At 37.8% G+C, this 108,006-nt stretch overlaps 12 protein-coding genes across 19 annotated transcripts; 4 read left to right on the top strand and 8 right to left on the bottom strand.

Annotated features, from left to right (window-relative positions):
* Nucleotides 1–2,008: 2,008 nt before the first annotated feature.
* Nucleotides 2,009–12,162, top strand: LOC120494722 (calpain-1 catalytic subunit). Its single transcript, XM_039694041.2, has 22 exons — nt 2,009–2,125; nt 2,466–2,728; nt 2,997–3,066; nt 3,229–3,347; nt 4,743–4,876; nt 4,959–5,127; nt 6,786–6,869; nt 6,949–7,034; nt 7,132–7,206; nt 7,416–7,576; nt 7,664–7,824; nt 8,209–8,220; nt 8,381–8,592; nt 9,477–9,516; nt 9,609–9,674; nt 9,753–9,810; nt 9,986–10,050; nt 10,665–10,733; nt 11,249–11,327; nt 11,406–11,522; nt 11,614–11,672; nt 11,783–12,162. Exons 2-22 carry the CDS (start codon nt 2,477–2,479, stop codon nt 11,807–11,809), a joined length of 2,115 nt encoding a protein of 704 aa, XP_039549975.2. The 5' UTR covers nt 2,009–2,125; nt 2,466–2,476; the 3' UTR covers nt 11,810–12,162.
* Nucleotides 12,163–12,553: 391 nt separating this feature from the next.
* On the bottom strand, nt 12,554–22,259 carry bbs1 (Bardet-Biedl syndrome 1). Its single transcript, XM_039693966.2, has 17 exons — nt 22,095–22,259; nt 21,681–21,757; nt 21,552–21,586; nt 21,100–21,372; nt 20,666–20,712; nt 20,490–20,528; nt 19,951–20,023; nt 19,725–19,856; nt 19,493–19,599; nt 18,181–18,301; nt 17,936–18,094; nt 17,786–17,855; nt 17,542–17,700; nt 15,920–16,053; nt 15,700–15,834; nt 15,501–15,587; nt 12,554–14,694 (listed from the first exon to the last, which is right to left on the bottom strand). The coding sequence occupies exons 1-17, from the start codon at nt 22,124–22,126 to the stop codon at nt 14,608–14,610; spliced, it is 1,767 nt and encodes a 588-aa protein (XP_039549900.2). The 5' UTR covers nt 22,127–22,259; the 3' UTR covers nt 12,554–14,607.
* A 192-nt stretch (nt 22,260–22,451) lies between these two features.
* cfbl (complement factor b, like) lies at nt 22,452–28,116 on the bottom strand. Its single transcript, XM_039693584.2, has 18 exons — nt 27,981–28,116; nt 27,015–27,200; nt 26,728–26,913; nt 26,439–26,612; nt 26,258–26,353; nt 26,023–26,156; nt 25,707–25,854; nt 25,482–25,613; nt 25,266–25,358; nt 25,006–25,143; nt 24,762–24,862; nt 24,485–24,617; nt 24,263–24,401; nt 24,096–24,175; nt 23,794–23,894; nt 23,485–23,614; nt 23,292–23,341; nt 22,452–23,164 (listed from the first exon to the last, which is right to left on the bottom strand). The coding sequence occupies exons 1-18, from the start codon at nt 28,039–28,041 to the stop codon at nt 22,994–22,996; spliced, it is 2,253 nt and encodes a 750-aa protein (XP_039549518.2). The 5' UTR covers nt 28,042–28,116; the 3' UTR covers nt 22,452–22,993.
* A 1,460-nt stretch (nt 28,117–29,576) lies between these two features.
* Nucleotides 29,577–37,004, bottom strand: cfb (complement factor B). The gene is made up of 18 exons (XM_039693582.2): nt 36,856–37,004; nt 36,404–36,619; nt 35,491–35,676; nt 35,067–35,240; nt 34,852–34,947; nt 34,590–34,723; nt 33,779–33,929; nt 33,279–33,410; nt 32,870–32,962; nt 32,552–32,689; nt 32,097–32,191; nt 31,792–31,921; nt 31,559–31,688; nt 31,391–31,470; nt 31,133–31,248; nt 30,719–30,848; nt 30,512–30,561; nt 29,577–29,897 (listed from the first exon to the last, which is right to left on the bottom strand). Exons 1-18 carry the CDS (start codon nt 36,914–36,916, stop codon nt 29,724–29,726), a joined length of 2,286 nt encoding a protein of 761 aa, XP_039549516.2. The 5' UTR covers nt 36,917–37,004; the 3' UTR covers nt 29,577–29,723.
* A 1,170-nt stretch (nt 37,005–38,174) lies between these two features.
* slc29a2 (solute carrier family 29 member 2) lies at nt 38,175–43,548 on the top strand. 2 transcript variants are annotated; one of them, XM_089123727.1, is made up of 14 exons: nt 38,260–38,293; nt 39,196–39,238; nt 39,390–39,468; nt 39,584–39,723; nt 40,264–40,397; nt 40,514–40,653; nt 40,818–40,952; nt 41,059–41,156; nt 42,018–42,096; nt 42,204–42,337; nt 42,454–42,553; nt 42,630–42,715; nt 42,831–43,030; nt 43,202–43,548. In XM_089123727.1, exons 4-14 carry the CDS (start codon nt 39,601–39,603, stop codon nt 43,311–43,313), a joined length of 1,341 nt encoding a protein of 446 aa, XP_088979853.1. In that variant the 5' UTR covers nt 38,260–38,293; nt 39,196–39,238; nt 39,390–39,468; nt 39,584–39,600; the 3' UTR covers nt 43,314–43,548. The 2 variants fall into 2 exon arrangements, with proteins under 2 accessions (XP_039549520.2, XP_088979853.1); XM_039693586.2 differs by lacking the exon at nt 39,584–39,723 and having other exon boundaries at nt 38,175–38,297.
* Nucleotides 43,549–44,200: 652 nt separating this feature from the next.
* Nucleotides 44,201–58,241, bottom strand: actn3a (actinin alpha 3a). The gene is made up of 21 exons (XM_039693729.2): nt 57,935–58,241; nt 53,079–53,193; nt 52,168–52,287; nt 51,976–52,062; nt 50,742–50,829; nt 50,393–50,471; nt 48,880–48,961; nt 48,710–48,795; nt 48,506–48,598; nt 48,132–48,362; nt 47,873–48,020; nt 47,632–47,782; nt 47,419–47,527; nt 46,540–46,680; nt 46,124–46,306; nt 45,875–46,009; nt 45,602–45,781; nt 45,295–45,441; nt 45,128–45,193; nt 44,822–44,980; nt 44,201–44,717 (listed from the first exon to the last, which is right to left on the bottom strand). The coding sequence occupies exons 1-21, from the start codon at nt 58,064–58,066 to the stop codon at nt 44,559–44,561; spliced, it is 2,691 nt and encodes an 896-aa protein (XP_039549663.1). The 5' UTR covers nt 58,067–58,241; the 3' UTR covers nt 44,201–44,558.
* Nucleotides 58,242–58,567: 326 nt separating this feature from the next.
* On the bottom strand, nt 58,568–65,638 carry rbm14a (RNA binding motif protein 14a). Of its 3 annotated transcripts, XR_005625863.2 has the most exons (5): nt 65,354–65,636; nt 64,182–64,545; nt 63,250–64,099; nt 60,726–63,147; nt 58,568–60,251 (listed from the first exon to the last, which is right to left on the bottom strand). XR_005625863.2 is itself a non-coding variant. In XM_039693738.2 (4 exons), the coding sequence occupies exons 2-4, from the start codon at nt 64,528–64,530 to the stop codon at nt 62,865–62,867; spliced, it is 1,482 nt and encodes a 493-aa protein (XP_039549672.1). In that variant the 5' UTR covers nt 64,531–64,545; nt 65,466–65,638; the 3' UTR covers nt 58,568–62,864. The 3 variants fall into 3 exon arrangements, 2 of the variants coding, with proteins under 2 accessions (XP_039549672.1, XP_039549671.1); XM_039693738.2 differs by having other exon boundaries at nt 58,568–63,147; nt 65,466–65,638; XM_039693737.2 differs by having other exon boundaries at nt 58,568–63,147.
* A 516-nt stretch (nt 65,639–66,154) lies between these two features.
* Nucleotides 66,155–76,200, top strand: rin1a (Ras and Rab interactor 1a). 4 transcript variants are annotated; one of them, XM_039693732.2, is made up of 11 exons: nt 66,155–66,412; nt 68,735–68,926; nt 69,027–69,141; nt 69,806–69,878; nt 69,978–70,069; nt 70,353–70,918; nt 71,005–71,497; nt 72,339–72,647; nt 73,732–73,863; nt 73,941–74,107; nt 74,224–76,200. In XM_039693732.2, the coding sequence occupies exons 2-11, from the start codon at nt 68,738–68,740 to the stop codon at nt 74,536–74,538; spliced, it is 2,451 nt and encodes an 816-aa protein (XP_039549666.2). In that variant the 5' UTR covers nt 66,155–66,412; nt 68,735–68,737; the 3' UTR covers nt 74,539–76,200. The 4 variants fall into 4 exon arrangements, with proteins under 4 accessions (XP_039549666.2, XP_039549664.2, XP_039549665.2 ...); XM_039693730.2 differs by having other exon boundaries at nt 68,655–68,926; XM_039693731.2 differs by having other exon boundaries at nt 68,639–68,926.
* On the bottom strand, nt 76,194–86,113 carry dpp3 (dipeptidyl peptidase 3). Its single transcript, XM_039693735.2, has 18 exons — nt 86,002–86,113; nt 83,938–84,238; nt 83,774–83,863; nt 83,541–83,678; nt 83,396–83,470; nt 82,991–83,081; nt 82,763–82,896; nt 82,517–82,647; nt 82,056–82,114; nt 80,926–81,120; nt 80,718–80,830; nt 80,228–80,320; nt 79,477–79,539; nt 79,245–79,369; nt 79,047–79,167; nt 78,781–78,960; nt 77,056–77,218; nt 76,194–76,933 (listed from the first exon to the last, which is right to left on the bottom strand). Exons 1-18 carry the CDS (start codon nt 86,067–86,069, stop codon nt 76,791–76,793), a joined length of 2,283 nt encoding a protein of 760 aa, XP_039549669.2. The 5' UTR covers nt 86,070–86,113; the 3' UTR covers nt 76,194–76,790.
* A 1,484-nt stretch (nt 86,114–87,597) lies between these two features.
* On the top strand, nt 87,598–95,002 carry hif1al2 (hypoxia inducible factor 1 subunit alpha, like 2). The gene is made up of 14 exons (XM_039693736.2): nt 87,598–87,847; nt 89,523–89,731; nt 89,807–89,937; nt 90,025–90,109; nt 90,215–90,291; nt 90,825–91,000; nt 91,088–91,194; nt 91,561–91,708; nt 92,591–92,730; nt 92,814–92,887; nt 93,428–93,675; nt 93,776–93,848; nt 94,244–94,358; nt 94,438–95,002. Exons 1-14 carry the CDS (start codon nt 87,747–87,749, stop codon nt 94,701–94,703), a joined length of 1,950 nt encoding a protein of 649 aa, XP_039549670.2. The 5' UTR covers nt 87,598–87,746; the 3' UTR covers nt 94,704–95,002.
* A 137-nt stretch (nt 95,003–95,139) lies between these two features.
* On the bottom strand, nt 95,140–103,392 carry sart1 (spliceosome associated factor 1, recruiter of U4/U6.U5 tri-snRNP). Its single transcript, XM_039693733.2, has 20 exons — nt 102,856–103,392; nt 102,372–102,426; nt 102,162–102,217; nt 101,136–101,262; nt 100,940–101,045; nt 100,759–100,836; nt 100,190–100,289; nt 99,918–100,060; nt 99,199–99,405; nt 99,012–99,115; nt 98,783–98,931; nt 98,523–98,647; nt 97,619–97,780; nt 97,423–97,533; nt 97,256–97,343; nt 97,073–97,163; nt 96,841–96,976; nt 96,666–96,755; nt 95,463–95,584; nt 95,140–95,385 (listed from the first exon to the last, which is right to left on the bottom strand). The coding sequence occupies exons 1-20, from the start codon at nt 103,115–103,117 to the stop codon at nt 95,367–95,369; spliced, it is 2,331 nt and encodes a 776-aa protein (XP_039549667.1). The 5' UTR covers nt 103,118–103,392; the 3' UTR covers nt 95,140–95,366.
* Nucleotides 103,393–104,131: 739 nt separating this feature from the next.
* On the bottom strand, nt 104,132–107,508 carry LOC120494500 (N-acetyllactosaminide beta-1,3-N-acetylglucosaminyltransferase 2). 2 transcript variants are annotated; one of them, XM_039693678.2, is made up of 3 exons: nt 107,197–107,508; nt 105,186–106,552; nt 104,132–104,670 (listed from the first exon to the last, which is right to left on the bottom strand). In XM_039693678.2, exon 2 carries the CDS (start codon nt 106,547–106,549, stop codon nt 105,224–105,226), a length of 1,326 nt encoding a protein of 441 aa, XP_039549612.1. In that variant the 5' UTR covers nt 106,550–106,552; nt 107,197–107,508; the 3' UTR covers nt 104,132–104,670; nt 105,186–105,223. The 2 variants fall into 2 exon arrangements, with proteins under 2 accessions (XP_039549612.1, XP_039549609.1); XM_039693675.2 differs by having other exon boundaries at nt 104,132–106,552; nt 107,197–107,507.
* Between the last annotated feature and the right edge of the window lie 498 nt (nt 107,509–108,006).

The following is a 108,006-nucleotide window of genomic DNA, read 5'->3' as shown; positions in this document are numbered from 1 at the left end:
CCTACAGTGTTGTGCCAGTTCATACTTAAAAAGAACTAGATCAAAGTTCAGTTCACACAGATGATAATGAACTAGTTCATGGTTCGTAGTTCATTTTTTTTTTTTTTAAATGAACTAAGTTCACGTTCATTTGTTAAATTCTTTTTTAAGTTAGGGCACTGTCTTACTCCATAGAACCTTTTTACCATCCATTATCAGCTGCAAATCACTGCCACTTCAAAACTAATTATTGTACCAATAAACAAGAGAAAATTATTATAGACAGGAGAAAAATAATGTTGAGATAGAGAATATATTTACCCCTGAAATAATGTGTAATCATGATATGTAAAAATTGGAAAATACAAGGTGCAGTCAAGGTATGCTGTATGTTCAGTGAAACAAACATCGAGGCTTCGAATCATGGCGACACCTAGTGGTCAATTGCAGGTGTTGCTCTGAAACAACCTTCACAACGAGCCATTAAAAATGTTTTGTTTTGTTTTTTTGTTGTTGTTTTTTTTTTGCATTTTTTTAATATATGATGCTTGTAACCTGTAGTCTCTTCACATTGCGTAAATGAATTTTGTGGAGCCATAGTTTAATATTTTCGGTAAGAAGTTGCTTGACGCTGAAGCACAATAACAATTTAGAATTTATAAACCTGTATAAATTATACACTCACCGGCCACTTTATTAGGTACACCTGTCCAACTGCGCGTTAACACTTAATTTCTAAGCAGCCAATCACATGGCGGCAACTCAGTGCATTTAGGCATGTAGACATGGTCAAGACAATCTCCTGCAGTTCAAACCGAGCATCAGTATGGGGAAGAAAGGTGATTTGAGTGACTTTGAACGTGGCATGATTGTTGGTGCCAGAAGGGCTGGTCTGAGTATTTCAGAAACTGCTAATCTACTGGGATTTTCACGCACAACCATCTCTAGGGTTTACAGAGAATGGTCCGAAAAAGAAAAAACATCCAGTGAGCGGCAGTTCTGTGGGCGGAAATGCCTTGTTGATGCCAGAGGTCAGAGGAGAATGGCCAGACTGGTTCGAGCTGATAGAAGGGCAACAGTGACTCAAATAACCACCCGTTACAACCAAGGTGGGCAGAAGAGCATCTCTGAACGCACAGTACGTCGAACTTTGAGGCAGATGGGCTACAGCAGCAGAAGACCACACCGGGTGCCACTCCTTTCAGCTAAGAACAGGAAACTGAGGCTACAATTTGCACAAGCTCATCGAAATTGGACAATAGAAGATTGGAAAAACGTTGCCTGGTCTGATGAGTCTCCATTTCTGCTGCGACATTCGGCTGGTAGGGTCAGAATTTTGCGTCTAGAACATGAAAGCATGGATCCATCCTGCCTTGTATCAACGGTTCAGGCTGGTGGTGGTGGTGTCATGGTGTGGGGAATATTTTCTTGGCACTCTTTGGGCCCCTTGGTACCAATTGAGCATCATTGCAACGCCACAGCCTACCTGAGTATTGTTGCTGACCATGTCCATCCCTTTATGACCACAATGTACCCAACTTCTGATGGCTACTTTCAGCAGGATAATGCGCCATGTCATAAAGCTGGAATCATCTCAGACTGGTTTCTTGAACATGACAATAAGTTCGCTGTACTCAAATGGCCTCCACAGTCACCAGATCTCAATCCAATAGAGCATCTTTGGGATGTGGTGGAACGGGAGATTCGCATCATGGATGTGCAGCCGACAAATCTGCGGCAACTGTGTGATGCCATCATGTCAATATGGACCAAACTCCCTGAGGAATGCTTCCAGCACCTTGTTGAATCTATGCCACGAAGAATTGAGGCAGTTCTGAAGGCAAAAGGGGGTCCAACCCGTTACTAGCATGGGGTACCTAATAAAGTGGCCGGTGAGTGTACATCCTGTATGTCTAATATATATAATATAATATCCTGAATGTCTCCAGCACCCTTGCGCCCTCTAGAGGAATATATCTACTTGTCTCGTTCGGAACCAGACGCGTGCGCGCACTCCCCACTGCAGTCTTTACAGCTGCCTTCATTCATGCTGGGACAACAAGCCTACATGGTATAGGCTAAAATAATTAAACAGAACCTCATTGCAAGGACAGTCATAACAGGATTTGGAGAGTGTCGTTTTAAGGTAAGGTACAATAATTGTACACTAGGTAGAAGCTTAAAAGTATGTCTCTTGTCGTTGTCAAATATTTTCACTCTCTTCATAAGTAGTTGTCAACAACCACCAACCATGTAAACATAATGAGTGGAAGGATTTCCATTTAAATTTTTACATTACATCTGCTTCTAAATCATTACATTTTTGGGGTAGATGATAAATAAATAAATAAATAAATATGTTGCTGCTATGATTGATCAAAGCAATTAACTTTGGATTTTTAGACTGTTGTAAATTAAGGAATAGTGAATTTGATGTGAAAGTGATGTGATGTAGCAGTGATCCATATATTTTGTGTCTCTGACAGTTCTTTCCTGGATGGAGCAAATCTGTGCCACTGGAATCGCTGCTCGTTTGAGGAGTGAATGGGATCGAAATGAGGGATTTGGTCAAAACCATATGGCCCTGAAATTTTTGGGCCAAGATTTTGAATACTTGCGTGACCGCTGCCTTCAGAGTGGATGTCTATTTGAGGATGAAACATTCCCAGCCCAGCCGTCTTCTTTAGGATTCAAAGAACTGGGCCCCGGCTCTGCCAAAACCAAAGGTGTTCGCTGGATGAGGCCGACGGTGAGATTATTAGAATAAACTGGGAGTCTGTAATGTGGGCCAGTATTTCAACCATAGCAAGATCAAAAGACATTAGCGTACATAAATTATGTAAAGTCTTTGCTCACATACTGGGCTTTAAAATTCTAAAGCACTTTTTACTTGCAAAATACAGTAAAAAGATAACACTGGTGGATCAACTAACCAACTATTTATCTTTCAATAAGCAGAGATGTTCCAGTCATTTGTATGCCCTGTCTGACCCATAGGCCTTCTCTATGTACCCCAGGATTTCTGCACTGATCCCCACTTTATCGTAGATGGGGCAACTCGCACAGACATCTGCCAAGGAGCTCTAGGTAAAACAAGCATCTACTAAAACAGAATAAAATCAATGACGAACTGAAACATGGCATGGATGCTTTCCTGCCAATTAACTAGAAAGTGGATGTTTTTTGCTGCAGCAGCAATGAAGCATGTTTCCCATCTGTTTCTCTACACTTGTTATTTTTATATTGTAGGAGATTGTTGGCTGCTGGCAGCCATTGCGTGCCTCACCCTCAATGAACCCTTGCTGCATCGGGTGGTGCCTCATGGCCAGAGCTTCCATCAACAATATGCTGGGATCTTTCACTTCCAGGTATTGAGCAGTGTACATTCAGATTTTAAGTTTTTTATTTTATATTTCTAATTCCAATTTTATACATATATATATTACAATTATATATGATCGTATGACCAGCCAAATTGCTCTTTTATTGCTCTTTTTTTATTATAATTTACAATTACCTATAAAAGAGAGACATCATTTAGAGGTAATCTATACACTTAGTCACACAAGATAATGCTTTTTTTTTTTTTTTTTTTTTTTACAATTATTTAAGTAAATAGATTTAGAACCTGTTAGTTAATCTCCTGACACATTTCCTGAGCCCTGTTTTTTGTGAAAAATCCCAAACATTTCTCTCCTTCCAATGCAGCATGTAAACTGATCGGTTCCCCTTCCATTTGATTCTCCATAGCTCAGCAGATCTACTTTAAGCCACAGTCCCTAAACCTCAACCCACCCTGTCTGCTGCAGTGACTATATATACAAGCCTCACCCAGAAAATGAAATAGCCACATCTCTCACTCCTCTCTGCCAAATTCCCCTTCTGTTGTCCAGCCAGGAGCCATTTAGGCTCAGCTTGTAATGTTCAGAGCATTAGTGCTGCAGAGAGACTTGGAGAACAGCCAGCAGCACCTACTGTACTGATGTTTACATAGAGAAAAAATGAACAAAGTAATATACACTACCAATCTCTTCTGCTCACCAAGGCTGCATTTATTTCATTAAAAACACTAATACTGTGAAATAGCAAGACATAAATATTTTAAAATGTCATTTAGTCTGTGATGAATTCAGAAATCAGTTAGTCAATAACAAAAGTAAGTGTCAGTATAATGGTAGAATGCATTTTTCTTAGTTATTGTTACTGTGATCTTAATTGTCGACCATCTGTAAACTGTTAGTGTCCTAAGGTGAAATAATTGTTCATGGTTCAGTGAACAAGCATGAATAACTTTGCTTAAACCCTTTCCAATAATGATCTGCAAAGCTTATTTGGATTTTACTAAATGCAGTATCCTAAAAAAGGGACTTTTTTGCTGAGTATATGTATATATATGACAGGCCTGATAGTGAGGATTGTGATCTGGGACATTTAACGCATCATGTGAATGCCAAAAATATAATACACCCATCCCCCCATTAATTGCACTGGTTAATGCTCCATTCATGTCATGTCAGTAGTATCATAATTACGTGCTCCTGACTAGTAAAAAACATTCACGTCTTCGTCAAACTTGTAGTTGAAAAGTTGCGAAATCACCAACTGTCATCAATGTCAGACATGGATGCATTTAGGCATTGTGAACATTTCCACAGAAACAAATCTAGAGTAAAAAGATGTTAAAGCTTCAGACTAGACTTATTGATTCCTGTTTGATGTGAATGGAGAATTAAATGCAATGTATTTCCTACTGGGTTTTCTAGTTTTGGCAGTTCGGGGACTGGGTGGACGTGGTTATTGACGACCGGCTGCCTGTCAGAGATGGGAAGCTGCTTTTCGTCCACTCGGCCGAGGGAGCAGAGTTCTGGAGCGCCCTGGTGGAGAAGGCTTATGCAAAGTAAGAAGGCCTCAGTCATGGTAGACTTTAGACCAGGATCTTGTTTGGTTGTGTAATGCATTCATTGTTATGAATGTGACAGGTTGAACGGCTGCTATGAGGCTCTTTCCGGAGGCTGCACGTCCGAGGGGTTTGAGGACTTCACCGGTGGAGTGACAGAGATGTATGAGCTAAAAAAAGCTCCAGCCAACCTCTTCAGCATCATCAGAAGAGCTGTGGAGAGAGGCTCCCTGATGGGCTGCTCGATAGATGTTAGTGCTCAGGAACAGCACAACCATTAGCCAATCAGTCTGTAATATCTGGAAAAGTCTGTGTCTTGAACATCTAGGTGAATTCAGGTTAATTGGGAAACTTTTTTCTCTGGAAGTTCAATGGCACAAATACCCCATTTCCATCAAAGCATTCGGAGCCGGTGCCAACTCGCGAACCAGTTCTTTGTGGTTCGACAGCCAAAGAACCGGTTCTCGGTCAGGAAAATTGGTTGCAAAGTGGAACCAATTTCACTCCACCAACTCTTTGCTGGACTGGAACCGTTCTTTTACCATGTCATGCTTACGTCGTTACGTCGTTCTCTGAGAAGTTTCGCAAATTGAACCAACTTTGAACCAGCACCAGTTCCGAAGCAGGTCTCTTTTGGTGGAAACGAGGTAAAAGTGTCCCAATCAACCTGAATTCATAAAAGACATAAAATATTAGTCCATTTCGAGCTTTTTAGAGCCCTTCAAATAAATATAATCCAGTCATTTAAAGGGATACTCCACTTTTTCTGGAAATAGGCTCATTTTACCACTCCCCCAGAGTTAAACAGTTGGGTTTTGCCGTTTTCGAATGTATTCAGCTGATTTTGAGATTTTTAGAAGAATATCAGTAGTTTCTGGTCTACGGAGGTGTATTGCATTCACTTGAAGAAAAAAAAAATCTACTCTGTTTTTCTGAATTTAAGAGTTAATTTTTCATGAGAAAATTTTTTTTCCTCTGTTTTTCTGAATTAATGAGTTAATTTTTCATGGAAGTTTTTTTTTTCTCTGTTTTTCTGAATTAACGAGTTAATTTTTCATGAGAAAAATTTTTTTTGCTCTCTTTTTCTGAATTAATGAGTTAATTTTTCATGAGAAAATTTTTTTGCTCTGTTTTTCTGAATTAACGAGTTAATTTTTCTGTTTTTCTGAATTAACTCATTAATTCAGAAAAACAGAGCAAAAACTTTTTTCTCATGAAAAATTAACTCATTAATTCAGAAAAACAGAGCAAAACTTTTTTTCTCAAGAAAAATTAACTCATTAATTCAGAAAAACAGAGCAAAAACTTTTTTCTCATGAAAAAATAACTCATTAATTCAGAAAAACAGAGCAAATTTTTTTTTCTCATGAAAAATTAACTCGTTAATTCAGAAAAACAGAGCAAAAACATTTTTCCATGAAAAATTATCTCGTAATTCTGAGATAATTAACTTGTTAATTCAGAAAAACAGAGTAGATTTTTTTTTCTTCAAGTGAATGCAATACGCCTCCGTACTGGTATCATTGACTTCCATAGTATATTTTTTTCCTACTATGGAAGTCAATTAGTCAATGTCTGGTTACTGATATTCTTCTAAATATCAGAAAATCGGCTGAATGGATTCGAAAACGGTAAAACTCAACTGTTTAACTCTGGGGGAGTTGTAAAATAAAATGAATTTCCAATTAGTTTCCAAAAATTAATATAGTTTATAATTTAATATAGTGTAATATAATATAATCACTGGATATAATACTTTTGAATGACTGTCAATGAAGAGAAATGCTTTAGATGGTGTAATTTCAGCATCTACCAGCAGAGGCCATGCCAACCTAACTTTAGATTCTCATATTTAGATTGTTATTAATGAATTCAAAAGTACTCAACTTTATTTTATTCTCACTTTCAGATTACAAGTTTCTTTGACATGGAGGCTATCACCTTTAAAAAGCTAGTGAAAGGTCACGCCTACTCTATTACTGGAGTGGAGGAGGTGAGTGTTGGATTTTGATTGACAAGAAACTCATCCAATCATAGTTGACTCATAATTGGCAGATGTTGGCGTTGGCCAGGTGGAGTACAGAAGAAACCTCACAAAGCTGCTGCGCATCAGAAACCCTTGGGGAGAAGTGGAGTGGATGGGGCCATGGAGCGATGAGTGAGAAGAATGATGTGAAGAGGGAAAATTATTCCTAAAATAACAATGAATAATGTCAGAAAGCTTTGCTGAATACTCTCACCATCTGTCAATTCAGGTCAAAGGAATGGCGTGAAATCGACCCATCTGTAAGGTCCCGTCTGCACAACTGCCAAGAGGATGGAGAATTCTGGTATGTTTCAATGGAATCTGTTCCTAACTTGCATATTACTTTTTCATACATTTCCTTCTTCCTTTCTTCTGTGGATCACAATAGAGGATATTTTGAAGAATGTTTCAGCTGTTTTTTTCCATAATTATAATATAAGTCTTTTTTCCAATATCTTCTGAACCATAATTTTAAGCTTTAAATATAAGTATTGTTCACTCCCACACACACAGGATGTCGTTCAGTGACTTCATGCGAGAGTTCAGCAGACTAGAGATCTGCAACTTGACAGCGGATGCGCTACAGAGCAGCGAGGTGAAGAAGTGGAGCACGTCCCTGTATCCTGGTGAATGGAGAAGAGGAAGCACTGCTGGCGGCTGCAGGAATTATCCAGGCATGCTCTCGTCTCTTACGAAAGGATGCTTGTGAGCTGGCATGAGTGACAGTGCTCTCACATTAAAGTCTGTTTCTCTCTACACAGCAACATTTTGGATCAATCCCCAGTTTAAAATAGTCTTGAAGGAACCAGATATTCAAAATCAAGATGAATGCACTTTTCTAGTGGCCCTGATGCAGAAGAATCGCAGAAAGTTACGTCGGGAGGGCAAAGACATGGAGACGATTGGATTTGCCATTTATGAGGTAGAAAACTCATTTGATATGGGCATAAGTAGCTAAATAGTTTTGATTAATTGCTGAAGAATTAGCTTTAAAATGCTTTTTTGTTTTGTGAAATATATTTCCATGTTATAGATGAGACTGGGGCAAGTTGTCACACTGGCTTTACCTCACTAACTATAGGCTTTAACTTATGTTTTATAGAGAAAGTCAACCTTAAAAATAAACCCTTCCCTGAGAAATATTCACTTGCATAAAAAGTGTGACAACTAGCCCCACTGTTTCCTTATATTGCATTACTGGATGTAACAATTATTATAGGTTGCTAAAAAAGTGATTCCAATTATAAATAAAAACTGAAAGCTGTATACTTATTATTAATTATAATTTTATTTCTGAATCTTACAGGTCCCCAAAGAGGTATGAGATCAGCATTGTTAAACATAGGTAAACCATTTGTTATCAGTGCCTAAACGGCAGATTGATTCTTAGTTTAGATAGCGTAACGCTGAGAGATCCTGCACATGGTCTGATAGCTGATGATATGTGTGTAGTGATACGAACCTCCTCCACTTGCCAGTATCTGGGCAGGGTAGGTGTGCATCTGAAGCGTGATTTTTTCCTCACCCACACCTCCAGCGCTCGTTCCGAGCTCTACATCAACCTTCGAGAGGTGAGCTCGCGCTTCTGCCTGCCAGCAGGGGAATATATCATCGTCCCCTCCACCTTTGAGCCCCAGAAAGAAGGAGACTTTGTGCTGAGGGTCTTTTCTGAAAAGGCTGCTGACTCCCAGTGAGTGACCATTTAAGAAAATGAAATGCATGTACTGTTTTTTTTTTTTTCCAAACGAAGAAATAATATACAATATATTCAGAATGGTTATAAAACAACATAATTTGACAATTCTGTCAGTATTAATTTACTCACCCTCATGTTGTTCCAACCCCATCTTCGGAACACGAATTAATATTTTTGATGAAATCTAAGAGCTGGATCATTCCTCCATACAAGTCCATAGGCTTATTGAGGAATTGAAACTTGCCGGCCTCGAAAAGTTATTAAAGACATCGTTAAAATAGTCCAAGTGACTACAGTGGCTCAATCTTAACTTTATCAAGTGACAAGAACACTTTTTGTGCGCAAAAACAAACATAAATAACGACGGGCTTCTTTGGGCTTCTAGTCAGTTAAACGTCACACGTAGGTTCGCTATTGGCTGACGCTGGTCATGTGTGTGATGCGTGTGACGTACAACAACAGATCGCCCAGAGAGAAGGAAATGAAGTTGTTGAAGTAGTTGAAATAAAGTCGTTATTTTTTTATTTATTTTTTTTATTTTTTTGCACACAAAAAGTGTTTGATAAACTTAAGATTGAGCCACTCTAGTCACTTGGACTATTTTAACGATGTCTTTAATAACTTTGAGGCCTGGACTGTCCCTTACTTCTTTTGGACTGAGAACTCAACGTCCGTTTTCCCAAAAACAAGCTGAAATGTGGACTCATTTGACCACAGCACACATTTCCATGGTCTTTTGGACCGTCTGAGATGAGCTCAGGCCCAGACAACTTGTATTGATGTACAGCTTTGAAATTTGGCACAAAGTGGTGAGCCATGACCCATCTTTCTTGTGGATGGTTTCTGAATGAAAATAAAATGTAGTACTTTCACTGCAGGGAGCTAGATGATGAAATTTCAGCAGATGTACCGGAGGAGGTGAGTTTCCCTGTGAAATGTTTTTAACAATACTGCACATAGATGAATACTAGGAAGTTTTGTTGCTAATGAATGTGTTGTTTCTGTGGCAGCCTGCACTCCAGGAGAGTGACATTGACGCAGGCTTTAAAGCACTGTTTGCAAAGCTGGCAGGGCCGGTAAGACAGCACGAAGTGGTGTTAATGTGTTTCTGTCATGCTCAATAGCTTCATTGACTTGCTCACTTTGTTCTACAGGAAATGGAGATCAATGTGTCTAAACTCGAGATGATTCTAAACCGGGTGGTTGGCAAACGTGAGTGTGCTAATGGACACTTAATGCGTATTTCAGTTTTCACAATTAGTTCTGTGCTAATTTTCAACATGTGACATATGCTGTGAAAAAAGCTAAGGTCATATTTTACCTTGTATATTCCCTGAAAGGAGGCAACTGACGTATAAAATAACCTTATTTCTGGTTCTTCTTACAGATAAAGATATAAAAACAGACGGATTTGGCAAAGAGGCCTGTCGAGCCATGATAAATCTTATGGATGTATCCTTTGAAGACTCCACATTTACAAAAACAATTTATATAGAGACATGCCACTTCCTAAATCCTAAATACAACTATATAGGGAAAACCCGTAACACTAAATATGGCAGTTGTATGAACATGCCCCGCCCCTCCTGCTGAAACCCAATCATCTCCTTTTAACAGTCAAGCCGGGCAACATTTAAGCCTATCGTCTGGTTCCACTGACGCATGCGCACAGTTGATGTTTTCCACAGTGGAAACGAGAACCCCTGCGCATGCGTAGTAAATGTATAACCGGTGGGGAAAAGGGCATTTTAAACCTTATTTTGGGGCAAAGTCATAATTTTTCAGCGATTTTTAACATATTTTACTGCTGTTTCTATATATGCAGTTATTATGTCCTGGGGACCAGTGAAAGTGCAGTTCTGACTCTCTGCCCATTCATTTAGATTGGAGCCTGGTCTTGTTAGTCTGAAATAGCTGCCTGGAGGCGTTGCCAAGATGGCGGCCGAGTGGCAGGACTTGCCTAAAAGGACTTTGACATTTATGAATATTAGCATTTGTGGACCACTTTGAAGGAATGTGAATAGTATGTATTACAATCTTGGAACAAACCTTGACCTGCTATAAAGACAACTGGTGTTGGAAAGCTGGGACTGACCGATTTCCATGTGCTCTGGGAGAAGATCAAACGATATCTTGTCAGTGGCTACATTTTATGCTTACCTTATTGTATATGTATGTATGAAGTATTAGACACGCATAACTATTCAAAAGTTTGGGGTTGGAAAAGTAAAAAAACTAAATTATGAAAAAACCCCTGTAGTGAAAACAAGTTTTTAATGTTGTCTATGTGCAAATTCAGAAATCAACACCATTGATGAGTATTTTCTCCTTAAAACAGCATTGAAAAAAAAACCAAAACGTTTCTTACGTCACAAACTACTTTGTAACCAATCCAGTCAACGTGTGGGCGGGCTTTAGCAAATCATTAACATTAACCGTGGTCTCAGTCTCTGTTGATAAGAAAAATGGAAGCGATGTATATTACGATATTATAAGGAACAATAGGACAATAGTATGAAAATCGAAATGATGTATATTCCAATGTTATGATGAGCTATAAACACTTGTTTTTATCTAACCATCCCCAAACTTTTTGAATGGTAGTGTAGATCTTGGACAGTATTTTTTCTTTTCTTCAATAAATCATTAGGCTGTGTTTAGGAAGTTTGACTTGGACAAGTCTGGCACGATGAGCTCTTATGAAATGCGTCTGGCATTAGAATCAGCAGGTACACTTTAAAAAGCACATCTCTAATTACTGTGGTAAATTATGTTGATTGACTTTTTGGATTTTATGCTTCAATAAGGCTTCAAGTTAACCAACAACCTGTTCCAGCTGATAATCCTGCGCTATGCAAAGGAAGACCTCAACGTGGACTTTGACAACTTTGTGGCCTGTCTGATCCGCCTGGAGACTATGTTCAGTAAGTGTGCCGAGTAGAAAACTCACAGTGCAATAATTGTAACCCATTCAATTGGACTAGATGTGTTGAGAGTTCACATTTATTCCAACAGAAACCTTTAAAACAATGGACACTGATGAAGATGGTTTGGTATCCTTCAGCTTCTCCCAGGTAAACTGGTCATAAGTAATGAGAACTTCAAAAAGCAAATGTCTCTCTGTGGCTCAGTAATATATGTTTGCAACATTTCTCTCCCTCTTTTTTTCCCCCCTGTCTTATAGTGGATCACCCTCACTATGTTTGCTTAGATGGATGTTCCTTGTCCTCTCTGCTTCCTCAGTCCCAAATCCCTCTTTACTACATGCCTCATGTAACCTCAGTTGTGTTTATGAAGCGGGTGCCTGACCAGCAGTATTTGGCAATATGCACGATTTAGGAAAGGAAAGCAAATATTGAGATGCAACAGCCAATAGAATATACTCAGAAAAAGCAGTGAACCTGATTTTTTGTTTACACTACTGTTCAAAGGTTTGAGGCCAACAAGGATAAATTAAATGGATCAAAAGTAACAGTACAGAAATGTGTTAAATAATGTTAATAGTTTCTATTTCGGATAAATACTGTTCTTTTGAACTATGACTCAAAGAATCCTAAAATAAAATGTTTCCTCAAAATATGAGGCAACACAAATGTTTTCAACATTATATTAATAAATGTTTGAGTAATGATGCTGATTACATTTTGTAATATATAACAATATAAAACAGTTCATTTAAATAGAAATAATATTTTATAATATTACTGTTTTCTTATATTTTTGCCTTGGTGAGCAGAAGAGACTTCTTTCAAAAACAACTTACCAACCCCAAACTTTTGAACGGTAGTGTACAATAAAGTTTACAAGCATGCAAGAAATATAGGCAAAACTTAAAAGTATCTGAGCCAAAGAGAACATCTGTACTTATGCCAATGACTAGTGTGAGTAAAAGTTTAGACTATAACTGTGAAATCGAGTGCAACAGTTGGGTTTCAGGAAGTAAAAACTCCATTCGTTTTCTCCATAGGAAAATTGATTTTTAATAATAATAATAATAATAATTCATTACATTTATATAGCGCGTTTCTCAGCACTCAAAGCACTTTACATAGAAGGGGGAATCTCCTCAACCACCACCTTAAGATAACTTATAAACCTTAGGCCTTAAGGCCTGTTCACACCAAGAATGATAACTATAAAGATAACTATATTATCGTCCACATCAGTGGATGATTTTGTTCTGTTTATTAGAAGTGCCTGCTTGTCTGTCACTTTAAATGCTCAAGCTCATTACAGCAGGATGAATTCTGACTGGCTGTGAATGTTTTTATCATTCATCAGCTGGATAAAATCGCTGTGAAAGTGATTCCAACGTTATCGTTTCTCTGTGCTGTTATTAACGGTTAGCCTGCATTATACTTTGTTTTAAAATAATCTGTTTGTGGTGAAAAACTGCATCACCCATGATGCAATACAGAAAATTCCACCAGTCGAAACGCAAAAGATCAAATTAGTTCTGCCCAATCCCATGAAACACTGCCAATCGAGTCTGTCTCCCTGTGCTCTCAAAATGCTTAAATATTTGTATACATGTTCATATTTTGCAATACACTTAAAGCATATTGTTAATATATATAATTAGCATTTTTAAATGAGCAGTGTCACATTTCTCCATCCGTTTTAAATGATTATGCTGTTTGCAATTTTTCATGGGATTGTAGGTCACTGAAGCTGGTAAGTGCACAGTCTTGTATGTTTTTATTTTAGTCCGATTTTCAAATGCTTTTTTGCTTCAAATCAAAGTTTGTAATGTTATGATTCACCTTGTAGCTGGTTGTCTTGATTCATGGCTTATAACGCTTTAATGGAAACTTTTTTCTAAATCCCTATGGGAGAAATGAAAGGAAAATATACTTCTGAAAAATGGATTGCACTGTTGCACTGTACAGAGAGAGAATGAATTGACCTTTAGCTAAGCCCCACTCCATTTGGTTACTGATGCTCACTCAGACCATTTTTTTTCTCTAAAATATATAAAAAAATATTGTCTCTATCCTTTTTTGGTACCGTGCCACTATTTATATTGCCCGTAAACCGGGTTAAAATCTTTAAAACACATGGAATTCCATAGACATACAGAATAGATGAGCAAAAGCTTGTCTGATAATATGGTGTTCAGCAGTAACAGGGCTTAGCGGAGGGTCAGTCGTCAACAGCTCTGGCTGCTCTTTACCTTTCACCCTTGTGCCTCTTCATGTGTGTGCTTTAAAATTAGTACACAATAGTTGTGTCCCAGATGAAACACTGCACTTATACTCTATGCACTATGTACTCAACCATGTATTGTATAAATTTCATATGGTTATTTTGTCATTCAACATTGAATTCTGATGCCCCTCTGATAGGACAGTTGAGTGCATGAAGGGTTAAACATTCCACCTTCGTTTTTTCGGTTAATTTTGTGCATCATCCAGGTATTTAAAGTGCTCTTCAGACTATTTATACAACAAAACGTCATAGAATAGTGCATAAGTATGTGAATTGGGACCACTGATCTACTGTATATAATGACTATTATATAGATCAGTGATTGGGACACACCTAATCTTTTACTTCTCTGCCTTGAACGGTTTTGCAAGATTACCCCCATAAACCATTACACTGATTATGTAATGAATCATTATATTAAAACAAAAGTCAAAAAAGTCTCATAATTGAGTTTGTGTGTGATCATTACATCAGGAATAATAAATATGAATTTACATACAAATATACATCACTACCACAAATAAACATCATGGAACTATGGAGCACTTGGCCTCACAGCTGTCAATCAAAGGCTCCAGTCACTATCCAAAAAAAAGGTATTACCTGTGAGGACACGCCTCCCTCGATCCTGATCTAAACTACAGGAAGCACCGGCTCTACGGCCAGCACAAGCTTCTCCTTACTCCTGTGACGTTTCAGGCAGCTGCCTGGAGAAGCCTCGCTGCTAACTACTGCTGCTGCTAGGAGCACAGCGAGAGTTGAAGACGCCTGTGTAGCTCAGGTAGACGACACATCTCGCTCTCAGTTCAGTGCAAGTCCTTCACTCACAGGCATGTTGATGTGGGCGGTGAGGAGAGGAGCACTCTTTCCTTCTCTCAGCACAAACACCTGAAATCAGAAACATAACAACAAACATCAGCTTGATTTCATGCATACAGTAATCAATACTTTGTGTAGTACATTATGGGACTGTATATGGGCATCATGTTCCTATTTAGAAATCTAGACATGAATAGATTACTTATGCCATAGCATTTTAGATAAACACTGTTTTACCTACATTTTATACACACACTGCCATTCAAAAGTTTGGGATCGATTATTTTGATTGTCTATTTAAACCAAGGCTGCATTTATTTGATCAAAAATTATGTAATATTGTGTGTGTGTGTGTGTGTGTGTGTGTGTATATATATATATATATATTACAATTTAAAATAACCATTTCTATTTAAATATTTTAAATAGTAATTAAATGTAATTTGTTCTTGTTCAGTCTTCCGTGAAAAAACATTCCTTCTAATATATGATATGACATCAATCGAATATGCTGATTTGGTGCTAAAGAATCATTTCATCATTTCTGAGGAAGCATTTGAAGTATAAATATTTTGTAACATTATGAAAGTATTTACTGTCAGTTCCTTATTGTAAGAAAGTGACAGTAAATACGTTCATAATGTTAGAGGACTTTCATAATGTAAGAGGAAAAAAAGTCATTAAATTTGCTGTCAAAATGTGCAGATACCCTGTTATACTGTATGCATGTGAGCGACGCCTAGTTATTATTCGGTAAATAAAATGGTTAATTCAGTTTTGTATAAAACTTTGGGGCTAATATTGGCATATTGTGGAATTTGCATATTTTTCAAGTCATTCGGAATATTAATGTTCTAAATGTGTGCGAGTCTTACTTTGATGATGTCAGAGATGCCTTTTTCACTCAAGCACTCCACAAAAGTGTCAATGGGGTAATTCAGGCCTGGAACCAGCAAGGGAATCTACATACACACACCAATTCACTGTTTTCAGTAAAACATTAATAACTACACATAAAAAGTCAGCACTTATCAGGCAAGAATAGTCATCATGAAACTGCTCAGCTGAGGTCACCTTGAAGAAGGCTGTCCTCATGCTGTACAAACTTTCATCATACAGAAAACTGATGGCCAGGTTCATGACCGGACGAGACGCTGCAGTGTTCTGGATGTTCAGAGTGAGCTTGAAGGATGGGCCCAGCCCTTGAACCTAGCAGGAACAGAAAGCAGAAGTGGAGACCAGTATCGCTCATCCGGTTTCATCTTGTTCACGCACTCAGTATTGCACAACTTACCACTGCGTTCATCTTGAGAGGCTCGGTCAGGCTCGCAGACATGGGCGCGAGACTGGACTCCAGGGCTTTGACATAAGCACGAGCAGCAGCTAGACGCAGCCTGCTTAGATCCATCTGAAAAGCTCGGTGCATGGCTGCATAGAAAAAGCAACAAGAGGCTAATAAGGAATAACAGAAAACCACTTCTTCAATGGCGTGTTTTGACAGTGTCAGCATCTATTTTATTCGCAAAATGTGAAATACAAAAGATAAACATGTCAGATGTGTGGGTGGACACTTTTCACCATGGCCAAAAATTATGCTACAATATGTAAATATTGATAATGATATAATGTTTATTGAGCAGCATATCAGAATGATTACCACACTGAAGACTGGAGTATTGATGCTCAAAAATTCAGTTTTGCCATCATTTCACATTTTAAAATATATTACAATAAAAAAGTGATTTTAAATTGTAAGAATATTTCATAATGTTAGTATTTTTGATCTAACAAATGCAGCCTGGGTGAGCAGAAGAGACTTTTTACAAAAACATTAACAAACAAAGTTTTGACCAGTATGTAATCTGCAATATGTAAGATTTGTTCAAATTGGTTTCATTTATCACTTGAGAAAACAACACCCTGAACAGCAAACGCTCAGTTACTCAGTGAAACTTAATAATAAAAACTAGACGGTTTCGGTTTTCAGAAAAGGGAAAACTTTAGCATAGTCAGCATTTCTGATCATTTTCACAAAATTCCACCAGAATTTTTTTTTCTTCTATGAATAGCTGAACATGCAATATATTAAAAGAAAAGAGCCTCTGCTTTAAAGGCACGGTAGGCAGTTTTTTTCTAAAACACTTTTTCCCAAATTTGTTTAAACTGTCTTTATATACCAATACATGTTTAAAATGTAAGTACTCTGAAAAGAAGAGTATAAAAATTGAGTGTCTGTAGTCCTCTCAGGGCTGCAATAAACACAGCTACTGTGTCCCAATTCACATACTATCTATCCTAATTAGTATTCTAAAATAGAATTAGTGCATCCCAAATCGTAGTATGTTATAATGAGTGTTCTCTGTACAGTGCAACAGTGCAATCCATTTTTCAGAAGTATATTTTCCTTTCATTTCTCCCATAGGGATTTAGAAAAAAGTTTTCATTAAAGCATTATAAGCCATGAATTCAATACTTGAATGTGGGTAAAAAAAAAAAAGAAAGAAAAAAGAAACATTCTGAAAAAAAAAAATTAAGGAATAAAATTATCAAAGATTACGTCCGGATAGGATTCAGAACGATGATCAAAACGATGATCAACACTCCCAAACCTTACACAGTCCTATAGCTCATCCTGGGTCGACATTTCATTCTGTAACGTTAGGCAGTTTTAATTTATATACGGTTTAATGTTTTATGGTGGCGTTATTCTAAATGTGCGTAAGCAATGCATTTATCACTTGTTTCTGCCAATGTTTTGATCCAGAGATTCTCTACTGTTTCATAGGATGTGTAATAGCTCCCCTACCGTATAACACTGAAAACATGGATTGCCAGAAATATACGTCAATGGTGGGGAAAGAGTTCATTTCTTTTTAGGTGTTTCTGTAAAAATAATAATTTCGGTTCATCACTAACCAACTGCATTTTCACGCTCTCTCAAAGTCTGGTCCACATAGAGCTTGGTCTTCTTGGGCACGTTCAGGCGGATGCTCTGGGCTATTGGGGGTCCAGGGGCCGAGTCTCTGTCATCAAACACAGCCGTCCTCTTGAGGATCTTCACAATCAAACCTCCTCCTGGATCACAGACAGTTGAAACATTTAAAATGCATTGTATCCAATCTCACGGTTGCTTTATCTACCATGTAACATACGTTATTACCTTTGGTGGTCATTATCAGAGTGCCATCTTCCCGTCCATAGCGCCCGAAACAAATGCTTGTCACTACATCCTGTGAGAAAGAAATTAATGTCTCTGATAATGAGTCCATGAGACTTCAATATGATCCCATTGAGTCATGACAGTTCTTACTGGTGTTTTGATGGTGCTGATCAGATTTTTGTCTCTGTACATGTGTACTTCACAGTTGGCCAGACCCACCAGAACAGCCTGGAATCCTCGTGTGGGGAGGTCCATCAGTGCCATGGTGGTAACAGGGGCTGGCAAATAAGCTGTCCACAGCTTTTTCCCCTTCAGGAGTATTCATTAGAAGGTTATCATTATCAGTTTTTGAGGCATTATTGTTATTGTGACAGATATGGATACATGTATCATACCTTTTGAGTGTAACCATGCAGCGTCTCATCGGTACATCCTACAACTACATTCTTTCCCATCCTCACCAGTCCTACTGGGTGAGAAGACAGCTCAATGCAGTACTTGGGCTTTGGGGAATCCCTTTAAGGCAAAAAAAAAAAAAAAATGGCAGCGAGTATTGCTCACCTATTTATCGGCTTTTTTGAAACGTTATCACAGGTTTATGTGAGCTTGCTTCCGACACGGAATAAAAAAAGGTAAAGGTACATGACAAGTGTGATTCTCCCAATTCATACTTTTTTCTCAGAATTGTGAGATACAAACTCGGAATTCAGAGAAAAAAGGTCACACTTGTCATTTACCTTACCTTATCTTTTTTTTTTTTTTTAGATACAAACTCACAGTTCTGACTTTTTCTGTTTATATCTTGTAATTCTTGCTTTTTATTCCTCATCTGTATGAGGTTGGGGAAATGTGTATGCTTTTTAGGAAATCAGTGCGTGTGTGTGTGTGTTGGGGGTGGGGGAACTTGTGAAATGTAAACTCAGAATACTGAGAAAATAAGAAGTCACTCAGAATTCCGAGTAATAAATTCAGAATCATTAGCTATAAGATCGCAACTGCAATACAAGGAAAAAGTCAGAATTCTATATGTTCTGAAGTAGTAGGACAGAACATAGACTCATTCCTGAAATCATGTGACTTGGTCAGTTAGATGCATGCTCTTTATAAGGATTGTATAATAATGTATACTCAGAATACCGAGAAAATACGTCACTCAGAACTAAAAGGAAAATGTCAGAATTGCATAAAAAGCAAAAACCTAGCATTGTTTTTCCATGGTGGAAATAATCTTCCATACAAGTTGCACTAAAAGGACAGTCACAATGTACTTTTCGCTTCACTGACTTCCATTTATACGTATGCGAATGCTGGAAACTGGAAACACAAGCTCATGCGAAGGAGTTTCGCATTTCAATGCTTTCCAAACTCTGATCTGTGAATCAAGATCTTGATAGAGACTGCTTCAAAAAGCATTCTCTAATCCACTGGTTTAGAGCACGTATCTAACTGACCAAGTCACATGATTTCAGGAAAGAGTCTTTGAAAATGTCACGGGGGGAGGTATTAAAAATACATATGAACATATGAAACTTCAATGAAAACACATTTACAATGCATACATGTATTTAACCAGCAGACATCCTCATCATGTCCAGTTTTGAGTGCTTTGAAATTTATTTTGTAAAGCAATTGGTTCAACTGATTACAAGTTTTGAAAATCCTCTTGGACGGCAAAAAATGTTTAAAAGTTTTAACTCAATCAATTACCTGCGTAATATGTAGATATTGCCGTTGCGACAGACCACAGTGATACGGAATTCCACATCAAACTGACCCGTCACGTCCATTAGGGTGGCTGTACTAGGCAGTGACATCTGAAAACACACAGGGAAACTCACAGTAGAGAGTTCATTCTTTTTAGGAAATCAGTTTATTTAAAACTACATGTAAAGTCAATACATAATAAGAAACTACAAACACATAAAGCAGATATGCTGACCTTATAGAGAATGGTAAAGGCTTCTGGATCTAATATGTAAACATCACCGTTCTCTGTGCCAATCACTAGGCAGCTAACCGCATCCTCATCTGCCATGTTCTTCTTCATCGTCCCTATACAGGTAATGACCGTCTGAGACAAACAAAGAGACAACAGCCATGTTAGTGCAATTGTTTTTGGCCATCTATGTGTGAGTGACAGTGTATATGTATTCCAATATTGGCACCTGTCTACGTATAGGCTGTTCTTTGTAAAGATGAACAAAACTCTCCATTTCCTGTGGCTCAAGCATGAGGAACCTGAATAAATCACAAAAGAAAGTCAATTAATTAATAAATAGATAAAAAAAATATATTTTTTTATGATTTTTTTCTGCATGTTGGTTGTACCATATGACTTTGAGAAAGGTTTATATATTATATTTTATATTTATTTTTGTATAAAGACTTATTTTGGAAAAAATCCAAGTTTTTCCAATTCCTTGTTTTTTTGCAAAAAATTTTGTTAAAAATCAGAAAAACAATATTTTAACAAAACAGTTTTTTTAAATATTATAACGTTATTAAGTTTATTATTATAGTATGTTAATAATAGTATCAATAATATCATTTATAATATATACATACATACACACACACATATATATATATATATATATATATATATATATATACATGCTGTATATACTATAGTATAATTAATATACTACATTCATAATCTTAATAAGGTTAATATGAACAGATTTAATATGGGAACAGTTTTTACCGTAGCGATCTGACAGAGAGTGGAATTTCAGCTTTGTCCCTGTTCAAAAGACAAAATTACAATTATCTACAGTACTCTAACTATAAAATACACATGTATTGTATCAAGCCTGTACTCTAAAAGCCATTACAACTGCAGTGCATTGTCTAAAACACTAAATATATACAGTAACTCACCTCAATCCTTCTAACATCTCTTTAAGGGTCATTGGATCAATCATGTCCTAAAAGTCAAAACACATCCAGTATTCATTACAGTAAACATATGGCAGCCTCACACACGGCATGATGCAAGGGTGTAACCCCAGTGTCCTGGCCAAATTCCCTCCAATGGCCCTTATCAATCATGGCCTCCTAATAATCCACATCCACTCAATTGGCTTTATCACTCTGTCTCTCCTCTCTGTGTATTGAGCGTACTAGTGCTGTTGTACTGTGGCTGCCGTCACATCATCCAAGTGGATGCTGCACACTGGTGGTGGTTGAGGAGAATCCCCATCATATGATTGTAAAGCGCTTTGGGTGTACAGTGGTACATAGTAAAGCACTATATAAATGCCTCATTCATTCATTCAAAGCATAGAGCTGAATGTGCGACATGAACAGCTCACCTCCCTGGCCTGACTCCAGACGTCCTGCTCCAGAGCGTTCACCTCCAGACTAGGCAGCGTGAACTTGAAGTAGGGCCTCAGGTTCTTGTAGACGTATATGAAGGGACCAGAGGCCACAGCGATGGCCGGTGTCCGTGGCTCATGCAGGTCCATGAGGAAGGAGACCAGTCCAGTGGGCAAGTCCAGCAGGGTGCTCTCACTCAACAGGCCAGTGCCACGGTACACCTTTAGCTTCATGTGACACACTCCCGTGCCAAGATCACCCACCACCAGCTGGTGCACAGAAATCACTCTTTATTCACTCTTTTACTCATATACTACTAGGATGGCTTGAGGGTGAGTAAATTATGGGATCATTTAAAGTTTTTGTAAGTGAGTAAAGTTATAGTAAGTAAACTATAAGTGTGCATCTTTCTAACAAGGGACACAATGCTATAAACACACATTCTCACCTTATTCTCACCATCTCCATGCAAATCTGAAAGAGCTGTGGGAAATAACAGGAAGATTGAGCAGGGGAGATTGGCTAAACAGCAGATATGGAAGTTATTTTGAAAGTTCATGTGACTCAAGGGACTTACCAATGCAAGAGGAAAAGGTGTATAGATTGGCGACTGGGTCATAGTGGGCATCAAGCCATTTGGAGCTGGCCACTGAACTAAAAAAGCACAGGAGAAACTTACTACTACTACCAATAAACTAGCATCTTATTATAAAACCATCGGTAATGTTACGTTCCGTCGGAATTTATTTCTATCCACTGGATTTGAAAACACTCCAACTCTGTTGTATTATTTATTGTGAAGAAATATTTGAGCAAATCATAGGTGTTTAGCTCTGCTATTATAAAAGGATCTGCCATCATTTATTATATTTTAAGGAAATAAGGAAATTCGAAGTTTTTCGAATATGCTATGTCAACATGCTAATGCCAATCGCATTTGAACCCACTCTTTTCAAGAGAAAGCCTCGTGAATACGCATATAACTACTCACGTGTCCTTCAGCTCCTGGGAAACAGAGGACATGACGGTTTTACTATTTTCAAATTCTTTTTATTAACCTAGGCAGTGAAAATCAATCTGCTTCGATTGTCTGCTGTAATCCTCAGATCGGCTTTCCTAGTTCCTATAGCAACCACTCCAGCGGAAGAGCTCAAAGGCGCTACATTAAAACGCTTCCTCCAGAACAGGTTCATTGTAATAATTGGTTCCGGGAAAAAAAATATTATTATATTATATTATATTATATTATATTATATTATATTATATTATATTATATTATATTATATTATATTATATTATATTATATTATATTATATTAGCACATTTGCATTATAAACATATTAACATATTAACATCATAATTATTTTTTTTATTGAGAAACATGACACAATGAAAGATAAATAACTGTAAGGTAATGTCACATAGAAAATAAAGCCAAATTTAGCCTTTTTACATAGAACATGAAAACAAACAGGTATACACTACAAACACATTATAAAATTCAAAACATACATGTAATCACAAATAAAAATCTTGCACTTTGAAGCAAAACTTTCGAAAGTTTACATTTTCTGGCCTCCTAAATTAACTGCAAAAACGCATACAAAAAATGATAAAACCGGTGCCGTGTACACGGCCCCAGATTCATTAAATTCAATGATAATTAACCACACTTGGTACTTGTACTGGATTATAATTTAAAATTCAAAATGACAAAAACAACATATAGGTTAAATGAATATGTTAATGCTTTTTATTATTAGCCTAAGCTTTTATTGTGTCACATTTATTACAAATTGCAACAAAGTTTAAAGTAGGAAAGGACAATAGAAATGTTTATTTAACTGAGAGGCATGCACAACATTTCTGAACTACTGTTAAAAACAATGTTCACAAGAACGTAAGAGGGGTTCCCAGTGCGCCATTTCCTAGGTAGTCTTTAAGGAATGAGCGTACTTCTGCACTGAACAGACTTGTATGGTAATCTCTGGAATGTGCTTCAGACGAAGCGCTCGGGTCGCGCGCGCACCGATCCTCCACTCCCCAGCTTATGATACCAACCTGTCCAAGATTATTCCGATTTTAAAACAAACATCTCTAAAAAAAATAGCTATGAATGGCTAAGTCTTCAGAAGAGTATGCAGGTGATTTGAAATCAACAAACATGAAAAATTATTCAAAATCTCACCTGGACCATTCGATTACCAGGAACCACAAAAGTGGCCCCTCCAGAGTCACCTGTTGATGACATGCACAGATATTTTAGCAAATTCAATTTACTAAGGATAATGAGTTGCTATATGACATTTTGATAATGATAGCAACACCAAAAATTGTAGATTAGATCCAAATATTAGGCACTCTTGCGAAATCAAACGTACCTTTGCAGGCAATATCGTCTCTAGTAGGTTCAATCCCACCACTGCACAGAAAATTATCTGTAACGATATCTTCAGCATTTTCCGCAGTAATTCCCTGAGCTTTTTTGGCATCTTCAACACAAGCATCCCGCTGAAGAAAAAGGACATATTAATTCAACTGTTGAGGTAATGCTTTTAATTAAACTATTATTACTAATAAGTCCATTCCCTTTTGAGATCCTGTATTCACTTAATGAAACCACAAATTAATACAAATATAAGGAAAACAATCAAAGGATAACCCAATGTTCAGCATAAACACATCATTACCCATTTTCCCTGCTTGATTTTGATGAACTTCTTCTCAGTTTTTCTCTTCCTGTCAGTCATGAAAGCAGCATCCACAGTGTCTGCACTCATTATCACTTCCTCTGTAGAAACAGTTTAAATGTTACAAGATATAAAATGCGGTTGTCCCAAATGCGGTTCAGCCTGTTGTGTCATTTTATTGGGATATTTTTACCCAGTTGCCCAATAACTTAGAAATGTTTGTTTTTAACCCAGCATTTTTTTTTTTTTGAGAATCCACAAAACGAATTATGCATGCAGCATTACTGACAATTGCAACTTACTATGTTTTTTGCACGTTCCTTCTTTATCTGAAAGTCTCAGAGCTCCACTGGTTTCCTTGGTGCATGGGATGCAGATTGGCCTGTACAGACATACACAATATGCCATTCATTCATTACACTATTTTAACACTTTTTAGTAGCGTAAACTCATGAGCTGCATTCCTCACCGAAGATTGAGGTCCATAATTACGGGTTTCTCCAATTGAATAAGAGCTACGTCAAATTCGTAATATTCAGGTATTCCCATGTCCTTTTTTGCTTTGAGGTTATAGCGAGGATGAGGTATGTACTGCTTCACTTTTATCCCTATAAGAGTAAAGGAAACAACACTGATGAGATTCACACCATTATGCATATTCTAACTGATATGGTTGAAGACATAACATTACCTCGGATATTCGAACCAATATCAACAGTTATTTTATCATGCGTGTCACCGAAGTTGAAGCAGTGAGCCGCTGTCAAGATAAATGTTGAGGTGACTAGTGACCCCATGCAGTTCGAGATTCTTCCATTGCTGCGCTGCAAAATCATCAGAGAACGGACGTTATAATTCAAAACAAATTTGCATGTTTATAGAACTAATGTGGTGATGATGCTAAGTTATTAATTTAATATTTTCTTTTTTTAAAATAAGAAGTAAGGCTACGATATAGGGATACCCACAGTCACACTGATCTTTGCCAACCAGGGGTATTGACGGCGGGCGTTGGAATCATCATCGTAATCTCTGTAAAGTCCACATAATGCTACACTGGTGCCCTCATCTGTTAAGGGAGAAGCAAGGAGAATTATATATGAAATCATTATATATTCATATTAACATATACATATATTGACTTGAAATGAATAGCCTACATAGGACAATAATTATCTTAAATTTATATTTCCAAAAGACACAATGAAATACCAATCATGTTGTCAAATGTCTCCTTCAAATCTTTCAAGTTCTTAAGTTTGAAGAAAAACTTCTCATTTCCCCGATTAGTCTTCAAATCATTAATGTCGTCAGCATGCACGTCCTCTCCCATCCCAAACACATACAGATCTTTCCGACAAACCAAGAAATATATCAATAATAAACCGAGTTATTAAATATAATCGAGATGTATTTGAAGATTTGTTAATGTTTATAGTTTAATCTCAAAGATGATTCATGTTCTTTCTCACCAAGTTTGTCCTCTCGTGAAGGATTACTTTGTATTACAAGATTTTTGATCTGTTCCACCGGGATTTTTGGGCTACCACCCATGTTGGCCTGACCTAAAGACAAAATATAGAGCTTTAGTTAGTTTACTTTTTTCTGATTTGTTTAGTTTAGTAGCCTGACTAAATAGACTTTAACAGTTTCAGTGGTAACCACCAAGTATAATATTGTCATCATACCATCAGTGAACATGATGACGATATGCTGGGTCTGCATGAAGTCTTCGTTATTGGTCACCTGTTCTATTTTCATACTCTCTAAAATGTTCTTATAGGCCTGGGCAATATTAGTTCCTGTTCGATCACCTTTACCTGTTAGTCACATAAAAAGTCAGGATATTCAAATATTATACGAAGCTGAACAAATGCATTTGAACTTTTGCAATACTAAAACAAAACACTTACTGTCATATGTATAATCGACCAGCCTTTTAAGGATTTTTTCCAGGTTATTTCCTTGCCCGGTCTTGAAGTCCCTCATTGAGACTACCCGGCTGACGTCTGTGGCAAAAATCAGGATCTCATAGTTTGGGGAGACCTCGTAATAACTGATCTGTCGGTAATTAACACAGGATCAAATCTTTATTATGTTCATAATTAAAAATATAATACCTTACATTAACTTGTAATGGTACACAAATATACTAATGGGACATAATGGGGCAGAAATATCGAAGAATGTTGAAATGATGGTTATCAACACACTGTTCATTTCATATACCTTTTCTATGAGTGTTTTGATGACCTTTTTTGCCTCTTTAAAGTCATCTTCTTTTATGCTGTCAGATACATCCAGGGCAATGTAGATGTCGAGTTTTCCACCTTTTTGCACTTGTATTTTCTTCCCGTACTGATCTGACACAGGAAACGGGTTTCGTTCAAAAAGGTTGTGGTGACAAACAAAAGTATGTGTTGTCTTGCAGAGGAAGAAGGCAGCGTGAGTTGCACAAGACTACCTGTTTCTTCATGTTGTTTAGAAAGCTCTAGATTGGACTTTAGAGAACTGCTGAAACCATCTGAGGCTTCTTCTGGGGTGTCGTATGTGAAATGAGCTGTATTTACACAACAACATTAGCAAAGCTGCACTTTCAGTAAAATTAGTGCAGTGTACTTTGAACAGGAAGAGGAAGGTTTTACCGTAACATTCTGGCTCTGTTCCTGACCACTGGCCATCGTCCTGACAGACTCGCTCTTTGGAACCAACCAGAGTCAATGTTCTGTCACAGCGGTACGTGACTTTGTCGTCAATGTTAAAATTGTTGCCAAATTTTGTAGACCCAGCGGGAATGCCGGGATCAGGGCAGTGATCAGCTGTTTGAAAAGATGAACAGATATTAAGGACCAATGCTTAACAAATCTGTAGGGCATTCATGAACCAGTAACTGTGCTTATTGCACTATACAGCACATAGAGACTTCTCACTCACAGTTTCTTCCACAGACGGCTGTGCTTCCACTCCACTTCCCATTCAACTGGCAAACACGAGTCCCTGAGCCACGAAATATGTAGCCTGAATGACACGAGTAGTTGATTGTGTCGTTCACGAAATACCTTGGCAAAGATGGATACACCTCTCCATTTTCAAATCCACGAGGATTAGGACATGTGATTTCTGGGACAAAAGGAATGGTTTTATGAGTACCTTGAAATGGAAAATGTGGTTGTGTTTTCAGTTAGAGTAAGATCACGTTTGTCTCATAATGTGTTGCTTACTCTTGCATTCTGGGGTTTTCTTTTTTTCTGGCATCGGGTTCCATCTTCCTCTGTAACAGCGACGGATTGTAACGGTTGGGTAATAGCCTTCTGGACAGCTGTATTTTACAAGGCTCCCCTGCAGAGAAAAACTGCCTCCTCTAATACTGAGATTCGCATCAGAGCACAAATTAGAGGACGGAGCACCTTTGGGGAATATCAGATGGAGAAAAAAAGGGTGTTGTAAAAGAAATCACTGAAAAGAACACTAAACATTAGTGTGAGCCTACAGTAGGGCTGTCTTTTCAAGTAAAATTACTAGGGCTGTCAAACGATTAATCGCGATTAATCGCATCCAAAATAAAAGGTTTTGTTTTGCATAATATATGTGGGTGCACTGTGTATAATTATTGTATATACAGTAATATTTAAGACATATTTTCTTGTATATACTGTATAGATTTATATATAATTTATATTATATATAAATATAAATATTTTATATATAAACAATATTTTTTTCTTAAATGTACAAGCATGTGTGTATTTATATATATATATATATATATACAAAATAATTATACACAGTGCACCCACATATATTATGTAAACACAAACTTTTCTTTTGGATGCAATTAATCGCGATTAATCGTTTGACAGCCCTAAAAAATACATATTTATTTTACGCTTTATCAAATAAAAGTTGTGCTTTTTAAGCTCAAATCATAAAAGACGCTGCTTTTGTGAGTTCAAGAAATCTATGCGGAATGCTACAATAAAATATGTATAGACTCATTTGCTTTTGGACTATAGACTACAGACTATTAGATTAAATAGAAATTGGGAATCCATTAGCTGTTTAATGTATCTCTTGATGTGTTTAAATGTTCCCTCAAATCAGCATTTCAGTTAAACAGCAAAACAAAACTTTTATAGAGAAAAAACCCTTATGGTTCTGATGGTTAAAGGCAAGGCAAGATGACCTACCGGTTATGAGAGGACACAGTATTGCAAGCATGAACAGATTCAGCCATGGTTCACCCTCCATGATGTTCTCGTCAGGTTCACGAAGCAAGTGAAACAAAAACCGAGGAAGGCCACATATTTATAGCGAAGAGGAAGTGACTATGGACATATACTTTGTCAATGTAAAACTTACTTGATTTTACATAAAATCGATATGTATTAAGTAACAAAAACTGTATCAAGTTCTATTAAAGGAAGGAAGGAAGGAAAGTGGGGCTAGTCACTGCGGGTGTTGGCTGAATATTTAGTAATATAGTAATATTTAACCCAAATTTCCACCCTTCTCCTTTTAATGTTTCTATTTATTCAAGTGTCAAGAATCATTATGTCATTTAGAAATAGAAAAAAAAAATATGAGTTAAAAGAACAGCCAATAGGGGGATGCAAACGGTCTTTGACAGACATTGTTTCACTTGTGCTTATTAGATTATATTATATACTGGTTCTTTTTAGTTTACCCAATACGGAAGCCAAAACCCCTAAGTGTGAAATTGGCCTATATATTTTTGTGATTTTGAAACCAAAATTGATTAGACATAGACATTCAATGTTATTTAGTAAAATATATGTTTTGTATAAAATAAAAAAATGTTCAGTACAGTGTTCACTTCAATGTCTTTTTTGTTGTTGTTTTTTTTTTTTTTTTTTTTTGTTGTAATTATTGCATTGTGAAATAAATTTGCACCACCAAAATCAATATGATGAAACCTTGGGGAAAAAAACTTTGTTGCAATCATAAACAATTTCCGGTAAATTTTAGCACTCACCAAGAATTTGACTGTTTCTGTGAATAAAGAGTCTAAATTTGTGACAATTTGGTGAAATTTATAAGTACAAAAAAAGAAAGAAATGGGAACAGGGAACATGACTTGTTGTATTTTTATTCTTATCATACAAACTCATTCAAAATATTTTTTATTTTTCCTGCATATACTTTTTGTCCAATTTTATTGTCCATTATTTATAATTTCAATAACTTACACAAGTTTTACATAATCATATTCCAGTCGAATTGACACTGCATATCTGGTGTCTGTGTGGAGACTCTGCCATAGTTATCATTTTTCATTGGATGTAAGACTTTATTTTAATTGTCATTTTGAAATTGAAAAGGTGGTGTGTGTCTGTGTGTGCATTTATGTGTGTGAGCATTTTATAGATCACACAGAATTATGTTTTATTTTTATAATTTTAAGTGCAAATACAGAAAGTTTGTTGTTTTGGGGGTTATGGTGGTTAGGGTTGGGGGATCAAATATACTGTACAGTTTGTGCAGTATCAAAATCATTATGTCTATGGAAAGTCCCCATAAAACATGGAAATTAACTTATAATAGCAATTTGTAGGTTTATTTCAACGAAATGCCCAAAAGCACTGTGTTATATACTTCTGTGTCAATGGTCATTATTTTGTAATTACATTTGCAGCGCACACTTTTTGCACCACTTGCATCACAAAACAAAATTGCACAAAAATAATGACACTCCCCTGCTTGCCATTGGTTGGAGATAGTCTTGCACAAAGATTGGCATCAAATTAAAAGAATAACAAATGAAAGACTGTGAATAATAGACTATTTTTTTTTTTTTTAACAAAGACCAGCTATTTGAGAAAAAAAATTATATTCTATATATATATTCAAGGAAAATTTTATCAAAGTGTTTTATCAAATTGCACTCACACAGTTTCAGTCTGATTAAACATTCAGAAGAACGCTAGAGGGTGGCCTATTGTGTCATTTCCTAGGTGTTGTTTAAGGAATGATAGTATATCCGCACTGAAGAGATTTGCATGGTAATCTCTGGTGTGTGCTTGGGAAACGGGGTACTTTTCTTTTGTTGTGCAGATGTCCTTCACTCCCCAGCTTACGACACCAACCTATCAAAATTTTACAGATATTAAAAAAGGTTCCTCTTTCTCAGCTTCTCTCAATTTAATCTTTATATTCACTCTGTAACACATAAATTCCAACTGGAAGTGAACATCCCTATGGCTTATATAAGCTATATATATATATATATATGTGTGTGTGTGTGTGTGTGTGTGTGTGAGAGAGAGAGTTTCCTCTCTGCTCTTCAAAACTTGGACCCTTTTCTTTGGACCCTGCAGCTAATCACATCACATAGCAGTTCTACCATGTAAACGTATTTCTTCTTACCTCTACATAATTTATTTAAACTTCATATGAAATAATGCATAACAAAAATGTGTGCAATGCAATACATCACAAAAAAAAACTTAAATTATTCTACATCAAATGTTCATCCCATCCAATAATAAGGACTCACCACCCTGAGTCATATGACCATAAATGGTAGAATAACTTCCTGTGAAGTGAGCATGGCATGTACCCTTCGCTGATGGACTTGTGGAAGGGCCCTATACACTTCGTTAGGCACGCCTCTATTTAATGGCGTCCTCTCCCTAAAGAGCCACGAGACTTCACAGCCACATCACCAATATTGTTTTTAACATAACAAAGGATACCTCACCTGAATCTGTCGACCTTTTTTACGTATGTAAGTGGCCCCACCTGAGTCACCTATTACAAAATGAGATACAGACAAAAGGGACTATAATATTTCAATTAATTTCATATGTCCGATTAAAACGTTTTCAACCAATTTTATGACCTAAGTGTTATTAAAGCGAAATATATTTTATAAAGCTGCTGTCATAATGGCAAAAATCAAACATACCTTTGCAGGCAATATCATCTGTTTGTGGTTCATTTCCACCACTGCACAGAAAATTGTCTGTAACTACATCTCTTGCGTTTGTCACGTTGACCCCTTCTGCTTTTTTTGCATCTTCAACACAAGCATCCCGCTAAAGAGAACGTACACCAAGAAGTGTTCTTAGATTTTTGTGGATGAAATGTTTTTATATAAATATATTAAAATAATACATTTTCTGTTGCATATTGCACATATTTAATGTTAAATGGTTAAATGAAATTCAAGTCCTAGGAAATGATTGTGCTGCTTGAAGTTTGTGACATTTAGGCCCCATAAAATCAAAGTTAAAGTTTTGTTGCTTTCTAGAATTTTCTTTAAAGAGAAACTATTTAAATTACAACACATCAGATCAGAAATAAAAAATAAAATCATTACATATTTCCCACGCTTGATCGTGATGTCTTTTATTTTTTCTGGTACTTTAATTTTGCCTGTTTTCATTTTGGACGTAAAAGAAGCTTCCACAAGTTCGTTGCTCATTAGTAATTCCTCTGTAACAAATGCAAAATGTATGACATTTTATGTTTGCTATATTTCATTGTATAAGCAGTGGCACATGTTTAATATAGCTACATTTAAATAATCTGTCACACTTTTTGATAGGTCTGAAGGATATCTAATCTGGTTCCTTACCGTGTCTACTGCACGTCCCTTCACTGTCTGAAAGTTTCAGAGCTCCATTGGTTTCTTTGGTGCAGGGGATACAGATAGGTCTGTACAAAGATACACATGATGTTCTTGAATTAATTCAGCCTTTTTTATTATTCTTAATAAAGTTACATCATGTTACATACTCCTCACCGTCGATCAGCACTCATCTTGACAGCTTTTTTCAGCTGTATAAGGGCTACATCAAATTCATAATACTCCTTTATTCTAGGCTGTTTTGCTGTGATGTCATATTTAGGATGAAGTATGAATCTTTCCACTTCTACAAATGCAAACGGACAAGTAAACGTCAATGATAAGATTTATGTTGTGACACATTTTTCTTCATTAATATATCAGTATATCAGTTCAGGACATAACATTACCTTCTTTCTTGTCTTTTTCCAGATAAACTGTTATCTTCTCAGGTGTGTCTCCGTTTTTGAAGCAATGAGCTGCTGTCAAGATGTAACTTGATGTAACCAATGACCCCATGCAGTTTGAACCTGAACGACGCTACATGAAGAGCAGAAAAGATAGATGTTGTCATACTTCATCTCTATTGCCATGTCTATTTTGCCTCTTCTTGTGTTTTTTTAATGAGCTATGAATTTATCTATAACTATATAAATTTATATATATATAGCTATATATAATAGACACACACATATGATAAAAAGGTTATGCTTACAGCTACATTAATCTCTGCCAACCAGGGAAACGCACTCCGTTTATTAATGTCATAGTTTTGATGAATTCCACACAATTCAACATTGGTGCTCTCATCTGTGTAAGGAGGAGGTACATGAGAACAATCATTCATTACATGATAAGAACTAGAGGTTCCTTAAGTCAATGCTTAAAGCACTAGTCCTCTATTCTGTCAACATTAACCATCATGTAGTTCTAAACCTGTACGACTAAGTAGAAATTTTGAAGAAAATCCCATTGTCCATTCCACATATTCAAACTAATGCATTCTCTCACAATCAAATACACGAGATTAATGGCAATTTCCGTCAATGGTGTCAAACCTGCTGTGACACATCTAAAGGCACCATATTTGAAATGAACAGAAGCAGGGAAGAAATTTATATCTATAAATCTCTAAATATAATATCTAAAAATGTATATGTATATTAGTACCAATCATGCTGTCAAACGTGTCCTGCACCTTGTCCAAGTCTGGAAGCATAAAGAAATATTGTTCTTGGTCCCTCTGTGACACCAAGCCATTCATGTCATCTTTATGTACATCGGTTCCAACTCCAAATACATAAAGATCTGGAAAGAGAGGACACATTTGTATCAATATGAAATCAATAATAAACTCTTCTAAATCAATATGTGCAGTTTTTGCTGTCCCTGATGATAATGCTTGTAAATGAAAGACAAATTTGAAAAATACTACTAGTCCTAAATATTTGATTTCATAATAATGATTTAATAAAATGCATTGCTTACCAAGTTTCTTCTCTCGCTGTGGATCATTTTTGATGACGAGATTCTTGATCTTGTCCACTTTAGGTATAGGATTCCCCCCCATGTTTGCATGACCTATGAAGTAGGAGATCAATTTTGATAAATTACAATGCATACTTGCTTCAAAGTTGATCTCTAATTTATGGCAAAATGCATGTTGGTTTTTCAAGTTTAATGGGGACTTTCCATTGACGTAATGATTTTTATACTCTGTCCATCCCTTAACCCCTAACCCTAACCCTAGCAACCCTCACAGAATATGCATTTTTTACATTTTCAGAAAACACAATTTAGTGTGAATTTAGTGTGACCAAAAGACATTATGTACATACTGTGTGTTAACATAGTTTAAATAGTAAATGCAAATTATGAACGTATTAAATGTAAATACCATCAGTGAACACAATGATGATGTGTTGGGTCTCAAGGAAGGATGTTTTATTCGTGTTCTCCTCCATTACCAAGCTCTCAAAAATGGCTGTATAGAGATTGGCAATATTGGTACCTGTGCGATCACTTTTATCTGTCACAAAAACACCAAAAACAATGATTACAATCAGCAAATAACAAAATAATTCTAAAAGCAAGTGACTACATTACATCTAAAAATTGAGAGATTTTAAAATTAAAATTAATCTAAATTAGAACATGAAAAGAATACATGATTTATTTCATTTTACTCTACATTGGATAGCAATGAACAAACACACACACACACACATATATATATGTATCCTCGCTTACATAAATTAACTGTTACAAGTTGCTGTACTCCTAAATCTACTATTTTGGCATGGCACATTTTTCTGTAATTATCATCTCTAAATCTGACTATCTATATATACAATAAGTCTCATGTATGTAATGTATGACAATAAAACCCGTACTTACCTTCATAATTAAAATTGTCCAGATCTTCAAAAACCTTCTCAAACTTATCTTCATCTTTAATAGTTTTAAAGTCCCTCATAGAGATTATCCGGTGAACTTCTGAAGCAAACATCAGGATCTCATAGTTTGGTGAGACCTGGTAATAACTGATCTTTTGGGAAAGAGCAATAAGAAATCAGAGTTGGACGCAACATCTTTCGGTTATCTAATCAAAATACTGGATTTAAATGTGATGTTGGCATTCATGGCAGCAGAGCTAACCGAACAAAATGGATGAAAAATACATTTTTAGTATGAAACAAATTATAGGTAGGGTTTACAGGTGCGGTTGGATGAAGGCCATAATTTTCATTGCATGATTTATATACAATCACCAGTTTGAAAACACCCACAAATGTAGAAACGCCCACTTTTGTTCTGCAAAGACCCCATACTCGAAAACGGTCAAAGAACATAGGTGTGTGTGTGGGCTAAGTATATATAGGTCTCCTCTCATGCTGATTTGTGTTCCGACGATGAACCAAAGTCTTACAGGTTTGGACCGACATGAGTGTGATCAACAACAGAATTTTCAGTTTTGGATGAACTAACCCAAGGTTTATGGCAAGATTGTGAGGTTAAAAGCATCACAATTGTGTTTCTTTTTCAAATATTGGTACTGATGATTTTTTACAGAACCTTTAACATTAAAATGAACAGCAATTAAATGACTGCTTTTAAAACGAGTAAAGAAAGCTTCATTATCTTCATCAGTAGCCTAAAAAAACAAGTGGTCTTACAACTTTATTACATTAACCTCTGGGGAACATACCTTCTCTATGAGCAGTTTAATGATATTTTTTGCCTTGTCTAAATCTTCCTTTTCGATGCTGTCAGATGCATCCACAGCAATGTAGAAGTCAAGTTTTCCACCCTTATCCAAAGTTATTTTCTTACCCTGCTGATCTGAAGACAGAAGGAACAAGGCATTCACTTTATGGATTCACATTATTTTCTTTTTCTGGGCAGCCAATTATTAATGACGATGAAAAACATGTGCGTTTGTGTATGTGATTAAACCAGAATATATGTACCTTCTCCTTCATGCTGTTGAGAAACTGCTAGATTTGACTTTAGAGAACTGCTGAATGCTTCTGACGCTTCTTCTGGGGTGTCGTATGTGAAATGTGCTGCACAAGATTATAGGTGCATTATCCAAAAGAGCCACATTTCAATTTATTTTTGAGAACACGGGTCCATGCGAAGGAAAATCATTTTGGAACAGCGATTTAGCGATCAGAAGACTCACCGTAGCATTGCGGCTCTGTCCCTGACCACTGGCCACCATCCTGACAGACTCGCACTTTGGAACCAATCAAGCTCAATTTACTGTCACAGCGGTATGTGACTTTGTCATCAATGTCAAACATGTGGCCGGTTCGACTGCTACCAGGGGGAACGCCAGGATCAGGACAGTGATCAGCTGTGAGGATGCAACAAAACAACTAATTAAAGTGAAGATCTGTGGACCTTCCTGATGAAATTTGATTTGATTTGCATGACATCAGATAAAAACGCAACAGAATACACATCATACATCAGTACAACATTTCTTTAAGCTAAACTGAAGGGCTCGAGAATATACGGAGAGAAATACCAGGAACTTAATTAGAGTTTTTATATCCGATTAGTTCATGGAAAATGCTGGAAAAAAAACAATGGCAATTACTCACAGTCACGTCCACAGATTGGTGTGGTTCCATTCCATTTCCCATTAGACTTGCAAACACGGACCGCCGAGCCACGGAACTTATAATCGGAATGACACGAGTAGGTGGTTGTGTCATTTACATAGTAGTAGTTTTTATATGGGGTCACCTCTCCATTCTCCAAAACACGAGGATTGGGACATGTGACCTCTAGAATAAAAGCATGAATAAACACATACTGTAGAAGAGATGTTTTGAAACGGCCTCAAATTTAAAATAATAAAAAAAAATACATAACTCTGCTTTAAAATAGTTCAGCATTTATTCATGATATAATGACTCCAAATCAGGGTGACCATATGGGTGAATGTGATTTTACCTTGTACAACATGTTCCTGGATGTGCATGTTTTGGTGATGCTGGAACATTCCTGTCCAAAAATGTCCTTCATTTTACCCTACTAAACCTAACCATAAATTCTGCTTTAAAATCCAGTAGCACCTCATTGCAGTACACGAGATCCAGGGGGCAGAGTTGGATCCAGATGGTGGAGAAGGGTAGGATTAGGGGTGGGGTTAGGGATCAAGGGGTGAAGATGGGTAGGTTTAGGGGTGGGGTTAGGGGCGGAGATGGGTAGGTTTAGGTATATGGAATGTGGGAGGAGTTGGATCTGGATCCAACTCCTCCCCTTGGATTTCGTGTTCTGCAATAAGAACCATCTCCTAAAATCAGGGGGAAATTATAGGTGAATAACACAGATGTAGAAGAACCGAAACTGGTTTGTAAGCCTAATCTTGACATAAACTCTAAACGTATCCCATCAATCTGATCTGGTTGATTCATTGGAATGTTCAAGGATCAACAAAGCTGTTGATCAAGGCACATGTTTTACTTGGTGAAATCATGTTCACCCACATGATACTGTCTTGTTTCTTACTTTTGCACTCTGGGGGTTTTCTGGCACTAAGCTTTGGGGTCCAAACTCCATATTGACAACTCCGTGACTGAACAGACGGGTAGTATCCATCCGGACAGCTGTACGTTAGAACACTCCCCTCTGAATAGTTATTTGAAAGAACAAAGCCCCCTCCAACAATGTTTAGATTCTCCTCGGGACATAATCCGTTTATTTTGGACATGGAGGATGGAGCACCTAGAAACAATCAGATCATTGGAGGAGGTCACAAGAAAAAATACTTTGGTTGTGCTTTTATTTACAGAGAAAAAGCATACAGTAGGCCTACATACACAAGCCAAAATACAAATTTAGATTTTTTTGTGAGCTGTCTCAAAGTACTTTTATTTTTTATATATTCCTTTCATGCTAAAAGACGTTTTGTCTCTAAATTTTTAGAATGTATTTATCTTGATTAAGCAAAAAAGACTTACCTGTTATAAGAGGACATAACAATGCAAACATTAACCAATTCAACCGTTGCTCACACTCCATGCTGTATATTCCAGTTCTTCAGCTGAGATGAAAAAAAAAAAACTGAAGCAAATGGACTGGGGGACATCTTTTATAGTGGGGTCAGCAAGAGGATTTTATTTACATACAGTGGTCAATGTTTCACCTGAAGTCAAATAAAACAAATCAATTTCCCGGCACACGGAACAAAATAATAACCGTAAACATCGTTATATATTCAAAAATCACAAAAGCAACCAAAAACAATTATGTTCATCTCCAACCATCATTCTATTTGCAATTTTTCATCAAATATACAGATGAAGAAAAAAGCACTTTTGTTTGGGGAATCCTGAATATGTTTAGAGTTAAACACAATCATTTGTATTTCTTGGGTCCAGAGTACAGCTCAAATTCAAGGGGTCATTTGAGAACACTATTAAACTGCTTGCCCCATACATTAACACCAGCTTAATGCATCAATCATAGTATATAATCAAAGAACTAAACATTTTAACATTTTAGACTAATAATTAAATCATTTTGTAAAAGCTTTTGTATGCATAAAGCTATGTGCAATATTCATCTTTGGAACTAAATACATTTGTCATTGATTTTGCTGGTAATAATAAACCTGTCCTATTTTCATGGAACGTGTTTAAACTCCTGATTCCAAGAGAAAAAGAAAGACTTTGTTGCATTGTTGTTCATGGTTTGATTAAGTTTTGACACCACATTTTTTTTTTGATTGCTTTAGTAGAGTGAAGTTATTGAAATATTTTTTTAGAATATAAAATGTGCAAAAGCAGTGTAGGGTCACAATTGATGAGTAAACTGCATTGGGTGATTTGTAAAATTGAAGTTAATGACTAGTTTTATGTTTTTGACTATGAGTTGATGCTGTTGTCATTTTTTTCGGTTAAATTGAACTTTGCTCTGCAGATGGTCCCTTCGGACTTGTCTCTCCTACCGGTATCGCAGAGAGTTGGAGCTGGACGTCATTCGACTCCAGTGAGCCAGTGAGCAACCACACAGACTCGATTGGGACCATAGACTGTAAAAAATGATTGGGACACAAAGACAGCCCAGGGAGGGCGCGATATTTTTTTTCACAGGATGGTAGGGGAAGACTCATCAATATTCATTAGGGAACTCATCCCTGATTGGTCTTAACCCCTGTGACGGGTGGGTTTAGGGGCGGGGTTGGGGGTAGGTCATCAGTCCTCAGTGACGGGTAGGTTTAGGGGCGGGATTAGAGGTAGGTCATCAGACCAATCAGGGATGAGTTCCCTAATGAATATTGATGAGTCTTCCCCTACCATCCTGTAAAACTTCCAGGGCGCGAATAAAAGTTCTCATTTTGAAAAATACGCGGGATAATTTCTTGTTTGTGTGCGCGAACGTGTCTATCTCTACACTGTCTGTGAGTATTTATTTTAATATATGCCTACTGAATATTCTGTTTGTAGAAATGTAGAATAGTATTATTTTTCCGTGCAGTCACACAATATTTATTTATATCAGCAGTAATTGCTCGAATAGTCTCTATTTAGCTCTTCTTCTTTTTTTTCGAAATTCATTGTAAAGTTGGTTGACAGATGTAGAAGGGAGTAACGTTATTGTTTGGACATTATATGCTTTCAGACTTTGAGTGATGGGGGATTCACGTTTAATACTATGTTTTTAGTCGCCTATATTTAGCTAAATTGAAAAAAATATATGATTAGCGTGACGGAGGAAATTAATTTATGCTGTAACTTTTAGTGTATATTTTATTTGACATAAATGCTATTTTTAATAAGTCAATAAATTAAAAAGAACTAGACATTAATACCGATCGTCGTTAAAGCTGAACTTGACTCAGGAAGTTGACAGAGGAAACGTGGGTCTGATGACATCATTCTTTCTTGTGTTTCAGGGATAGATTTTATGTGGTGACTGGAATAAGTTTCGTAATAATTTAAACAAGTTCTTACATGTGGGCCTCAGGATGATTTTATATCATTGAATTTTACAAAAATTAAATGAATTGTAAAGCTAAAACACAAACATCAATATGTAAACTGAAATCAACTTTTTTTCCCTCTCAATAATTTTTAATTGAATTAGAATCTAGAATCTATTGGAATCACAAAACAATTTATGGTTGATTAAATGTATTTCATCAACATTAAGTTTCTGATAGTAAAAATGTCAGTATATTGATTGTTGATTATTGATATTGACAGTCCTATATGGTTGTGTATTTATGTCACTAAATTGATCATGCTCTAACAACAAAAATATAACTTTTTCTTTTTTTCTTTTCTTTTTTCTCTTAGAACATTTCAAAATGAGGATTTGTAAGGGGACATCAGATAAGCAGTGAGTGGACTTCTGATGCTGATGATGCCAACTGACTTATTCAGTTGGCATCATGCTGAATTATTCAGAAAAAATAATAGGATGTTGACTTTCATTCATTTTTTTAGTTTATGACACAATGTTAGCATAATTGTCTCTCTAACCTTGACAGTGGCCTTGTGGCTGTTATCTTTTTCTTGTTGGGAATGGGAACTCTTCTTCCATGGAACTTCTTCATAACCGCAATGAATGTAAGACAGACATACTTTTACTGATTAATACTTAAAGTGTCATGAAACTTCATGACAAATCTTTTTGAAAAATGTAACTTAACTGTCTGGTTACTCATATTCTTCTAAATATCAGAAAATCGTCTGAATAAAATGAGCCTGTTTCCAAAAAAAGTGGAGTATCCCTTTAAAGCTGCAGTCTGGAGTTTTTCCTCTTTGTCGCCATCTCTGTTCGTAATCTGCGATTGCAGTCATTCACGGAGTTATCAACTTTACGTGAGTTGTACTTCGACACCCTCGACAAGCCACAGCGTGGATGAACACAATGTTTAGCTGTCAGTCACCACTGGTGTGGATACTGGCATTCAGAATCACAGATTATTCTTTTTTGGAAGTATGACCAACAATTTTCACAGCAAAATGTCATCTGAACTTGTACGAAACATCCACTTTTTTTCTGGTTCTGACATTGCAGTAAATCGCGCTGATTAAATCTATTACGCAAAACCTCGCAAACTATACTTTTAGATATAAAATGTATGACAAATAAGGGCGCTTAACTGTGATTGACAGCTGATAACGGGCTGAGCCGAGTGAATTTGACGTCTCGGCCAGGATCTGACACAACACCATACATCATCATACCACCTCTGTATCCATTCTGAACATTTGTATTGTATTTCTCAAGATTTTCTAATATGGCGCGGCGCCACCCCATAAACAGCCTCAAAACTGTTCTTCAGAAAGTCTATGGGTGACGTCACAGACGCTTTGTCCATATTTTATGACTCATGCTCCATTCTCTTCTGTTTGCAGTATTTCACTGACCGTTTGAGAAATGGTACAGATTCTTCACAGCCAGACCCATATATGTTTGATAACATGAGTGTGTTGTTAGCCCAGCTTCCCTTGCTGCTATTCACACTTCTCAACTCCTTTCTATACCAGCAGTGAGTACTTGGTTCAGTCAAGCAAAGTTGATTTTGTTTACTTTTGTTGTATCGGTACAGAGATGTATAGGTCATATTATAATCATGACTTATTTTGTTCTCTTTTGCTTACGTAGCATTGCGGAGAAGATGCGGATTGCGGGTAGCATGGCCTCCATATTACTTCTCTTCATTCTCACAGCCATTTTAGTAAAAGTTAAGATGGACCAGGACCAATTCTTTTCCATTACCATGGCAACGATCTGGTTTATTAACAGTATGTTTCTTATGCCTTACATCTACAGTATGTTCGAATTTCCCTTATCACTTCATATTAAATAACAGAGGATTATAATATATCCACTCCACTTCTACTTTCAGTGAGTGAATCACTTAGACAAATCTAACTCCCTTCGTTGTTCTTGCACTTTTTTCTCTTAGTGTTTGGGGCCATTCTACAAGGTAGTCTGTTTGGTCTGGTCAGTAAGCTGCCCCCGAGATACAGCTCCCTGTTTATGAGTGGACAGGCAGTGGCAGGAATCTTCTCGGGTCTTGCCATGCTGTTATCGAATATCTGTAAGTACCTGCACACTCCTTACAAACTGAATGATAAAAATCATAATCTTCTGAGAGAAAAACATTTATGCTGACCGTTACGTTTTTATGCCTCCCCCTCCTTTAGTTAAAACCGACTCTGAGAGTTCTGCCCTTGGATATTTCATTACCCCCTGTGCCGCCACTCTACTTACTTTGTGCTGCTATCTCATACTTCCGCATCTGGTAGGTGCATTAGGTCATCATAAATTCTTTTTACTTGTCACTTACTCACCCCATGTAATCCAAGACGTCCATGTCTTTCTTTCTTCAGTCAAAAAGAAATTAATGTTTCTGATGAAAACATTCCAGGATTTTTCTCCATATAATGGACTTCATTGGGAACCAAACGGTTTCAGTGCAGCTTCAAAGGGCTTTAAACGACACCAGACGATGAATAAGGGTCTTATCTAGCAAAACAAACGGTCATTTCATAAATAAATACAAAAGTTAAAAAAGTTTGAATGAACAATTCTTTTTTTGAGTCATTTGGTTCATTCAACGAACGAAATGACTTGAAAAAAGATTTGTTCATTTTGATGAATGAGTTTGAAGAGGAGAGTCACAAACGCTGATCACAGAACAGAGCAAGGTGACCATTTGTGCTTCTAAAACTTAAACTTTTGTATTTATTTTTGAAATGAGTGATCGGTTCGCTAGATAAGACCCTTATTCATCGTCTGGTGTCGTTTAAAGCCCTTGGACAGTTTGCAGTTTGAACTGAAACTGTCTTTTGGACCTTAAACCGTTTGGTTCCCAATGAAGTCCATTATATGGAGAAAAAATCTGGAATGTTTTCATCAAAAACCTTAATTTCTTTTCGACTGAAGAAAGTCATGGACATCTTGGATGACATGGGGGTGAGTAAATTATCAGCAAAAAATGTTTTTAAAGTGAACTACTCTTTTAACTGTTGAAGGTCACCAACACAGGTAAAAGCATTTACTCCTCATTTAAAAATGGCTCTAAGATATGAAAATAGTACATTAATAATATTCAGATTATTTTTGTTATTTTGTATAAATGAAATTCCTTATTATATTTCAGAGATTTGCCCAACTTTATTTGGAAAATGTGTCCCCTAAAACTGCAGAGACACAGAAAGAGGCACCAGCAGATAGTTCTGGTATGTCATATTGCTAAATTTTCCAGTGTTTGGACAAACTACAGCAAAGACATTCACTATTGGTTCTTCTAAATCCTGAATAATATTTGTTATTTTTGTTGCTACAGAGATGGCAAAAATGAAGTTAGATTATGCTGACAATGGATTCAATATCATTGGTGAAACTGAAGCATGTACAAAGCAGAATGAGCTCAAACAAGAACCTGAGGAGAAGTCAACTGTGCTACAGGTCTTCAAAAGGGTATAATGAAAGTATTTTGTTAACCACCATCCCAGTTTCAAACCTTTTTTTTTATTTTAAGACAAGTATTAGTAAATATCTGGATTTATTTTATTTATGAACTTAATTTTTTGTAGATATGGGTGATGGCATTTTGTGTGACATGCGTGTTTACCGTCACACTGTCCGTTTTCCCAGCAATTACAGTAAATACAAAATCTTCTGGCTTATTTGAAGGTGAGTCTACAAAAGAATATAATTATACATTATGCTTTTCAAAGCACTTTGATTTATGTTCCTTTTCATCTTATAGAGAACATCTTCATACCTTTGTGTTCATTCATTGTCTTCAATGTGATGGACTGGATAGGCAGAAGTCTCACTTCTCGTTTTCAGTGGGTAAGTCTCATCAGATCCTGTATCAATCAACACAATACAGCGCTATGATAATGATTACCACTGCTGCTAATTATTCTTTATCTAACATCTTATTTTTCTTTTCCCAAATTCCCAGCCTTCGATGAGGAGTAATTTATTCCCTCTTTTCGTGGTATTACGGGTAGTTTTCATTCCTGCCCTCATGCTCTGCAACGTTCAGCCTCGCTTCTATCTTCCAGTCTTTTTCAATCATGACGTGGCTTATATTATCTCCATGTCTTTGTTTGCCATCACAAGTGGATATTTTGCCTGCCTCTCCATGAGCTATGCTCCACAGTAAGTATAACATCTTTTTTTTGAGATTCAAAATTAACTGGGTTAAGTAAATAGTACATTTATTCCTGGTATTCTCAACCCATTGACCCTCATAACTTACGGACAAACCCATTGCCCCACATAATATTTCTCAGAGCACTCACAAACTCTTCTGTTTATTTTTTTATCTAGGCTGGTGAGGCCTAAAGATGCAGAGACAGCAGGGGCTCTGATGACCTTTTTCCTGGCTTTGGGACTCTCTCTGGGTGCCGCTCTCTCCTTTGGCCTTAAAAAAATTCTTTAGGGAAAATCTCACAAGCTGACACAAACATGTTTCGAATGAGAACTGTCTGAGGCCTTTGTATATTTATATTTCCTCGTTTAATTCAAGTATTCTCTGGACTTTATTGTCATGATTTTTAATATCTCATTAAGGAAAGAAGGAGAAACAAATTTAGATACCATAGATGTGAAGGTTTTATCTTAATCTTATGGGGTATTTATGTTCCTTCCTTTCACTTTTACATTTCCAAGGGATGTTTTTTTAAGGGAAATATTTCACTTTTAACATGTTTTGTTTTGTTTTTTATTACATTTTTGATCTGAAATTCATGAATTGTATATTTATTATTTTATTGGTTGTGTTATTTTTTTTTACATTCTTTGAAATCTTTTAAGTTGTATCTTGGGGCAGCTATTCACCTTTTATATTTTGTACACTTTTTTATTTGTTTGTGTATGTGTTTTTTTTTATAATAAAATGTAAATATATAAACGCTTAATGTGATTAGTCACTTTGACCTGTCGGTAACAGCTGAAGCCCTGCATAAAAATTAAATACATAGATTAGATTAGATTTTCTGGTGCCTTATGTGGAATTTTGTGGGCTTGGCATGAATTGTCATGAGCAACATTTCTATTATATTCTATGCATAATGGAAAACTTTACGTTAGCACTCAAGACCAATGAAATACGCTTAGCATATATTGATGTTTTCATATACTGATTAAATCTAACATGAGTTTTTCTTTATATGTACATGTATGTATCTATGTGTGTATATATATATATATATATACATAAATGTGTATACACACAAATTATATAAATAAAACACATTAGATGAATCTATTTGATAGCAATAATATATGCTTATATATATTTTAAACAACAAAATACACAAAATTAGATATTCTTTAGGATCATTTATTTTTCTTCCTCCAAAATGTAAGCCATTTGTATGAAGGGAGAGCAGATGTCTCTTATTAACTGTCAATGTGAAGAATGATGTTCTGACAGGTTTTTGTACTCTTCAATCCTTACTGGCTTGTGAAAACTTTTCACAGCATGAGGGACAGACCACTAACAAGGATCAAACAGCAATTGATGGTGTCCCTCATCATGGGATGTCAACTGGTGACGCCCAGTACCAAATCATTGCAGCAAGGCCATCCATTACATCTGACATTGTTCTTGGAGTTAGACGTTTAAGGGTTTCATGAATTTAGGGGAAGGGTATACTATAGGTGGTGGATGTGACAAAGGGCTCTACAAGTCACTCTCTCCATACAGGGCACTGGAGAAGGAGATATAATCAAGGGAGCCTGGGGGAGCATCGCTGCCCATGTACTTGGTCATGCGGCTGATACAGTATTCGGCTTGTTCTGGGGGCAGCTCCCTTCTCAGCTCCTCCACTGTAATGTATGCCTGTAGAATGTGGTAAAAAATGGACGCTTAGACGACAGGAGCCATATTTAGCAGATTCTCATAAAGCACATAGGTTTTCTTGGTGGTTCCTAGTTTGGAATTACCTTGTCAGAAGCTAATATCTTGAAGGAGGCCACAACTTGTTCAGCAGTGTCAGTCTCTGCCGTCTCCCTGGTCATGAAGTCAATAAAGGCCTGGAAGGTGACAACTCCTATGTTGTTGGGGTCCACCAGAGTCATAATGCGTGCAAATTCAACTTCACCCTAAAATAAGGGGGGGTTATTTGAGAAAGAATTCCTTAGAGAGAAAGTTGATTATGTGTCCTGGTATTTCTGAATTATATTAAAGCAGCAGGAAAAAGAAAAAAAAAAACTGGCAGTCATATTTTGACCAGGACTAAATGCCCTCACCAGATCATAACCCATAGAAATCAGGCAGGCACGGAAGTCATCAGGATCCATCATGCCATTCCTCTTCTGCAAATACAAAAAAGTGAGGTGCTTATTCTACAATTTGGACAATGTTGCACAACTTTGTGTATTCTAAGTAGAAACAAAAGACTCCATGTATTGCAAACCCGGTCAAAGTGGTTGAATGAGGCTCTGAACTCATTCAGCTGCTCCTGGCTGATGCCCTTAGCGTCACGGGTCAGGATCTGGTTCTCAATCTCATTGATTGTGCGGGCAATAGTGGTGAGGAGCTGCTCCCATCCCACACGGACATGCTGAAATGTACATAATAGGAAACATGCCTTGTAGGTAAAATGAGGTTAAAGGAACTTGGTGGAAATGGACATCTATATAAGACACCTTAGCTAATGACACTTGAAACTTCAAAGAGGAAATACATTTCAGAATGAATACAAAATAGCTGGTCGTCAGTACCTCCATAGTGTAGTTGGTGTGCTTATTGTCAAAGATCAGTCCCTCCTGGCTGAGCTGGTGGTCTCCCTCCAGTTTGTCAATATTGGATTTGTAATTAATGATGTTCTGTTCATATGTTTTCAAATTGCCCATCTGTTCCTCAAGGGAACCGGAAATGTCAATTGACACATGGCTGATCTCCTGTTGACCATAAGGAAGATTATTTAAGATATTTTTAGTTTTCACACTATTATGTAACAACTTCAAATGTGAGTAAGGTGTATGGTGAAACACCTCCATCTTGGTCTGAATCCAGGGTCCAATGATATTGGCCTGACCAGCAAACTGGCGCCTCAGCCTCTCATTGGACTGTTGCCTGGCCACTTCCTCTTGCAACACCTGGTCACGCATTGGGACTAATTGCTTCACCTGTTGTTGGGAAGGAAGCAATATTTCTCAGAGGGAAATCTGAAAGGAGCTTAAAGGACTCCAAATATTGAACCATTTTTATTGCTGATTATTCTGAAATTGTAAAATACTCACAGCTTCCCATTTGTTGCTAATATCCTGTTGAGAGAGGACAGTGTAGGGATTCTCACCCACTATCTTGATCCCGTACGTCTGAGCTATCTTCAGGATCTCATTATGAATTCCTATGATGGCCAAGCGCTCCTTATCAGCTTCTGGTAAAGTGGCCTTGAATTGGTCATGGGCTGTGATCAAACTCTGAAGTTGATAAGAGCAGGAAAGAACCAAATGATGTTAAGACATTGTGCGTAGGTAGGTAGTCAATAAAAAGAAGGTCGAACAAGTGGATCTTTAGAGAAGTTAAGTGAGTTTTAAGGGAACTACAAAAATGCCCTAGGACCAAAACAAATTGAGAAGATACTGAAGCTCAGTTACACAATGTTATTTAGGAAGATAAGCATTCCTTCAAGCATTTAGTGTTTGACTTTCACCTGAATCTCCTCAATGCTGTGCACAATGAACATGTCCTGCAAATCTTCCATAGCTCCATCCATCCAGTTGTTGAAGGGCGCAGCCCTCTTGGCAAACTCCAGATACAACTGGTCAATTGTTTCCCAAAGCTTTTCCACACGCTATGGCAAAGCAAAGAGAAAGATTACAGCAAGCCCACACACTGTAAACATACACTTAATTCATACTCTTTATTGCCTAAACATGCAAAAGAGTCTTAATATTTCTAAATGTAGAATATACAGGGGTTGGACAATGAAACTGAAACACTGGCCAATGTTGGAGGTTTTACATCTATATGCCTGGCGGCCAATCTTCAGAGTGAAGCACGGGTGGATCAGTGATGGTTTGAGCTCCAATATCATGACAATCCTGATTGTATTTGATGGACACGACACTGCCGAGGACTACCAAATCCTTCTGGAGGATCATGAGCACCTGGTGCTCAAACCAGTGTATCAGCATGATCATGCACCAACACACACAGCAAGACTTGTGACAGAAGGGTTTGATGAAGATGAAAGTGACGTTGAACTTGCACAGTCACCAGATCTAAATATTATTGAGGTGTTTTGAAGGAGCGAGTCCACCAGCATCATATAGTGACCTGGACACTGTTCTGGAAGAGGAATGGCTCATAATCCCTCTGGTCACTGTGAAGGACTTCTATCTGTCATTCCCATTTCCCAAGATGAATTGGTGCTGTATTTGGATGCAAAATGAGGCCCTCGCCATACTAACAAATTATTGTGTTGTAAAACCAGGTGTTTCAGTTTCATTATCCAACCCCTGTACATTGGTACCCCATTCTCAATTCAAGAAATAGACAATTAGGGAAGAGTTTTATCTTATACATGTACCTCCAGTGATTCTCTCCTTTTCTGGGTCAGGGTGCCCAGGTTGTCCCACTGGTCACAAATGCCCTGGCATCGGGCATTGATGGTGGCAGCATCATAAAAGTCCAGTTCACTAAAGAACAGCGTATTTTATGATCATTATCATTACCTACAGTAAAATCTGTAATCTGTAAGTACTTTCCTTATTTCAAGGGGCCTGAGGTGGATCTATCTTACTTGAGCTCCTGTGCAATGGCAGCGATCTGCTCCACTCTGTCCTGGTGAGCAGCCAGGTCGCTCTCAAAGGCCTCGTGTTTCCTCATCAGAGCACGGATCTCCATCAGAGAGGCTGACTCGTAGTCCTTCTGAGACAGCAGCTCCACCTTTCCTGTGTTGAGCATTACAAAACGAAATGAGAAGGAATATGTCCGTTGTCAAAGTACGGTTTAAATGGCTGACTAAAAGTTGCGCTTATTACCTGTGGTCCATGATTCATGCAAGGTCGACTTCTGCTTAAACTTTTCAGCCAGGTGGTCCAGTCTCTCTAGGCGACGGATTTCTGTGAGCAGCCACTCCTCGTAACCTTTCTCTACCTGCTCCAGACCCTTCCAGGCATTGGCAATGTCCTGCAGAAGGGGAAAGCAGGTAGAATACACTTCAACTCTATAGGATACTTGAAAGCCAAAGTCATTTAACACCATATAAATGTGTTATGAGAAAAATGGAGCAACACATACTGAAACCATTTTGCCCTCAGAAGGCATGAAAGCAGGCCTGTTGCTGAGCCTCAGCTTGGTCTGCAGGGTGTTGAAGTTGATCTCCAGCTGACACTTCTCCTGAACTTTGGGTGGCTTGTGCACACGACGATAATCCCTGAAATCCTCCAGCTTCTGTTGCATGGCATGCATGGTCTGCTCGGCCACACGGTTCTCCAACCAGGGGATAGTCCTTTGGATCCACACCAGAAGCTGAGGAGAAAATGTAAGTGTATGTTTAAGTGGGTTGAAGACGAAACCTTGGGGAGAACCAAGACTCAGCAACACTAGCAGGCACATGTTTATATAAGTGAACAAAACATTGTACATCTAATAGAGAATTTGAGTGTTCTCACCTCGCTAGCCAGTTTCTCGTATTCTTCCATTAGCTTCTCGTTTTCCTGATTCACAGCCAATACTTTGCAAATCCTGTTAGCTGCTGTCTCAGCCTGGAGGACAGTGTGACTGATTACAAAGGGAAAATAAGGTGGGCAATTACATTCTAAAAGGAGCGACTCTCCTTCCTGTACAGATGTTCATCTCCAGAAGAATTCCCATACCTGCTCTGCACCAGCGAAAGCATGGTAGAAGCATGACACATAGGTCATGATGGCCTTCTCATCAGGTTTCGGAGTGTTCACAATATCTGATATGGAGACAAACAAACTATTCGGGAAACCATTTTATTTTTAAATTTTGAAAAATCACATGACTCTCCATGAGGTCGTACCATCTGCATCAAGCATTTTAGGGATGTCAAGGTATTTCTCTGCTACATCAAAAGCAGTGTTGAGGTTGCCAATGGGGTCATCCTGCAATGGCAGACAAAGCCAAGAAGAAACTCAATGAAGAATTAATAGATAAACAAAATTAACCTTTTCCACTCTCCTCAACAGAACTTTACAATAAAAAACAGTTAACAATTAACCATCATGGCAAAATCGTCATACTCATTTTACATCATAACCACCATTTTTAGATGTGACATGCCATTTTATACACTACAGACCATTAGTGAGATCATTAAACAGGCAAAAATGTAATCCATTTCTGATTTTTTCAGACGATTTCTATTCCACGAGAGTAGATGTTAAAACTTCATGCTGATTTGTACCCGGCTTTTGCCAAGATACAAAACTAAGACATAGCTTTACAGTAATCTATGCTTCTCCATCCATTTATGCTTCTTTCCATATGGTGATGTGAGTATCCTTCTGTCCGACGTTTATGGCTGCCGGCTGCAACTACAATGTGGTCTCCCCAGTGGACCAGCACGATAACCGCCTATAGGGAGCATCTCTAGGGTTTTCAAGCGGGCACCTTCCGTCCTCAGCATTTCGTCGACTAGCCCACGACACCTCAAGAGGGCTCGACAGTGACTCTGGCATCCCAGAATCACGTCCCTCCGTCCCCCACTCAACTCAGCCCAGCTTACTGACCTTTACATCCCTCCTGCTGCTTAGATTGCTCCTTCCTCGTAGTTCACATGTGACCTAACCACAATCTCACAATCTCTCCACAACCCAACCAAACGCGCCAACCCGTTTGACTAAGGCTGTCGAGCCCCACTGCCTTCGTTAAAGTAGGTTCAGTGGCAACGGTTCCGTATGGCATACAACCTACCGTAAAACCAACATAGTATACTATAGTATACTATGGAAGTCAATGAGACCAGAAACTGTCTGGTTACTGATATTCTTCTAAATATCAGAAAATCGGCTGAATGGATTTGAAAACGGTGAAACTCAACTGGGGGAGTTGTAAAATGAGCCTATTTCCAAAAAAAGTGGAGTATCCCTTTAAAGCTGAGACTGGCAGCTGCAATATTTTAATAAATTATAATACATTTAGTTGGAAGGTAATTTAGCACAATGTCAGATGGTAATACCATGGTACTTTGATTTCCACCATGAATTATAGTTATACCATTACCATATTCATGTAAAATGCTGCACCAAAATACTCAAAATAAGAATTTCATGCAATAAAAAAGACAAACAAAATGAGACCTTTTTCTCCACTCTAAATAAGAAAAATGGTGAAAAATTCAGCTCCTTTTTTTAGAAGCAATTAACGGTGCATTCACAGCCCAAGAGACAACGTTAGTTACAAACGGGTCAAAGATGACAGATATAGTGTGAGAGAAAAGGTGAGTTTGAAACAGCAGATGAATGGACATAGCTAATGAACAAAAAACACGGCAGAGATGCATGATGAGAGTGACTGAAAGGGGGTTATGGCACCTTGCGCAGTTTGGCGTAATCGATGAGGTCAGGTCTGTGTCTGTGGATGAGGGCACAGAGAGCCAGGCCATCCTTCCAACTGAGACACAGACCACAGACAAAGGAGGAAAACATGGAGAAAGAACAAGAAAAGAGTCATGAATGATAAATAAAATTGAAAGTGTTGTGCAGAGGCGCTCCATGAGAGTTTAGAAGCATGATGGGTAATGCGAAGATGAGTTTTAACAGAGATAATGCACATATGTGCATACTAACAAGAGCTGTAATCGGTTAAACCGAGTATGAGATGGTGAAAATAAGCCAACATGCTGATCTCTCTGATGGTCTACAGGAGTACAGCAGATATCACCTGATGTGGAAGTTCTGCACGTTGACGTTCCTGTAGGGGGCAGTCTTCCTCTGACACCACAGCAGCAAGCCCTCCTTAGCAGAGGTCTCTGTGAGGATCAGGTCAGTAGATCATTTTCACTTACTACACAAAATAAGGATGTTGAAACCTTGACCTTACCCTTCAACATTTAATTTTAAAGATACGCTCATTTGACCTTTCGTTTATATGAGCAAATTCAAGCAATTTGCTCCTAAAATGGAATTCGCGTCTGGATTCACAAGCTTTGTAAACCTCAGATTTAACAGTTAAATGTGTAGGCCTATGTTAATGAATTCCAATCATTTCAGCATAATCCCTTTCCATGAATTACAACTAGTCTCTTCTGGACTCCTCTCTCAGATTTGACTCCAGTATATGAATAAATAAGAGACTAAATGGCCAAAACTTACTGTGGCAAGTAGGGCAGGAAAATCAGTAGACGTTTTTTCACGCTTAAAACTTTAAGTAATTGTGGCAAGCATCGTCTGGAATCGTTTAAAGCCCTTTGAACAGTTTGCAGTTTGTACTGAAACTGTCTTTTGGACCTTGAACCGTTTGGTTCCCATTGAAGTCCATTATATGGAGAAAATGCTGGAATGTTTTCATCAAAAACCTAATTACTTTTTGACTGAAGAAAAAAGACATGGACATCTTGGATGACATGGGGGTGAGTAAATTATCAGCAAAAGTTTTTTTGAAAAGTGAACTACTCCTTTAATGAGGGTCAACTGCTCGAGTCTCATGGAGGAGCTCCGGAAGAATAAAAGGAGAAGTGACGGGACTCAGCGGGACTCATTAACACTTACGCCACCAACCTCACTCCGTTCCCACGGCTCTCGTCCCCACCCTGCTTGCCACAATTACTTAAAGTGTTAATAAGCGTGAAAAAAAGGCCCACTGATTTTCCCAATAATAGTAATCTATAATAAAATGGACTACGCAGATGTTTTTCTTCCTTTATTCCATGCATTTATGTGTAGTTGTGAGTAGGTGTAAATTTACTAATACTAAGCCAAATACAATAGTAATTCTACTACCAAACACTAGTAACTATAAAAACATACTTTTGTGTGAGGCTTCATCTATGCCACGTGGTGTCAATAAAAGTTCAAAGCGACTTTCAAACCAACCAGAGTGACAAACAAAACTAGAGGACCTTTAAATAAACTAGAGTGCAGAGGTGCTAATGTGTCAGATGTTTGGAGTCTCTCACCCTCCACTGAAATGTCCTGGATTGCAAAGCGCAGAATGATGGTCCAGATCATCCCAAGGGTCATTTTCACATTGCCATCCACAATCTCTGTAAGTCATAACAGACTTTCAAAAAAACTTTCACTTGACAGAAGAGTAAAGGAAATGGATAATCTGAGTAAAGGAAATCTGAAGGAGATTTTTTTATCCTTACCTTCAGCACCGATGGAAACCAGCTTGACTCCCTTGCTGCTGATATAGTCCAGGGCCTTGTTTACGTTGGCGATCTTGTGAAAACGCATTTTGCCTTTGTCTGGTTTAGGGAGTCTCTCGCCTGATACCACACACACAAATCCATACATAAGTACATATGCAAGTGTATTAATAGGGGAAGTGTAAAGTAACAACATCTTTACATTAGCTACAATTGGGAACATGAAAAAGTTATATGCATTTACAAAGGTCAGAAAAAATTACAATAGGAAAATAATATAAAAGTGCCAACACAGTCTCACGAAAGTGCGTTTCTATACCACTAATGTCATTTTTAGTGCCATTTTTACGCCAAAAAAAAAGAAAGGTTTTTGTGTGCATATGCACACTGAAAACCCCATGGGTATGTTTAGGGGGGAAGGGAGTGGGCAGTTTGTGCGTATTATACACCATAAAGTGCGTATCATATGCACGCGAAAAACGCGTACCATATACATGCAAAAACTATTTTTGCCGTATAAATGGCACGAGAAATGACATTCGGGCTCAGAAATCCACACATACCTGCAACATTTGTTGTTGTAGGGTCTAAAAAGTCAATATAATACAATCTTATACTATATTTATAATAGTATTTAATTAATATACTTCATATTTCTATTTAAAAAATGTTGTTTCATGTGTTTATGACATAACCTTGCAAATGACATGTGCAGCACCGATCACTGTAATTTCCCAGCGTTCCTGTCGCTGATCCAGAAGGGGATCAAAGTTTGTGCTACAGTATACTTATTTAATGTCCAGATTTAATCATTTACATATTTAATGTTGCAAACCTGATATTGGCCAATGTAACATGAATGATATGAGATTCCGAGCATGTATAATGGACAGATAAAGTGAGATGCTAACCTGAGATAACCTCCAGCAGCAACATGAGTTTGAGTCCATTCCTGAAGTCTTCCTCAATGTTCTCGATCTGTGTCCCTGCCTTACGCAGGTGAGAGTTGCACCAGGCAGTGAAAGTCTGAGGGGGAAAAAATACAACATAGGTCATATAGAAATACAGCATGACATCCCTTTTCTTGAAATCATTTGTAACATCAAATAATAAAGAAAATGGTTGTAAACGCATAAGAGCAGGCCTAGGCTTACAATAGAATATCAAAATAAAATGGTACTATGAAGCCATTTGTCCTCACACATTTAAAAAATACTGTATGAGGTGACATTTTTTTGCTTTGGTGGCATTTTTCCTTGAGCAAAGGCTAATTTCTGACCCTGACCTACACATACACTGTAAAAAAAAATATTGTTGGTTTAACTTAAAAAGTAAGTAACCTGGTTGCCTTAAAAGTTGATTGAACTGGAAAAAGTGAGTTAATACAACGAAGGAGATTGATTTAATCATCAGAAGTTATCTCAACTAAATAAATTATTTAAGTTGATTTGACAAAAGAAAAAATGTTGTGATAACAAATCTTGAAAAATCTTTTTTTTACAGTGTAGAGTTGGATCTATAAGCAGCGTTGACTGTATAAGCCTCACTGGGAGTCCTAGCGTAAGAGAGAAGGGGAAAGAGAGCGAATAAGGTGACTGAAGAATGCCAAGGACCAACGTAATTTGATGTAAGGCTGGAAGTGGAGACTCTTTTGCAGCAGGTGGCCACCCTTCAAATCACCCCTCCTCTGCCAAAGACCACCAAAATTAGCTTGTGCCCCGTGGGAGGGGGAGGTGAAGAGGAGGAAGAGGAAAGGGGGAGTGAAGGAAGCTATATCGGGGAGCCATGAGACACCAGCAGACAGCTGAAAGCACAGCATTCCTGGAACAGACGCTCACAACACTACAGTGAAAGCAAAGGCTTGAGGTTCCACAGTGCTGGGCCAAATTATTTTATATAACACGTGACATAAAGCATTCAATTATTATCAACAGTAATAAACTTTGCTGAGTGCTGCGTTAGATTGGAGTTGAAAAGACTGGATGATAAAACACGGATTTCGGGAAATGAAAAGGGGCAATTATTTTAGTGGCCACCCAAGTATGTGCACCAAACATTTTTCTTGGACGGCCTTGAACTCACTACATTGCGAATGAGAGAATAAATATTTAGTCAAGCAACATCAGGTTGGTCATACAGAAATAACTTTGGCATGTCAGTAATGGTTTCGTTGCGTTTTCACAGGCGTATATATTAAGCAGTGATGATTTATCCACTCTTTAAGTCAATCAAACATTTTACAAATCTGCATGTACTCCTTTTGACAGATAATATTTTTAACATACAAAGCAGTCAGCTTGGATTAATAGCATTTATATAGCTTCAGAACTGAGTTTTAATGAAAAGGTAATGCTTAATGGATAAACTGAGAATAGATGGTGCAAACTGTAACTAAAATAGCCTGAAAAAAGACTGAAAATGATTTGTTTCCCTGAATCATCTTGGTCTGAGGTTCTTGTTTGAATTTTTGATACTGTACTATGATAACCACAGCAAATACAGTCTCTATCACTGAGCCATCATTTTAGCCTTGCGATCCAATGGCACTTCAGTTACATTACATCATTTCAACCATGCATGCATCTGTGCAAAAGCTTTGCATTAATGAGTCAGCAGACTGCAGCCTCACTGCTATCATGACAGGGCATTGTTTAAAGCGAGGGCAGCATAATTCACCCATCGACACGTGCCCACACAGATATATGTGACATATTCTATGTAATTGCATATTTTTATAAATTAAAGGGCCGCAGCATATTGGAATTTTAAATCCATTTATTATTTTAACATTTAATGTTTTAGTAAACAAACATTTGGCTATATTGATCCATTCACAGGTAAATATATGCCCTTAAAAATGTGGATAGTTGAAAATATTAGTTACACTCTGTTACAGTGTAATGATATACATTTAAGGAGTAATTATAATTAACTACATGCACTTACTTCTGGATTAGGGTGTGGTTTGGGATTAGTTGCATGCAAATATGCATAATGTACAGTAATTATAACTACATGTGCTACAAGGAAACTAAAATAAAGTGTAACCCAAATATTTGACCCACTAAGGACCTTCACCTAAGGCTTAGTCTTGTTTTTATTAGGGGATGAAAACAGCTGATAAAAGGTTATTTACAATCTACACATGATTTTTGCTCATATTTTGAATTAGATTTTATTTTTTATATTTTCTGCATTCACTTTAATATTAGTTTCAGTTTTAGTTCATTTTATTTATTAGTTTTAATGTATTTAGTTTTAGTTATTTTAGTACTTCAAGTTAAACTAAACAAGATTTTTTTTTCCTGGTCAACTAGCTGAAATAAAGTTTGTTATACGGTGTGTATATATATATAGTTTTAGTTAGATAATGAGAACACTACCCAGCTGTAAATGTATAACACCACTGCAAATGACACTAAGAAAAATACTTATATTTGACCAGGATGTCACATCATAATTACTGACAGAAACTATAAAGGGAATAAATGTTGTTGTGAGAAACTGTAGGGTTGAGGCACATCCAGGTGAAAGGGCTGAACATAGGATTCTGGGTAACATGATATTTACAGTTTGAAGGCCTGGCATTTAAAGCTATAACCTAGCTATGGTCTCTCATTTGACTTTTGTTTGCACAGCAAAAGCAATATACACTATTTAAATTCACCGTAGCACCTTTCGTTAACTTTAAGGTGGTATAAAACCTATGGAAGACACCTAAAGTGGAAATCAATAGTTCGAGGGGTAAGGGGATTGACCAACAGAAACTTGTGACCTGCAACCAATTATTATCCTATGTTCCATCCTCTTTAATTGTTCTCATTTAAACAGCCATGAAAGTCAAATTCAACCTGAAATAACTTTACCTGTCTGACCTGGTCTCCAGTAAACTGCCCCTTTCCCACCCCCATGCTTTCATTAGGTAGTTTATAGAAGCTCCCCTACAAGGACACCTCTTCTGGAATAGCAACTGCCATTCGATCGTACTCATAACTTTCTTCCCCCCCACCCCATTCCACATCCCTTCCGTGTGCCTGAAGAATGTGCACACCTATCTGAATCCCTCAGGTTCTGTGGCATTAGGGTTCCTTAATGGAATGGGGAAAAATAAAAGATTTCTGACTTGTTTGATTTGCAAAATACAACATTTAATTATATGGAATATGCATGAGTACTAAAAAAGTTCTTTGAGTGAAACACTTTGAGACCATAGAAATGTCCACGAAACCCTCATGTTGGAGAACTCAGTGACATTTTCCATGTAGCTGATGTAGGTAACTGGGTGAGGCCTGGACTACATGCACCATGGCTCAAACTGATGGATTTACAGGCAAGGAGAGTAGAAATTTATTGCAAATAAAAAAACTAAACAATATTCAGCACTTCTCAGAATCTGCCTTTATCAAAGCCCAATGGTCCACTTGGCTTCCGATGCAGGATCTCACACAAAGTTATGCAACACTGCACAGACGTGTTCTCTCCATCTAATAAACTAGTCCTAACAGGTGGCAAAGGGACCAAGAAAAACAAAGATGCTTAGGGATAAAAAGAAATTCGCTGAAGAAGGAACTTACAGGAATTAACAAACCAATAAAAGGAAGCCTGCGAAATGAGCAGTCAAGTTTTGTGAAGAGAATTGTGCAGCGTGACAGTTCTTGATTGACAGAATTGCTCACATTCAAATGCAAAATAACGTGTTCAAGCTTTATTTAGATCCCCTTCAGCTTCCACAACGTGATCGCTAGGCTAGGCTAGGCTAGCAGGAGTACACATAAAAAAAACATCAACAGTATGACACTACTGCAAAAACCAAAACATTATCACCCTATACAGTGAACATACAAAATTACACATTTTATAGGGATATTTCAAGACCAAGTTGACCTACCAATCTGAAACTCACAAAACTATAATGAGAGTTTCAGTTTGGTGGTGAGTGCACTCAGCAAAGTGTATGCTTCTAAACAGATGTAAATAAACCTGCAGTGTAGTCATGTTAAATTCTTGCTTATTAATAAACACCAATTAACATGAACTGCAAGTCATTTAATTACAATCAACAGACATAAACAAAACTGGAACCATTGGATTAATGGGAAAGAATGGGGCCAGTATTTTTAGTTGTAGAATCTATTTGCAGCTCTCAGTGCTGCTTAACCACTTCCTCCAATTTGAACACGACTCTCCTCTCGAACTGTTGCCTCATCTGTTCAGCTGTTACTGTCACTTTGGTGCAATGTAGCTGCAGCACAGTGCACTAAAGTGCAAGTAGTCTACTTCATTTCTGCTCAATAAAGCTATTAACAGGCAAATAAAAGATTCTCAATTCATGTGAAGTAAAACGTTTCACTAAAGTGTTTTAATTTATTGCTATTGGTTATATATCTGAGTAGGCTAACTAATAACAGTACATAAGTGAACATTGCTGGTCTCCTAATTTTAAAAAAAATCTTTAAGCAATTACTTAAGTTGCAGTAATGGTAACATTGATTATTTTGTTTTATTCAAAAAAATATTTTTAAATCAATAGATAAAATTAAAGTTAGACAAAATTATCCAATCACTCGCGTTGCTTAAGTCAACGCGACGAGTGCAATGCAAAGTAATTTCATTTAGTTTTTTGACCTTACGATATTGCTTTTCAGTCCATACGGTAGGTTAAAACACTTAAAACGTGTATATGGTTTAATATCTTATTTTCTTCTGGCTATACACTAATTCACTTCACGTAAACCTTTATAAAGAAAATCAAAAAGTGAGAATTGACCTTCCTCTGCTGCTTCTCCCAGGCCGGGTCCAGTAACAGGTCTCGATCCCAGTCGTTTTCCTGGGTCATGTATTCCTCAGTCGTAGTCATCATGTAAGAACCATATTGCACTTGCGTTTCAATCGCTGTCATTTTGTCGTCTTTCCTGGGGTGCTTGGTATCCCCTCAACCTACACAACCTAATTATTTACCTCTTAATTCAACATACAGAGTCCCGTGAGGGTTTGGAGAGAAGACAGACCCTGCTCCCACCTGCCGATGAGCTGACAGCTGCTGCCCAAACTCTACAAGTAACGGCGCCCAATATGAGTGGACTAACTGCTGCAGTATTTGGTCACAACATTTCCTAAAAGGTGATGGGCGGGATTTAAGAACGGTACAGAATGAAGAGAGTCAACTTCGATTATCGAGTTAAGTAAACAAAAGCACGTTCCTAAACTAAAAATCATACGAGATACAGAGATTGAAGCAAGTTTGGTTTATCCTCTGTACGGTCTCGCGCACAAGCAAACGTTACTGTACTGTTCAGATTGTTATGCATTTAGATTTTGGACAAAATCTCAATACATAAATTAATTGAAGATGAAACTAAATAAAAAAGGATAAATTAATGAATAAAACAAGACCATAAAATACGCTTTAAGCATCATTTATTGAACTTTACAAGAAGAAAATACAAAGATCATGGCACTAAAGCCAGTTTGCAAATAAAAAACGTTAGGATTCAGATTCAGACATTAAGACAATTACATAGACCACAATGAAAGTTGCCCATTCAGACCTAGAAAAAATGATCAATGATACTTGAACTTCCCTGAATCACTGAATATTTCAGTTCTGGATTATCTACAATCATAGTTTATCCACAAATAATGCTCCACTGCCCAGCTTTTCAAAGCACCTTTTAAATCAATCAGAGGTGAAGCCATTGGAAGGTGTGAAAGACACAAAATCAAAATGCATCATATCAATATATATCAACTGTAAAGTATTATAAAATTTGAATGAAACATTTGAGGTTAAAGCCTTTTTAATAAAGGAATGCACACTGATTTCGAAAAAAACGGTTCATTTCAGATAAGAAATGGTTTTGTATCAAGTGACTGGCTGAATAGGCTTACCTTAAACAAGGGCTTTCAAATACAATTTCAAATTTGCACCATTTGCAAGTTCAGTTCACCCAAAATGAAATTTCTGTCATTGTTTACTCGCACTCATGTCGTTCCATACCCGCAAGACCTTTGTTCATCTTTGGAACACAATTTAAGATTTTTAATGAAATCTGAAAGGTTTCTGAACCAACCAAAGGCAGCAATGTAAATTAAATATTTAAATGGCCCAGAAAGGTAGTAAAAACATCATTAAAATAGTCCATGTGACCAGAATGGTTCAACCTTAATGGTATGCAGCGACGATAACTTTGTGTTGCAAAAAAATCAATAAATAATTTAATTCAACAATTTCTATTCTTCCGTGTCAGTCTCTTACGCTGACCACGTAGTTATCACAATGCAGTGCTTCTGGGTTCTATGTCAGAACGCTGCCTCATTATTGGCCGACGGTGTTCACGGGAGCTGGCAAATAATGAACCAGTGTTCTAACATAGAACCCAGAACCTCTGCACTGAATGACATTAAAAAGAAGAAATTGTAAAATAAAGTTGTTTTTGTTTGTTTTTTGCACACAAAAAGTATACTAATCACTGCATAACATTAAGGTTGAACCATTGTAGTCACATGGACTATTTTAACGATGTATTTGAAACTTTCAAGGCCCATAAAGGTTGTAATGACATTGCTGCCAATGGCCGGTTCAGAAACATCAGATTTCATCAAAAATATCTTAATTTGTGTTCTGAAGATGAATGAAGGTCTTACGAGTTTGAAACAAAATGAGGGCGAGTAATGACAGAAATTTAATTTTTGGGGAATTAAACCTTAAAGAGTTCATTTTGCTTATTCAAATCTGTATGTGGACATCATCATTCAAAATCATGCACAATCGTTACCCTGAGTGAACTGGAAAAAAAAACTGAAAAAAAAAAAAAAAACTGAAAAATGTATGTTTTTCTTTCATGAGCAATTTGCAGAAGCAATCTGAATCAATAACCCTTCTCTTAGAGTTAAAGCTAAAATCAGTGTGTTGCAGTGGAATCTATGATCTTGTGAAGCTGAAAGTTGAGGTGGATGTGAGCTGGACGCATTGGTTACTCACCTACGAGTTCATTGCCCTACTTTTGGACAGCTCTGCACCCTTCTTAAGTATTCACAAACAGTTGAAGCGCCTCATCTCGCCAACTGGAAGTGCTTCAAAAAGACTAAATGCCAGAGAACAAGCCAAGGCAAATGTCAGCCATTCTTCCCTCTAACTGCGTGAGAAAACACTTGGAAATTTATTTCCAGCTCGACTTGAAAGCATACTGCCAGAAAACAAACCTCAAAGGCACTAAAACCTTTTATCATGAGAATTTGGGGCAAAAAATTTAACTCAAAAGACATGAAAAAAAAAATAGCCCAGAAAAGAACTAGATTTTCTGCCAATTAAGTTTTAGACAAAATTCCAAACCATGAGCATTTTGGGGAAGCTAAATGAGCTGATTCTACTGCTCCAGGCTAAAGAAAAAAACACCACAATTCCCCCACAATAGGCACTGATCCAACCACATAGCAGAAAATATGTGCCATCCCCATTGTGTTGACTGTAATGTCAGTATAAACTAATGTGGGTCTGTTAGAATCATGGGGAAGTGTATAATCGAGGTGCAGGCGTGGTTGGGGGCAAATGGCTTTACCTTAGTGGGGAGCACGTCCGAGGCATTGTGGGGCGCTAATTCTCTTCCCCCGTCATGCTCAACTTGGCGTCCTGAGGCCCGGGAGCCATTTTAGCTGTAGTTAGCGAAAAGGGAAAATGTGGCTGGAACAGCAGTAATAATAACAAGAGACATACACTATTTATAATAAACAAAACAGACAATTTACTGTGTAGAATCATTTGTGTGGAGTCCAGGTGTGCTGAAAAAAGCTACACCGCCACCACCTTTCCATCTCCATTCTATCATACATCAAATTGAGAACATTAACACTACAGTGTTTTTTTTTTTGCCTGTGAAGTGTAATCAAAGAGATGAAGTTGAATGGTTGTGTGTGCCAAGTGAGATTTGTGTGTGTACCCCACCATATTTCTTTGGAATGAAAGACTGAAGACTGCCTGAGGGGCATTCTAGGAAAAGAGGACATACATAACATGATTACAAACCATTCTTTTTATCATACCTTCCAATTTCAAATCATTTACTTTTGTGTCTGAAGGGAAGCTACTCAACAGTCATAACATCTGTATCGCTTTGAAATTTTAGCAAAAATTATATTGCTGAAACTAAGAATTTGAGTAGATTCCCTTCATACTTTACAAAAGTTTGAATCTTCTGGCATTCTAACCTGGATGAATTATTCACACACTTTCAGTTTATAATGTTATAACATGTACGTTTAATTGAATTGCCTAAAATGCTCAAATTGGACAGCACATTTTTTTCCTTAAGAACAAAAATACAATTGTATGAAGCACTTCACTGTTTGTTTTTTTTTCACTCAATTGCCTTAACTATGTCAGGCCTGAACAAGTTTATCACCGCCCTCCCCTCCCCCACCCCACCTAAATAACTGTTTCCACCCCAAAGCCCCTGAAATAATTTCACATGACTTTTAATAATAAAGAGACTATAATAAAGTGAACAAAATAAATGGTCAGAGAAACATAATAGTAATTGCATGGGGCTACTTTCAAAGGAAACAAGAACGTAAAAACCTCATTCTCTTTTAAAGACATTTGAGGGGTACCACCCGTACTAGCAAGTCAATACTCCCAAGTATTTTGTCCATGTAAGAGAATGATGCAAGCCAGAGATGGCAGTCGGTTGCTCTTTAAATCCTGCAAAACATGCATAACTGCTACTGGCAGGCTATAGAACCAGTTCCGTTTGCTATTTAGCAACGACATCTCAAACTCATTCAGAGTCAATATAGGTATCCAAATGGAAAACATTTAGAACATTGAATATGCTTATCGAGCGACAAATTAAACGTGTCCCTTTTGCAGTTAATCTGTCCTTACCTCTCTTTCGCGACAGGCGATTTTAATTTCAGTTTTATTGTATTTGAACTGGGCAGGCGTAACCATCTGCACTAGTGAGGCAGTGGTTAGAGCGTTTAAGTACAGATGTGTATTTGTTTGGTACGGATTTACCTAAATATAATATCCATGATATGCACCACCCTTACTCAAATAGGACTATACAAAATAAGTATGATGTGCATGTGATTGTGGTGCTCATGTAAGCTAAGGGCTCAGCCAAACTGTTAACATTGTGTTCCCACTCACACACACACTTCACACAGGTCCTCTTTATATTCTATCTAAACTATGCTGTCTTCCTAGTCGTGTGAAATTGAACATCAGCCTAAGCCAAATACAATATACTGACAACAATTTGGATTAAGATATTCGACTGAGACTTGCTCCTTTGCTGAACCATGAATTTAATAAAACTGTACCTTAGCTGACGTACTTGATTTTACAAAAGTCTGTACAAAAAAAAGTTTATTTTTACAAGGCACAGTCTTTTGACTTCAGAGAATGTTTGACCCAACGGGTATTTTATCTATAAAACTGACAGCTAATGTAATTCTGAGCACTTCGAAAAAATAAGGGGGGGAAAAAACGAGAAGGGCTCAGAATCAAAATGGCCTTGTAAACTTCTACATTCTGTACATAATGACATGTTTGACATTATGCGAAGGAAATAACTGCGAAACTAAAATAAACTCAATTTATCCCTTTCCTCCAGTTTATTTTGTCATGTAGGACCAAAACTGACGCACGCACACATTTTCACAGCCATACACGTGTGCACACACTCATGTAATGGGGGCTATCGATATGGGGACTCAGATGTGTGTTGGTGAGAGTAATCAGGATGGCGTAGGAGGGGCTCCTTGTGTGCTGAAGTTGGCTCATACACTCTTGGTGAAACTGTGGTGCCAGGGGCGGCCATCTGCTGCGGATCCATTGGGCCTGGAGGCACCATGGCCATCGGAGGAGGTGGCGGTGGAGGCGGCGGATAGCTGTACTGGTACTGCTGGTAATGTTGGTACTGCTGGTATTGTTGGTACTGCTGGTACTGCTGGTACTGTTGGTAGTACTCTGCATAGCACCTAGTATGAAGAAAAAATAAATAAATATTGTATATTTAAGTTCATATAAATCTATAAAATATTATATGCATTATTACGTAGCGAAACATTTGATGCCTTTACCTTGCAATTGGGTCTCCATTTTTAACTGCAGGTAATTCTGGACCACCAGGTGGTGTTGGGAGCAGGGCCCGTCGTTTGGGTCGTGTCTGGGAGAACGGCTGGGGAACCGGATCAGGCAGTAATGGGGCCGAGCGCCTTATTGGACTTCGGTCTCGGTCGGATTTGGTCACAGCCTGCTGTTCGGCCAGAACTTGTTGTCCCTGCTCAAAGAATCGGGCCCGAGCGGCTTCAAACATGGCTTGGGGGTCAGGCTCTGTGCCTCCCATGGTCCCATAAGCTGGACTGGCACCGTACAGAGAGGAATTTGCTCCGTAGGCAGGGTTAACTGCAGTAGCGCCCGGGGGAGCTTCTCCTTCAGTGGGGTAGCCATTTCCAGCCTGGCTTGTCGACGAGCTGAGCACCTGGTCTGCGACAGCACTATAGACTTGACTCGCCAAAGCCCCGTACACCGCGGCACTGACAGGTTTGCCATCAACCCTGGAAGTGGTCAAGTCTTTCAGAGCTGCAAACGTCGGGTCACTGCTCGCAGTGTTGTAAAAAGAGTTGTGGACACTCTGCTGCACCTGAAGAGGAAGCCCAGCGGCGGCGGCAGCAGCTGCAGCTAAGACAGCAGCCTGACTCTGGTGGTGCTCCATGGGAGGCCTGTTGATTGGGCATTCTCCTGCAAAGTGCCCATGCGCGCCACAGCTGGCACAAGGAACCTTGTTTGTGGTCTGCTGTACCTTTGAGAGCTCCACTGCGAGCGGGCGTCCCATAAATGAGGTCCCGTGAAGACCCTCTATGGCTTGATCTGCATCCTCTTTGCGCTCCATGTGCACAAAGGCGTAGCCTGTTAAAGAAGAGAGCTTTGCTGCAAGAGAACAAGTCGTAATGTTATATAACACCAATATGTATGCACTGATACAAAGCAGGTGTTTTATAAACACACTTACTCTTTACTTTGTCACAATCAAGAACTTTGCCGTAAGCCGAGAAGAGCTCATACAGGTCTTCAACTGAACAAGAAGCACACAGGTTCCCCACAAATACTTTGGTGGAATTGAGGGGCCTCCCTTTGGATTCCTCAACTACAAGGCTCCGGCCACGGTACTCTCGACCATTCAGATCACGGATGGCACGGTCAGCAGCCCCTTCTCCCTGCAGATGGACAAAGGCAAACTGCCTCAGTACAGTTAAGTGCACCACTTCTCCATAAGGGGCAAAAAGTGCTATTAGGTCATCTTGTGTGGTTTCCAAATCCAGATTCCCAACAAAGAGCTTCACTGCGTTGCTGTCGTCCATTGCACCCCAGAATACCTAGAAATAGGGAACAAGCCTTATTTCTTACTTTTTGGCGGCAAGAACCAATTCATACTAAAACTAAATGGGTCTGAAATTTGAGGAGGTCTTATCAAACGTAAATTGAATCGGTTGAGCTTAATAAAGAGCACCGAGACAACGCAAATCAAATCACGCACGTTTTTCTACTCACTGGCCCACTTTCTATTGTTTTTTTAAATGTGACAAATATGCTTGGCCGTTGTGCTTAAATTATTCATTTTAAATTATTTGACTAAGTTCTGAAAGTTTTAACATTAAAAACCGCGTCGCTAGGCCTTGGGTGGTTTAACGTTATCCACTAACCTGCGTTTCGCATTTTTTAAACGCAAAAACGCCTTTTGTGTGAAAAGCCCCATAATAGTTCGTCTCGCCACTCGTATGTGGTGATAGACACAAGGGAAAAGGCAAAATGCAAGAATCTCCGACAATTAACGTTACAGTTATTAAAAAACAACAACATTGTAGCCCGCCAGATGCGGGGACGCGCTGCTAATCTGAGCTGCGCAGTAACGTTAGCTAGCTTCTAGAAAGCGCTGAGCTCACAGAGTTTAGCTAATGTCAACTGGCGGTGATTTACACGCAGTGTTAGCCAGCTGACATTAAACAGCTTCCTCGAAACATTCGCACCTGCCAGCCACATAAGACGCACCATTTGTGTTCATATAAGCCTCAACGGAATTTTAAAAATCGTATAATTAGCACGCGCGTAGTTAGCTAGCCACGCGCTAAGCTTGTTAGCAACCATAAACAAGGAAATACAAAAATGAACGCTCATCATACTCACTGTTAAAACAATTCAGGGGAAGCGGGAACAAATACGACCAAAAGCTAATGAATAGAGTCGAAGCGTTAAGTTATCAACACGACAAAAATGTTTTGTCGACCCTCTCTCTTACCGAACGCAGTGAACAGACTTCATATCCGTTTCCCGACTGTTTGGCGGTGTGACAGTCGTCCGGTCCGTGCGAGTGCAAATAATAGGTGGAAGGCTCCGGAATTTGTCATTATAAAGTAGCTAAGTTGAACTTAAATATGGGACGTTCACAATTATATAGAGGGAAGAACGTTGGTTTTCGAGTATTGGAAATACGTGCATCATGGGATGCACAAAGAGAAACAGAATGGCAGCCAGATGCATAAACATAAAGTCCCCATAAAACATGGAAACCCAAGTTGCGTGTGTGTTTTCTTTTTGTTTTTGTATATCTGTTCATCAAACTGTTATACCCTATATTTTTCTACATGCAAATGATTATTAGTAATATTTATTTATTATAATCTGACTAGCGATATTAAAAAGATGACCTGGTCCAGTTTTCAGCTGAAAAGTCATTATGACGACGCTGTATTAATTTCAAAGAGGAAATGTGGAAGCTGACATCTATCAATTGTTATTATTATTATCAATCTTACAGAGGTAATGTGGAAGACATAGGTCTATTATTATTGTTGTTGTTGTTGTTGTTGTTAATTTCAAAGTGGGAATGTGGACGGGTGGCAATAAATTATATTATTATATTTGTCTCTTTGTGTTCGTAGTTTGTATCATCAACGCATGCGCGTGCCCAGGTATGAAACACGACTTGTCATGTACGAGAACGCGCTCGCCTGGAAAACACATGTACGAGAAGACGAAACAGACAGTGTGAATCACAGTTTCACACAGAGTCCTGTTGGTATCTTTTTAAACGTGTGCATGATGGAATAACAAGCAAAACCCCCCTAATTATATATTCCCGGACTTTCCACATTTCCAAAAGTAATTCAGAGCATTTCATGGATCTGACATGTTGGGAAAAGTCACGAAGTAGTGTAGTTTGTTCTTTTTGACTGATGAACAGAGGTAAGTGGCTCTTCTTCTCTATCTCTTTTAAATATGGTCATGTGTTATGACTTGTGTTTTATTGTCAGGTTATATTTACAGTAGGCTACAGTAAAACATCTTCTTAGAGAGAACTGGGACTGAGAAAGTTTGCCCTATAGTCACAAAAGTGTAAGATGCTGATTATTATTTTTAAATAATGAAGATTGTGTTTAATAAAGACATTTCAGTGATCATATTGACAATTCACATTGTCAAGATATCTATTGCGTTCTCTTATTTTACACGTATCAGTGTTTCTTTTTTAATTTTATTTATCTACATAAACACTCATATATACAGCCTATTAACCTACACATTTGCGGAAGTCGCGTTGTCTGTATTGGACTGGGCTGTCAAATATTGTTTAAGTATGTTTCTTTTATAACGTTTGTTGCAGTTACATTCTTTTAAACACTTTCATCTGCTTACAGTATATTTATTATTATTGGGCTGGTATTGAATCATTATGTAATGTATGCATCCCATTACTCTGGCTATATTGTTTCCATTCTTTACATAAAAATGGCGCAGTAGTAGCCTACTGTATACATTTTTAAATAAAAGACATATCCACTGTCATTCCCTTTAGTGCTGGATCCAGTTACAGCTCCTGAAAATATCTGGTTCAGGCAACAATTACAAAACCTCAGCCTGCATTACAGAACAGAGATAATAGCAGCTCTTTCCCAGTGCATACTTAAAGGCTTCCTTCTCACCAGTCTGGACTTGCTCTGCTCATGTCGAGACATAAATGAGGCAGCAATCATTTCAGACCTACAGGACAGGACTACAGTTTTCCAATTCCCGCCCTTATCTATCCATTAAAACTGAATTCACCATTGGAATGTTCAAGAAGAGATGTTGGCCTAAGGTGTTTGGCTGGCATACTCTCAATTGTTACAGTATTTATTTTTTCTTTTGAAAAACTATTTTTTTTCCAAATCAATATTTGCCAAATCAAAAGTAGTGTGGGCTAACCAGGAATCCAAATTGTTTTCATGCAGCAATGACAATATTAGTTTATTTATTAAACATCCCATTTTTCGATTTTTTTATTAATTAAAAAATGAATAAAACATTTTATACGTTTTGTTTAGGTCAAATTAAGTAACCCAAAGAAAAAAAAATTGACTCATGACTTAACTTGACATTTGCAAACAAGTTTTTGAGTCATGAATTATATTCTTTTTTAAGTAATAATTAAGTCAGCTACTAATTAAGTACACGCAGACGTATTCAAGGTGCAAGTAGTGGTTAGACGACTTAAAGTATTAGTAGAATATGCTACACTTTTTTCACGTTTCATATTTTACTGCAGACTTAAAATTGAATTGTTCCCATATTTTCTTTTATCTTCCAAGTAATGTCAAATCATAATAATACTTATTTACCTTTTGCAAAAAAAAAACGAAAAAAAAAAAACTTTACATTTATGCATTTTGGCAGACACTTTTAGACTACATTTTATCAGTTCTTCTCAGTTGAGCCTAGTTTGTAGAATGAAGTTTTGGAAAAGGTATCTGGCCTTTCCTAAAATTTTAACAGTGGAGGCGTGTGTGTCCGTGGGTAGGAATGCCCAGTGGAATATGAAAGCCACTGTTGCCATAGCAGCCATTGGCTCTTGCCAAAAAGTATTCCATACTGGCCCACACAAAGTCAACCTGCTACCTAACCTCACTCAACCAGTGAACGAGTAACTTTAAGAGTCAGCATTAGATAGATATTCATTATATAAGATGTATCAGTGAAAAAAGAAATAATGCATCCACTCCCGTGTTTTTATTATTTGTATTTTTTTAAATAGAACTGATTCGCGTCATGATAAAATGCCTTTATTACACTAATCCTTCTCGAAAATATAATTCTCAGTTCCTCTTCACCTTTGGTATAAATGATGCTTCTGTTGTTTCTTCTTTAAGAACAATGCAAGTGTTTTTTGAATGGTATGTGTGAATGCAGAACAAAAACAGTAGAGATGTGGTATTAGTCAGACCGTGACACACCGTTCTCACATGGCCGGGAGAAAAACAGAGCCAGCGAGGGAGTTTCCCATAGCCATTGAAAAGCAACTGTCAGAATGAATAAGGAGCCGCATGACTGTGTGAAAATAGCCATTCTAGGAAAAATAGTGACAAGTGTATGAGAAACACATGTATGAGATGTGTACATCAATAATTTAAGTCACTGACTTACAAAACTGGTCAGAACTTTCTTTTTTTAGTCAATTGCCAATGTGAACATTCCCAAAGAGGAGAACCAGAGATTCATTGTCAAAGGAGTTGAGATCTCGCTGTCATTCAGAAGATGCAGGGTGACCCAGTGTACGACTACCCTGACTCTCGGCCCGTGGGTGACCGCCGGGCTTGTCCACAGAGAGGATCCCAGAGGAGCATCAGTGTACTGGACCGCCTCCTGCTGACGCACCCTGTGTGGCTCCAGCTCTCGGGTAACTCGGCTACAGCTCTACACATCCTGCGGCGTGAGCCCCCCGGGGTGAGCAAGCACATTCCCCAACACCACCTGCTTTGAAAGGAGACTGATAGCCTACAATCAAACTTTAACACCATTCTTGGAAACTTTTGTTACCTTGCAGACGTTCCTGGTGCGCAAGTCCAGTACATCACAGAAAAAAATGCTGTGTGTCCGGCTGGCAGATGACAGCACGCCATCCTTCATTAAACAGGTTGTCATTCGAGAAGAGGACTCGGGTGAGTTTGTTTAAAAATGACTCTTGTCATCTTGAATACATTTTAAAGGGATATGTTTTAGCTTACCTCAAGGGCATCCAAGATGTAGGTGTCTTTGATTCCACAGTATTTTCAATTTTGATATTTTTAGGTCAAACCGTTCTTGTGTGTCAGTCATATAATGGAGGTCTATGGTCACCACCTCAAAGAGCATGCACAGAGAAGTCAAAATTAAACATGATTTAATGACTCATAAATGTAAGTACACATTGATGGCCTAAGACACGAAACGAGCGGTTTGTGTGAGATAACGAACAGTATTTATATCGTTTTTACCTCTTGATCACTTGGACGTGGCTGTGGTTACAAGAGATAAAAACAATATAAACACTGTTCGTTTTCATTACCTCCATTATATGACTGACAGACAAGAACGGTTTGACCTAAAAATATCAAAATTAAAACTACTGTGGAAACAAAGACACCTACATCTTGGATGCCCTTGAGGTAAGCTAAAACATACCAAAAATTAACTTATCCCTTTAAGCAAGTAAACAATAAAGCTATGTATTATATATATATATATATAATACACTTAGTACAATTAGGTTGACTATTCTGTTAATGTTATGTCAACATTAGACATTGACTTTTGGTACCTAAACCATTTCCTTTTTATTAACAGCCTTCTCTTTAGAAAGCTCAGCTATCAGTTTCCCAGATCTGTGCAGACTCGTTGCCTTCTACTGTGTCAGTCGGTATGGATTAGTATTTACTATGTTCTATCTACAACAACATCAAGAGACTTAATATCCTTAATATGATATTTATTCCATTATTTTGCATCTGTATTTTAGGGATGTGCTTCCTTTCACTCTGGAGCTGCCTGAAGCAATAGCCAAGGCTTCCTCACACAAACAGTTGGAGTCAATCTCACATATGGGTGTGGGTAAGTACAACTTGATTATTTGTTGAAATGAATTGAAGGTTTGAAATGCGCTTTCTGTCAGGCATTTTATGATGCTTATAACCAATCCCAGAATTATAAGTAGAGCATAGGTTCTTGTAGATTTTATTTTTGTATATTTTTTTTTTGAATATGTGAATGTATATGTAAATGTACCTTGTTACTGTCCACCTCTGCTGAAATGATTTTAGAGTTCATAAATGTCAGCTAATATGCATCATAAAACATGTTCATCATAATCTCGATGCCCTTCTGTATTCCACAGAGTTCTGGAGTTCTCACTTAAATGTCCGAGGTCCTCGTAATGAACCTCCTGCCGCTGACAAACTCTTGCCTCCAACTCCAAGCCCAGAAGACTGCTCAGCGCCCATCAACATAAACCCCACCCCATTCCAGGAGCTTTGCCCAATCCAAACACGGAGTCCCTGTGAGCTGAATTACGGGGGAGGCAAAGGTTTATGCTTCGTCAACCCCCTCTTCCTTCAAGACTACCCTGGTCGCAACGCCATGCGAAGACGTCATCATTTCAAAACCAGCATAAAGGTTCGAGTCTCCACTGAAAACTCCAGCCCCCTGTCACCACCTGTCATCCCACCACCTCCACCACCGTTACTGGCTAAAGCCAAATGCAAAGCAAGGTTAAAAGCTTTAAAAAAGACGATCCCACCAGTTCCAGTTCAGGCTGATGAAGAAGCTATCAAGAAGATTGAGCAGGAAGCCACAGACTATATGCAACCTTGTGTAGTGTCTCAGAAGAAGACCATGGTCACCCCTACTCTTTCCCCCACTGCTGAAGAAGACGACTATCAGATGCCCAAGGCTCTTCAGAAGGTAGAGACAATTCAGCACTTATTTTACCTGACATTTTTAGCTTAGTTTGTGTTTTCTTGACTGTCTTTTTGCGCTTTTTGGCCCAGATGAAAATCCTGGAGCAGAAAGGACCGGAAGAAGAAGAGGATGAGGAGGAAGAGCTTGTTCTAGAACAGCGACACGCACCGTCCCTTAGTGAGCTGGACAGCAGCAGTTCGCTCAGCAGCCTCGACGAGACCGAGGACAGTCCCGAGCGTCCTCCCCTCACGCGAGGAACTAGCAACCCAGTTATGTCGCCTCCCAGGAAGTCCATGTCCGCCCTACGCAAGATGAGCGCCGCCTTCATATCGTTTTTCGCCCCAGAGAAGCGAGTGGCGCGGATGGTGGAGGACCTGTCTCGTGATCGCCGCATGGCGTTTGGCGCTCTGGTTCAGGACTTCCTGCGGCAGCAGAGAGAGGCACTGAAGCCCCAGTGCTTGACCTCTCCTGTGCAGCTGCTGCAGGATTTGCGTCTCTTCATCAGTCAGGCCAAAGCGTTTCTTCTGGAGTGTGGAGAGCTTGAACCTCCGATTGAAACACTTCTGACTGAGAACGAGAAAGGTAATTAAATTATTATGATTTAATGTACTAATGTTGTCAGTATCATTCAAACAAGTTAAATGGTGAAATACCACTAGAGCCCGACCGATAAAGGATTTTGAAGGCCGGCACCGATACAAATATTTTTTGGTTTCAAAATCCGATATATCGGACGATATTTTATTTATTTAAAAAAAAAATTTCAGAAACGCTCAACAAAACATTAACAGATTTCCCTAACATTAGTTATTTGTAGTTATTTATGAGTTGTAACTAAAATAATATGATAATGCATTTTAAAAAGAAACTTGTTTCTTTTATTTTCACAACAGAACAGACTGACGATAGTGGCATTAGCTCGCTTTATGGTTAGCTAGTCTATGATGAGCCATAGTTTAGCGATGGATAATGCCATACTGCAAATTGTAAAACATACATTTTCAATATTACAGGCCAAGGAGAGATGATCCGTCTCATTGCTATAACTGTCACACGCTATTAAAGAAATACTTCAGTCACATTTTCAAAAGTTAAAAGGACAGTCAGTCAACTAAACTAACAACGCAACATAATTATTACTAGCTAATTCCGCTTCACTCTCGGCTTATTTAACAGCAGCAAAACTGGACATGATAGTCACAAATTTTGTCATGCTTATTTGAGTTAAGAGAACTAATGGGGATGTTCTTTTAATTGTTATTCAAGCAGCGTGTTTTGTCCATTTGTATTTTATTTTTAAAATATTCATTTATCGGCCATTATAACTGCCGATACCGATATTTTGGAAAATGCCTAATATCGGTCGATAATATCGGCCTGCCGATATATCGGTCTGGCTCTAAATATGTTTTCCCGTGTGCAGACCAAGCGCTGGAGAAAGCCCTGTTCCGCTGTGTGCTGAAGCCTCTGAAGCCTCAGATTGATGCGGCTCTTCGGACCCTGCACAAACAAGATGGTTCCTTCCAGAGAATGGCGGACAACTTGCAAAGAGCCAAAGGAGCCTCACCGCAGAAGCTCTTTGGGGTTGAGGTGGGCGTTCCTGACGCCCAGGGCATTGAGAAAATTAAGCACAAGTTGACTCTAATGCAGCGCGCTTACTCGCCCATTGACAAAGTGCTGCTGCTCCTGCAGATCTGCAAACTCATTTACAAAGCCATGAAAAACAAATCAGGTAATGAAGTTCTTAAATAGCATTGGTTTATTTATGTAGATTTATTTGTGCGCATACATGCACTACCGTTCAAAAGTTTGGGGTCAGTTAGATATTTTAAAGGGGTTAAAACTGGCTTTTTAGATTTTATTATATTGTTGAGGTCAATTCATGACGTTCACTTGGTTTTTACTTTCAAAAACATCCAAATGAATAAGTAATAGGCTATTTTCTACCCTATTTTTGAGCCTAGCTGAAAAACGCTCGTTTTTTATGGGCGTCTCGCACTGAAGACTGGAAGTAAACGCCCACTGCCCACTGAGTTAGGCCTATGTTATTAGTTATGCGTGTAATACGCGAATCGGTGGGCGGGGCTAAGCCGGCCACAGAAATCTTTTTCTGCAGGGGTGGTGTTTTATCCTCTTTGACGTCCTAGTTCCCCGAGTCGTTTGCTGAGCCTGGTGTCAATAAAAGCTTTCATTGGACTAACAAGGACGTTTTCAGTTCTGAAACTTAGAGGATATTCTTATAATATGATGGCCTCTTAGATGTCAAAAGCTCAAGGAAACTTGATTTCTCAGTTCATCACCCCTTTAAGTCCCCCGGTAATCAATAATTTTATCCCTCAAAACTCATCTTTGATCACCAAAATTACATATTTATACTAAAATAGCTTGGATGCCTCATTTAGCATAAACGGTTCTATGAATATGCAAATTAGCCCCGCATCAACTCACTCAAACCAGCTCAGAGATCCACTCATTGATGATCACACATTGACGTGATTGGTTACAAGGTAGTTTGTGACGTCAGAAACACCAGGGATGTTAAACCGTGTTTTTGAGTCTGTCTTTGGTTCACTGGTACAATGGTGTTGACATGAATTTGCACATGGTTTGTCTTAAAAGCATATTAAAAACATATAAACAACATTAAAAGTGTCTTCAGTGTGACATGATCCTTCAGAAATCATTCTAATATTCTGATTTTCTGCTTAAGAAACATTTCTTATTATTATCAATGTTGAAAACAGTTGTGCGGTCAAGGTTTTTTTTGAGGAACTCATGCTAAATGTATCCTTGCTATCTGTATTTCTTAAAAACAGGTCAGGAATTTGGAGCGGATGACTTCCTGCCCGCTCTATCTTATGTGATGGTCCTGTGCAATATGCCAGAGATCTCTCTGGAGGTGGAGTATATGATGGAACTTCTAGAAAGCTCTTGGCTTACAGGAGAAGGTATGGATAAATACTTAGCTAATTATTATTATTTATTTGTATTATTATTATTAATCATTGATATTATTGTCTTGAAGGGGGGTACTATCTGACAAGTCTCTATGCCAGTCTGAGTCTGATTCAGAGTCAGCCAGAGGATGTGCCACCCAGCGGCCTCACAAACCAGGCCAGAGAGTCTCTGAAAGAATGGAGTCGGCGTCGGAGCAACGAGACCACAAATCAGAAAGACAACAAATTGCCCCAGGTCAGATATACTGGTTGAACAAAGCAAAGTACATCCCTTGCTGAATCATGCATTAAAGCTTATATCAGAAGTAGCAACAAAAAACAAGAACTCTATGTGCTGTTTCTATGCCACAGAGATTTATAAAGGTGCTGTTTCAAGATGATGACCGTAGCATAGTGAAAACTCTAATGTGGAAGACTTCGCTCGATGGTGAGGCTATGGCTCAGCTCTGTGCTTCGAAGTTTGGGGTGGACCGGCCGGAGGATTACAGCCTGTACTGGAGGAAAGACGGGGAGTTAACGCCTCTCCCGTCCAACACACAGGTTCAAGACCTGCAGAGCATGTGCGTGAGTGGGGTTCCCCTTATTTACCAGGTGTCCAATCAGGCTGAAAGTTCCCAGAAGCTGAACAGAGGGGGCGCAGTTGATCTCACAGAGGAGGCTTCATAATATAGGGCTACAAAGTAGGTCATAGCATATTCTGTATTTTATACAGCATGTCTGGTTTCTCGCATAAAAGCTGATATAATAATAATCTTTTAACGGAGCTCAAAAATGATTTAAGCTGTATTTCCACTGAATTAATTTAATGTTGACTGCAAGATTACCCTCTTAGAAAATCTATTGGCATCTATGGTTCTATGGAGAACCTTCAACATCCACTGAAACTTTTCATTGCACAAAATGTTTATAGTAAAAAAGGTTCTTTATATTATTATTCATTAATATTATTCACACTAAGAAGAAAAGTTGACTGAAAGGTTCTGTGGGACGCCAAAATTGATTCTATGGTATTGCAGCAAAAAAATTTTAAACTTAAATTTTTTTAAAGGGACAATGTGTAGGAATTTCTCCTATCTAGCGGTGAAAATGTATTTTGCATTCAAACGATTTGTGCTCTTCAGCGCCTCATTTTTCAAATGCACGTTCCATCTATGGTAGCCTTTATGTACCAAAAAGCTATGACAGGATGTCTTCTAATTGCACTTCGTCGAGTGTTCCTTCGGGTGAACAGGTTTGTTATTTCAAACAAACAGCAACAATGAACAAACAAATATTACAGTATGAATTACTGACTGAAAAACATGAATATTTTAATAAGTAGTTTTGCCTTCTTCGTTATATTTTCTGAAGTACGTTCATCATCGACTTTTAACTATAAATGTTCATCTGTCTACCAAACAATGAAAAAAAGCTTGTAATTAAGACTGTAACATTAACTTTCCGGTCGAGAAGAAAGGAAGACTTTTGAAATCTTTCTCCTGCATTAGATCTATCCACCTGGAAAAAGCTATCTCGACATTAACTTTTGTTTTTTGTAATCTCCGGTCACGTTTCCTTTTACGATCTATTTTGGACTTTTCTGGCGACAAGGATTTGCAATGCACCCGGGGCCGTGACAAGTGCCTCTCACTGCTCTGCTCCTCCGTTTCTCCTGCTTTCAGTCATGTGACGCTTGCTGGCTCTGAACGAAAATGCGTTGTAGAAACGTGTTGGCCTAGTACTTTTTGTCCCTCTCTGCTATTATAGTTTTTCAAGATGGCAGAACTACATGGAAGCCTCCAACCCGTCCCATGTATATAAAGATAATACATTTTTTGTTTATGAGGAAAAGTCAGATAATTGGCAGAGGTATTTGTACACCATTGAGGACATATTTATGAATAAAAATACTGATTTTAAATAATAAAATACAAAGAACACATTGTCCCTTTAAGAGTGCAAAATGCAAAAATCAGCTTATTTTTATGTCCATTACTGATAATTAATGGATGGTGTTCAGGTGTTGTGTGAGATGTCATTGAGCTAAATTAAAAGGCATATCCTCTTGTTTTATTACTTAGAATTGTATTATAGGTTGGTTATTAATGACTTGATTCAATATCACGACTTTCGGTTTTCAATTTTTTTCCTGCCTTTTAGTCTTTTCTAATGTAAAAACTGTGTGGCTAATTAACCAGTTATGGAAATTTCTCATTTATGAGATGGTCAGTATTGAGTTACTGGATATTATCTTATTGTTCACCTTGTATCATGATAATATTTATATGAAATGCATTGTACAAATGTTTTGGTATTTTGAAAGTAAACAAAAATACAATATGTTCGGAAATACTTGGTTTTATTTGGTAGGGACTGTTGATTTTCACAGTCCACACTGAACACTTGGAGGAACCGAACAGCCTGTAAACCAATGAACAACTTATATTCTTAGGAATGAATACAACCATTTCTCCTAGATGTGAATCAGCATATTAACACTACACTAGATATGATCTGTAGTTAGCGCAGCGTTTGTTTCCATTTTAAAGTAAGTTGAGAAAGTGTGTTACGTGTTGTGATTACATAATTCCCACCCTCACACAGCAAGTTCACTCATCAGCGCTTTCACATGCCTATGTGGGAAGCGTGGGCTGCGGTCAGATTCGAAGCAGGAACAGGAATTTCTAATCAAAGCTCTAATCAGAATTGCCTTTGTTTAGAACTGAATAGACAAAAAATAAATAAAAATAGTGGAAGGGTAAAGCACTTGGGGTTATGTTCCCGTTTTTAAAGTGAGGTTCTTCCTTCCTCCCATGTGTGAATGGTTTTATAATCATTACCAGTGTACTCTGCAGCCTTTTGTTCATTTCCGAAAGTTGCTGTGACTCAGTGTGGTCCAATACTCGTCTGAGAGGACTTCCACAGCACTGTGTGTCCTCTCAGCACCAGCAGGTGGAATCCGCGCGGGTCATTTCCAGCAGCTGGGTCTCTACCTCCTCGGCATCTTCGGGGAAGCGTTCAACGAAGGACTGGATGAGCCCTTCAGCGCTGCCTTCGTACTCAACCAGCTTCACAGCGTCATCTACAACACAAACAGCAGCACGTTATTTCATTTGTGTATATGTGTATCTATGTTTCTGTCACTGATTATACAAGAATTGTCATTTTTTATATATGGCTGAAGAAAGGAGGCTAAACACAAACCTTTGAAGAAGGTGTTAGCCTGGACAAACATCTTACGAGCTTCCTTACGGAGCAGAACCGTCTCTCTGAGGCGCAGGAAATCGTGGGCGCCGTCAGAAGTTACAGCAGAGTATCCTTCATACAGAGCCCTTCCTCCCTCTACATCGGCTGTCGCCTTGTGCACCTTTACAAAAAAAAAGCAAATCGCGTTTCTGTTCCATCAAGCTGCAGTCACACTAGACTATGAGCACACAAAAGTTCTACCGACACGGCAGCGGACGTTTTTTTTTTGTTTTGATAAAAAATAAAAACATAAATTCAACATATAACAAATAATAATTATAAATCCATAAAGTAAAAATATACAATCTACTCCACTTTACTGCAAAAAAATGTGTGTTCTTTTAATTCCCGCCGTGACTTATTGATCTTCTATTGGTCACGTCTTCACGTGATATGAATTTGAAGGTTCACCAAGAGTTCACCAAACTTGAACTTTGGAACACACCGAAATGCCAGACTTTTGAAAATTAAAATATATATATATTAATATAGAAAAATATATAAAAATATTAATAAAACTTTACATTTTATTTCAGCTAGTTGCATTTCTTATTTTTGTTTAGTTTCACTTGAAGTACTTAAATGACTAAAACTGAAATACATTAATAAAAACTATTAAAAAAGTTAATAAAATTAATAACACAAAATTACTAACACTTTAAATAAGACAAAATATATAATACTAAAATAAAAACCATTTCAAAATAAAAAATATAGGCTAATAGGACATTAATAGGGCTTTTCACACTGCTTAACCCCAGGTTATCGCCGTTCTAAAGACCACTTTTAACCCCAGAGCGTTTTACCATTTACAATTTAGATGCGGGTTAAGCACCACTTTTTACCCAGGGTTATGAAACCCTGCTCTGAAGCAGTTTAGCACCGCTTTTGCAGTGTCAACTCCACATTACGGCGCAAAACGTGTACAGTGTGAAACGATGCGTGTTACAATGTTACTATATATGCTCTATATTCATGTATATAAACAGTCGTTTCTGCATATGACAGAAAAAATATCAAAACGCAATGGAAAACACGACAATTGGAGTGAAGAGACCATCATTCTTACCTTAATAGTTAGAAAAGTTCACTGAGAAAAAAAACTTAGTATTACAGTCAGCAATGTGTAATATGAGGACGCACAATATATTAGAGCCTTTATGTAAGCCAGTCACGTGCTGCATTTGAGTCAGTAACACTGACACCACAAATGTGTGAATAAGGACTTTAACCCGGGGTTTAGGAATGTACCGTGTGATACAGCAGCTTATTAATTCCAGGATTAATTGTTAACCCTGGGTAAACACACCCGGGTGTGAAAGATTAATAAAGATAACCCAGGATCCCATTAACCTGGGGTTTAGAATGCCCCGGGGTCAACTATTTCAAGTGTGAAAAGCCCTAAAGATAGTAAAATAACAGTGATTTAGTCGCATTATTGTATCAGTTTACCAAAGGTTAACACATTAAACAAACAGACTATTATATATAGATATATATGCCTTTTATTTCTATAACTCACTAAAATGCAATGTCATGTGGTCATACTACTGTAGGAAACGTTTTGTATTGTATAATGTATTCTGTTTCTCATAATATTTTTAATAACAGGTATGCAGTGCAGTATAATCTAGTTAGCACTAGCAGGACGCTAGTTCCATTTGAACAGCAAACTGGTTGTACCTGCAGTTTACAGAGGAACCTCTGGATGGCGCTCTTGCCCACTGTGTGGATCTTGCTGCGGTCGAGTGTTATGACAGCGTCTGGTCGTCCATCTGTCCCCGTGCACTCCTTCAGACCAACCAGCCCCTCTCCAGCCTCCAGTAGAACCCGCAAAATCACAAACCGGGCCTGCATGTGTGCCTATGACAGACAGGACAATGTCAAGACGAGAAGATAATCAAGCAAAAGACTAATGATTCCTGGACAGGCACACATCTAAATCTCACCTGTCTCCAGCTCTTGCTCTCTTGCGTGTAGAACTCCAGGCCTAGCAGGCCAGCACGCACCATGGTCAGCCAGTTCACATACACCACCTCCTCAGCATCATCTCCTTCATGCCCGAAAATACTGCCACACACAAAAATTGCTAAGCATTTATAACTGAGTGAATCCACACAGAAGTGACTAAAGGTTCAGTGACTCACCTGAGCACCTGTTTGTTGAGACACAGGTAGAGACCTACACACTCAGCCCGACACTCCTCATAGGACGAGGCGATAGTGGAGAACTTGCTGTCCCATGTCTCGCTGCCCTTGTACCAGCTCGAGATCTGAAAGCCAAAAGGTCCATTTTATGACTGTGATTGGCAGCGCAAAGTTCATAAAGAGGGTAAAGCACAGTTGAATCCAGTAATGAAGGATCAAGTAACCAACTCACCAGTTCCCCTGTTTCTGGATTACGTACAGCAGTTTCATCAAAGTTGAATTTTCCCTTATCATCCTGTTTTAATACAAACACATAAGATGAATAAACTGTGAAACATTTGTATTCATGAAATATATGAATACAAATGTATGTGTATATACAGTGTTGGGTGTGACTAATTACTAAGTAATTAGTTACTGTAATTTAATTACTTTTCCCTTGAAAATGTAAAGTAAGGGATTGCTCTTTATTTATCTGTAATTTAATTAGTTACTTCTGATGTAATTGAGGTAAATACTGTGTATAGATCAATCCGATCTCACAGCGATTCGTATGCATTTTATGAGGTGTCTAAATTGTACGATCGCACTCTTATTGTAAAATAGGTATGAAAAAAGTGTGAAATGTCATGAGATCAGACATAAAACAATAGTAGGTTTGTCTGATGTTAAAAAGTATGTTTTTATAATGTAATCTTCTCCACCTTGGTCAGTTTAAGGATAATTTTTGCAATTTATTGGAATGAATTAAAACAGATTCATGTCTATCCTTGTATTATTCAGCTGGTTGAGATAGATATTGGATTTTGAAAGTAATTAGTAATTAAAAGTAATTAAATACTTTTTAGAGAGAGTAATTAGTACAGTAATCTAATTAATTACTTTTTTTAGAGTAACTTACCCAACACTGTGTATATACATGTATGTATATCCCACAAGTCAAATATATACAGCAACATATTGATCTGCTTGTGCTTCTCTACCTGAACAAAGAGCTTCCCACTGCCATGACCCAGCAGCTCATGGAGTCCAACCTGCACCTCAAAAGAAGGCCCTTTCCATTTGATGTACAGGTCCTACAGGCATAAAGCCACAGAGAAAGAAAAATGACCACTCTGAACCTCTACTGCAACATTTTTTATTTTGTTAGACTATGACCTGGTTTCACAGAAAGGGCAGTGACATATTTTAAGACATGTCAGTGCAAACAGCATTCAGTTAAAACAGCTCAAACTTGCATTTTAGTCTGGGACTAGGTTTAAGCCTTGTGTGTGAAACTGGGGGTATGGGTGCCCAATCATTATCCTGGAGATCTACCTACCCCTGATCAAACACACGTGTATAATTATCAAGTGCTCCTGAGGATCTTAATTAGCTGCTTCAGCTGTTTTTGAGCTGAACTTTGCAGGAAAGTAGATCTCCAGGAAAAAAATTGGGCATTACAACCTTACAGACACTTGTCATCAGCATTACCTTGTCTTTCTCCTCAAGAAAGGTGAGCTTGTCTTTCTGCGTGGCATACGCAACAGCCAGCACATTCCCAAGGGACACGTTCTTGAAACCTTCTGTCTGTCTGATGTCGTCATCTACAGACAGATAAATGGTTAAAACTTCTCATAGAACATCTATCAATCAAATTTGACTGCATATGGAAATATCCATGTCAGTTCAGAGGACTCACAGTTTGGAATGTTGATTCCTGCAGGGATGCCGCTGCCGGCGAAGGTGAGTACGTCAAGAGAGGTGAAGTCTGGCTTGAGGAAGCTGTCCTTCTCAAAGGCAGGAGGCCAAGGCAGCTCTGGAAGCAAGACCTCGGCCGAGCCCACCAACTGAGCAAAGCGAGCACTCATGGCCTTGTTCACCACGGCAACAAAACCTGTTGGGTACGATGGTAAGTGTGAAGGGGAGAAGGCATAACTGGTTATCTACAACAGTTTCTGGTAGGGGTGTAATGATACACGCATTCGTATTGAACCGTTCGGTATGAGGCTTTCGGTACGCATATTTAAACCGAACGGTTCGTTGAACAATTTTTCCTTACGGATAAAAAATTTCAAATGGCAAATTTAATGTAAGGGGAACGAAACTGAGCTACTCATTATTGTGTGGTTGACGGACCGTTTATCAGTTTGGACCAATGCAGCGCGAGCTGATCTTAATCAAGCAGCACTGTTACTACACAGCCAAATGTTAATTCGTCACTGAAGTAATAAAATAGCGGCAGACTCAAAAACTCAAGATCTAGTGAGAAACATTCACATTTCTCCATTATTAACGGATAAAACAGCGCTAACGTGGAAAACGGGAAGAAACATTGTGCCATGAATGAACTATTCAGTGTCCACAGGTCAGCAACACTCACCATGGATTTACTGTACAACACTACTAACTGTAACTATGGACGTTTGGCAGGAATTGTAGGCTATAATGCTTTCAAGTAACATTACGTCGTACAATATTACATAACTAACATAACTACTACAATATTACATTTAATTTTGTCCAAGGAGCTGTTTTGTTTTATATGCTCCTACGAAGTCAAGTATAGCTAAGTAAAAAAAAAAAAAACTACTATATTATTATATATTAATAATGATACAAATAAAAGATTCCAAACTACTTATGAACTTCATTCTTTTAATGAGATTTAATAATAATAAAAACAATTTATTTTAATTCACGAATTAAAAACATGTTCATCATAGATTAGGTGTATTCAAGCCATAGTATGTGTGAATTACATTTTTACTTGTATTTTTTAATAAATTAATAGATCTGGACAAGAAATGACCAAAAAATATTTGATCTTACCTTCAAATTCACCTCTTGAGCCAAATGGATCTCTGTAGCTCTCAATAAAGCCAATGTAACTGATAAAAAAAAAAAAGGTTTGTAATAGAAATTCCAAGTTGGAAAGAACAATAAGTCTAGCTCAACAATGAAATCAAACATTTAAGCCAATATCAATAGCCTGTGGCCTATTTCACAGAGTTGGTTTCAGTGGCAATCCAAGTAAGTTTGAGTTTACTTTGCACAATCTGCAGATTTCGTGTGATTGGCTGTTGTTTATAGGTGCATGTGCTCCAAAGTTAAAAAAAAAAAACTGGGGATAAAATCTGAGTTGACAAAGAACGTTTATAAAGAGTGTTGTGAAACTGTTGAAACTAAACTGGGTTTGGATTTGTTTGGCTTTGTCAACTTTAAACCTACTCAGAATTTGTTCAATTAGCTTTGTGTAAAAGGCCACAGCTCTGTTAAAATGAGTCAGACACCTCTCCACAATAGGTCCTTTGTCTTTGATCCAGAAACGAGACCCTTCTTTATGGGCTTCCACTGAACCATAGGTGAAACTGCGGATGTACTCCTCCAGCATCTTTTTCTGGTTCTCATTGGCTGCATGAGCCTGAGACAGAAAACAACAATAGCAGCTTTACTCATGCATCAAATGGTCATGATGTTCATTTCACATCCAAAAGTATCATTGATTCAGTGTTTTTTCAGGTTGAATGTTGTAATACCTTGGCTTTTTCCAAGTTCTGACACACTTTCTCCATAAGAAAGGAATAATCACCCCTCTTAACAGAGAACACAGCATCCTCAAATTCATATCTACCACAAAAAGTTTCACTACCCTTCTCAGCATCACAGCAGTCTGCAGATCAGAGGGGGAAAAAGGAAAAAACTGTAATGAAATGAAAAGTAATACACAACATATAAACTGGATTTAAATTTGTCTGTATACTCACCCGCCTTTTCAGCAGACGCCAAACGCACCTCATAGCACCGCTTCCCATCTATTTCAGTCTTGAACAGACGGGTGTTGTAGGCACTCAGTTTCTACAAGGACAGACAGAGTACTCTAAATGTGAGCGAATATTTAAGTAACCTAGTTCATTCATGCTGTCAGTAAGGATATAACAAGATCAAGTTACATCTGGTTCAATTGGTTAAAATGACCTATCAGGAGCAATCAATGAACAATACTTTTACAGTTTTTATTAATTTAGATTAGTTCATTTATGAGTTGTCAGAGATGGCTACAGTTTTACCATTTCATAATTCTTCTAGTCATCTACCTATAGCAGCTAATAAATAGGGAGTATCACATATTCACAGAAATTATCTTCCACATTTTAAAACAAAGATGATACCTTGGAGTCCAGAAATTTCTGGGCAAACTCTGCATCTTCTAAGCTGCAGTTCCCTGAGAAGTAAGTCGTGATGCCCTAGAAGAGAATAGTAAAACATCAACCTGAGACTAAGCTGTAAAAAAAGGCTTAATTTTTCCTATTTTACCTTGTCACCCAGACCGAGCTGTTTCAGCTTGTCTTCTAGGGAGTAGAGGGGCTCAGAGCAGCGGCCCCACAGCGCCTCTATGTCTTTGGGGCTCTCCTCAAACGCCAGGCTCTCCCACACAAGAGCCTTGAACTTCTCCTGCATATCAAAAAGAGATAGTTATCAAATGCTAAAACTGTTGAGATGTTGTCTACAAGTATGACAGATTACACATATTAGATAGGGTGTTTCACCTTTGGTAGGTTGGGGATGAATTTGGTGTCCCCAAAGGACTTGTAGTTCCCCATGTTTGCATAAATCCCAGCAGCATATACGAGGAAGGCCTAGAATGACACAGAACTTTGTTACGACGATGAACACCGATGTCAACTTTGGTGTTCGTAACAGGTCATTTCACCTGATATTCCTCTGCGCTCAGTCCAGCTGCAGTCGCCGTTGCCTTCAGCTGCAGTGGCGTCTGTGCGCGGAACAATTTTTGCAGCAGTACGTAGATGTTGGCGGACTCAGGAGACGTCTGGATCAGCACGGCCAGGCCACCGTACCAGGACGCTCGAGAGAGGTAGTGTGCATACAATTGCTCTTTGGGAGACAGCAGCCTGAAAGCCTCCCGGCAATCCAGAGCAGAGATCCCGATGTCATTTGGGAGGTAATACTGAGAGTCCACCATTTCAAACTTTAGGCAGCTTGTTCCCTCTCCACTGAAAATTCACAAAAGCATGAAGGAGTCAATGATAAAATATCCTACTATGCAAAATAACAAAATTACCTGATTGTTATTGGGGATTTATCATAGCTTTACATCCTGATCTTGCTCTCTCTCTCACATAGGTAATATAAGCCATTGGGCTACCATCTTTTGAGTTTAGCTTGAGACCCTTTCACATAATTTCCTGATCTCAGAAAAATGACATAGAATGGCTAGAGTGCCTTCTGTTAGAACGCAAACACGTCCCGGGATTGATCCCGGTATTGATCCCGGGGTGGGGACCTAGTAACATTCCTGGAATCAGTCACGGAGCACTCCCGGACCAATCCCGTAAGGGGTGTGTTGTAGTGATGAAACGTGTGACGTAGTTACTGTAATTCTTTGACCGGGTGTCTTAAATGCAGATCAAAGTTCACATTGCACATTAACAAAGAAGAAAGTTTGTGTGCTTCAAGGAACAAAGAAAAAAGTGTGTGTTTCGTCAAGGAAAAATAAGGACGAAAAAATGTCTGCATTGCACGTGATGTCACGTGTATTGATGGGATCTTTACAGGATGTGTGTGAAACCTTACATCACAATAACTGTAAAACCTTGCATCACAAGAAGTGTATTGTATCGTCCAAACATTTATTAACTAAACAGAATTTCATTAAGTTTAGTGACAACATGTTACAATGTTTACATGGTACAATGACTTGTAGCCTACTGTTTGTATTGGTGCCTAACACAAATTACATGATTTCAATTCATAAGCTAGCAATTTGATTCCAATCTTGACTCATTTGGCTAAATATCAGGAACAGTAGCTAGGCCTACATTCATGTTAATTTTTCTCAAGGGGAAAAAAAACTCTTAGCTAATGCTGTAAACACAGGGAGCCCAGTCAGCTGGTATTACAGGTTAAAATGAGTTTTTTTATACTAATGTTAAAATATGTTGTTATGATATGAGTAAAAATACAATAAATATGCAATATAGTGCATATATTTAGCCTCTGTACAGTTATTTTTTTCTAGCTAAGTAACATCCTATGATTAATAAAATGGGTTTCCTGGGGTAACTTAACTTAAATGTAACGTTACGTTACATGTGACATTGTTCTCCAGCTGTTTGCTACGGTTGAAACACCGACTGCGCGATTACATGAGACGTGATACATTTCGATAAATTGTACTGTATCTTTCAAAAATATCTTATAATATTAATTCATGTTTATTTACTATAAAGTTAACTAAGCAACGTTAAATAGGATAATGATCAGTTTGTCGCTTGAACTGAGGCGATAAAGCGATTTGTCAGGTCACATTTAAGAGCGCCAAAACGGATTTATTATTTAAATTTCGTAATAAAATTGACATAATTTGAAAGCTGAGACTTTGTTTCATATCAAAATTAACTCGGTCTTTCTCGTCTGTCGGTGAGAGTTGACAGTCCTGAGTAGATACTTTTGGATATGTAACGTTAACGTTAAATCTGTAGACATAGCGTCACAAGATTGGCTTTACGGTTAAAAGGTGAATCAGCATTGACACGGTGAGTTTCTCTTTCACTTCTGGGACTTAACTGATTAGCTAGTACCGTTAGCACACTTGATAGTGCAGGAAATCAGACAATGAAATCCCGCAAATCTGTGCCATGCAAACAAATATGAAATAATTTTTATACAAATATCCTATCATCTACTATAGTGAACATACACTTTCTCTCTAAACAATATCCCATATATTAACAACAGCATGTAACACAAGTTCTACCTGAATTGTGCGTTCACTCCTGTCAAAATGAGCACCAGCGAGTGTCCGAATCCACTTCCGCTACTCATTCAATGGAATGATCCGCCCCTCAGCCAATCAGACGACGGAGAAGATAACTGACTGGCGTGACATCCAATAGGAACACCAGGTGAAAAAGAGGTTTCGAGTGATTGAAAATGAAGGCAACTGTAGGAGGGGATTCTTTTTATGTTTATTGAAATGTATTCATATATTATTATACAAATGTATATATTTATTTATTCAATTTATTTCTCGTAACAGTGGATTCAGTCTTAGCTAATTTAGCTTAATTTATGAGTACCGGTAATATACATTTTTTCCTCAGGTTTGAAATATTTCATGAAATTCCATCAATTTCTGTTCCCCTTACTATTCTAATAGAATGTTATCATAAAAATTAGCAAAATTCCCAAACATTAAAATCAGCCCAGTGTTTATCAGCTAAAATACACGATTCAATAGCCACTTCAAAACAAAAGACTCCGCTTTTCTCATTTGTCGGTGGCTAAAAGAGGTGTAATGCCAAATGCTCAAATTTGAATAAAATGTAATATATAGTTTATAGTTTTTTGTGATAATGTAGATGTCCTTCAACATTATAAGCAGATTACAACTTTTTTAAATGTTAGTAAAAAACAACAAAAAATGTTGGTTAGCAGAACTGACATGCTTATTTATAGTCTGAGCAGAATACATTATCTCAGTGAACAAAGCTGTGGTTTAGGGCAAGCCAATCACAGAAAGCAAATGTCAATAAATCCAACAGGTCTTTGTACAATTTATTCCTTTATAGTTTTACTTGGGATTTGTTTACAGATGCCTGTGTTCCACCTTGGTTCCAATATTTGCTTTGACCAAAAAATGGTTAAAGTTAGATGCATACATCTGCATTTCAGAGAAAAAGTAATGTGTTTAGAAAAGTATCAAAGGACCAACATGAAAATGAAGAGTTCACCTGCAGTGATACCAACTATGAAATGTATCCTTAAAGATATGTTTGGGCAACAGACAATGGACTACTATTACAAGCCCAAACTCAGACATGTTTTTCAGCGATCCATGTGGGGAGTGTTTAACTTGAAGGTAATGTTTCAAGCATTTGAACAACTCTGTTAGTTTTCGGATTTGATTTGGGTGTTAAAATTACTGCGGCACTTTTGCATGATTGGAGATTTTACTAAATGTGTCATATTTGTTGTATTTATTAATTCCATATGTTTTAAAGAATGTTAATAGATTATTTAAAGTGTTTTCTTATTCTAATGTTAATATCTACTAAGACCCCTAAATGTTTGCTTTGTTCGAATTATTACTGACATGCACTGTCTGTATTTGATAGTGTCAATCATGTCTTTATCTTTGCTAACTGCGAGCACACAGGAAATAAGAAAATGATTGTTCTTATTGCTTATATGAATTATTATATGCAATCTTTTTTAAACTGGTAGTTACAATCACGAGTGGCCGTTATTCCAGAACCAAATCTACAAGATCTGAGTTCTCAGAAAAGTAAAAAAAAAAAACATCTTGTTTTGACAGATGCAAACCTATTGGTGATTAATGGCCTACTGTCACATGGAACATGAAGGGAGGGTCTTCTACAGAGAAAATGGGTATAAACACAAGTATGTCCAGAGATTACAAACAGTGAGTATGACCACATGCCACCTGGTAACATGCCTGACATGAGCACATGATCATTCGAGTCATCTTAAGTTATTAAAATGACCTCAAAGCATTTGGAAACGGTTAGGGATCCACTGAGAGAAGAGTGCCATGGAAAAGCTAGAAGAAAGCAAATGTTCTTTGAGACGAAGAAAAGAAGGTGAGTACAAAAACTTATCTTAATCCATGATTGTAACATGCAAATACAAAAGATTTTGCACATAACAAATATTGAATATAAACACTTTAGATTTAGAGTTCGCTGTATTCCACTGAAGCTGCATTTGCAAATATATATATATATATATTTTTTTTTTTATAGTGCCAATGCATTCATTACTAACAAACTTGAGGAATTAGGACAAGACATATACAAAAAAATTTTAGTTTTATTTTTAACTAATTTATCTCATAAAATCAATCAAGATGCTTTAAATTGGAAGGAAACAAACATTTTAAATAAACTAAATGTAGTAGACTGTCTGCTAGAATGCAAATGATCGTTAATTTCCCTCAGTTATCATAGTATCTTTTTTAAATGAATGAAATATTCACATAATACCCAAACAACAAATCAGTCATGCACTATGCAAAAGTTTTGAGAAGTTTGAAAAGTTTAACAGAGGAATTTGGACAATTATTTACATGCCACTTGATAGTACTTAAATATACTTAAAATATACATATTATTAATTATTACATATTATATATATATATATATATATATATATATATATATATATATATATAATATGTATATTTTAAGTATATTTAAGTACTATCAAGTGGCATGTAAATAATTGTCCAAATTCCTCTGTTAAACTTTTCAAACTTCTCAAAACTTTTGCATATATATATATATATATATATATATACTTAAAAGTGCCCTTTTCCTTAAGTTTTAAGAATGTTTTTATTCTACTTATTAAAATAAATAAAATGAAAATAAATTAAAAGACATTTTTTTATCCAAAATTACTTAGGAGCAAAAGCAGTAGCCCAATTATTATTACCTTTATTTATATACATGTTTAGGCAAAAAAGCATGTTAAAAGCATATGCACATGGGGAGGCATTATCAGAAGGCATGGCATTGTATCAGAAGCTGCAGGCAACTACACTTGGTGGTGATAAGACAAAGTGACGCAGTCATGACGTCTCTTTTTCCATCAGTAACGATGCTGCCCTCTGTCTTCAGTGAAAATGATGCAGATTCTAGTGTTCCCTCCTTTGAATGACGCCATAGACATGTACACTATATGTCACCTTGGCTATGGCAGTTCATTGGAACCAATGCGTCAATAGAGCCGCCATCTTGGAACAGGGGAGCCCCTCCAATTTAATGCATCAGTGTCAATGTTGACACAGGTCCAAGTTCAACAGAAATAAAATTACCATAAATCATCATAAATGCGATTTTTCTCATTATTTTTTGGTTTGTTCCAACGGTCAGACATGTATTTATCATTGATTCCAGAAAAAAATTTTTTTTTTTCCTAGTTTAGATTTAGGCCTAATTCATGAACATCATACGCTGCACAAAAGTCCGCCACCATCAATGAATTCGAAGTAAAGGCAGAGATAGCAGCGTTACCATGCTACTTTCTATGACAAGACCAAGATGTTCCAAGATGGCGGCGGTTTTGACGCATGCTTAGAACCCCAAGGTGAGGTCTAGTGTATATGTCTATGGAATGACGCTAGTTGAGAATCAGTCAACAGCAGCGTGCTCATACAACAAAAACAATATCATTTAAAATGTTTGTATGTTTATGTTAAAAAAGCTTCATCATATCTTTTGTGGTTCTTCAAATTCATCATAAATTTAAATACAGGGTCTGCACAGAATTGAGAAAAACATGTTCTCGTCTGGCGGCACGGAGCAGAAGGAAGAAGGAGAGTCAGCTGTTCGAAGAGTTGACCGCTCTTCTGCCTCTAGACCCGGAAACGAGAAAGCAAGACAAAGCTTCAGTCATACGTCTCACAATCGCTTACCTTCACCTGAGGGGTCTTCTGAACACACAGTCATCTCCTCCTTCACCAGGTAGAAAGAAAAGGGCTTGAAAGTAGAACATGGGTCGAAAGACAGCAAGTTTTCTAAAGGCCATTGTGATTATAGGAGTATCGGCTAAATCTCATGAGAGGGAGTTGCTAGATTCTGCCCTCGGAGGGTTTGTGGTTTTGTTGTCTTTGAATGGCAAGGTCATCTTCACCACTAAGAGCGTAACCACACACACTGGAATTAACCAGGTGATGACACTAAAACTAAAATGAATTCCATGAACTTGGAATGACTTCACTGGCATCTTCATTAAATCCCAAACGTGTGTCTTTCAGATGGATTGGATCGGGAGGAGTTTGTTTGAGTTCTTGCATCCATGTGATCACATGGAGGTCAAAGACATCCTCACGAGCCTGATGGGTGAGCAATTCTTACTGTAAAGACCAGTTTTTACCATAAATTTCCATGCTGGCCTAGGCTGGTTTATCCTAGTGCCGGTGATTTGATTTGCTGCTAATATTTCAGGAAACCAAGAACAGCAGGAATGTGAAGTGCTCCTCAGGATAAAAAGTGTGATGAATCAGAAGTTGACTCCTTGGAAAGTAAGAAAGGCTTCTTTCCATTGTTTGCAAAAGAGGCTACATTGTTTGCCAGCAGCACCCAAGGCTTGTGTCCCACTGAGGCAAAGCAGTTCCTAGATGGGAGACCTCCTGGAAAAGACTTGGTTGTTGCTGGAAAAGGTGTTAGTGAGGCCAGCAGGGGTGCTCAATTCTAACACCCCAGAATAGTGATGGGGACATTATACTGTCAAAAAAAAGCACCATGCTTTGGATGAGATGTTAAACCGAGGTCCTGACACTCTGGTTATTCAAAATCTCAGAATGTCCTATGAAAAAGAGTTGGCCTCTATCCATCATCATATCCTCCTAATCATGCCTATAGACTGATTGGCTTCACTCTGTCTCCTCTCCACCAATAAGCTGGTGTGTGGTGGGCGTTCTGGCGCAATATGGCTGCCATGACTGTCGCATCATCCAGGTGGATGCTGCACATTGGTGGTGGTGGTTGAGGAGATTCCCCGTTTTGAGTAGAAAAGCGCAATATAAATGTAATGAATCTTTGCTTTTGTCTGAAGATTATTCAGTGTACCGGAAAGAAAAAGACGTTGGCTACACTTGGATCCAGTTGCCTAGTTCTTCATTGCAGGGTTCTGCCCATGCAGGAGATCACTGAACTGGATGCATCGCTGAATACAAGTACGTTTGTGAGCGTTCACAGCCCAGACATGAAGTTCACCTACTGCCACTCAAGGTACAACCTTCTGCATGCAGCTTTCAAGTGCAAAAAGCTTTTGCTTTGAATCCGTCTTATATTTGTAGCTTTTTTTTTTTGGCTCAGGGTTGTGAAGTTGACCGGTTTTCGAGACACAGAGTTGTTGGGCCAATCTGTGTACCAGTACTATCATCCATCTGACTGCCAGCAAATTCGAAAGGCACACATTTGCTGTAAGAGAGATATCTTGTCATATTAATTCCTGCTTAATTCAATTACTTTTATTATTAAATGGGTTAAATAATAAAAAGCAATATTTTATTTGTTAAAGTAAGCTGTCTTTAAAGGGATTGTTCACACAAAATTGAAAAATCACTTAGCCTCATCTTGTTCCAAACCCATTTCACCTTTGTTATTTCAAAGTTTTTATTTTATTTGTTTATTTATTTTTCCGAACCACTTGAAACCCAACACCTTAGGCCATAGGCAGCGAAACATGGATGGCAATGTTATTGTTATTTTAAACTCTTTTTTTTAAATGGCATGAGAACGAGTATTTGATGACGACATTTTCTTTTCCAAATATCTGTCTGGAACAGTGCTCTCCAAGGGTCAGGTGTCGACTGGGAAATATCGGCTGCTGCACAGGCACGGTGGCTATGTTTGGGCGGAGACAGACGCATCAGTGGTGTGCAACAGTTGTACTGGTGTGCCAGAGTGTGTCGTCTGCATCAATTACATTCTTAGGTTAGAAAATTGCCAGTAGCAATGCCAAGGACATTGATTGGTTAAATTCCCAGGAAATACACATACTGAAACTATACCTTAAATGTTTTGTAAGTTACTGAGGCTACAACAACAAAGTAATGTTTTTTGCATACTAATGCCAACGTGGTCAAAACTATCCCCGTTCACACGGATCTGTGAACATGATTAAAAACGCTGTGTTATGCATGGCAGGCCCATACGCATGCGCATGACGTCACTGTTTTCACAAATACGTGTTTTTGTAGTTTACACCGAGACAATAAAAGTATCGGTTTCAAAAACTTGTCTGAACGGCCAAAACATATAAAAGTTTTCCGCTTTTAGTTGAAAACTGTTGTGTAAAGACTCTACAGAAGACACTTTTATCCCAAAGGGCCGTTTACACGACAGTTTTCAACTTCAAAACTGAAGAGTTTTTATAGGTTTTGGCTGTTCATTTACAAGACATGGTATGTTCCAGGCCTGAAAATGAAAAATTTTGAAAATGGGATTCAAAGTGCAAGGTTTTGAAAACTCTACCATTATTGTCTCCGTGTAAACAACAAAAACGCGAATTTGTGAAAACAGTGACGTCATTACGTGTTCAGTCTATAGGCACCTAGTGTGTTTCCTTACAAAGTGACATCACTGACTACTGGCCTGGCCTGTCATGAACAATACAGCAATTTTTGTTATTTTAGTGGATCCGTGTAAAGGGAGAGTTTTGGCAACGGTGACCTCTGTACGTGAAAAACACAAAGGAACGTTTTTTAGTACATTTAGTACTTGTCAGTTTTTAGTACATTGTTGATGTGTAAATGTGCCCTAAATGTGTAAAAGGCTGAAGTTATGTTGTTTTATTTTTGCTTCATAATTTTGTAGTGGAGTAGAGCCGCCCGATTTAACATTTTTACTGGAGCAGACAGAGCAAGTTCTGAAGCCGAAGGATCCACTTTACCCAGAAGGCCTTAGAACCAAATCAACTGATTCCAGTATTCCTACAATACTCCTAAAGCAAAGAGGTAAAATGTACAGATATTAAAATATCACTGGATATGATGTTATTGAAAATGGTTATAATGATGATGAATTGTCTTTTGCTCAGAGGCTGACATACAGGAAGTTCATGGCTGCAGAGAGATCACACATAATACAGAAGAGTGCTGCATTTTCAATTGCGTGAGTACCCTTAATGTTCTGTGGATGTTGATATATAAACAATTATTATTATTACTGTACTCATACACCAAACATATTTACACTACTGTTCCAAAGATTGGGGTTGGTAAGATTTTTTTAATGTTGCATAAAGGCTGAATTTATTTGATCTTTAACTGTAAAAAATGTTTACAATTTAAATTTTTTTTTCTATTAAAATGTAATGTATTTCTGTGATGGCAAAGCTGGATATTCAATCTGGAGCATCAATACTCCAGTCTCCAGTGTCACACGATCCTTCAGAAATCATTCTAATATGGTGATTTACTGCTCAATAAACATTTCTTGTTGAAAACAGTTGTACTGTATAATATTTTTGTGGAAACCGTGATTTTATTTTTTTCAGGATTCTCTGAATACAAAGTTTAAAACATGGCATTTATTTTAAATGTAACTTTTTTTTGTAACTGTCACTTTTGAATCAATTAAATGCATCCATGCTGAACAAAATTACTGTCTACACATTTTTCAACGGTAACTATTTGTTGTGCATTACCCTAGGATCTGTGTGAGTTTGACTTGGACAGCCTGGCTCCATACATTCCCATGCACGGAGAGGACTTCCTACTGACTCCCATTCTAGACGGGACGGTGGACAGTGACGATCTAAATGTGTGTGGAGGACCATCATTCAACAGTCCACATCAAAAACTGGACCCTCTGTTGCAGAATTCAGAGAGAACAGTCTTACCTACGAAGAGCCTGACACACACCCAACAAAGTGTCAGTCATTATTTTCTAACAAACAAGTATGTCTAATAAGAAAGGTCATTTTCTGGTGTACAATAATGCTCTTTATGCACTTTGCAAATCTATTAATAATAAAAAAAATCATTTCCTTTGTCATAGGATCGCTGATAATAACCTGATAACAGCCAAGCAGTTGAATGAAAGCCTAGATCGTGTGAACAGAATTTCAAAGGTACTGTCACTGTGCTCATGTGCATGCAAATTCCCTTTATATTGCAGTTACGGTCCTTCAATTTGATTGGTGGATGTTGCTCAGAGATGCTCAACCATTGATTATGCGATTAAAACCATCTTAATTTGGATCTATTTTCAAAAATTGACTAGTAAAAATATTGAGCAATATTGTGTGAAATTTAAACTACAAATTATTCAATTAGCACAAATTCAATTGTTCATTCACTCAATTAGTGCAAATTCAATTGTTCATTCAACTGTTCTATAAAAGTATAACATAATATTTAATATTCCATATCGTATTTGAATTTTTGAATTGAATATTTTGAGTTTAAACAACTCTGAATATACATTTAAATGAAATTAAGTAATTGGACAATTTTTTTTCTCCAGGTTTATAATTGTAAACAGCTTAATTATCAACTATTCTCAACTGAAAACAAGAAATATCAGAGGGAAGATGAACTGAAAGTTTCACAACACCCCAACAGAACACACTGGAACATTGGTAAGATGGCTTCCAGAATTCAATAAAACAATCATTTCTAAATTTATATTACACATTATTATTTCCACATTTCCACTAGATGGATCAATACCAAGGCCATGTCGCAGAGGCCTGAATCCACTTGGATCAAAGTTCAGATCAGTTCTGGAGAATCCAATGTGTCGTCCACAGAACAGAAAACACCATGCTGATGTAAAAACGGACCCAGCACCTTTGACTCTACCTATTTTGAGTGGGTGGGAGTGTGAGGTCAATGCTCCTCTTGACCCCACATCATATTTGCTCCAAGGGACAGAAATTACTGCTGTTCTGGACCAAGTGGCCACAAAAGTACCTTGGTGCTGATGCCAAACAAAATACCAGTAATACACCAACAAGCATTGCCTTAGGTTACACTACTTAAACCCAAGTGATGGGAGTAAAGTTTTGGAGCAAAGCTTGGGCTGTGTGCTTTAAACGACTCTTTTCTAAAGTTACAGTACAAGTACTACAGTAGTGGCCAAAAGTTATGTCCAGCCTAGGAGTGTTTACATTTTAATGTTATTTAAAAATTGTAACAGATTTTGTTAGTATATTCCATAGTTGTGCTTGAAGTCGATTGTTTTATTTGTGATAACACAACGAAACATGCCAAATTGTATGGCCATCATTTAGAACACAAGCAAAAAAAATATTATATTAATAGCAGCACAAGTGTTTTGAAACGCAACATGGACACAATAAGTACATTGTACTTATTTACTAACAAAAATGCTTGTAATAATACCCGAATAATATTAGATCAGTTTAAATCGCAACAGTTTTTAATGAAGAAAAAAGAATAAAGTGTTTTACAGGAAATTGAATTATGAAATTAACCAAGGGATTTAAATTCACACACAGGACAATGTCTGTATATACATCACTAGTTGCGACTTTATTCATTTAAGAGACGGCTAAAACAAGTACATGTTCTTTGAGAAATCTTCTGTGAAAGGCCTGTTCTGTGAAAGGTTCCAGAATGTAGATTTACTTTGTTATGGTGTTCCTATGAAAAGAGGTAGATAAACAATTAACAACCAGAATAAAGATAGAATGGAATAGAAATGGTGAATGAATACGTACGCATTCATGCTCTTCCCACTGCCACTCAGCACAATGTAAGGAGTTTTCTGGGACTTCTGCTTTTCCTGCAGAAGAGCGACGGTTCCCAGAGGAGTGTCACTGCTGCTCATCTTCTTCAGCAGCTGCAGAAACAATGGGCAAAAAACCCTTAGTTTAGTTTGACAAGACAGATAGTGGTATATACACCAAAAAACACCCACATCAATTAAAGATTTCACCATGAAATCAAAATCAAACTAGACAATTCTTATTTTTTTCCTCACATGGGATCGCAGCAATAGCAAACGACAACAATCTAACCAATTCCCAATGGACAAGTCCTGGCCTCCATTGTTTTTTTGTTTTTTGTGAAAAAATATTTATGACTGAATTTTTTTTTCAGGCCTAGTCATATTGCTTTAAACAAACAAAAAAAAAAAGTAAATATTCGAGACCAATAGCGTTAAGGGGAGATGTCTTAAACCACTTTAATATTGCCAGTTTGGCTATTTTAAAATCAATTTTAATAGGGCTGTAACGATACGTGATATAAAGCCGAAATCGCAACACTCAGATCCACGAACCTGTGTTGCGTGTGAGAGCCAGGATCATGACACACCCCTTCCAACTCCCAGAGGCATCCCTCCCGTCAAGATCCAATGCTACCACTTCTTAAAATTACTATTAGTATTATTTGAAGTTAACATTATAAAATACGTAGACCTACACCACAAAACAACCATGTATTTGAGGATAAATTAAAATGTAAAAATGTTTACTTGTAAGTTTACTTTTTGCATGTACGTTTTTGTGAGAGGGAATTAAAAACCCGGAGAGGACCAAAGCGAAGTGATTACAAAATGCTTAGAGTGGAGAGAGGAACATGCTTTGGCTCCACTCCAGGTTTGGATCACATCCCCGTCACCAGGGTAAATACACCTCGTCATTCCTTAATTTAAGACCTATTCAAACTAAAATTAAGACATTTGTTACACTATTTGAGAAATGAAAGCCTATTTACGGCCTTAAAATTATGAAAAGTGAATTTAAGACATAAGGACAGATGGAAAGCGTGCAATTGACAGAAATCCGTCATAGCGACAGAGAACTTTAATCCCTGCATTTCTATCACATTACGGAAGAAAAGACTAATTGCAACTCCAATTTCATGCCGCGTTTAATGGTGTTGCATGTTCTAAAATGCATGACGATGTGAAAACATACCGCCTCTTCCTCAAGCTTTTTCATTCTCCGTTCCGTCTTCATCTTGCCAGAACCCTTCCCGTGGAAGCGATGGGATAGCTGTCTGAAAGCCTGGAGGAAGACACGTGAAGCTGAGCACTCGTAGCAGTGATATCTAATAATAATGTGATAGGGGAAGAACCACACATTCACAAACCTCTTTAGGGGTCAGTTTGCGGCCAGATTCATCTACATATTCAATCTTGACATCAGGCTTGTAGTGATCCTTTTCCTTAAAATCCTGAGTGAAGCCTCTGTACTCCTCCCTCCTGCTGTACTTGTCATCAATATTCCTGCAGTAGAATGAAAAGGAAATAGGCTTGGCTTTTTTTCCTTTTTTTCTCAAATAAGCAAGAACCACTGGGCAAAGTATTTCTACATCTACTCACATCTTGTCTTCGATGCAGTAGTTATCATTTGCCAGAACTGGTTTGGGGTTTTTGACACGAGCTATCTTCAGCATCTGTGTGTCCAACAACCCTGAAAGGGTTAAATAAATATACATTAGTAAAAAAATCAGACATTATTACCCATTCGATCTAATTCAAAATCAGATTTGGTTCATCTCTCACCTTTGTTTTTGCACAGAAGCAGAGCAGCAGAGAGACCAGAGTTTACAATGGGCTCTTCATCCAGAATAGTTGTGGACGCCGTTGAGAACTATAACAGAAAATATCATGTTAAAGAAAAGGTTTCATTCCAACAGAATTGCACTCAATGAGGTGAGCAGAAGACTCACATCTGCCTGGACTTTCTCCTCGTCCAGGTTGACAGTGCTCCAGCCCACGTTGTCATCCATATCCGAGTCTGACTGTCCACCTCCTTCTTTCTCAACATCCTTTTCAAAGTCCTGTGTGACCCAAACAAATCAAAATCATCAAGACCTGCAGGTGACGAAACATATCACAAGAGGGAAGGGTTGGGATGGTTTGTACCATAATATCCTCTTGATCCTCTCGGTTGCCCGACAGCCCGTAGGTTGGGATGTCTCCAAGAGTACGACAAAATTCTGAGGTGGCATTAAAGACAATGTTGTTTTTTTTGTCTGGGTCATTCTCGTCTTCTGCCATCTCAATTTGCTTCATGTGCTCAGCCACCTGAAAACACCACATACAAAAGAAACAGTTGAATAAACATAAGAGCTAGACCGATATATCGGCCGATATTAGGCATTTTCCAAAATATCGGTATCGGCAGTTAAAATGGCCGATAAATGAATATTAAAAAAATTAAAATAAAAAAACGGACAAAACGCGCTTCAATCATCTCTCCGTGGCCTGTTATATTGAAAATGTATGTTTTACAATTTGCAGTATGATGTTATCTATTGCTAAATTATGGCTCATCATAGACTAGCTAACCAAAAAGCTAGCTAATGCCACTATCATCAGTGGAAGACAACATTAATGAGCTTGGAAACAACAATGAACTTTTTCTGCCTAAATAAAGTAATGATTACTGTATTTTTAACTAGCATATCTCTAGTTACAGTCCCTGCATTGTAAAATGTAAGTTATACTTGCGAGGAGTGAACATTTAGACACAGAGAAAAAGTATCAAACGTATCTTGTGCAGAAAAGTTAGCTTTTCTTTTACACGTGTGTGAAATCCAACAATATTTAATAAAAAAAATAAATATCGGCCAATATATCGGAATATCGGATTTTAAAACCCAAAAAATCCTTTATCGGTCAGACTCTAATAAACATTGTATTGTCAATTTTTAAAAATACATACTAAAAAAAAGAAGTAAAAAACAGACTCATTTGAATAATTAATAAACATGTGGATTTTTATCTGCATTGCAGAAGAATTGCTTCAGACTAGAATAGTGCTGACCCTCTCTCCTGAGTCTTTGAGCATCTGCTTTTGCCTGAGTTTCCTCTGTTTCTCAAGTTGTTTCTGGAGCTCCTGCTCGGCTTCATCCTCTTCAAATGCAGTAGGATCTGGAGAGACAAAGTCCTCTGGGAAAGACAAGGAGAAAGAGTGAGTGCAGAGAATACTGATGCAATTCATTTGCATTTCAAAGGGAAAAGATGCCTTGAAAATGAATGAAAAAGATGCCTTCAGAAAATGAAAACTCATTAAAAAGTTGTTACCTTCATCACTAATGTCCATGTCGGCCATTCTAATGTCATCCGACTGTTGGAGGACATCCCTGGGCTTGCTGCTGCTTTCCAAAGAAACATGTCCAGGCTCCGCCCCCTCCTCCTCCTGCTCGTCTTGCCTTCTACCTCGACCTCGAGACCTGAGCGCCAGAATCGGTTTTGGCTTGAAATAACAGTGGTGATCCAACATAATTCCACAGCAAGCAAGTGAAGGCTTTACCTGGAGCCAAAATCTGTGCTTCGAGTGTCGTCAATCAAGAGGTCACCAGCCCTCTCCTTCTTTCTGATTTTCTTGACTTTGCGTTTGGTCTTCTTAAAGCCAACCTAACGTGACACACGGCAAAACAATCAGTCAAGAATGACATCAAACTCAAAACCGAGTGCACTTAAACAAACGCATCTCTCACCATTTCCTGTGGCGTGTAGTATTCCGAGGCGATGCTGAGAGAGGGCATGTCCAGAGACTGGGCCTGATTGTGCAGGTTTTCTCTGATGGCCTGCAGCTCTCGCTCTCTCTCACCCCCGACAAAACCTCCAGAGCTCAGCCTGAAACTCTTCTTCTTCTCTCCCTCGATCTCCTCATCGTACTTGGACAGCACAGACTTTGGCTTGAACTGGAAAGAATTAAAAGAAGATTTAAGAATGTTAAGTTTAAGACAAGACAGAAGCACACAGTGCTATGTGATTTTAATAGTGGAGATTTTTTGCTCATTGTCTCAACTTTACATTATAATGTTGTGATGCCAAATTTCAGGCAGTGTGACGTCAAGTGCTAATGTGTTACCAGGTGAGATTTTTTAAGACTGCTTTCACACTTGGTTTGATTGCTCGATTTAATTTTTTAACCTTTGTTTTTATTTCCAAAGCATCAGCAGATAATGGCACTTGTGTCTATCTGTCACAAACGTACCGCAAAAATTGTTTTAGTACGCTTGCAATAGTTTCAGAAGGGTACCGTACTGGAGTTCACATGAAGTGTATTCGACCACACTTTTTATGCGACCTCTGGTACGGTTCACATCATCCAAACAATTGACTCACAAAAAAGTGCTAGTGAGAAAGCACCCTAAACATACATTTTAATGCATCTAGCAAATTTGAAATGGAAGTTAACAGGCGATCTTACAACGAGCATGTCATCCACACTCTCCTCTTCTTCATAAGGTTTATATTCTGGCTTCTTTTTCTTCAGCTCCACATTTTTCTCTGCTTTCTCTTTGTCCACCAAACCCACATTCACCAGCACGTCCTCCTCCTCCTCCAGAACACCTGTGAAAATCACCCACACAGAGAACCCGTGAGTGTGCATGTAGATGCTGTCAGTGATTTAGCAGATGCTTATTTATCTACAGCAACAGAACATTTACCCACTTTCACATCATCATGATGTTGGCTTACCTTTGTCTTGTAGAGTTAAGACAACCGTTTCTCCCTCTCTGAAAGAGTCCATCTTGTGTTGAACCTTGAGCCCTTTGAGATGGCGCGAGCCGTACGAGTCCTGTTTAGTAAAACTGAATTAAAACAACTAATATACATATATATATATACACACACACACACAAATAACTTAATCTTTTCATCAACAACAGTTACATAATCAAAGCTAGTTCCTCTCACTGCTGATTAAGGTCCCAGATGACTTAAACTTATTTAAAATAAGAATAAATAAATATTAAACTAAACTAAAACAGTAAAACATCAAGATATTTCTTATTTTAATTCACCCCTTCAACAATCATCACATTTATTTAAGACACCCACTACCTTAGAAAACTTGTATTTGCAGATTTCAAAACATGGAAAAGTCATGTACATTAATAAAATTCGAAATTTTATTGGTCTAGAAACTACCATCTGTGAGTTAAAAAATAAAACAAGCAACTCATTGAAGTTTCCGGAATTTATAATATGACTTGAATAACCAGCAAGTCTAAAAAATGTTGTCTTGGGGCACTTGGCTCACACACCCTCTTATCCTGTGCAAACTCCTGCTCGACCAGATTGCTCACACCGAACTCTTCATCCATCTCCTCTAGGAGTTTGGCCTGTTAAGAGAGGAATTACACAGAGGACAAAATAAAAACACAGATAAAGGAAAAGCGAGACAAAGCTAGCCATCTGGTTGTCTCCACATGTGTCTATTCTCACCCTCTTCTCTGCCAACTCCTTCTCCTTGGCTAGTTTGCGACTCCTCTCTACCCAGGCTGCTGTGTCGTCCAGCCATGGTTCCTCATCCCCAAGCGCCTTCACCTTTCTGAAAACAAAACAAACAGACAGATATTAGTACAATTTAGCATTTGATTTAGTTTGAATAACAATATTAAAGGTGGCAACAATATCCTACCCCAGTTTCTTATTGAGCAGACGCTTCTCTTTGAGAGCAGCCAGTTTCTCTCTAATCTCAGCCTGCTGTTTGATGTGGACAGGATTAATGGTCTCAGCCACGAGGGGCTCCTCCTTGGTTCCAGTCTCTGAGGAACCGCCAAACAATCATAGATTTAGAAAGAAACACTTCAAATAAGATTGCATTTAAAACAATGCGTACAATAAAGCGAACACATACACTAACATTCTATAGTTTGGGTCAAAAAAATTTGTTTTTGAAATTCTCGTGCCCAAGGCTGCATTTATCTGATGAAAGATATTGCTACAACTTAAAATATTATTTAAAACTTTAATTAAAGTTAAAGCAGAGTTTTCAGCATCTTTACTCCAGTCTTCAATGTCAAATGATCCTTCAGAAATCATTCTGATATGCTGATTTGCTGCTCAGGAAACATTCGCCAGAGGAATTTCGCCAAAGCTCTCGTTATAATTAATGGCGCTGTCTGCACTGCACAATGTATCTCTTATTTACATTATGCGTTTCAACTGTTTGTTATGAAGAAAGCGTTTGTGGGAGAGCAGAAATCAGGTCGCATTGACGAGATCAACGGCTACAAATCTCATGGCTGCAATCTTTCATGCGACGAGAGTAGATCTAAATGTAATGCTATAATCAACGCCCAATTAGTTAATTTCAACAGCTGTAATAGTAAAAACTTCAAGAGATTTCCACATTTAATACTTATTTCATATGCAAAGATGTTAGCTAATCATAGCAGTGGGCGTTTATACTGGAGTCTCAAATATGACACGCCCATTCATTAACATTTAAATCAGGTTTTTTTAAAGACAATTAAAACAATTTATGTAAATCATACTAAGATTATAAGTACACCTCAGGAAACATTGGAAAAAAATGCAGTTCATGACCCCTTTAATGAATTGCTAAATAAGAATTTTTTTAAATAAAATCTTACTGTCCCCAAAATTTAAACAGTGGTGTATAAAACAGCACTTTGATGTAACATGACCATCAAATTCTTACCTTTCTTGTTTTCATTGAGATCAAGGGGTTTTAAACCTAGTTTGGCCCTCAGTTTACTGCAAAACAAAAAGTAATAGCATTTAGTAAAGTATTTAAAATTAATTATACCTTCCCCTCCCATAATTAAAAATGACAAGATAGATAGATAGATAGATAGATAGATAGATAGATAGATAGATAGATAGATAGATAGATAGATAGATAGCATACTTGGTCTCTTCAATGCTGAGTGAAGCATCACCACTAGCAGATTTGGGACCTGGCTCTGCAACACAAGATGTTGACATACATGAGTACAGTACAATATCATTATTACATGCCATAAATGTGGTAGGACAAAGACATGTATGGGCAACCATGGTGAATTTTAGTAAGAAATGAGAATAAGATGAAGGCTGCCCGAAGTGCCCTGGATGTTTCCCAGACTGAAATGCATGTTTGAGCCGTTTTAACACATCTTTAAATATGGCAGTGCCATTGTTTTGTCTAAAGAAGCACATCAGTCATGTTATATTCTAAAACACGTTTATAAAGCTACACTTAAACGTCCTAATTGAATAAAGGCCTTATCCTGGATTAATCTAAGCCCTGTCTGTGAAACCAGGCCAATGACCAGTCAACACAGTTTTACTGTAAGTTAGTAATCATGTTAAGTTAGTTTGTCAGAAACTACGGGGTGGACAGGATGACTGACCGCTGTTGTCCTCAAAAGCAGGATCAAGCCTCTCTTTCTTGACTCGTGGCTCTGCATTGCTCTTCTCTGCTCTACCGCTTCTGTCTCTCTCTGATCCTCGGCTGCTCCTCTCTCTGGATCGGGATCTCTTTCTCTTCTCTCGATCTCGGTCCTTCTCCTTGTCCTTGTCTCGATCCTTGTGACGGTGTTTCTTGTGCTCACGGTGCCGATCCTCGGGATCCCGGTCTTTCTCCTTTTCTTTGTGTTTCTTTGATGAACCCATTTCAGTTCTGTTTACGGACTAAATGTGCTAACGTTATATATGCGTCTCTTTAATGCACTTTAGTTGATTAACTTATAACACGGCAAAGAGGTAACTATTTACCTAATATCAACAGTACAAAGATATCGTAATATCAGGTCCATATTCCATTATCGGGGTTTTAACGCATTGTTTCGCATTTATTTTTGTTGAAAAATGTAAACACCGAAAAATAAACGACTAACACTACCGCATTAACACAATCGTATGATGAACGCCGTGCTGCTCTGACAACTTCCGGGTTAAATGGACTAAGAGGGTGTTGCAGCGCCACCTACTTGTATGGAAGCTGTTGGTCTGTACAATGCAGTTTTAACCCGTTATACATTCGATGGTAAACACTCATTTAAATGGTTTGAGAATAATATGTGAAAGTATATTCATAACTTTTTGTAACATGTAAATCTAATTCGCAAAATTCTAAATTAACATGGCATTTAAACCTTTCAATAATGTAAGATAGACTATTTGTAAAACACTATGCCATGCTTTAAATGTATAAATGGTAGATATATGAGCTTGAGGAGAAAGATTTGTTGTTCAGCACCTTACACAATAAATATTCTATCAAAGCATTTTTACAGAAAATAGTACCTCACAGTCACACCCGTATTGAGCAAGTTCAGGTGAGAAGGCACTCCACACAAAAATATTAATTATTCTTGAAAAAAAGTAGAGATGAACACAGAAATAATTTGTATGCAAATAATTCTAATAAATTCTAAATTATGTGTGTGTCTGTCTATAGCCTATATCTATCGATCAGCGCGGTCAAAAGTTTGTTTATATAATATATGTTACATGTGTGAATTCTAATAAATTCTAAATTATAGGCTATGTGAGTGACTGTCTATCTATCAAGTCAATTAATTGTGATTAATAGATTCTAAAGTTAAAGTTTGTTTATATAACATAGCTATGTGACACACACACAAACTATTTTCTATGGTGAAAAACAACAACAACAGTTTAACATCTTTTACTTCAATATCTGTCTTTACTTGTGTAAGAATATACAAGTTTCTTTTGGCATGATTACTAACAAACATTTGGATGAGGAGGGTGACTTTCTGATCAAACAAACATGAAGAGGGCAATTTCCACATAATAAACATACATTGACAGTGAGCCATTCAAGACAAATGAAAACAGAGACTATAAAAATAATAAGTGAAACAAACATAATAAAATTCTGAGATGCTCTTAACCATTCAATTACAATGTACAAACATTTAAAGTATAATATATTATTAAAGTAGGCTTAAATTCTACGACCAAACGAACAAATCATATTTCATTATTGTCATTCAAGCAAACCATTGTTCATTATTATCAATCATTATTTCCCATTATTATGTTTTGTTGTTGTAATTCACTATGCCTCCAACAACACCAGGCTAATAATTAGGCCCAAAAGGCTTAAACCAGATGACGATGTCTGTAGGGTGTTCAGGCATCCAGATTGTTTAGCCTCCAAAATGGAGTCCAGATACTCCATTTCCACATTGGCAATTCTTGCAAAACACAGGAAAATGACACATATTATATAAACCTGACACAGAGCAAAAAAAAAATAGATTCCGAGTGTAAAAATATTGTCAAAAAACATTCTAAAAAAAAACATTCCAAGTAAAATAGTAAAGCTTTTTTTTAACATTAAATACAAAGCGGAAATATGTTCATGACTGTTTTTGATTTGCTCCATTATGGGCCATAAACCTCTAATCTTCATAAAAAAAAAATAATAAGAGACTCCTTAATTGTCCATCATATTAATTCTTTTTCCCATAAAACAAGAGCCATTACAACCCTCTCTTGTGAAGTCAACCATTGTGACTTCCAATCCCATTTTTAGCTTGTCAGCTGTCTTGCCATACTAATTTAATATTCTCATAGTGACCACTGCACACACAGCCCAACATAAGAGAAAAACAAGGGCCTTTCATGCAAATTAACACACCCAATTGGCATGAAAATACCTTAGTGATAACTAAAAAAACATTAAAGTCTGGATCCCCGCTGCATTTACCTTCATTTGAATTTATGAACAAGCTGCCCTGCTTTACACTAGCACTCCTGTGGAGGAACCAGCAGCTCTTTCCACAGAGTTAACATTTCTTTTGGGGTGCGTTTATGCACTAGGAGAACATTATGATACGCACACGGCTTTTCCCGCAGATCCTCTGGAAGGTCGAAAGTGAGGAAACCCGAATGATGAGTGGGAGATACGCCGAGCCTGTGAAGGCACATTCCCAAGTAAACATCGTCAATGGGAAACAAGGTGACCCAACGTGAGACCTGCTGCAGATGCATGGCCAAAGCACCAGAGTAAACCACCCCTCCACCTCCTCCATACGCAGGATACGATCCCTTATAGAAGGTTTCGGGTATGTAATATTTAGTATGAGGCTGCCGATTGGGCCAGGCATTGGCAATAACATCCCCTACAATGAAATCGTCCCATCCTTTCATTTTATTTCGAAATGTTTTTTGTACTCCAACATGGTCTAAGTAGTCCAGCAGAGCCTTAGTCCTAACGAACACATCATCATCTCCCTTGAAAATAAAGTGGACATGTGGACAGTGTTGTGAAAACCAGTCCCAGAAGAGGACATCCTTCAGGGTGAGGTTGAAGAAAGTGTCTTTAAAATCCCACTGCAGGATGTCCTTATGGGTGCTGCTCTCCAACTCCAATAGGGCACTCAGGTCCGGATGAGGCCCTGTCTCTGTGTCCTGCCTCGCAAGCAAGAAGACAGTGCGAATGAACCAACCTCTTCCTCTGCCGTCCCCTTGGATCCAGCCGCTCCTTCCCCATGTCTCTCGGATGGCCTGTCTGTTCTCAAAGTTTCCAACTTGTGACTTAATCGCCATCAGGAGGAACAGCGTTTCAGAGTCCTGCCTGAAACACAGGTTGGGTTGGTCCACGAGGATATCGTAACGCCTACAGTGCATGGACAGGACGAAATCCTTCATTTGTTGAGGAAGGGTGTTAAAATCGGGCAGGTGAGACGCCCATGTCTCGTTTTGTTCACAAGCAACAGTTTTTTCCATCTCTTGGGGTTGCATTGCATCAAGGCTTGGACCTTTGTACCTTGTGCAGTTACCTCTCAATATGGGGTTGTGTTCTCTGTCCCAAATGTGCTGGAGGCGGTTCCACAGTGCCCCGTCCTCTAATCTGAGATTCCAGAAGGGCCGAACTGGATGGGATGCTAAAGCTCCCGAGTTTGCAGAGGCACCGGTGGCAATGAAATGGAGGGGCAGCTGCGGTTGAGGAGGGGAGTAGGATACGGCTACAAATATGGACACCATGATGTAGATCAACATGTGACTTACCATCACACAAGGCAAGAGACACAGACATAGGACCTTTCCATTACACCTGGAGCGTGCCATGGACTGGAAGAGAATGGAAAACAATGAGAAGTAGTGTGAATGGATATTTAATACACCCCATCAAATTTCAGTGAATTACAGACGAGAAATCAAGCAGTTTTTGTTAGAGCAAAATACTAGAGCTTCTGCCACTAGGAGGAAGTCTCTGAAGAAATCCATCTCCATGGTTTTTCCTCGTGAGACTCGTTATGTGCACCTGACCAGGCAACATCCATAGCATCCTACCACCCATGATATTTACATAATGTACTTTAAGACCACAACATTTACTCTGCATATGGAAAAGCCTTGCTTACATCACTATTTCGTTTATCTTCCCTTTGCCAACTGAAGCATATTAATCTGGGATGGCATTTTCTATTATTTGTTACCAGGAAAATATTTCTACAGAGAAACTATATTTCCCACAACATTTTGGGATTTCATAATATTTCAGACACATCACTTGGTACAGTTGTAGCATACTCAGAAAATGTACAATAACTTTACTCAACTAATACATAACAAATTATTTAAATAAAAACACATTTTTAAGAATATATTTTCAGCTTTTTAGCTGAAGTGACATTTAATTGTGAGATAGCTGAAAGATGTATTTTTCTTTAAAAAAATCCTCTGTAATACTGTAGAGCAGTCATTCACAATACCTTCAGATTAGAGGTTCAGTTGCTCTGATGGTTGTAGCAAACTTCTCTCAGTTATCTAGAATTTCTCCCCATGCAGTTCCCATTCTTTCTTGATAAATCCTCAGAAGTCCCCGGTGTCTTTCCATGCTGGTTGTGTACGGCGTCAGGAATGCGTAAATATTAAATTGGCCTTTTCTTGTGCAAACATTATATCCTGGTTCTGTTGGTGGGGTGTTGAAATTAAACCATAGAGTAGGATTGCCTCTCAATGTCTTCACAGGTGCAGATACTAAATGAGAACGTTTGCATGCCACAGGTGATTTGAGGTGGCAGATAAGCCACACCCACCAATGTTACATGTAAAGCCTTTTTGCACGATCCCTGCTTTATACCCACCGGCCTTCTGATATTTGTAAAGCTCCTGGACTGAGATATTACATGTCAGTTTCAGCAGAAATGTTGAGCTTCTGATGTGTTTTGCTTGATCAGTGAAAAAAAAAAACAGTGTTCCTGGCCAACATGTTTTATGACTCCAGAGAGATGAAACGTGCCTTGAATCACAAAGACTGAATTCTTCCTTATCGGAGGTACACAAAGGTATACGTAATAATGATTAAAGTAGTAGTTCACTTTTAAAAAAATCTTTTGCTGATAATTTACTCACCCCCATGTCATCCAAGATGTCCATGTCTTTCTTTCTTCAGTTGAAAAGAAATTAAGGTTTTTGGTGAAAACATTCCAGCATTTTTCTCCATATAATGCACTTCAATGGGAACCAAACGGTTCAAGGTCCAAAAGACACTTTCAGTACAAACTGCAAACTGTTCAAAG

The sequence above is a fragment of the Pimephales promelas genome, chromosome 19 (assembly GCF_988280905.1).
Source record: "Pimephales promelas chromosome 19, fPimPro1.hap1.1, whole genome shotgun sequence".
NCBI lineage: Eukaryota > Metazoa > Chordata > Actinopteri > Cypriniformes > Leuciscidae > Pimephales > Pimephales promelas.
This window is presented reverse-complemented; position numbering and strand designations above follow the sequence as displayed.

Bases quoted from the DNA above. Each gene is read 5' to 3' on its own strand.
- LOC120494722 (XM_039694041.2), top strand. From the start codon at position 2,477: ATGGAGCAAATCTGTGCCACTGGAATCGCTGCTCGTTTGAGGAGTGAA. The intron at 3,348-4,742 runs GTATTGAGCAGT...TGGGTTTTCTAG, and splicing joins CTGGGATCTTTCACTTCCAG to TTTTGGCAGTTCGGGGACTG. The intron at 11,673-11,782 runs GTAAACTGGTCA...CCTGTCTTATAG, and splicing joins TATCCTTCAGCTTCTCCCAG to TGGATCACCCTCACTATGTT.
- bbs1 (XM_039693966.2), bottom strand. From the start codon at position 22,126: ATGTCCTCTGTTTCCCAGGAGCTGAAGGACAC. The intron at 20,024-20,489 runs GTAAAAACTGTT...TGATTTATTCAG, and splicing joins CTCTCTGTCAGATCGCTACG to GTTCCTCATGCTTGAGCCAC. The intron at 15,588-15,699 runs GTGACCTCAGCT...GTGTGTATGTAG, and splicing joins TGAGGACAGCCTTCTTCAAG to ATTCCCTTGCTGGTTCCAGG.
- cfbl (XM_039693584.2), bottom strand. From the start codon at position 28,041: ATGGAGGGTGAACCATGGCTGAATCTGTTCATGCTTGCAATACTGTGT. The intron at 25,144-25,265 runs GTGAGAAAGAAC...TTTGTCGGAAAG, and splicing joins TTCACGAGAGGACAAACTTG to ATCTGTATGTGTTTGGGATG. The intron at 24,176-24,262 runs GTGAGGAATGCA...ATGTCTGTACAG, and splicing joins ATTATGGACCTCAATCTTCG to GCCAATCTGCATCCCATGCA.
- cfb (XM_039693582.2), bottom strand. From the start codon at position 36,916: ATGGAGTGTGAGCAACGGTTGAATTGGTTAATGTTTGCATTGTTATGT. The intron at 35,677-36,403 runs GTAAGAAACAAG...CTTTTATTCTAG, and splicing joins AAAACCCCCAGAGTGCAAAA to AGGTCACATGTCCCAATCCT. The intron at 33,411-33,778 runs GTAAGTACGGGT...TTTTTGTGACAG, and splicing joins GGACAATTTTAATTATGAAG to ATAAAAGTGATCGCACAGGT.
- slc29a2 (XM_089123727.1), top strand. From the start codon at position 39,601: ATGAGCCTGTTTCCAAAAAAAGTGGAGTATCCCTTTAAAGCTGCAGTC. The intron at 42,097-42,203 runs GTATGTCATATT...TTGTTGCTACAG, and splicing joins GGCACCAGCAGATAGTTCTG to AGATGGCAAAAATGAAGTTA. The intron at 43,031-43,201 runs GTAAGTATAACA...TTTTTTATCTAG, and splicing joins TCCATGAGCTATGCTCCACA to GCTGGTGAGGCCTAAAGATG.
- actn3a (XM_039693729.2), bottom strand. From the start codon at position 58,066: ATGACAGCGATTGAAACGCAAGTGCAATATGGTTCTTACATGATGACT. The intron at 48,796-48,879 runs GTACGACCTCAT...TCTCCATATCAG, and splicing joins TAAAATGCTTGATGCAGATG to ATATTGTGAACACTCCGAAA. The intron at 48,599-48,709 runs GTATGGGAATTC...ACTGTCCTCCAG, and splicing joins CTTTCGCTGGTGCAGAGCAG to GCTGAGACAGCAGCTAACAG.
- rbm14a (XM_039693738.2), bottom strand. From the start codon at position 64,530: ATGGACGACAGCAACGCAGTGAAGCTCTTTGTTGGGAATCTGGATTTG. The intron at 64,100-64,181 runs GTAAGTGTGTTT...GTTCTCTTGCAG, and splicing joins TGATTGTGACAAAGTAAAGA to CAAAGCTCTCTTCTTTAACA. The intron at 63,148-63,249 runs GTAAAGGCATCA...TCTTCATACTAG, and splicing joins AATGGAGACCCAATTGCAAG to GTGCTATGCAGAGTACTACC.
- rin1a (XM_039693732.2), top strand. From the start codon at position 68,738: ATGCAGGGTGACCCAGTGTACGACTACCCTGACTCTCGGCCCGTGGGT. The intron at 68,927-69,026 runs GTGAGCAAGCAC...GTTACCTTGCAG, and splicing joins TGCGGCGTGAGCCCCCCGGG to ACGTTCCTGGTGCGCAAGTC. The intron at 69,142-69,805 runs GTGAGTTTGTTT...TTTTATTAACAG, and splicing joins CATTCGAGAAGAGGACTCGG to CCTTCTCTTTAGAAAGCTCA.
- dpp3 (XM_039693735.2), bottom strand. From the start codon at position 86,069: ATGAGTAGCGGAAGTGGATTCGGACACTCGCTGGTGCTCATTTTGACA. The intron at 83,679-83,773 runs GTGAAACACCCT...TTTGATATGCAG, and splicing joins TCATCCCCAACCTACCAAAG to GAGAAGTTCAAGGCTCTTGT. The intron at 82,648-82,762 runs GTATTACAACAT...TTTCTGTCTCAG, and splicing joins AGAACTTGGAAAAAGCCAAG to GCTCATGCAGCCAATGAGAA.
- hif1al2 (XM_039693736.2), top strand. From the start codon at position 87,747: ATGACCTCAAAGCATTTGGAAACGGTTAGGGATCCACTGAGAGAAGAG. The intron at 89,732-89,806 runs GTAGAAAGAAAA...TTGTGATTATAG, and splicing joins GTCATCTCCTCCTTCACCAG to GAGTATCGGCTAAATCTCAT. The intron at 92,731-92,813 runs GTAAAATGTACA...TCTTTTGCTCAG, and splicing joins AATACTCCTAAAGCAAAGAG to AGGCTGACATACAGGAAGTT.
- sart1 (XM_039693733.2), bottom strand. From the start codon at position 103,117: ATGGGTTCATCAAAGAAACACAAAGAAAAGGAGAAAGACCGGGATCCC. The intron at 100,290-100,758 runs GTGTGTGAGCCA...TTTACTAAACAG, and splicing joins AGTTTGCACAGGATAAGAGG to GACTCGTACGGCTCGCGCCA. The intron at 95,585-96,665 runs GTATGTTTTCAC...TTGTTTCTGCAG, and splicing joins AAAAGCTTGAGGAAGAGGCG to CTGCTGAAGAAGATGAGCAG.
- LOC120494500 (XM_039693678.2), bottom strand. From the start codon at position 106,549: ATGGCACGCTCCAGGTGTAATGGAAAGGTCCTATGTCTGTGTCTCTTG.